This window comes from Leptodactylus fuscus, chromosome 5, assembly GCF_031893055.1.
Source record: "Leptodactylus fuscus isolate aLepFus1 chromosome 5, aLepFus1.hap2, whole genome shotgun sequence".
NCBI lineage: Eukaryota > Metazoa > Chordata > Amphibia > Anura > Leptodactylidae > Leptodactylus > Leptodactylus fuscus.
This window is the reverse complement of record NC_134269.1, coordinates 187,299,009-187,443,187: the sequence shown is the minus strand read 5'-3', so window position 1 is coordinate 187,443,187 and position 144,179 is coordinate 187,299,009. Positions and strand designations below refer to the sequence as shown.

The following is a 144,179-nucleotide window of genomic DNA, read 5'->3' as shown; positions in this document are numbered from 1 at the left end:
CATTTTCCTGTGCTGCACAATGCTGAATAAAGGTATGTTCACATGGGCCAAAGCAAAAATAGGCAAAAGTTTACAATGTAGGGCAGGGGTCAAGGGTGTAACTACTGCCATAGCAGCTGGTATAGGGCCCGCAACATTTGAGGGCCTTGAATGGCCCCCCCAGCCTACAATATCTTTGTAGGGGTCACTATGATATGTGGAAGCCTGTGATGGGGTGCGCTTGCTGTGCAGGGGCCCATAACTTGGACGGTATACTGTATGGGGTCCATTAAAGGTGGCAATATACTGCCTGGTTGGGGCTCAGTACAGAGAGCAATATACTGTGTAGAAGAGTCAATAAAGGGGGTGTTAGGGTGTAGTGTATGGAACAAAAGCCTTGTAAAGCCTCAGCAACCTTCAGCACTCCAGCTGTTGTGAAACTACAACTCCCAGCATGCTCCATTTACTTCTGTGTGAGTTCCAGACTGCGTGTATTACCTAAACCACCCTTTTGCGCCATCACTTTTTCTCCCCTCTTCCCAAAGAAAGACCACGACACCAACTTGATTTAAAACTCAACTTTTGTGGACGAGGTTGGCCACAGCTTTTTTATTGAAGTCAGCCATATCTTATTAATAACTTCCTCAAAACCGGAACACAAATGTGGGCGTGGCGTGGTATGCCAGCCGCAAGACTCCTCACGGGCACGTCACCTTCACTGCCCGTTTACACCCTCATACCACCTACTGTGACTTTAACAGAAAAACTCCATAGACTCTAGAAAAGAGACAAATATCAGCATATACAGAGAGAGAGGGGCACCGAGCCGACCAATGTGTAGAAACGATGGGTGAAAGGTAGGTAAGCAAAAAATTGGCCGCTCACCTGGAAGAGTTGTGTGTGACACAACAACTCTATGACGTATAATATTGGAAGCAACAAGGACACGGGCAGCCGCTGGAAGGAACGCCTGCAAGACGTCAAAGCAATGAAGCGAAAGAGGGACCGTCCTCCTTGTGGAAGATGAAAGGAAAACCGCGCTCGCCCAGGTACAGTGAAAAGACTTTATTTTGCACAACGCGTTTCGAGCATACTGCTCTTTCTCAAGTGCATATGATCAACCTTAAAATTAACAACAACATCCAGAACAGCAATAAATACTTCAAAATTTAGATAAATAGTTAACATATCCAGTTAACCCCTTAGCGACCCTTGACGTAACTGTACGTCATGGGTCGCATGGGGATGTATGGAGCGAGCTCACACGCTGAGCTTGCTCCATACACGGCAGATGCCGGCTGTATAATACAGCCAGGACCTGCCACTAACAGCAGCGATCGGCTCGGGCACCGACCAAACGTGACCGCAGTGTGTAAACGGCGCCGGCGGCATGGGCGCCGCCATGTTTTGCCGATCGCCGCCATCCTGAACGTCACAAGAGGGCGGTGATCGGTTGCTATGACAGCCGGAAGCCTATTGAAGGCTTCCAGGCTTGTCTCTGCACTAGATCTATTAGACGATGCCAGAGGCCAGAGGCATCGTCTAATAGAAGTGCTGCGATTTTCCTATTCACTGCAATACTGTAGTATTGCAGTGAATAGTATGAGCGATCAGACTCCCTAGGTTTCAAGGTACCTAAGGGGTCTGATCATAAATGTAACAGAAGAAAAAAAAAAGTTTTTAAAAGTATTAAAAAAATAAAAAAAATATAAAAGTTCAAATCACCCCCCTTTCCCTAGATCAGCTATAAAAGTAATTAAAGAACATTAAACATAAACATATTAGGTATCCCTGCGCTCCAAAATGCCTGAACTATTAGAATATTAAAACATTTATCCCGTACTGCGAACGGCGTAGCGGAAAAAAAAATAAAAACAGCCAAAAAGCGTTTTTTTCAACACTTTGCCTCCTATAAAAAATTGAATAAAAAGTGATCAAACCATCGGATCTTTCCCCAAATGGTATCAATAGAAACGTCATCTTGTCCCGCATAAAAAGACACCACAACCAGCTCCATACATGGAAATATGAAAAAGTTACAGGTGTTAGAACATGATGACACAAATTTTTTTTTCTATTTTGCAAAGTTTATCATTTTTTTAAAAGTATCAAAAAATTTCAAATACTATATAAATTTGGTATCACCGCGTTTGTACTGACACGTAGAACTCAGGTAACATGTCATTTGTACCAAACAGTGAATGCTGTAAAAATTAAACCCATAAGAAAATGGCGCAAATGCATTTTTTCTCCAATTGCGCCTCATTCTGAATTTTTTTCCAGCTTCCCAGTACATTGCACAGCATATTGAATGGTGCCATTACAAAGTACAATTTGTCCCGCAAACAATAAGCTATCATGTGACTCTGTGAACTGAAAAATGAAAAAGTTATGGCTCTTGAAATGTGAGGAGGGAAAAACGAAAATGCGAAACCAAAAAATGGCCTGGTCCTTAAGGGGTTAAACAAAGGCTAAGGATATCCTGATAAGGTCCAGTAAGTTGCTACACTTATGGACTAATCTAAGATAATTCTAACAGTCTCATTAGATGTGTGAATAATCACATAAAATAGAACTGATAAATGAAATAAACCTTACTAACACAACACAAATAGGAGAGATGATAATCATTGCAATCTAAAACATTATTAACTTGTAGGTGAACATAAATAGCTCACTATAGATAAAACATACAGATCAGGCCATGTTGTAAAAAATCCCTCAAGCACTAGATAAAGTGCCAGGGGAGTCACTCAAATCATACTTTTACCATAAACCCTAATGGTTCTGATGGGAGGATATAAACACATAATAAGAATACATGACAAGTAAGTAGGAAAACCAGCCTCTGTGCTTACCTTCCCTAGTTGAGGGTTAGTGCTTGAAGTAAACAACAGAGGAAAGCAACAGTAGGTCGACTATTTATACAATAAGCGGCAGGAAGTAAGTGACCACGTTACCAGTGTAAACACATCCCGGCGTCAGGTATCGGGCAACTGCGCATGCGCGGGCTTATGGGTCCGATACATAGTGCGGCCAGTTAGGAACACAGTTATCGGTTCGCATAGGATATCAGCGACCCGAGTTCAATTCCCATCATACTCCCTAGGACGGATGACATCTATATTTAACAACTCAAAACCTGCATCTTAAAAACATAAGAAAGAAAAAAAAAAATTTCCCCATAGGCAAAAACACTGGGCAAAAACAATAATACATAAAACACTCCTATGCAAGCCTCAACAGGAATTATCCTATTAGAGATGATAGCAGTAGTCAGAACCCCAAAAGGTTAATAGGTGATAAATAACCACTATGGAACAACCTATTAAATAAGCAGAGTAGCCTGGACATTTACTTTAACCCCCTCCTCCATTTGCTATCAGTTTCCTGAGCAAATTCAGCCACTGTACACATCTCCTATAATCTTTGACTAGTATTTTAATTCCAGCTCTGCAGCTGTCCCCGGCACAGACTTGTTTTGACTTGTCAGTATTATAATACGGTTTAGAAGAATGGACCCCGATAAATGCTTACATTCCTATAATATATATTAACATATTGTGGGGGGCGTATTAGCCGGCGGACTGTGAGCAACATATGCTGCAGACAGGTGGGTATACCTTTAATGATAACAAGTGAGACAGCTGCCTCCAAGAACTAGCACGGGGGCGCCAAATGTACGAAACTAATTAAAAACAGAAGTCGTAGAAGAGATTTTGTTTTAACTCTGTCAGCGCCAGTGACTCATATCTATAGTCTGTGGTCTCCCATTAGGTGGAGCTATAACTGGGCCCCAACGTCTATTATACCAGTATAGGAAATTCCAGTAAGGCAGATGCAGGTATGATACACTTGTGGTCTACCACTAGGTGGAGCTGTAAAGGGGACTCCTGGGGGTTGTGTGGATATTCTTAGTGTGATATGACTAATATTTTATCTAGTTTTAGATTTAGTGTGATTGTTTTTTACCAGTGAAAGAAGTTTTATGTTTTTCTGACTAACAAGGATGTCTGATAAGATTGTTACCGGATGATAAGTATTAGGTTTTTAGAGAATATTGCTGAATGTTTTAAGAGTTCATTGTAATTTTTACATAGTGTAAAAAACCCTTCTATAAAAATGTTAATGAACTTTACAAACACCATGATACACCTATTAAATAAACCCCAAAAATATAATGTAGTTATGGGTGTAATTTAGGAAGGGGTCACGCCTGGGCCCAGGAGCTCTAGGGGCCCATATGGCATCTCTTATCAACATAAGGAGATCCGTATTATAAGCAATACATTAGAGTTGGGGCAGGGGCATAGCTATAGGGGATGCAATGTTAGCAGTCGCTATCGGCCCTGGATCCTGACAGGGCCCAAAGGTCCCTCAGCTATATAAAATGTAGCAGTATTGTAAATACTACACGGTAAGTGGGGGCCCCATCACAGATTTGGCATTTGCACCCCGGAGCTTCTAGTTACACCTCTGACAACTGTTGAGGGGCCTGGTACAGATTTTACATTAGCTTACAAGCTTCATATTACGCCTCTGGAAACCCAATAATTGACTAGTATTACCTGGGAAAGACGCACATTTTTGCTTTTTATAACCTACAGGGAAATGGGGTATTACATAGAGCCCAGCATATGAAGGGTCATCTGGGAAATACCTGGCCACACTGGGGCAAATAACTAACAAAAGTACACCAGAATTCTGGTGTAATTTGCACCAAAAAAAATGGTGTAGATGCTTTACACTTTATTTGCTGTGGTTTACACACTTTATACATTGTCCAGTAAGTGGGTGTGGCTTGTTGGAAAAGGGCGGAGTTTAATATGTAAAACTTGCACCAGTCAATGTGCCACAAATCTGGACATTGCACCAAAATTCTGGACAGTGCACCAGAATAATCAGAAACTAAGCCAAATAATAAGTGGTAAAGTTACATTAGACAATCTAAAAGTACACCAGATATTCAGACACACTGGAAAATCTGGCATGGTTTAAGTCTAGATTCACATTTGCATCAGAGTAGAAACTGCGTTGCAAGATCTACCGGAAAACTGACAGAGGAAAAACTCCTGCTCGGAGGACTCAGTTTTATCATGACGGACAACATTATAACCAAGGAGGTCCACAATATTTTAGTGTGACCCTAGCATAAGATAGTCTAACCTAACTTTGCACAGTACTATAAGTGAAATATCATACAGTATACGTCCTTGCAAGGGTAAACAGCTGCATGACATTGTGCAGGTGTAAAATGGGGATGCTGCAGTGGCGTAACTACCGGGGTAGCAGGGGTAGCGGCTGCCACAGGGCCCGGGACATTAGGAGCCTGGCGACAGCTGCTACCGCTAGGTTTTTTTTCTCTTTCTTAATAGGCAGCTACTGGCTGGAGTTACTCCAGCCGGTAACGGGCCCTATTTACTTACTGATCCTGGCAGGGGCTGGGATTGTTAAGTGATGCCACAGGCCCCACAAACATTATTATTATACTCAGGGAACTTTTCAGACGCCCAAGTATAATGATCAGACGTCCAGGGGAGGTAAGGTAACATAAAAATCTGTGTTACTTACCTCTCCGGGCAGGCTTCGGGCCTACTTCTGTGACTCTCCCTGACATCCTGACCTGCGTCCCGGGTCATGTGACGTCGCAGACGTCATTGAAGATGACCAAAACCACCGAGGACTGCAGCAGAGCCGGGAATAGGTAAGTAACATTGTTTTTTAGGTTTGTATCCCCCCTTCGGTCTCTGATTACCTGAAAAGACCCCAGAGTATAATAATTGTTCATGGGTGTCCACAATGGGGCATAATATTGTGTGCAGGGGCCATTATGGGGCATAATACTGTGTGCAGGGGCCACTTTGGGACATAATACTGTGTGCAGGGGCCACTATGGGACATAATACTATGTGCAGGGGCCACTATGGGGCATAATACTGTGTGCAGGGGCCACTTTGGGACATAATACTGTGTGCAGGGGCCACTATGGGACATAATAATGTGTGCAGGGGCCACTATGGGACATAATACTGTGTGCAGGGGCCACTATGGGGCATAATAGTGTGTGCGGAAATACGCGTGCGGTGGGGGGGGGCGGTTGGTCGAGGTCTTTGGCGTCGGTCAGGGGCCTCATGTCAAAAGTTCGCCACGGGGACCCCACCATTCCTAGTTACGCCATTGGGATGCTGGGTGTTACTACAGCCAAATCTCCCATAGGAAAGCTAGGGACAGATTACCTCTGGGAACCATCATGATGCGGCTTCACCTCCAGCCCCCCAGTCATGTAACTGCTACAGGCCGGGAACTGTGGGTGCTGTTGGGCCCTAGGGGACCCAGCTCAGCTATAAAGTGTGAGAAAATGCACGTGTGAAGGAAGAAAGTCTGCAACACTCCGGAGTCCTTAAAATTCCAAGACTTTATTTCATATCGATTAAAAAGATAGTCCACATGACAAACATGGTTGTGCTAGTAGGAAAAATACACACAAGTGGCATAAAATGAACGTTAACGCATTTTGGGGTTTGCGTTCCCCTTAATCATAGCCAATCATGATATGGATAAAAATGCAATGTGTTTCAACCGCAGTGTTTTCCTCATCGTTTTTTTGTCCTGCGGGTCGATATTTGGGTCCTTAGCCTAAAGGTCTATTGTAACCTTATGGGTCGGGGAACAATGTGTGAAAAAACAAGACACCAGTACCATGCCCATGTCACAAGTTCTAGTCCCTGGACGGCGAAATAAAAATAATTCTCACCTAAATCAAATTACCGTAATGGGGAGGGAAAATTCGATTTTTAGGCTACAGCCCCATGTGGCGTCCCGCAGTAAAAAGGCACTGTGGGAAAAACCGCAGCGGCAATACATCCTCGAGAATCCCATCTACTTTGCTGTGACTGTAACACGCCACAGTTTTTTCGATAACGCCACGTGGAGTCCCGGCCTCAAGTAGTTTTATGTACTATTAAAAAAACACATGAAAAATATGAAAATCTGAAACACTTCCCCTCAGTTTTTGTTAAGATTTTCTCGAACATTCAAATAAAGAAAAAATACGTAGAAATAATAACCTAAAATAATAACCTGAAATAATAACCTAACATAAAGATAAAGCCCAATATAGAAACCGGAAAAAGGCACAAAACTCAGAGGAATAAAAAAATGTTATAGCCCTCAAAACCCAGGAAAAAACCTGAAAAGGTGTCCAGTCCTGAAATGGTTAAAAAATTGTAATGAACCTAAAATGGAGAGGTCTATTGGTGAAGAGAATAGAGCAGGGGTCTCCAGTGTAAACTACAAGTCTCAGCAGGCTCTTACATGGAGTTGTAGTCTCCCCTCAGGTGTAGTGCCCCAGGTAACACAGTGATGGCACTGATAGTGGAGGAGGAGGCAGCAGCCTGTACTGTAGGGCTCCCCTGTGTCCTCCCCTCTGCCGCCATCCTCCTCCTCACTGTATCCTCCCAGGCAGCGCCGTCCTCCCCTCATATATATATAGAGCAGCAGCCGGCACACGGCACGGGCTCCCCGGCGGTCTCGTGTGTGGGAGGGTCCAGCGCAGGGCGGCACCGGGCACCGGGTGGGTGACATGCTCTGGGGCTGCATGTGGACTCGGGAAGAAGCCGGGGGTCCCGCGGATGGAGGACGGAGCTGCCTGGCCCGGGGGGACCCGAGTCTGGATGGGGATCTGGATGGTGATGCTGCTGGGGACACCTGCGCCGGCACCTGGGACTACAGCAGGCATGTGGACACTGTATATATATATATATATATGTATGTGTGCTGTATACTGCTGACTGCGCCTGCATATAGTGGTATATAGTGTGCACGGAGATGTACTACTTATGTATATAGTGAGCTGTAAGGTGTATACTGTATATAGTTCTTATCCATCTGTACAGGTAACTCAGATGTAATACAGAGGAATCCATTCATGCATCTGATCTATCTAGTTGTCTATTTATCATTCTATCTATGTAGCTGTCTGTCATATATCTCTATCGATCTATCTATCTATCTATCTATCTATCTATCTATCTATCTATCTATCTATCTATCTATCTATCTGATCTATCTATCATCTATCTGATCTATCTATCTATTTATCTCCTATCTATCTATCTATCTATCTATCTATCTATCTATCTATCTATCTATCTATCTGATCTATCTATTTATCTATCTCCTATCTATCTATCTGTCTGTCTGTCTGTCTGTCTGTCTGTCTGTCTCTCTCTCTCCCTCCCTCCCTCCCTCCCTCCATCCATCCATCCATCCATCTATCATCTATCTGATCTATGTTATCCTCTTTATATTGTTCTTTTTCTCTCTTCCACTTTGTTCTTCCCTTACATTATTGTATATATGTCTTCTATCTACCCATGTATCCATCTCTGTGCCACCATCTATATAATCCTAAGCCGTCAGTGTTCTATGTCCTTTATCTTTCTCTCTTTTCTCCTTGCTGCTTAGTAACCCTATATACCTTTCAGGGCTCGGGGAAGCTGGGTGACAGCTTTCAGGGGCTGTTATTACTCAGCTGTCCCAGACATAGATATATCTAAGACATTGCTGCACAGACCTTGAGTGAAGGGGTGAATTACTTATCGGGGGGATTTTGGGTTTCATTTCTTCGCCTTGGCTGTCTTTATACATTAGACATACATGTGTTGGCACTGTACAATGTACGTTGGACGTGTCATGTTTATGTGAGCACTCCTAGTGCAGTATATATAGTCTACTATATATAGATGAGTGGTGGAGAATTTATAGTCCCTGGCGGTGAGGGTGGGCGCATTCTTGGCACAGACCGGACTTGTCACTTACTGGCGTTCACGGATCATCTCTTATCATGAGGTGATTTCTGTTGATATTTTCAGCAGATTTTGTCACATCTGTCACACTCTGGGCAGGCGGCCATATGTGCAATAAACTTGCCGTTTGTTCTGCCAGGGAAATATCCCTGTAGAGTAAATCACATCTGAATTAAAGGTGAAAATGTCAAAAAATTTGGTAAAAATAATTTTGGCAATTGGGGTGATCCAACTTTCTGTCCTTTAGAGACTGGTTCCCAATTCATCCCCTATGAGAGTCATGAATATAGCCGCAATATAAGTAATAAATGCTAGACTCAATAGCAAATTAGTAAATTTTGGTGGCCTTTAAATTTTTCCTACGTGTTTTCCTTCCTTAGCGCTGGTCACCAGGTCATCACTGCTGAGATTGGCCCTACAATAATGATATTACTGACTGACAGTGGACGTATGTAAAGGAGATGGTCTTAGAGACTGCCAGACACACTTATCTTCAACAGTCTCCAAGGCTTTGTCCTCTACAAGACAGACTTAAATTAGGGCTATTCCCATGGCTGAAAATGAAGAGGATTTGGAGGCGGACGTCTACCTCTTCATTTTCTGGCCCAGATAAATGGCATGTCTCTTGCCACAGGTCCTGCAGCTGATCAGTCGTGGGATTTGCGGAAAGGTCAAGCAGGATGCGTACTTTTTCCGTGCCCTGCTCCGATCTTTGCCTCCAATCAAAAACAATGGGAGACAGAATCGGGGCTGAATTTGCTGCTGATTCTGGGGCGAAATCCATCAGAAACATTTCCGCAACGTGGGGCTTCAGCCTTACAAGTATTTTGAGTAGCGGAAACCTCAAAGGGTGTGGAGCGCTTTAGAAAGAGCCACAACCACTTCCTGTTGGGATTCAGTAGGTGATCAAACACGTCATATCTGTACAACGTATAAGAAGATAAATTAAAGAAAATTTCCACCTAAAATTAAAAATAGATGGACTTCCCCTTTAAGTTAATATATACAGTGCCTACAAGTAGTATTCAACCCCCTGCAGATTTAGCAGGTTTGATAAGATGCAAATAAGTTAGAGCCTTCAAACTTCAAACAAGAGCAGGATTTATTAACAGATGCATAAACCTTACAAACCAAAGAGTTATGTTGCTCAGTTAAATTTTAATAAACTTTAAACATAAAAGTGTGGGTCAATTATTATTCAACCCCTAGGTTTAATATTTTGTGGAATAACCCTTGTTTGCAATTACAGCTAATAATCGTCTTTTATAAGACCTGATCAGGCCAGCACAGGTCTCTGGAGTTATCTTTGCCCACTCCTCCATGCAGATCTTCTCCAAGTTATCTAGGTTCTTTGGGTGTCTCATGTGGACTTTAATCTTGAGCTCCTTCCACAAGTTTTCAATTGGGTTAAGGTCAGGAGACTGACTAGGCCACTGCAACACCTTGATTTTTTCCCTCTTGAACCAGGCCTTGGTTTTCTTGGCTGTGTGCTTTGGGTCGTTGTCTTGTTGGAAGATGAAATGACGACCCATCTTAAGATCCTTGATGGAGGAGCGGAGGTTCTTGGCCAAAATCTCCAGGTAGGCCGTGCTATCCATCTTCCCATGGATGCGGACCAGATGGCCAGGCCCCTTGGCTGAGAAGCAGCCCCACAGCATGATGCTGCCACCATCATACTTGACTGTAGGGATGGTATTCTTGGGGTCGTATGCAGTGCCATCCAGTCTCCAAACGTCACGTGTGTGGTTGGCACCAAAGATCTCGATCTTGGTCTCATCAGACCAGAGAACCTTGAACCAGTCTGTCTCAGAGTCCTCCAAGTGATCATGAGCAAACTGTAGACGAGCCTTGACGTGACGCTTTGAAAGTAAAGGTACCTTACGGGCTCGTCTGGAACGGAGACCATTGCGGTGGAGTACATTACTTATGGTATTGACTGAAACCAATGTCCCCACTGCCATGAGATCTTCCCGGAGCTTCTTCCTTGTTGTCCTTGGGTTAGCCTTGACTCTTCGGACAAGCCTGGCCTCAGCACGGGAGGAAACTTTCAAAGGCTGTCCAGGCCGTGGAAGGCTAACAGTAGTTCCATAAGCCTTCCACTTCCGGATGATGCTCCCAACAGTGGCGACAGGTAGGCCCAACTCCTTGGAAAGGGTTTTGTACTCCTTGCCAGCCTTGTGACCCTCCACGATCTTGTCTCTGATGGCCTTGGTCTTTCCCATGTTAACCATGTATGAGTGCTGTTCACAAGTTTGGGGAGGGTCTTAAATAGTCAGAAAAGGCTGGAAAAAGAGATAATTAATCCAAACATGTGAAGCTCATTGTTCTTTGTGCCTGAACTACTTCTTAATACTTTAGGGGAACCAAACAGAATTCTGGTGGTTTGAGGGGTTGAATAATAAATGACCCTCTGAATAAACTTTTCACAATTTAAAAAAAAATTAAAGAAAGAAATAACATTCTTTTTTGCTGTAGTGCATTTCACACTTCCAGGCTGATCTACAGTCCAAATGTCACAATGCCAAGTTACTTCCGAATGTGTAAACCTGCTAAATCTGCAGGGGGTTGAATACTACTTGTAGGCACTGTATATATATATATAGGCATCGGGTATGTATGTCAACTGAGATCATATCAGTGGATGTATTTTTATAGATTTATACCCCCATAAATATACATTTTAGGACAGATTTATTAAAACTATTCATAAAATAATTTGTTGCCCATATCAACCAATCACAGCACAGCTTTCATTTTTCAAGAGCACATAACGTAATGTAAGCTGCGCTGTAATTGGTTGTTATTGCCAACGATAATTTTCTTTTAGACAATTTTAGAAGACTGACAGATTTCTGACCAATAATCGATAAATAGATAAACATGACTATATACTGTATAAGCAACGATGTGGCAGAGCCTATAATGTAAAAAATGACTGCTGCCATGATGTATATCCCTTGCAACATGGCAAACTCATGGTCAGCCAAGTATTTGACTAAGGCAAGCAATGTCCGTCTTTGCAGGTCACAGTAGAGGTGAAACCTTTGGATATCAGTTTACCTCAGATGTTAGAAAATGTCTGTTTGCTGAGGGAATGTATTTCCTTCGTCATCTATCTACTTCCTGTAAGATGGAGCAAATGGTGCGCCATAAGGAAGTGCACAACAGTGCGGTGTAATATGATGGACCCTGAAACATATACTACAAGGAAGTCTTTTGCGGTGTTATTGTTCCCTGTTATCACCCATTCCAGACAGAGTGAAAAATTGTAGTATTTTCCCATAAGATTACTGACATTCAGAACAAAATCTTTCAGTATTGGCTTAAAGGGGTTGTCCAGGATTAGAAAACATGGCTGCCTCTTCTCAAGAACAGTGTCAACACTCTCTATGGGATGTCTCTGGTATGGCTGCTCGGCGCCATTGAATCTAAAAATGTTTCATGGCAATACCAGACACGTCATGTGGACTGCTGTGGCGCTGTTTTTGGGAAAAGGCAGCCATTTTCTATAATTCTTCACACACAGTGTGGTGTTGGTGGGGAATTTACCTCATCATATATTAGGGTGTCCGTATACTGAGGTTTTTTGCTGACAAAGATTGAATTCTTCCTTTACGCAACAGATAAATGGTGATGTAAATGTAATAAAGAGATGTAAATGGTGATAAATCTGTTGGGGCCCAATGGCCCTGCCATTCCTCCTTCCTCAGCCCCTTTTCTTGAAAATGGTGAGGGTGGCGTAAAAACTCTACTTGTGACAATTGTTGTCTCAAATAGCATTTAACAACTTATAGACCCCCTGTTTGTTATTATCTTATAATATTATTATTATTGTATTACTTATGCCACAAACTACCGGACTACCATCTTTATAATATGAAGACCAACCAGAAGACCTCCTGGTTCTTGGGTTCCTGAACCTTTGTAAAGTGGGGCATGATGGGATACTTGGAGGACTCCTCGGCAAGCTTTACATGCCTCAATAAGAGGGGTGCAAGTTTTTACTAAAATAGACATGTCAGGGGCGTTTATAGAGCTTCTTTATGTGAGTCACCTTGACCACTACCTGTGTCTAGTGGTATGGCAGTGACAAAGCATTTTTTTTTCCTGTTTGCTTTCACTGAGTAATTTTTACACCTTCTGTTCCAGGAATAAGTCATCAGTCTCATCTTGAGCAGATTCGGTCTCATTCTGAAGTGATAACGCCGCGCTGGTTGACACCCAATGGTTTACAAGAGAAACCCAGTGACAAGGTGAATAAGTTGTGTGCACACTCTCCTGAAAGATCATTTTAGGGGTAATACATGATCCTTTTGTTCTCAGGGAAGGTAAGAGGTGGCGATTGCTTACTCCTTTCGCCCCATTGTCCTTAGTGGACATCTCACAATGGACACACCCATGGCAGAAACCAGATGAGTGTCACTGGTTTCCATTGAAGCTTGTAGGTGAGCTTTGCCATATGGGTGGTCCAAGTTTTAGCATTTCCATTGATATGCTAGAACCAGTAGCAATTATTAACGTGCTGTGGGTTCACAACTTGCAGGGTAAGGTGTATTGTGCTGTGAGTTTTATTAAGCAGTGTTTGGATGAGATTTGTTTAGCCAGTGCTAACGCAGATGGCTAGTCATTGCCACTTTTGCCGATTCTACAACAAGTAGCCCTGTACGCATATGGCTTTTAAAGGACGATATTGGCCACTAACCCACCCACAAGTCCTAGTGAACCCGGGAGGATTAATGTCCCAAATAGCCCCCTTGTAGCCAGCATTAAAAAAGGAGGAGTACACCTTGACTTCAATGTGAATGCAAAGGACCTCGGGCACAATCACAACAAAGCTGCTGTACGTCCCCGGCTTCATTGATGCTTAGGTATTGGGAATGCCAGAGAGGAGTCTTATGACACTCATCGGACTCATCTCTAGGTAGGTATAAAGCAGTGTTTATTCTAACAGGACTATTTGGGACACTAAACCATTGATCCATAAGGAGCTGGGACTGGTTTAGTGGCCAAAATCAACTTGATAGGTCCCCTCTAAATGTATTTTAATGAGAAAGATTCACAATTTTCTTCTTTTTTAGTATCCACCCTATGTAGAAGTGATGGTGAAGGTGGAAGGAAAGGAGATGGTTTTAACCCTTCAGAGAAATGAGTGAGTATGGATCATATATTATACATTCTTTGCCTACAATACACTTGTTGTGTAGGAAGAAATTTAAAGAGATTGGAAAAAATTGGAAAAGTATGGGTTATTTCTTTTTTGGGAAAAAATGTCGCAACTGTTTTGTTGAAATGAATGCAACTAATGGACAGGAGTGGCACCATGTTTTTCTAATCATGTAACTAAGGCCCAGTGTTAATAAAATTCTATTTGGTTATCTTTAAGTGCCTCCGTCACATTTAGTCACCAAAAATGACACTTAGAGGAAATTAATTCCATGTCAGAGAGTGCACTGTAAAGGGACTCTATCAGCAAAATTATGCTGTATGAGCCCCACATATGCCTGAATAGCCTTTAATAAGGCTATTCAGGCACCGCTAAGTTTAACCTCCCCTCCCGTTTTAAAATAATACCCTAAAAATGAATATGCAAATTATACTTACCCTGCACGGTCGTGGTCGTGCACTGTCCGACGTCATCTGCTGTCACGCCTTCCTCTTCTCTCTTCTTCCAGCGACGCTCTCCTGTCCTGGCTCTTCCCCGCCTTGATCTTCTGTTCTTCCAGTGGGTTGTGTTCAAATTCCACACGTGCGCAGTAACGTTCCCTCCGGAGCGCTACTACACACGCGCCGGTGCCATTTTTGTTGTAGTTCTAAGTACCCCTTAGAACTACGCGAGCGTACTTCTTCATTCCGGAAGAAAAGAAGATCAAAGCGTGGAAGAGCGAGGACAGGAGGACGTCGCTATAAGAAGAAAGAAGAGGAAGGCGCGACAGCAAGATGAAGTTAGACAGTGCAGGACCGCCCACCGTGCACGGTAAGTATCATTGGAATAATCGTTTTTAGGGTATTACTTTAAAACGGGGGGTTAAATAAGATTAGCGGTGCCTGGATAGCCTTTTTAAAGGCTATTAGGCATATGTGGGGCTCATACAGCATAATTTTGTTGATTATTATTGTTATTATTATTGTTTATTTATATAGCACCATTAATTCCATGGTGCTTTACATTTGGGGGTTACATACAATACATAAAATATACAGGTTGATATAATACTAACAATGACCGACTGGCACAAGCCCTGCCTGCGAGGGCTTAAAGGAATCCCATCCACACATTGCGGAAAAAACCCCACAGTGGAAATGCTGCGTTTTCCAAAACTGACACGTTTTTTGGAAATTACAGAATTTCAATTAGACCTACGGAAAGTTGTTGATTTTCCTATAGGTATAATTGAAGCAGAAAGTTCACAGAGAAATCCTCTGCGGATTTTGTGGAAAGCACTGTTGGAAAAAGCGCACTGCGTTTCTGCCATGGTTTTTCCCGCAGCCTGCTGTGTGAGGGCTTAGCCTAAATGAGTTATTCACTTTGTAAAATTCACATTCACGAGAAAAGTGCATTACATGGTATAATCTGAAGTCGATGGATATCTATTGTCCAAGAGGATCAATTGGAAACCGGTATTCATATACAAGCAGTACTCTCTCTAAAGTAGGCAATCTGGAAAGGAAGGAGTTAAAGTAGATGACCAAGACCTCATGTGTATTGGATACTGCAGACCCATCTGATACAGCTGCTGGAAGCTGTATACAGGTTATGTTACCAGAAGTAGCTCTGCTCTTATTCACCTGAATAGGAGCAGTGCTGGAGTTTCCCAGTTACCATTGCCACAGTGTCTGATTTTCTGGCACCATCCTATGTGGTAGCTTCTGGTGGTTGGATCAGCTCATTGGTGCCACGTCCTGGTGCCAGACTCCCACCACTCAGATATCAAATCTGATGCCAATGTAATGTTTAAAAAATGTTGTGTGTCTGTCAAAAAACATGGCCAGAAACAGATCAGTTATTTTTAAACTTTAACCTTTATGTAAATTGATGGCCACTCGTTTGCATCCATTTTTTTGCATTGGTTAAACAGATATAAAATAGTGATCTGAATAGAGCCTTATTAGAGGGAACAGCATACAGGTAAGGCTGGGTTATAACATGGGCAAAAGGGCTTTTGCCTCTGGGCCTCTATTGTAAAGCAGCCTTCACCACCTGGTTCCACCGTACATGACATTTCCTTGGTAGATCGTCTCACATTTACATTGTGCCACTATCTGAAGTATTATTTAGACATTGAGTGATACTATTATTTGATATTTTATGTAGTCACTGTATGGGACTGTTATATGACTATGGTGGTATTGTATATGCCTACATTGGCAATATGTCACACATAATATGGACCTCCTGGGTTGCTGTGGGTTTGTTGGTGGGGTAAATTAGGAAGTGTAAGATTATGAGTTCTTCACTCTTCAACCACTGCAGGGGGCTATGGACATTCCCACAGGGAATATCCAGGTCACGGCGCTAGTGTTAGCAACAGCTGCTGTGTGAATGAAAGGATTGGAGACACCGATTTGTAGGTCAAAGACAGAAGAAGTTGTCGGGCAGGAGGAGGTCAGGGCTGCCAAAATTCGCTCACTTTACTAGACAGTCAATAGGTCAAGACAGACAGCAGACAGGTGGTAGACCTGATCAGAAGACAAGCAGCGAGGGTCAGAAGCCAGCTAAACAGAAATGAAGGACATCCTTCAATCTCTCAGGTTCAAAGTAATGGACAAGGGTCCTTTATAACCCCAGGGCAGGAGATGGAACTGACACTGGATATTGGCACTACTGGCCCTTTAAGAACTTGTAGGACTATGACTAGCAAAGTAGAGGAGAAGCTGCAATTGGAGGAAGATAAAGTACAATAGCATTATATGTTACTCATCCCATAGAGATGCCTGAAGTCATTTTTCACTATCCTGTTCCTTTAAGTGTCAGCAGCCGCCAATCACTGATATAGATGTGCCAGATCTTAAGAGCTTCCTGTCTTCTGTCATGGGGTTGAAACAACAGACTCAGTCTTTCATGCCAGAAGACGCCGGGGTTAAAAGAAAATCTCAGATCAATTTATTGAAAGCAGCAAAAGGGCAAATGGTAGAAAACGCAAAAAAAAATATCAAAGCTGCAGAGCTCAGATCTGGGACTCAGTGACTCATATTTATCTATGTAGGCCAGATATGACTTCCTGCAGCCTTCTCCTGCCTCCAGCATGAAGCATCGGGGAGCGATACATCCACATAAACCATCCTGATGAATGTAATGTAGGATCTTGTCCATATTACCGGGTGTGACAATGATTTCTTCCAACTGTTCCCTTGTTCAGCTAAGATCTCACTGCCAAAAAAAACAAACAAAAAAAAAACATTTATTTTTTAATAGGCTTGGATGGGTTTTCTGGACCCTAAAAATTTAGTTCAAGTTGCGCACAATGTAAAAAAAATAATGACATTTTCTTAATATACAGCACTTTTATATCCAACCTCAACACCATCACCAGGGTCTCCTGCTGACTCCCATCAATGGCCAGCCTGTGTCATGTGACATGGTATGGCCCTGGGGAAGCAAAAACCTAGGTCATTACAGTCCTTACAGTCTCATTGTCACTCCTGTTTTTTGGCAGAAAAGTGGCACATTTTAGGTGAATGGACAAAATGTACCATTTTCTCCATCTTCAGACCTTTTTACCACTTTTAGATGGATCAGGGTGGGGACACCTGGGGTCAACAGTTAGGGCTGGGTGATTATGACCTAAATAAAAATTGCAATTAATTGTCCATTTTATGTCAATTATGATTAATGAATGATCATTTTGTCCACATCCTTTTTCAAAGGCCACACCCCCAGGGGAGGATTATATTGAGGATTACTAGGATGAAATGGGTTGTAGCCCAAGCAAGTAATAGCCCATTTGCTTCTATTATAATCCAGCCTTCAGACCCCAGAATATAATAAGTAGAGGTCCATGGAAAGTGGGCAAACATGAAAAACAATGTTACTCACCTCTCCTGGGCTACCACATGAATCCCTGTCCTCCTCAGCATCTTAAGCATCAGGAACTGCTGAAGCCCAATCACAGGCCATTGCATCTCTGCATTACAACGTCACATGAGCACTGAGGCCCAGTCACAGGTCTCGCCTCACATTATTATGACGAACGCATTCTGGAGTCTTACAGGCTTTAGCAAATGATGGTTTACCCTTAGGATAGGTCACCAATTGCAGATCTCCCATGGATCAGCTGTATGAAGCAGTAACAACAGTCTCTGAACACCACTTCCGCCTCACATGCCATGTGATGTCGCATTCATAGATCACATGGTCTAATGGCAGCTCAGTCCCATTCAAGTGAATGGGCTGAGCTGTGATACCAAGCACAGCCACTGGCAAATGTACGACTCTGCTTTTGGTTTAGTGTGAAGTGACCACAGTGCTGTTCAAACAGCTGATCAGCAAGGGACCTGGTTTTCAGACCCCCCCATCGAAAAAGTACATCTGGCCCCACAAAAGAAACGCCCTATGCATCCCCGTACAGCTACAGGGTCACCTGTCAATGCGGCCTTGCAGCTGTTGCAAAACTACAACTCCCATATATTAAATATTTTACCATTTTTTGTTTTAAAATTTTTTTCCCCCTGTTTTTCTCCTCTAAAACCTAGGTGCGTCTCATAGTCCAGTGCGTCTTATAGTCTGAAAAATACAGTATTGTCACACATAGGTTCCCATTATAGAAATGCTTGCAAAGTGGTATACTTGTTTTTGCAGGATGCCTCTGGATATCCTATTTAAAAAAAAATAAAAATACATATTATTATTATTATTATTATTATTATTATTATTATTATTAATAATAATAATAATAATTTAATAATTAATTTAATTTAACAATTTAATAATAATAATAATAATAATTTAATAATAAATACATTATATATAAATAAATATATATATATATATATATATATATATATATATATATATATATATATATATATAATACTAATGTATACGAGCCTGATGTCTATAGAAAGCGAACTATGTTGGGCCAATGGGACCCTATAAATACATTTGGCATACATGCCAGGAATTTTCCCGGCACATATGCTGAATGTACATTTCCATTCATGAAAAACCTCAGCTCCACCGCTCACACTCCCCACCATCATTAAATAAAAGCAAATCATGTTACGCCGGCTGCAAGATGTTGACCTTAGAAGACGTTTTTATGCCCTTGCTGGCGTGACTGATGAGATCATCCCAGTGACATCACACGTGGTATCTGTACTGACCCTTCTTACACTGATCTCATTGTGCCATAGATCTTGTAGTCTGAGCATTAAGGGCTTTTAGCCAGAATATTCCCCTCTGACATCCATCATGCTTTTAGCTTAATGAAACCTGTACGCCTCCCCCCCCCCCTCCCCAGTGTAGGAGAGGAAGAGGACGGCAGGCCTGCTTTATGACAATCCATAATGACATTATCTTTCTCAGGCTTCCGAGACTGGAGTCTGGAAGGAAGAAAACGAAAAAAAAAAAACTGAATGAGTAAGCGAAACTGCATAAAGAAAAGCGATTATTCATCAATCTGCAGAACTTAGGTTGGGCTTAATTACATGGAAATGATATAATGCATCAGATCTAGGGGCGATATATCAGCGTGCCATAGTAAATGAATACAGAGTGTACAATGTGCATTAAGTGATCCAGACAGTTGATTAGAAATTTCCATCCTTGATGCTAAATGTCCGGTAAATCACATGGTTCACATAGGCAGGGTGATTTAAAGGGGGCTCGTCCTTTTTGTACAAGCACTTCCATTCACACAGAGTAAACACGCGCTCATTTTGTCAAAATACACGTGTAAAGAATACACGTGTAAAAATAAGACTCCCATTGACTTCATTGACATTTTACATGTGTATTTTGACGTGTTTTTTTATGTATTTTTTTTACACATATAAAAAATATCATTGAAGTCAATGGGAGTCTTATTTTTACATGTGTATTTTGCAAAAATACACGCGCGTTTACTCCGTGTGAAGGCTCCCTAACAGTGTATTCCAGGGCCTTGTCTTCAATAAAGAGAAATTATCAGATGGTACAATGCCATATCTTAGAGCTGGATATAATAGAGGGAGAGAAGCTGAGCTCTGTGATATATAGGGTTATATAATAGAGGAGAGAAGCTAAGCTCTGTGATATATAGGATTATATGATAGAGGAGAGAAGCTGAGCTCTGTGATATAAAGGGTTATATAATAGAGGAGAGAAGCTGAGCTCTGTTATATATAGGGTTATATGATAGAGGAGAGAAGCTGAGCTCTGTGATATATAGGGTTATATGATAGAGGAGAGAAGCTGAGCTCTGTGATATATAGGGTTATATGATAGAGGAGAGAAGCTGAGCTCTGTGATATATCCTACTAATATTATAAGTGTGAAAGTTTGTGTGTTTGGATGTTTGTGAGTTTGGATGTTTGTTCCTCAATCACGCTAAAACGCCTGGACGGATTTGCGTGCAATTTTCCACAAACATAGTTTTACCTTAGGATTGAGTCACAGGCTACTTTTGGTGCCACTAAACAACATGGCTTCCTAGCAGGAGACTCACAAAAGCAGGACTCCTAGCCTCAGCTATAGACTCACACACACTGCCTGGCATTTCCTGCCTCAACCTGCCTGCACACTCCTTACTGTCACCTCAGGAGTAGCCCTCACTCTGCTCACTCACATTTACATATAGCTTTCCACTATATAACAGATCACACTGTCTGTATCACTACATACACAATATAACACATCACATTGTCTGTATCACTACATACACAATATAACACATCACATTGTATCACTACATACACAATATAACACATCACATTGTCTGTATTACTACATACACAATACAACACATCACATTGTCTGTATCACTACATACACAATGCAACACATCACATTGTCTGTATCACTACTTACACAATATAACACATCACATTGTCTGTATTACTACATACACAATATAACACATCACATTGTCTGTATCACTACATACACAATATAACACATCACATTGTATCACTACATACACAATATAACACATCACATTGTCTGTATTACTACATACACAATACAACACATCACATTGTCTGTATCACTACATACACAATGCAACACATCACATTGTCTGTATCACTACTTACACAATATAACACATCACATTGTCTGTATTACTACATACACAATATAACAGATCACATCACATTTGCTTGCCCACCAAACTTTTTAAAGCACTTTTACAGTTTCACACGTCTGTGTCCGCCCAATTCTCAAATCACCGCAGATGAAGTCGCGGGTAAAAGCTAGTAGGGTTATATGATAGAGGAGAGAAGCTGAGCTCTGTGATATATAGGGTTATATGATAGAGGAGAGAAGCTGAGCTCTGTGATATATAAGGTTATATGATAGAGGAGAGAAGCTGAGCTCTGTGATATATAGGGTTATATGATAGAGGAGAGAAGCTGAGCTCTGTGATATATAGGGTTATATGATAGAGGAGAGAAGCTGAGCTCTGTGATATATAGGGTTATATGATAGAGGAGAGAAGCTGAGCTCTGTGATATATAGGGTTATATGATAGAGGAGAGAAGCTGAGCTCTGTGATATATAGGGTTATATGATACAGGGAGAGAAGCTGAGCTCTGTGATATATAGGGTTATATGATACAGGGAGAGAAGCTGAGCTCTGTGATATATAGGGTTATATGATAGAGGAGAGAAGCTGAGCTCTGTGATATATAGGGTTATATGATAGAGGAGAGAAGCTGAGCTCTGTGATATATAGGGTTTTATGATACAGGGAGAGAAGCTGAGCTCTGTGATATATAGGGTTATATGATAGAGGAGAGAAGCTGAGCTCTGTGATATATAGGGTTATATGATAGAGGAGAGAAGCTGAGCTCTGTGATATATAGGGTTTTATGATACAGGGAGAGAAGCTGAGCTCTGTGATATATAGGGTTATATGATAGAGGAGAGAAGCTGAGCTCTGTGATATATAAGGTTATATGATAGAGGAGAGAAGCTGAGCTCTGTGATATATAGGGTTATATGATAGAGGAGAGAAGCTGAGCTCTGTGATATATAGGGTTATATGATAGAGGAGAGAAGCTGAGCTCTGTGATATATAGGGTTATATGATAGAGGAGAGAAGCTGAGCTCTGTGATATATAGGGTTATATGATACAGGGAGAGAAGCTGAGCTCTGTGATATATAGGGTTATATGATAGAGGAGAGAAGCTGAGCTCTGTGATATATAGGGTTATATGATAGAGGAGAGAAGCTGAGCTCTGTGATATATAGGGTTATATGATAGAGGAGAGAAGCTGAGCTCTGTGATATATGGGGTTATATGATACAGGGAGGGAAGCTGAGCTCTGTGATATATAGGGTTATATGATAGAGGAGAGAAGCTGAGCTCTGTGATATATAGGGTTATATGATAGAGGAGAGAAGCTGAGCTCTGTGATATATAGGGTTATATGATAGAGGAGAGAAGCTGAGCTCTGTGATATATAGGGTTTTGTGATACAGGGAGAGAAGCTGAGCTCTGTGATATATAAGGTTATATGATAGAGGAGAGAAGCTGAGCTCTGTGATATATAGGGTTATATGATAGAGGAGAGAAGCTGAGCTCTGTGATATATAGGGTTTTATACAGGGAGAGAAGCTGAGCTCTGTGATATATAGGGTTTTGTGATACAGGGAGAGAAGCTGAGCTCTGTGATATATAAGGTTATATGATAGAGGAGAGAAGCTGAGCTCTGTGATATATAGGGTTATATGATAGAGGAGAGAAGCTGAGCTCTGTGATATATAGGGTTATATGATAGAGGAGAGAAGCTGAGCTGTGTGATATATAGGGTTATATGATACAGGGAGAGAAGCTGAGCGCTGTGATATATAGGTTCATTTGATAGAAGAAAGAAGCTGAGCTCTGAATTTCCCTGTATTATGCTATATTACAATTAGCATTGTATATAGTTTATTATACATAATCCTCCTTTGGCATACAACTAGGCCAAATCTGTAAATACATTTTCTTGGAGTGTTTGCATGAGCTGGAAATCAAACATAAGCAGGTAGCATAAACTATTGTAGGCAGTCTCCTGAGAATCAGCTGCTTTCTGTATGTCTCATGAGAGGAGGCTGCTATGGTTGCAGAGAAAGCTTCTTGCCTTGTCACTGTCACAAATGCAAGAGCTCTTAAAGGGATTATTCAAGATTCAAACATGGCTGCTTTCAGAGATAAGTCCACTTCCTCTTCTCAGGCAGTGACATCACATTCATTGGTGACATAGCCATGTTGCAGCTCAGTCTCATTCAGATGAATAGGACTGAGCTGCAGCTTGGCCATGTAATTAAATGAGATGCTGTCACTTCCTGAAGAGAGGAAACAGAGCTCTTGCTGATAGAAAGCAGCCATATTTTCTAATCTTGGATAAAAGGGTTGCCCAAGAGCCAGAGGTAATGGCTACTGATAACCTGTCTACGAGATAGATCATCATTATTATTAGAACTGTGGGGTCCCACACCTGGACCACGCACCAATATGCTGATTTGCCTGTGAGAAGCTAGATTAAAGTGAATGGAAGCAGAGCTGCAGTTCCCTGGGGCTACCACTATAGTGTACGGAGCCAGAAGCTATATACAATGGAGATGTACACTGTTGTGGTGACAACTGCTGTGTTCCCAGTTACTTGAATAGGAGCAGAGCTGCTTCCGACTATATACCTTATATGCAACTTCCGGCAGCCGAAACTTTTTGGGTGCTGGACTCCTACTGGCCATGTCTTTCAGCAGAAGTTGGGTTACAGTACAAATGTCCTTATGGAAGACATTATATTATGTCAGGAACATAGCACTGGGTGGCATATATCCACTGACAGTCTGACTTCCTAAAAAGTAACATATGCACATTGTTAAGGTTTCCATTTTACAGAACAACTGTCTGAACCCACAATTTTGGCAGAACTTGGTGACACACGAATGTCACATGTCCCCTGCCTTGCAGGAAAAAAGTCATGTTGACTTTCATAAAGTCCGATCCTTTCTTTTTTATTACATTTAAACTGTACCTCCTAATATAAAACTACTCCATAAGGCGCTTCTGAGGGCCTATTTGTACTCTGTGGTAGCATCAGCCATCTTCTTCAGAGTGGCCTGTTGGGGGAGTATTATACCAACCAGGGACAGAAATAGACTTGACAGGCTGGTTGGAAATGCCAGCTCTGTCTTGAGGAGCCCCTTGGACCCAGTACAGGTGGTGGGTGACAGAGGGATACTGTCCGTGGTGACCTCCATGCTGGAGAATAAATCCCACCCCATGTATGAGACCTTAAAAGCACTTGGCAGCACTGTAAGTGACCGACTGCTTCCCCCCTAGTGTGAGAAGGAGCGCTATCGGAGGTCCTTCCTTCCAACCGCAATCAGGCTGTATAATCTACATCAGGCTAAGCAAAGATCCCTCCGCACAGAGAACTAAATGATCCTGAAGTGTTTTCTTTCTATTTTAGTTGCTATGACTCCTAGTATCTTTTCTATCTGCTATGAGCTTGTAGGTGTTTTTTTCTTGTAATATATTACTGAATTATCCATGCTGCTGTAACACACTGAATTTCCCTATGGTGGGACTATTAAAAGATTATCTTCTCTTAAATGAATAGTACAAGTGAATATTAGAAACTTTGTAATATATGTTAAAGAAATAGTTTTCCTTCTCCTCTTATTAGACTGCTTTTCTCCTCCGTATTGTCACCTAGACAGTTTATTTGTATAGAATCCATTTCCATACTTACACACAGAAGTCTATGGAGAGGGGAAGGGAATGCTGTTGATTTATTGCCTCATTCTGTGTAGTAGTAGAGACTTATATTGAAACATGGTAGTGTCAGAAGAGCTCTCCCTCTTAGTGAGTCTTTTCCAGCAGCCTTTTCCTCGCCACCTCCCCCTCTCCATAGACTTTTGTGTAAAAAGTAAGTTAACCTGATAAGTGGAGAAGGAAACAGATTTCTTTAATAAGATATATTACAAAGTTTTTTATATTCACATGTACTGTGCCTTTCTGGAAAGTTATTTTATAATTGAGGGTACACTTTAAGCTGCTCTACTCTTTAAAGACACAGGCACACTCAGCACTTGTCTACATTTTGGGCACAATATGGAGTTTGTAGTAGTTTGCATATTCAGTGCCGGATGAGACAAATCTCAGATAGGCTTGAATCTGATCAGGTCATTGTTTTTTTTAGATTCTCCCAAGTTTCCAACTTGTCTTATGAATCAAAACCTAAGTCCCCAATTTTTCAAGGCAAGAATTAGTCCTGGTCCTAATTAAAAGTGAATGGACCTGTAATAAATTCCTATAGGTGCACAGTGTGACCCTGCGCGGCTGTACCCTGACAGGTTGTCCTCTATTTTGGTAAGAAGATCTGACCTCTATTAATTATTGGTCACCCTACAAGATGACATCTTCTCTGGTGTATAGTCGCTGTGGTCTGAGGGGCCAACCAACCCCCTACCAAGATTTATTACCGTAACTGATACTTCGGAGCTACCTTTTAACACATTCATCACCAAGGGCTTGCAAGGTCAAAGTCTTTCCATTCCAGTATAAACATTTGGGTGTCTTTATGCATCACAACTAATATTTTTACTTTTTATTGCTGTAGGTTCAGCAAAAACCAACATATTTTTAACTTTACCCAAGATACATAGATCTTGTCTTTTTTTTTTTCATAGGAAAAATCTGTTACTATATGGAAACAATCAGCAAGTTTAGTTAATCTAATTCACATAATGTGGAGCTGCATCTTCCCTTTGAATTTTATAGGGGAAGCAAAAAAAAATAAACAAAAAATACTGCAAAAACGGAAAAAAATCCAAAGTATTTTCACAGCTTTTTATTTTTGCAATTTTTTTTAACTGCATTTTGCTACGTGGAGCCTTAGCCTAGACAGCAAATGTCTGCTGTACATACTGTTGTAATACATGCCAGATTTACAATATGCTAAATCGACTGGTGTGAATGAGCTTTAAATCTCATGGTTTGTTTTTTTTTGACGGACAGCCCAACCACTAAAACAGGAGTTACCCAAGAATTTTTAAGAGACCTGTAGTCAGTGGGGCCATCTGTCAACTACTTGATTTTGAGGGTTGTCTAGGATTAGTTAAACGTATTTTATTTTCTAAAATCAGCGCCACCCCTGTCCTTGGGTTGTGTCAAGTATTGCTGCTCAGTTCCATTGAAGTGAATGGGACTGCAAAACCACTTACAGTGATAGGTGGATAGGTATGGCACGGTTTTTGGAAGAAAGTAGCCATGTTTTTGAATGACTTATCTCAAGGGAATCAGTAGTGATTGATCATGTTGGATTATCTAGTGGTGTTTATAGACATGATGACTACCTCAATCCGGTCACATTATGTTGTACGACCGCCTTTTAGAGTCATTTGTGCTGAAAAGCAATACCAGAGACATTCTGTGGACAAAGCAACCATTTTATAATCCCTATATTGGCCCATCCTCCCCATACTTGGGCAATACCACTGGAGCTTTGAGACCATCTTTTCAGGGCAGAGATGACTTTTTGGGGGGCATTTTGGGAGAATTGGAGATCTCTTCCATGTTACTTCCACTCGGGTGTAGATGAAAGGGGTTTCTCAGGAATTTTATGACAGCGTATTCTTAGGATGCATCATCAGTATCAGACAGGTTGGGGTCTGATTCCTAGGAACCTTGCTGATCAGCTAATCAAGAAAGGAATTGCAGTACCATTCTGGGCCACTGTACGATACATGGTGCTGTGTTGTTTCCAGTGCTGCTGATCAGTAGTGTGCCAGGCATTGGACCCCCAACGATCTGATATAGAAGACCTAGTCTAAGAATGGCTAACAGTATAAAAGTCATGGAAATATCCTAGTATGCCTGCAACCAGTGGAGATGGAAAAAAAAACCTTATAAGGATTAACATATAATTAACTCTTTATTTTCTTTCCTAGGCAACTTATCCACACAAATTACAGAGAGATCCATTACAGCTCCAGCGACATTCCTATTGTGCATAAACCTACAATGACGGTAGGAAACTTTTTCTTTCATTTTAGCCTTCTCTAGAAGCATTCATGAATCTGCGCAGAAATTTTATAGAGCAAATGTATCTCTGGAGCAATAGCTGCGGATCCTGATAGAAGGAAAGAGGTTGTCTGGGAATTTGCCTTGACTGATCCAAGAGAGTTTTAACAATGGACCATGGGGTTCCAACTCTGTTTACGACCACTGGATCGGAACCATTTTAAAGCTCCACGTTTCGTAAATCTGCTTTTTTTTTGTTGTTGCAGATTTTGCTGCATTTTTCTGAACCACAGACAGTAATGAATTGAGCAGAAGGGAGAAGTATAGGCGCTTCCTTTATAGTTCCCATTAATTTTGTAACCGCTTCTGGGTTTGACTGTAGCAAAATCTGCAACAATAAAAGAGCAGCTTATTCACAATATGAGGTCTCTGCCTAAGGCATGAAATTTGTACCTGAATCCTGATAGAATCCTGAACGTGAAAATGGCCAGACAGACACTTGCAGCCATTCATTGCGGCCTTGGCACCAAGCATGATTGGGATCATGGGACCCCTGTTCTGGAGATACTGAGTTGCAGCCTGCCTCTACCAAACATTTATATCATACCCTGTACCTATGCCATAAGTGTCTGAGATGAAAATACCCTGCAAGCAGATGAAGATGCAGATTCATACCAGAACCTTGTACATAATGTAGATAAAGGATGTAAGATATCTAACAAAACAAAGCTTGATAAGATTTTATCAGATGACTGAACAGATCAGAAGATCTGTGCTTAGTTCTCAAAAAAACTGTCTTCAAGTGCACTAAGAAGAATTGATGGAAGGCAAAGGGCAAAGATCACAACAAATATTGATGACATTTAGATTTCTCTTTTCTTTATTCGTTTCATTTTGTTGATTGACAAATATAAACTATTAACCATTTTATTACTGAAATTTTTTTTCCCTCCGCACCCCTAAATCTTTTGCACAGCACTGTAGAAAACAAATGACATTTCTATGTCCTGTCAGTCACCAGTCCGTGCTCACATACATCATGCAAGATTCTACACGTTCCTCTTATCTTTTTTTCTCCCACAATTCTACTTCCTGTTTGTGGATCTGGGAGGTTCATTTTCCTGTTTCCTATAGAAATAAAAATGGTCCGAAAACAGGTTGTTATCCCTTATTATCCGTGTTTCCACAAGTTTCATCCAAAAAAAATGAAAACTGAAGTTTCCCGTTGTCATCACTCCTTTTACACTCTGTTTGCTAAGCAGCGGTTCCAATATTTTGGGTTTGGCAACATAGGATATGACAGGGGTTTTGGGGGAGGGGGGGGACCTATCCATGGGTATTACATCCATGTTTGCACGTTTTTGAAGAGATGGGAACATGATACAGTGAAGGAAATAATTATTTGATCCCTTGCTGATTACTTACAAACTTACAAGTTTGCCCACTGACAAAAACATGAGCAGTCTATAATTTTAAGGGTAGGTAAATGTTAACAGTGAGAGATAGAATATCAAAAAAATTCCAGAAGATCGCATTGTATAAATTTTATAAATTTATTTGCATTTTGCATAGAGAAATAAGTATTTGATCCCTCCGGCAAACAAGACCTAATACTTGGTGGCAAAACCCTTGTTGGTGCGCACAGCAGTCAGACGTAGTTGGTGATGAGGTTTGCGGACATGTCAGGAGGATTTTTGGTCCGCTCCTCTTTGCAGATCATCTTTAAATCATTAAGATTTTGAGGCTGTCACTTGGCATCTCGGAGCTTCAGCTCCCTCCAAATATAAGGTTCCCACCATCGTGCTTGGAGGTGGCGGTGTTCTTTGGGTCATAGGCAGCATTTCTCTTCCTCCAAACACAGTGAGTTGAGTTGCCAAAGAGCTCAATATTTGTCTCATCCGACCACAGCACCTTCTCCCAGTCAGTCTTAGAATTATCCAGGTGTTCATTGGCAAACTTCAGACGGGCCTGCACATGGACCTTGCGGCCACTGCAGGATTTTGATCCATTACAGCGTAATGTGTTACCAATGGTTTTCTTGGTGACTGTGGTCCCAGCTTCCTTGAGATCATTAACAATTTTTCCCCGTGTAGTTTTAGGCTGGTCTCTCACCTTCCTCATGATGAAGGATACCCCACGAGGTGGTATTATGCAATGTAGCCCATACTCGATTTACATCTTAGAAGCATAAGGAAAAAATGCCTAGCCTCTTTATGCCTCTCCCATAATATAGACCTGAACCAAAGACATGCCCCTTATGTTAATTAAACATGAGGTTAATTTACATAACCTAAATTACGTAATTATCAAGCCATGTAGAAATTTCCTACAAACTGAATGCCATCATATGTATATAAGTACAGAACCCCATATATTATTGGAATACCCCTATAGGACAAGACGCCATATTCCACAAGACCACCTATAATCACATTGCTAGGGAGGATTTCAGCTCTGAAGCCTGCGTAATGCTAACGCAGTTCAGATATATACAAAACAGGCTGAAACTCTAGTGCATTGTATGTTAAATAATATAATGTGAAGTTTTTATGTAAATTTCTATATATAAACTGTATATGGTACAGGATCATACAGTATGTCCTAGGACAAAGCCTAAATTGTGAACATAGCCATTCATAGCTTCATGTGCACGTGTCCTGGTAATGCCTGTGTTTACTTCCCTGCGTCTGTTCACCCTGCACGACCCAGACACTCATACTGTGCGAGCCATTATTTGGTTTTTGGTTAATCCATCACCAGCCACAGCAGCAGCGCTTCTGGTCTACATCAAAACATGGCCGCCTGTCATCTCCCTCACAGGACGTCCTGTGTCCTGTGCGGTCTCCCCAGTTCATACTGCAAACTGCGTGCATTTTTCTGCTGTTGTCTGCCTATTTCCTACCTCATATAAACCCTGGCTCCATTTCGGTTTGACCTGCAATCCCTTTCTCTACTTCCTGACACACTTCTGCAGTGCCGGAGGCTGAGTGACATAGTGACATGGCTAAGTAGGTCAGGAGGGAAAAGTCATTGCTCTCTGCCGCTGGCTCTGGACACTTACAGCGGGACCTCACGGTTATTTATAGAACATGCAGATATTCGCCGTCACATGATGACGCTGAGGTTAGAGAAGGACAGATGTTGCCACATCCAGACAGTCGGCACGTGTACACATGTCCTTTGCAGATGCTAATTGTGAATTAAAGTGTAGCATCAACCGGATCAGTACGAAGCTTTACAATATTACTTATTGTATAATACTCTAATGCCACTCCCTCCACATATCACTACCAGGTCTAGGAAGCTTAGATATGGGGAGCTGCTTGGTGTCCTGAATAGTACATTTGAATATACCAAATTTTCTAATATATCTTAGGTGGAGAAGGAAGCATTATGGTTTACTGTCAGGCAGTTTTCCTAACCTTCTCGTAGACGCCTATCTGCTTGGTATCCTACCTGTAACATGGAAGGAATACTGTGTTTCTTTCCAAAAATGCATATCTCCAGTTATATTAAAAAGTTTCTTTTATTGACCTGCTTTATACATTTATGGAAAGTTGTTTTATATTTTATTAAAACATAATGCTTCCTTCTCCACTTCTTATCAGGCTTTTGCTTCCCTTATCCTTCATTTATTCATATCTTTAATAGCACCTGTATTTATATCGAGTCTCAAGTACAAACGTCTATGGAGAGGGGAGTGTTAGAAGGAGACTGGTGCCAGTTAGTAAATGATTTAATGCCCCATTTTGTACAGTGATAGAGCATTATCCTACAAAATATAAAGCTATCTTAGTATATAGATGTAGCAGAGATTAGCATCTGCAGTATTTGTGCATCTTTTGCAGTAGTATCCCCTCTCCATAGACTTCCATGGACACTTGCGACACGGTGTGTCGTAAGTATATTGGTGCTTCATTTACCTGGAGCATGCATGGGTGACTTTCGGACCCTCATTCTCCTGATCAATGGGTTGATAGCAGTTCGACTCCCAGTGATTTGACACTTATCCCCTAAGCTAGGTCTTTAATGACAAAACACCTTTATGGGACTGCAATGCCAAATCTTCAGGATCAGTGGGGGTCCAAGAAGTCAGACCCCCACCTACCAGTGGACTTGGCTCTTGGGGATATAGGGTGTGAGATGGTGACAGGCAGAGTGCTGGAGTTCCGCTATATCAGCCCCAGGTTTCTGTCCTAGGTGTGTTCAAGGGCGGGTCTGGAGTAGGCCTCAGCCCAAGTGTGGGTCATAGGCTCATTACTGGCCAATAAAAGGCTGAAGAGCCTGCACTTCAGGGCACATCCAGGGAGTGAGAGGAGGCGTCTGGGTCTGTCTTGTTCCTTTGAGTCCAGTGAGACTGTATCGTGCTTATTGATTTGTTCGTGTGGCTGTTACTAAGCCCCACATATAGTTAGTTATTACTGTTAATTGCTCAGACAAGCAGGATTTTGTTTCTCATTATTTTGCCTAAAGTTAAGGCTGTATTTTATTTTGCTCATTTTGTGCCTGAAGCCAAGGTTTATTTAGTTTCCAGTTTTTTCTAAATAAACCTGTTTCCTGCATATTTTGTGTCCCTGTCTCTGGTTGGGTCCAAACCACTGCTGCTATCGAGCTATCTTCCCCACAAGGGGTAATATTTGCATCTGGACCCTTGTGCATGAGGACGTTCATAGGACCTTTTTCTACACAAGTTGACACAATTGTAATTTGTGGTCTATTCCAGGGCAGGAGATTTATACCACATACCGTACTTCTATTTATGTTTTCTGTAGACATATTACAAGAGGAAGATATTATGATGTCTGTAAATATCCAATAAACCCCTAGAAACTTTGTTATACTTCAGGATATCCATTTACAGGATCCCACATATAACACTGTTAGTGTTGAATTATTGAATGGAGGAAGCTCTTGAGGCAAGGAACAGGTTAACTCTTACTGGTAACAGGTTATTAAAGTGATCCCTGCCACGATTTACTGACTCCTGTGTCATGAGAGAGTTATGTATTGATCGGTAATAGATATCCTCTAATGAATTGCTTTCCCAGGAAGAGACTATAGACTTATATAAGGTAGGTCAGCAATAGTGTAAGTATACAGTATAATAAAGACATTCAACACTAAGTAGTCACAGCATGGGCCGAGACAGTCTTGTAGGAGCCGGCGCTTTCATCTTAGGTTATCTGCAGCATAATTGTACAAAGTAAAGTGCGATAGTCTGCCATTACTGACCCCAATAGGGTGACTTTCCATCTATTCATATCACTCAGTGGCGATAAGCCTCTGGGAAAAATCTCACATTAGCACAATTATGTCTTTGTCTCTTGTAAGTTGTATGATATCAGTCACATGGTGAGGTCAGCTTTGGCAGAAAGGGGTTAAATCTTCTCTGATGAGATCATCAAGCCCAGTTACCCAGGAAGCTGAGATTGGGGATACGCAAAGGCGGAAATGAGGACCCGGTATATAAGAATGAAAGACACCACTGTCCATTGTATTATGTATAATGTCTGATTGTTTCCCTTATTAAAGGGGCTCTCCGGAATGATGTGGATATAACGGAGATTATGGCGTTATAGACGTGCGCTAATATCTTAATATAGTAACTGTAATGGATTTGAGGACCGTGGGGGAGGATGGTGGTTATTCTTTGCTTATATACATCTCATCTATGGACAAGGGATATTACTTAGAGAGCAGTAAAGGTCACCAGATTGTTAATACCGGCCTACACAAATGGCATGGGCAAATACTGGCCCTTTAAAGAATAGTCCTTGTAAGACTGACCTGACTCCTTTTATTCTTGCTTGGCGCAGCAGTCTGACTGTCAGGTTTGATAAAGCTCCCCTATGATTTATGGCATGATGAACTAGCCTGCCTATAACGGTGTTGAAATGCATTTGCATCCTCCACTTGCACTGCGCTGTTTCTATGAAATTATGTATTAATATGAAGACAATTCCTCTTGTTTTCTAGGACCACTGTTATTACCATGGAGCTGTTCGTGGACAGAGTGACTCCAGCGTTACAGTCAGCACCTGCTCAGGAATAAGGTGAAGGCAGAAAACTACGAGTACATTACTGTATTCTACAGATAACATTGCACATGTGCTGATATGTTACATAGATCACCTCGCATGAATAGCAACTCCCAATGGTTCCTGTAAATGTAAAAATTGCAATACCACTTTTCACCACCGTGCCAGCTGCATGCCTTTTCAATAGAGATAAATGCAACAGCGCCACCATACTATGGACTGTTGTTCTGGTCTAGGAGTTAATGTGCACTCTTGTCTCTGCAGGGGACTTATAACACTCAGCAATGGTATAAGTTATGTTCTGGAACCATTGCCAGGGGACAGCGATAGACATCTCATCTACAAGGCTGAGTACCTTGAAGTGCCAAAAGGCAAGTGTGGACACACCGACTCTACAGAGAGACACGTCTCCAACTCCACCTATCCTCCTCATCCTCATTATCGGGTGAGTGTAGTGCAGTGCACATTGAATGCTATATAAACCTCATCTATATATGCACAAATAGGAGACAGTAGCTGAATTGGGCACACTACTTCTAGGATAGGGTATTCTGATCTTAGACTTCAGGATATGCCATACCTGTCTGATAGGTGTGAGAGCAAGAGAGTGGACCCTCACCTATCTCCATAGAAGAGATCTTCCGTCCCATATCGATGAGGCTGACTCTGGCTGCTACACTCATATGGAAAATGAATGGATAGGTGGCCATGCGTACATGGCGGTTGTCTCTTTTGATTCCCATGGAAATGAATGGAGCGAGCTGCTGATATGTGCAGACCCCTTTTTTATTCTCCACTTGGTACACAATTTTGAAAATAGTAGGGACTCCATCTTTCAGATAAATGACACACACACACACACACCAAAGCCTATACCACAGAGAGTTCCCGGGTTACTAGGCTGTGTTATTGTAAAGTGTAAGATGTATACGATCCCTACATATCAATACTTCCGTCAAAATAGATCCTTCCTCGTGTTGCGCTCCTGGGAGATCAATGTATGAAGCAGATGTCCATTATCTGGTGTTCATTAGCGTGGCCGGCCTTTGGATGTCACACATTGCAGATATATCCAAACACACCACATCCCCCTCATTAGCCGCCATCTGGTGTAGCAGTGCAGATGTTTGGCGTCATCCATACTGTACGGGTCCAGGTCATCTCTGAGCTTGTATACTTCAGAGATGTAACATCTGTCTGTCGTATGTTAATCCGTGTCCTCAGCTAAATCTATCCTCTGGGGGATGAAAATGGTGCGTATGCTGTATGCTAAAGTATCACTTCTACTTTACAAGTGAAGGTGACAGATTCTTATATTCCCCATAAGATGCTTCTGGATCATATAACCTCTATCCATCTTCAGACTATTATAAAGGGGTTCTTTAAAATTAATGCATCCTTAAGACAGGTCATCAATATTAGATCTGTGAGAGTCTCCCAGCAAGCCCACCAATTTGCTGTTTGAAGGGGTCATACGGTAGCATCCTGGCGGGCACCATGTCCCCTTCATTATTTACATTGGTCTGTATAGCACAGCGCCATACTTTTAGTAGTGGTTGTGCCTTGTATTACAACTCAGAACAACTCAGTCCCATACACACAGTTTATTTTTTGCACATATTTTCCATAATTACAGATTGCAACCAAACACATTTATTTCTATAGTCCCATGTGCACTATCTTATTTTTTACCTATCAGTGTCCGAGTTGTAGAAAAGAGCTGCAAAATGTATTAGGGCCCTTTCACATGGAGTTAACGCGCGCGCATTCTGACACGTATACACGTGTCAGAGTGTGAGCGCTCAAAACAGATCTCATTCATTTCAATGTATCGGCTTAAGGGCGCTACACATTGAAATCAATGGGAGACTTTTAGCCTTCACACGGATAACGCTGCGCACGTTTTGCCACAAATTACACGTGTAAAAATACACGTGTAAAATGTAGTAAGCCATTGAGTTCATTGGCTTTTTTTTTTCTTTTGTATAACGCACGTAATTTTGCGGGCGCAAAATTACGTGCATTATACGCCCGTAAGCCGACACATTGAAATGATTGCCATCTGTTTTGAGCGCTCACACTCTGACACGTGTCAGAATGAGTGTGCGTTAACTCCTTAGGGGGCATTCACACAGAGTTTCCGTGCACTGATTTTGACGCGGAATTCGCGTCAGAATCCATGTGTAAATACAGCCTCCCATTGATTTTAATGGGTTCCATTTTCCATGCGGAACCCATTGAAATCAATGGGAAAAAAGCTTCCCATTGATTTCAATGGGTTCTGCGCAGAAGTCAATGGGAGGCTTTATGTCCACACGGATTCCACGTCAGAATCCGTGCCAAAATACTCTGTGTGAATCCCCCCTCAATAGGTTTTATATAAGAGAACAGTTCAGGGACTGTATCTAGTGCCCCTCAGACCCCCGTCATCTCATACACAGGACGTCAGCCATCTGTCACCTGTAGTCTGATTTTCATGTCCTGTTCCTGTATATCTTTAAATTCCTATCATTACTACAGTTTGGAAGCAGACCTCTTGTGTGTCCTGCAGGTGAAGAGAGAAGAGGCGGAGGGGGACAGATGTGTGGAACTTTACTTAGTCGCTGACCACGCTGAGGTAAAGCAGTTTGGTGATTCATCCTGTGATTTTTGTTGCCATGATAGTGCATGACGCTTTCTACTAACCTCATCAAGGCAGATCGGACATGGCAGCTCAGATTTCTTAATCTTCTGCTGTTCTGGCATACCTGCCACAAGTTCATAGAGAAAACAGGAGGCGGTATCTCATCTCACCTAACTGAGCCCCAGTATTGTACGATCAATCAAAGAAACTTTATTGGCACGTCCAAATAGACATTTGGCACTGCCAAAGCAAGTAAAGTGGGGGGAGTGGATTGGGGTTAGGGGGGGAAGAGTGGTGGATATGGGCGGGTGGTGCGGGTGTACGGTGGATGGGTGGGTGATTTGGGGAATAGTAGTGCTTGGGGTCTCATCTTCCCCTCATTTGGTGACAGCTGGACACGTATTGGGCAGCGATCTCCACAGTGGCCTCCTCCTCTCTCAGTAGGATGTAGAGTTTCCTCTTCTTATCTGCAGATATGAAGTCTGGGATGTGGGCAGAGAGTCTTTGGAAGTAGACGGCCCTAACAGCTGAGTATTTGGTGCAGTGAAGCAGGAAATGCGCATCGTCTTTTAGGGCCCCCTGGTCACAGTGTTGGTGTAGTCTGTTCTCCCGTGGCTTGTACGTCTGCCTGTGTCGCCCCATCTCTATCTCTAGGCTGTGGGCGCTCAATCTGTACAGGGTTTGTCTGCAGAGTTAGCTCGGGGCTCTGTGGCTTAGCCAGGCTTGGTGGTGGTAGGAGCTGGGGCTGCTGCCCTGAATGTTCGCATGGTATGTTTGCTACTATTGGACCCATGGTTAAAAGAGGCTTGGTAGTAAAATGCAAAATTGCTGCCCTTACACAGTAATTGGGGGAAATTTATTAAGACAGGCATTGCCAGTCTTATTAAAAAGTCAGTCTCTTAATAATTCAGGGGCATCTCATGTATTTATTAATTCTGGTGCATCGTAGGAGGTCAAATGCCCCAAAATTTAAATCCTGTGCGAGTTATTGTAAGGTGACATTCACACGGGGTAACGCGGCGCTGATTCTTGCACGATAACTCACGTAAGAATGAGGACTGCAAAACAGAATCCCATTGACTTCAATGCGTTCCTTTTAACACGCGTAACACATTGAAATCAATGGGTTAAAAAGCCTCCAATTGATTTCAATGTGTTACACGCGTTAAACAGAACCCATTGACTTCAATGGGATTCTGTTTTGCAGCGCTGATTCTTATGCGAGTTATCGTGCAAGAATCAGCGCTGCGATACCCTGTGTGAAAGCCCCCTAAAGCTGTCTAGATCTCTGCCTTCTATCCTAAATAATGGAGGACAGGTTGGAAAAAGAAGAAAGTGGTGCAGTTTGGGAGGAGGGGGGGGGGGTTTGGTGCAAATGGCTGTTCATTAAAATTGCACCACTTGTACATCAGAAAACGGTTTTTAGTGCTTATCATCATAAATTTCCCCATATTGTTTGTCTACAGCTGAAACTTTGGAAAGTGGACAGCATACAGATCATTACGACTCCCTTTGGAAATAATGGCTAGTTATACAGCCATATGCAAGGAACCTCCCCTAGTGGTGGCTGCAGGTAGCTGAAATTTATTATTTAAGGGGTATGTCCCAATATTGATACTTGTCACCTTCAAGCTATTGGCTTGCTGTGACCCTAACTGATCATGAGAATAAGGGTCCCATTTCGCCCATCTGAATGGAGTAGAGTATATATATATGTTCCGCTCTGGGACTGAAGGAGATGAAGCTAAGGACAGAGCTTGGCTACCTGCAGCAGGCTATGAATGGAGCAGCATGCACAACCACTGCTATGTTCAGGACCCTTGTTCTCAGCGGCCCCATTCTGTGCCAAACCGTTTAGGCAACATGCTGCACTCTGCAGGTTTGTCACACCTCTGACCCCATAGAGAAGTGAAGTAGGGAGCTCCAGTACCCTGCCCACAGGATTTATTCATTTGATATACCGCCATCACAGGCCCACTATCATTGTATGGCATTGCAGTCTCATTGCAGTAGTCATACAGGAAAGTGTGTTGAAAGCCAACATAGATGATATTAGTCTTTGCCAGTTCTCAGAATATGTGGAATCCTGCCAACAACACATTGCTTTCTATATCAGTCTCTATTAACCAGTCTTTGTACACTGATCTTGGAATCAAGGGTGTTGTGTGTGAGGGTTATATACAGTATACTTAATTTGCTTGTCCACATTCAGTTCCAGAAACATGACTATGACTTGGACCGAACGCAACGGAAGATGCTGGAAGTATCCAACTATATAGATAAGGTACAAGTTTTATTAATATCTTCTAAAGTCATGCACACAAACATATTGCAAAATATTACTACAAGTGTAACTATTCAGCAGCCGATTAAAGGGGTTGGGCAGGAATTTCTTTTAGTATTGGCCATAAATAACTCTTCTGATGGGCAACAGGCGGCCCCCACACGGATCAGCTGTATGGGGCTGCTTATTCACTGCAGTTGGCTCCAGTCCATGTATAGTAATGCTGCAGCTCAGCTCCATTGAACTTAATAGGAACTGGACTGCAGGGACGGCACCCGCCACTATATGGAATATGGAGCCAACTACTTCCAGCTCTGTGCTTTTATAATAAGGAAATGGAAGCAGCCCTGAACAGCTGATTCATGAGACCTATTGGCCCCCCACCGATCAGATAATTGTAGCCTAAGGAGAAGCCATAAAAATATATTAAAGGCCAACACCATTAAGTAAACTGTGGGCCCTGCACTGTCCCGTCCCCAAAACTTGGGCTCACCCATAGTCACTGCTGCCCTGCCACACGGTTTATATTCAATACCACTTTTCTTTGCTAGCATTGATAACTGGATATTACCATCCTCTTGTGAAAGAGCTGTGTCTCTACACATAGACCCCAGATCAAACCCCACAATGAATACAGACTTAGGGCTCGTTCCCACAATGTAACGCGGCACTCATTCTGACACATAAACACGTGTAAGAGTGAGCGCTTCAAAACAGAATCCCATTGACTTCAATGGGTTCCGTTTAACCATTGATTTCAATGTGTAGTGCGCGTAAGATGGAACCCATTGAAGTCAATGGGATTCTGTTTTGAAACGCTGACTCTGACACGTGTCAGAATGAGTGCCGCGTTACATTGTGGGAATGAGCCCTAATAATTTAGCTTGTCTGCATTCTGAATTTCTTACAGTCCCCAGACTACCTACATATACCCAGTTAGGCCGCAGTACACCTAGGAGTATACACCGAGAGACCAAAAGGTGCAATGGGGCCCCTTCCATGTGTTGGTTCATATCATGTAAATGACCAATGCCTCTTCACCCACCTTGTAACCCATTCTGTACGATAAAGAGGTTGATGGAACCCTTCCTTGGTTTCATCCTCTTATAATTTTACATATTTTTGAAGAGGGACATACCTATTCAGCTTCTCTCCACCCACTGGAGAAAACCTGAGCTAGCCCCCTCCCCTTAGAGGATAATAGAAGGTGTATGGGCCTCCATCATACATATGCTACATCCTCTCTTCCCACTTCAGTAAATATCTTCCTTACACTGATAGGATTTCTCGATCTAGTTTTACAGGGCCCTGAAGATTCGCATTGCACTGGTTGGATTGGAGGTCTGGACAACAGGTGATAAGTGCAATGTATCTGAAAATCCATACATCACCTTACGTGCCTTCCTGTCTTATAGAAGAAAGATTCTGTCACAGACACCACATGATAATGCACAGCTCATAACGTAAGGACCTAGTTACTATATACTGTATTACATCAGTGCCATAATGGGGTCCTTGACTAGATTCAAGGGTCTCACAATAAATTCATTGTCCTGCTGAAACAGCCAAACTGTATTCAGTGGTTTCTGCACCCTCTGTCCACTGGAATGGAGTGTGTGCTATTCTCAGTCCCAGTCAATGTCCAGTTAATAACATTTTTTTTGACAGAATCCATTGACTGACTACTAAAGAGTATAGTGGAAGGATGCAAGTAGTGTGAATAGTGCCCAAACAAAAGCAGACCATTTGACCCTTATTATATACATTTGTGTGTGTGCTTTGCTGCATCGACATTGCTGCATCTACATTGCTTCAGGTTACTGCAGCAATGTCAATTGTACACACTAAAGAAGAAGGAAAGAGCTATGGGCTCCAAGTAGAAAGTTACACGTCACGTCCCATGTTTCAAGGCGGCATGGTCGGTTTATGTGTAACTAACTATGAAGAGGTTATATGTATACGGATTGCTTACATTAATATGCTGGGTCCTGACATTACTTCAGACTGAATGCCATGAGAAAGCAGCAAAGAAATCACCAAAATTCCCCTCAGTTATGTAATAGCTTTGGCATCCCTATCTAAGTAGCGGAACCCCCCCCCCCCCCTTCATTCATTATGGTACAATGATATGCCAAGAATTCCAACACTGAGGCACATACTATGGGGGCGTCAAGAAATGTCTGCAGAGGGGTGCAGAGTCAATATAAAGGAAGAACTTGTCATCAGTATCTTAGTTATGTATCTTTGTTTGTGACAGCTAGGAGCAAAAAAACATGGCTGCCAATATAGGCCTCAGTTCTTAGAGATGTGTATGTGTGTACTGTGTAGAGTACCCGTGACTTTGCTCGTGTAAAATATGTTAAATTGTTGGTTATGCTAAAGTAAAATTTTCGGTGCTACAGTAAATCTTTTTTTTTACACTTTAAATTTTTATTATTTTGGGATTTTACTAATTTGTCGTAACATTGATGTGAACAACTTTTTCTTTAATTTCAACGTTTTTATTGATTTTACATATTCAATACATATTATACAGTATAAACTATTACAATGTTTTTTTACACTACTTTTTATCAAAAATTATAATTTCTGCTCCTTACACAAACATATAAAACATTTACACCCAATTCACAACATAGTGCAGCCCTTCCCCCCTCCCTCCAATGTAAACTAGAAGTAGTTCATGGACCAAAGACTTCTATGGAGCTGCAAAATTCACAGCTTTGTGCACATAGAAGTCTATGCAACCGCCAAATCCATGGCCCGGAGGCCCGTTAAAAATACTTTAGTGTGCAAGCAGCCACTAAGGATGCCAGACATGTTTTGTCAGTGCGTGCATATGTGTGTGTGTACATGTGTGGTCCGTGAATGTGTCTGTGCATGCGTGTGATCCATGGGTATGTACACTATGTGATCAAAAGTATCCAGACACCCCCAAAAACATAGGTTTTTCATATTAGGTGCATTGTGCTGCCACCTACTGCCATCTACTCCATATCAGTGATCTCAGTGTCAGTAGACATTAGACATCGTGAGAGAGCAGAATGGGGCGCTTCGCGGAACTCACGGACTTTGAACGTGGTCAGGTGATTGGGTGCCACACATCACACAGGTCAATGCCAAACGACGCCTCGCTTGGTGTAAGGAGTGTAAACATTGGACGATTGAACAGTGGAAAAACGTTGTGTGGCGTGACGAATCACGATACACAATGTGGCGATCTGATGGCAGGGTGTGGGTATGGCGTTGATGATCCGCCTATATTCAGCAAATTGCTGCCATCAATGGTTTGCCTGCTCCACTGTTTCGGCAGCTCTTAAGCTGTCCTGCTGCTGAACTTGTTCCTCACGCCGTGCCTGTGATTGTTCCGGAATCTCAGAAGCTTGCTGGGAAGCCATATAATGAGCGTGTTGTTGGTGTTGATAATCTGCCTGCTCCGGCGTTTCGGCAGATGTCAAGCCTGCCGCTAAACTCGTTCCTTGCACTGTGGCCATAATTGTTCCGGCATCTCAGCAGCTTGCTGGGACGCCATATAATGAACGTATTGTTGGCGTCGATGATCCGGCAGTTGTCAAGCTGGCCTGCCGTTGAAATCGTGCTGTGCCCATGATTGTTCTGGCATCTCAGCAACTCGCTGTGACACCATATAATGAGCGTGTTGATGGCGCTGATGCTCCCCATCAGCTCCGCTTGAGGAGAACTTTGTGACTTCTGGCTCCTTCATAGCTGTCGTTGTTTTAGAATTTTGCAATAAGTTAGATTTAAATTTGGATTAAAAGTGTTTTTCTGTCCAGTGTGTCAGCATGTTGCCTGGAGCCGATCAGATAATATGCAAATACCTGTACACAATCCACTGAGGGTTAGCTGAGTGTTTACATTGAGAGATAACAGACCTGGCTTTATCAGAACCTGAGATAAGCTGTTGCAAGAGCAGTGTAATATAGTAAGTGAACATAAATTCATAACAGTTGTGAAGCCATGTCATTTACTGGGATAAAAAGTAGCCTATGTTTTAATCGAGGTTACAAACTATCTATATGCCAAATTTCATTCAAATCTGTTCAGCTGTTTTTACGTGATTTTATGTGATTGAGGAACAAACAGGATTTTCTTTCTGTCCCTACAGAGGCCGCACTTTTCATGGTACAACAATTGGGCTGGCTCCACTGCAGGCAATGTGCTCTTCCTATCAGTCTGGAGGTGTGAATATGGTAAGTGTGACAACCCTTTAAAGTAGTTACTTATAGGATTATGCATTCAATATCAGCTTCAAGTACATGGTACAGTTTCCATTCAATGTATTATATGTCTTTTTTACTCCAGGATCATTCAGACAATGCAATTGGAGTTGCAGCCACAATGGCGCATGAAATGGGACATAATTTTGGAATGACCCATGATGCTGCAGGTTGTTGTACAGCAAAACCAGAAGATGGCGGCTGCATCATGGCTGCTGCTACTGGGTGAGTAAATAGTTTAAGGAGTTGTCCTAGGAGATGAGCATCTGACTGCTGAGGTCTGACTGCTCGACCTCCACCCTCATTGTTCACAGTACGCCACTTATTACCCTTATGTCCCATACTTGCCAACTTTCCTGGAATGTCCAGGACACTACCATTAGGGGTGACCTTCCAGAGTCCTGAAAAAGTGGGCACATCTCCTGATCCTAGTGAAGGCTCTGGCAACCCCTCCACTTTATATATATATATATATATATATATATATATATATATATATATATAAAATTAATATGGGCATGTTATGCTGTACATGCATGATGTTCTCCTGAACACCCTTCCCACAGTGTTGGTAAGTATGAAGTAAGTGTGTGACCAGTGACCAATTGCTGTGTATTATGTATATATATACAGTAGTATAAGGACATCATGTGATTACATCACATCGCTAATTCAAAATGCTTCCCCCTGCAGTTAGGGAAGATAATCACCAAGCCACATAGGAGATGCATCCTAGAATACGTCTTTCTATCTGTTTGCCTCATGGGTACCAGATGCTTGTGGTTATGATCATAATATAGTATCAGGCAAGTAAAGTACTAAAACTAGCTTGTTTCCTCTTCTCTTGTCAGACACCCCTTCCCCAAAGTGTTCAATGCTTGCAATAGACGGGAACTGGACCGCTTCTTACGCTCAGGAGGAGGAATGTGCCTCAGCAACACCCCAGACACCAAGACTCTTTATGGAGGAGCACGCTGTGGAAATGGCTTCTTGGAGGAGGGAGAGCAATGTGATTGTGGGGATCTTGAGGTAAGAAGTGGGATCTGTGGTGGCCGTATGCATGTTTGTAGTTGTGATATATGGGGTTACTCAGGATTAAAAGCAGCACCCCATCCTTGGGTTGTTTCAGTTATTGCTGTTGGGCTTCACTAAAGTGAATGAAGTTGATGGTCAATACCGTACACAACCTCTGGACAGAAATGGTGCTGTCTTTGTAAGAAAGCAGCCATAATTTTTCATCAAAGTCCACCCCTCTAAGGCAGCTTTCACACGGAGTTTACGCTCCACTCATTCTGACACGTAAAACACATGTCAGAGTGAGCGGAGTAAAACAGAATCCCATTAACTTTAATGGGTTCTGTCTTACGCACGCTATGCATTGAAATCAATGGGAGGCTTTTTTACCTATTGCTTTCAATGTGATAAGCGCGTATCACATTGAAAGCAATAGGTAAAAAAACCTCCCATTGACTTCAATGGATAGCGCGTGTGAGACAGAACCCATTGAAGCATATACACACACACACACACACACACACACATAGCCTGCTCCATAGCAGAGTTAAATTACCTGCGAGAGAGTGGAGGTGGAGATGCCCTTAAGGGTGGGGGCAGATTCAGATCACATGACCTAGGGTCAGAACCCTCAGATCCAGCTTGAAAAAAAAGCCCAGAGGAAGGAAGTTAAATTGAAGTCCCTACACAAAACGGTACAATATTTTATCAAAATGAGTTTCAGCATTGCTTAGACTGGTCTTGTACATATCTGTTCTTAATTTTTCTCCCTCTTTCTAGCAATGTGATAACCCATGCTGTAACGCCACCACGTGCACGCTGCTGCCAGGGGCTGAATGTGCCCATGGGACTTGCTGCCATCACTGCAGAGTAAGTTATCTCTCCTGTGTTATCCAAGCTTTAGTAATCCCAGAAACATATGTACATCTGAAAGTGTTATATCCATGATTTAGGAGTTTATATGAAACACGTGTAGCATAATCCCTCTGTGTAAAATTCCTCATTAGCTCAGGCCACCTGGCTTCCCATGTCGGAAGACATCCAGAGCCTGCGACCTTCCAGAGTTCTGTACCGGACATTCTCCTGTGTGTCCTCCTAACTCCTTCCAGCTGGACGGAACGTCTTGCCAAAACGGAGAAGCTTTTTGCTATAATGGGAGATGTCTTACCCATCAGCAACAATGCCGGCAGCTCTGGGGAAACGGTGAGTCAGGTTATAGGGAAATGTCTTTTTTAATGTAAATGTCATGAACTTGGTAACATGTAACTATACCTCTATAAATATATTGTATATCTAAAGGAAAGCACCACAGATTAACATCCAGGATAGCCGGTCTTATTATAGCAGACCTGTCACCTCTCCGAACTTTTCTGTTCCAGTAGATTCTTGTATTCCCATAATATAAGAATTCTGGAACAACTTTTCTCATAACTCTGTGTTGTGCTATTTTTCTGTTATTCTACCTAGTGTTACCACTTGGGGGTTTGACTTTTCAGTCTGACATTGGACAATCAGTGCTGAGTGTTCAGATTGTGTAGGGAGGTATCATTCCCCTTGTCGAACAGTCTGAACACTCAGTATTGGTTGGACTGTCATACTGTGAAAAGTCAACCCCCCCTATTTAGTAACAGTTGTCAATTTCTTAATACATTTCCAGGAGGAATAACAGAGTGACCACACAACACACACAAATTAGCATACCATTACATCCTAACTGTGGTGTTCTAGCTGTCATAGATTTCTATAGTACATCTATTAGAGATGTGCCATCAGCTGAGGCTGCCACCTGTAAAATACAGTTTATAGACAGTATTACCTTCAATATGACTGTTTAAAGGGGTTATAAAGGGCCTTTTAAGGGCTCACTTTCAGTAGGATCTGTTTTGGCTGAATTTCAGATTTCTGGGTTGGTTCAGATTCTAAATCACATGAACAGAACCAGCAGCCAGTCTGTGTGTCAGCTAGTTGATGGTTCCGATCATGTACCCGGGAAACCCAGATCAGAGCTGGAAACCCAAGGTTTTTGCCGAAATAGAACCGGGAGAATCCTTTAGATGCCATAGCAATAGTGGGTGCAGCATTCAATTAATATGACAGAGTGTCGCTAGGTTCACGCTATCGTTGCATTTCCGTTGTTTGGGTCCATCAGAAGACTCAAACATCGGAGATACGAACTGCCAAAAGATTGGTGACATATGAACTCAATCCTTAAGTAGCGGGCCCAACCACCGTGGACCCGCGAGCTGCGGTTTATACCGCACATCGTTTAAATGCTGCTTATCTTTATTTCCTCCTGATGAACTGAATGAAGGGAAACGCGTTGAGGAATAGATGTAGAGTGAGAGACATCAATATCACAGCGGGGTTCTTTTTAGCAAAGCCAGAAGCCATCAGAGGATTCTTACTTCTAGATCCCTAAAGTACCAAAAAATAAATTAAACCATATTTAATAAAATAACAGAATTCAAATCCTAAAACATTAATAAAAGCCAGACAATACTTTACCCCCCAAAAAAGTACAATCCACCCTGGAAATAAACAAGTCTCCAAATGGCGATGGTAATGGAAAAATGTGTGTCTACGAAAAATATAAATTTTTTCCATAAAACATGTTTTTATCCAGCAAAAGTAGTGAAACAAGAAACATTTTGCAGTCCATGGGAGACATTCACTTACAAAGCTGGGTTACCATCACAAATAGGGGCATCCGGCAGCCTAAAACCGGGGGAATTATCCTGACATATACTATAAGTCATTGTATGGAACATTAGACATATTCCAATACCTGATGTGTACATTGTGATTGTATTACAGGAGCGACAATTGCACCAGATATATGTTTTGAAAGAATCAATTCAGCGGGTGATCAGTATGGCAACTGTGGGCGAGACATGGATGGTGAATATAGGAAATGTGAAACCAGGTGAGTGGACAGTGTAGCAATGGACTGTAGATCCAGTTGGATTAGTATAGAAAACAACATAATGAACTACTAGCTTAGCAAAGTGCCAACTATGCCACACCTGAGGTTGCCTGGGACATATGAACATATGTATATGACCATTATGTATGGGCTATCCAGTGCTTTGGTTATGGGCCAAGAGTTAGGGCTTTGTGCGGAAACCATACAGTACATTTAGTTTGGGAGAGGTTTTCTTGCATTTACTAATTCTGTCCAATCTATGACTTTACCAAGGACATCCATACCATAGCTGCAGACCATGTGGTGGCCATGGGTCACTTGGAGATAGGTGGCCAAGATTAGGTTAGTCCAATTCCCGCTGATATTGAGAACCTTTGGATCTGCTGATACCACAGAGATTACATTGATGGCAATAAGGGGTCAAAAAATGTGACTCAAAGGGCTGAGCTATAATGGTAGGCCCATGTTAAAGGGAAACTGTTAAGGCAATTTGGGACACAATCACTCACAGGTCCTTACATCCAGTTGTTCATTGAAGCCCATGTAGTACATGTCAGCTTGGCTTCACCGCTCATGCACCAAATCTCAAGAGCCAAGGTGTACTTTCCCATCTTCATTGAACAACAGTGCAGAAGCTAGGCAAGTCATAAAGTTTTTTGTTTTTTTTCTTCAGTGCAGGCACTCACAGATGGGGTAACCTGTCTCAGGTCTGGTCTATGTATGGCAGTGATAAGCTTGTATAATTATGTAAACCCTATAGAACGCGCTTTATGTGTTTTTTTTTTTTTAATTTTATTCCAGACATGCCAAATGTGGGAAGATCCAGTGCCTAAGCCCTGCCTATAAGCCCATAGAACATAGCGCTGTAGCAATAGACACCACTATTACCGTGCAGGGGAGACGCATACTCTGCAGGGGGACTCATGTTTACAGGATGACTGATGAGGAGGATATGATGGATCCAGGCCTTGTCCTTTCCGGCACTAAATGTGGACTGGATCAGGTCAGATATACTATATTCTACAATTGGCTACTAAATTTCTTATAAAATTCCTGGTTTTATAGAAATAATGCTACATCATCAGATAATGAATGTGCTACAACTTTTTTTTTCTACAAAATTTTTTGGTTGAAACCTCTGTAGACCTCACTTCTTACAGCTCATGGTTTGCTACAGTTGTACATTTCAGTAACCCATTGACAGGCTAAATACATGAAAATCTCTGTAGCCTGATAAATTGCTCCAATGTATCACTGCAGGTAAACTAGATCAGGTTGGAGTCTAGGCTTTTAAGCCTGGCTTGCTCATACATGCTTGTGTAATGAAAATATACTGTAGGGCTTCATTCACATCTGTGTGGAGCCTCCATTGCAGTCAGTCTAAAATTGTGGTTCAACGAATTTATGGTTATAAATAACAGCTATGTATATACACAGGGTTTAGAGTCTTATTTCAACATCTAATCACACAAGGGTACTCCATTTTAGACACAAAAATAATAAAACCTAACCTTTATTGGCTATAGTTAAAAATCTACACCCAGTGATCATTCCAAAATAAATAAAGTGAATAAAGTGACTAAAAACAAATGACTGATACTATTTTATGGTTGGTACAATCACCATGTATTGCTAGGTGGTACCGTCCGTATCTTTCTGTGTCACTCCCTTCCAATATATTGTTTGTTAGGGGAGTTTTAATGAACGGCATAACAACAGATGGTTTCCCAGCAAAACTCTTATCTAGCAACTAAATAATGATTCTTATTGTAAATAGGCAGGTATATATGTATATACAATTGTGTATAGTGAGTAGTGGAGACTAGGGTTAGATAATAAGTCAGGTCAACCTATAGCTAATCTTATGACTCCCCCAAGTAACCACACTATATACTCAGCTGTATAGTAATTTCTATACTCTGGTGCCCTGCCTATTACTGCAGCGATAACTTAACATAATAGTTGACTTCCTCTACGCGTTTCGCCGCTATGGCTCATCAGGAGGATGATTATTGCTAGAGAAAGTCAACTATTATGTTAAGTTATCGCTGCAGTAATAGGCAGGGCACCAGAGTATAGAAATTACTATACAGCTGAGTATATAGTGTGGTTACTTGGGGGAGTCATAAGATTAGCTATAGGTTGACCTGACTTATTATCTAACCCTAGTCTCCACTACTCACTATACACAATTGTATATACATATATACTTGCCTATTTACAATAAGAATCATTATTTAGTTGCTAGATAACAGTTTTGCTGGGAAACCATCTGTTGTTATGCCGTTCATTAAAACTCCCCTAACAAACAATATATTGGAAGGGAGTGACACAGAAAGATACGGACGATACCACCTAGCAATACATGGTGATTGTACCAACCATAAAATAGTATCAGTCATTTGTTTTTAGTCACTTTATTCACTTTATTTATTTTGGAATGATCACTGGGTGTAGATTTATAAATAACAGCTACCTGACAGACCCCATTATAGTCAACAAGGTATCATGATTTGTATATTTACTGTTTAGTGTATTCTCACGATCCTACGACAAAAGAGACAAATGAACTAATACATTATATGTACACCAAAATGATGCCATTGAAAAATACAGCTAGTCCTGAAAAACAAACCCTCATATGGCTAAGATGATGGAAAAAACTAAACCTTACACCTTTGGAAGACATGGATAAAAAAAAAATAATTGGCATGTCCTAAAGGTCAAAGCTAGCTGAGGTGAAAAGAGGTTAAGTTTCTTTAAACCCCCATTAATAGGGTGCTTGGAAAGGGGTGGTTGGTTTGGGGCAGTCCATTTGAGTATATTTTAGTGACACTGGGTTTTGTTAATCCTGAGCTATATACATGAATAAATCCAGATTTTATTATTTATCTTTTTTGGTTTTTTTTTGCAGATTTGCTTTGAAGGACAGTGCAAAAACATTTCCTTCTTACAAGTGGATGTGTGTGCTAAGAAGTGCAATGGCAATGGGGTGAGTCTCTCTGGTCGCATTTACGTACTAAAATGTCTGTCAGTGTTATCCAGGATTAAACAGAGCCACACGCATCCATTGGGTTTGTCTGGTATTACAGGCAGGCTCTATTAAGCTGCAGTACCGCAAACAATCTGTGGACAGGTGTGGCACTGTTTAGAAACAAGGCAGCTAAGATAAGATAAGGATTATCTTATCTTATTCTAATTCTGGATAAACACAGTCCCTTCCCACTCTGCGCCTTAATAGTATGGCACTGCGATGTAGCAGGCACAGAAGATACACCTGCTATATCTCTGGGGTTTTGGCTGTATTGTATAGCTGGTACCCAGCTCTCGCTAATGGAGTTGGAAATGACTTGGTGGCTTAACCCATTTAATGTGATGAGTAGTGATCATGGCATCTAAGTGGTTAAAAAGGCAAAACGTTTCCTGCAGTGCCACCACAGGAGAAATGGAGCATTGCGCTGTGCTTCATATCTGACAATGGGGGAAAAAACAAAACAACAAACCTCCTGAGCTCTACTTACTATATAATCTACAGATTTGCAATAACAACCAGAACTGCCATTGTCTTGCCGGATGGAAACCTCCGTATTGTAACCAGACAGGTAATGGCGGCAGCATAGACAGCGGACCAGTGCCTGCTGCAGGTAAGTCCTACAAACGTTTTCTTTGAGATTTGATGGGAATTTACTGGAATCCAGACAATTGCATCTGATTTAACTCTGTTTTTGCCAGATTCACGGTCTGTGGTCTTCTGGATCTTCATTCCTCTGTCATTACTGGCTGGTGTTATAGTTGTGTTGTCCATATACATCCACAAACATGGGTGCCTAAGGAAACTTCTTCAGTCAGACAGTGTGCCTGCAGCAGTGACTGTGCACAAGAGGTAGGCATGGCATTACTGAACAATCCTTACCAGTCTGACTGGCCATTCCTCCTGCATGCTGCGTGGCAGATCTGGGGCACAGAGATATAGGAGCTACTGAATGGCCAGATATGTCAGTCATGTTTCCTTTGGAATCTCTATAAAGTTACTATTTTCTATATGTTAAAGGAGTTGCTCAGACACCCTCTCCCAGCCAATCTGATGTCATATACATGCTAAGTGGTCAGTTTCCAAGGCTTATGGACTATACTGTATATACTGGGTGATGATACCCTATTGCCTTATAGTTGCACCTCTCAAAGCTTGATCAGATCAGGCAGGACAGCAGGTCTGGCATCTCCTTTAATATACAATATTTATTAATACAGAGACATAAAATGAACTAGCATCTAGTCTGTATTATTCTCTTATTTACATGTTTCTTCTTTTTACTTAAAGTGACAGCGGGGAGAAAGAAAGACTTGATTCTACCTCAATATCCAAACCTCAGATTCAGATGGTAAGTTCATATTATTGTTGAGAAAAACGTCATCTTAATATGTCAAGCAAGGATGTGTTCACGTGGTGGATTTGGTGCAGATTTTCAGTGCAAATTCTACACCTAACAACCACAACAAATTTACACAGTCCATTGCACACATGCATCTATAGCAGATTTTATTAAATCCCATTCATTTTCTGCTGAAAATTGTGCATGGATTTTAGGGCATGACATGATTTACTGTATACTCTGCGGATGTCCTGCAACATCTGCTATATACCCTTAGGTCGCGTTCACACTCCTCCTTTTATGGATATTTGGAAGTAATCTAATGCCACATTATTATAGCCAGGTGTGAATAGTCTCTAAGCAAGTTCCCTCAGTTTCTAATGATTAAAAATATTTTTTTCTGCAGTGTCCAAAGAGCCCGAACAATTTGCAGTCCTGTAACAGGATAGAAGAACAAAAATCTTCATCCAGGCATCAACCTAGTCGCCATATGGTCAGGAAGCAACTGGAGAGTGGAAGTATAAAAAGTACTCATCAACCGAGAATCCCCCCACCGAGCAGACCACCGCCACCACCCCCAACTCACCCACCTGCTAAGGTAAAGATGATACACTACAAATATATTATTTACTACTCTAAGATTTTACACAGGATTGAAAAAACATGTCTACTTTATTTGCAAAAACTGCGCCACACCTGATCACAGGTTGTGTCTGGTATTGCATCCAAACCATTAATCACTTCATGGAGCATGAGGTTATAAAGGTGTTATCTAGTGGTGTAAAATAGCATTGCGCTGATTTCCCAAACCACAGAAGGTAATAAAAAGAAGGGGAGCAAGCAAAGACAAAAAGATAGAATGTATAGGGTTGAGCAGAAATTGGGCTACTCCCATACAACTTTATCTGCTCCCCTGGTCAAGTTGTACCTGGTACCAGGGCCGCTTTATCCATAGGGCCATATCCATATGTAGCAGAATGGTAAGTTTATAGAATAAATTGTATATAGGGACAAAGTATTATTTTCTATGACTGATCTGAATGTTGTTCTTTTCTTCTAGACATTACCGCCCCCTAGGAAAACCCCACCTCCTATACCCCCGACAAGGACAAGGTCGACTGCCAAGGAACGGAGAGGAACATCTGATCTATGATGTCAAGTTAAAAGGAAAGCATAGCTTGAATTTCAGCCTAGAGCTTAAAAGGACCGCTAGAATTCAAGATGGCGGATTGTAGAAGTGCAGTGTTACATAGATACTGGCAGCTGAATGAATCTAGAAGTTCTCAGAACTGGAAATATATGAGAATATAGTGATCATGGAGGCATGGCTTCCTGTCAGTAATCTCCCGTCACCCCCTCCTCGGCCTGAACTGGATGATAACAGGGAACAATAGATTGTAGAAGGTTAAATATCTTGTTCACTAAAGCGATTCTAAAGTCCCCAGTAAAATGTAAATAGTAGAATAATATCTCAGGCAATGGAATCTGCGGATTTCTGTGTTAACCATTTAAAGGACATCCATATTTTGCACCCTGGGTGACAATGTTAAGAAACAGATTTGTGACTTAAAGGAAGTGTTCAATTTTGATTACCATTTGAAAGTTTATATTAGATATAATATAGATAAGAAGCTGTGTAACATTGTTTCTGGTATCTTGTGTTATGGTCCAGAGCTATATTCACAATTCTGCTACTTGTCAATGAAATCTTCCAAAAAGTTGTCTTTTAGGGGTGCCGAGAGCCAGGTTATAGGTTACTGGCCCACCATGGATTAGATATTACCTATTCTCAAGATAAGCCATAAATGGTTTAAGCCTGGACCACCCCTTTAATGGGATAATGCATTCAGGGAGAATTCATGCAAATGACCACAACCTGTGCTAGCAAGAGCGATTTCCACTCTGAAACCTGCTGAATTGTGAATGCAGCTCTGGAGTATAATACAGGATGCAACTAAGGATCAGTACAGGATAAGTAATGTATTGAGAAAGTTACGACAGCGGATCAGGAGAGTAAAGCAGAGGATTTTCATATGGCGTCTCCATACACTATATGGAAGGTGTGGTCTGAAACCAAAGGCATTACAGATATAGAAGATATGTATATACACACATAGGAATTCTAGTCATTATATGGGTTTGTACATGTCATCATTTCTAATACTGTGATCTTTGTTAAACTACAGATGTAGCAGTGCTAAAAGCCTGTGGTCAAACCATACAATGGTAGAAATCCAGAAGTAGACAGGCGATGTCCATGAAGGGTCTCTGCTTATTTGTGTTCTTGTAAAACAGTGGTCTGCAAATTGGGGGCCCCTCAGCTAAAGGACTACAACTTCCAACATATCTTCCAAGCTGTGTGATCATGACAGCTGAGGAGCCACAGGCCGACCACTGATCTACAGCAGATAAAGACCCATTTACACAGAGGCGCTAGTGATTGTTGGGTTACTGGTTGTCCACCTTCTCACCAGGGCTGTGGAGTCAGTAGGCTGAAATAATTGTGTAACAAACTACACATCTAATTCATTCTAGAATACTAATAATTGTAGAAGATCATTAAAAATCATTTAGAATTTTATTTTAAAGCCGGATTCAGAGGCAGGATCAAATTTTTGACAGACGTCATCAGAAACTGGTCCTGACTCCACAGCCTGTTATTGGAGGAGAAACAGTTCTATTTAAAGGGATTGTACGGAGAGTTGAAATTTACTTAACTATTATGAGTGGATGCTGATAATGGACCAGAGAGTTCCGGCCACATCACAACCGCCTGGTCACGTGATTGGATGTTGCTTCCAATCATATGACCCAGGGGTGGTAAAGAGACTGGAAGCCCCGGGTCCATCATCATCTGCCCAGACCAGGTAAGTAATTTTCAACTCCCAAGACAACCCCTTTAAATAACTGACCCTGAGCTGTAATACCAGGCACAGCCCATAGGCAAAAGTGGCGCTGTTTCTGGAAGAGACGCCATGATTGCCTGCCTGGCTGCTTTTGTCCTTTCTTTGAGGGACTTCTATCTGAGATGGTCTCCATGCTTTTGAGAATCTACAAATCCCAGCAGGGCATCTTGGGAGTTGTAGTCCCTTTACAGCTGGAAACGTCTGGTCCTCAGTGGTTTACTCTGCTTATCTGCCTTTTTTAAATGTTAGAAATATCACAATACTTGCTATGTATAAGCAGATTCGCCATGCATTTACCAGTTGTACCCAGTGGACAATTGCTCATAGACTATCACTCTGCGTAGATGGGTCTTTATTGTGTATTCATAGTGACACACTCCTAATACACAGCACTGGGGCATCCTGGGATTTCTATAGCCCCTACATGCAGTATATTTTGTGTAGTTTCGGATGAACAAACTGTTTTTTTGCAGATTTTTTTTGCACAAGGTTTAGACCCTGGAGGTCTGGTTTTATTGTTTGGGTTACTTTTTAGTCATGTAATGTTTATTTGATTATGTAATAAAAATGTGACAGAGCTGGGTCTCTCAGCAGCCAGAAGACGACCGGAGACGGTGCTATTAGTGTAGCCTACATTTTTATTCTGTTCACACCTGCAATTTGCACTATTGTTGTACTATGGGCCTCGAGTATTAAAATGGATGTAGATGAAAAAATTAGGGCAAATGTCCACAGCAACCAATGAGGTGCAAACTGTGAGGCTGCTTGGAAAAAAGATGAGCTCGATGAGGGCCAATGGGGAAACTTTTTAATGGGTAGTTACTGTAGGTCACCCTTATGTACAAGTATACATTAATTAATATTTTCATAATTCCATAGTGCAGGTGAAGGGAACAAACTTTGTAATATACTACATTAAAGATGCAGACCCTTTTCTTCATGTATTACTCCTGTCTTTCAGGAGGGATTTCAGTCTGTACAGAGTAGTATACAGTGTAGTCTATGGAAAGAAAAGGGGGGAGGTAAAGACAGATATGAGGCCGTCTACAGCATTAAATGAGTCATTTCTATCTGAAGAAGGCTGCATAGTAATTCCTGATAACCCAGATGTGTTGTGAAAGAGCTGTCTCTCTACCATGCAGATGTCTCCCGCCCCCCCCCATAGACTTCTGTTGTACAGACTTGATCAGTGGCAGAAAGAGGCAAATAAGTGAAGAAAATGTGTTCCCTTTACCTGCACTATGGATTTCTGAAAATAAAATAGTTACATTTAAACACTTAAAATTTTTTATTGTATGTCAAAAATTTTTTAAATGCCCATACATCTGCCATCCTGATTCTGCTTTGCCTGGAAGTGCAACTGATCTCCCCTTGCTCACAGAAATTACTGAGGGTCATGTGACTGTATAATGTGACGTCATAGGTGCAGCACGTCAAAGCTGGAAAATCCAATGAAAGGATTTGGTTCCGCAGTGACCATGGTGCTACCTCCATGTCGGAAGCCTTGTGTTGTCACACAACTTTTTCTCTCACAAGCCATCTGACTGCTGAGCAACCCTATAGAAACACTCCAGACAAAACTTATGCACTGTGGTAGATCTAGTGCAGGCCTGAGGGATTCTCTGACTGACATCTATAAATCTGTCATGCACTAGGAAAATTGTCTGGGGTGTTCCCTAATAACCCCCTTCTCTCATATGTGCTTCTGAGCCGTACAAACATGGTAGCCAAAGATATTGTAGATAGATGGAATAGGTGCAAAGAGAAATTACATATTGTGATGTTTTAAGAGTAAAAATTTAAGAATTTTTTTTATTTTGCGTTGCTATATTAAAAATCTATACAAAAAACCCTGAAATCCTACAGTTTTTACTCTGGTCATTGAGCCTTATAATAGGTTGATACCCCCTGTTTTGTAGAGATCATTTTTCATCTCATTATCAGCACAGACAGTATTAAAGTGATTGGTAACTAGCTATAGATGACACATGATCAACCACTGACAGGAGGTGATGGGGACAGTTCTTCCCTTCATCCCTGCACTACAGAGGTCACAGAGCTTGCTCACAACACTCTAGCCACTCATAATATATTGACACCCCCTGTTCTGTAGAGATCACTTCTCATGATCAGCACTGACAGGATGACAAGGCAACACCTAGATATAAATAACAGGATCAACCATTGATAGTAAGTGATGGGGACAATCCTCCTCGTACAGTGACCTCTACAGAGGCCACAGAGCATTCCCACAACAATAGTCTTCTATAGAAGTCAATATTGTATTCTATGGCCAGAATCACACTCCTATCCATATTGGTTTTTACCAAGCTTTCTTAGAAATAGATATAAGTGGATCGTTAAATAAAAAAAGAAAAGGTTTTCATGGAAAGAGTCTTACTTGCCTCTTCTTCACACTGCTGTCTTAGCAGCATGTACTGTGTTAGTCTCCAGTTGCGGCGCTCTAGTAGTGATGTCATTGGCTGCCCATAGAGCCACTGCAGCCGACTGCTGACTTCAGCGGTCTGTTCTGTACAGTGTGTTGCCCCAAGGCAGTAGAATCAAATAACAGCTGATTGGTGGGGTCCAACACCCGGGAACCTCCATCAATCTGATACTGATCCTAAGAATAGGGCAACAATAAGTAAAGCCTGGACAACCCTTTTTATTGCAGTCTTAACTGAATTTTTACCTGTAAATTGCACAATTGTATTTTTTCCTCATGTGTTTCATGTATCTCCCTCTGTTTATTTTGCACATATTCTCTGTCAGTTACAGGACACTTTCCTCACGCGTGTAATATGTGAGAAAACAGCACTATTGTAGCAAATTTTGTTGGAAATTTAATAAAGATATTTAAAGAATTTACAACTGTTTGCTCCTTTAGGAGTCTGTTGCCCCTCTCTATATACAGAGCCATGGATAGATAGAAACGGATTGAAGTATAAATAACAAAGAAAGCCAGAGTGGGGGATTAGTGGCCAATATGGTTCTAGCATGGGCCACATGCTCCTCTCTGTCTGGCCCTCGCGAAGCTGCCGACCAGACACCGCCCCCTACAGGTAATTTAGAGTTACACCACCAAAGAAAGGACACACATGAAATACAATTGATAGCCTTACATTTTGGCTCCACATGACATCACAAATGGTTTAGAAACTGTAAAGTTGTGAACTTCAGCCATTTTGTGTCACCTGAGCTGGAAAAGGAAGGCAAGTTCAAGTAGGTAGCTCTCCACTCAGTACAGAGGTCTTGTTCACACATGGTGTAGCTAGAGGGGTGGGGTGATGTTCAGAACTGCACCATTAACCCCCCCCAAAATTTTCAGTAACAATCCCTGTTGGAATGTATCCTACTGTGAATGTCAGGACAATTCTTTAATGGGAAGATGTCTATATGGCCTAACAGGGCACCTGGACAGTGAGGCGGTTGAGCTAGGGCAACCCCTTTAAATTAGGTATTTTATATGGTAGCTTTACACCTATTGTGGACAATAAAAAAAAACCATTGTGAAACTTAAACCCGAATACAAAAATCAGCCTCTTTTGGTGATGTCAGATCAAGGGGGTGATCTGGAACGGAATAGTCCCTTTAGAAAAGCATCAGTTGGCACAACCGGTCGAGTGCATCAGACCTTAGTACTAGAGATGAGCAAATCTGTTGATAACTGTCCAGATCCCTCCCCCCTCTGAAAATTCTAAATTTTTTGGTTTTAGACAAAACCAGTTTGGGATTCGTCTCAGGCAAACTAAAATGGACAATGTCAATAGATTCTAGAATAGTGCCAGCGGCTCTCCTGTGATTGGCCCATGGGAGCGCCAGGTTTCTAGTAGTCCTGAGTGTTCTACCACATCTGGGGTCAGGAAGGAATTTTTTGCCCCCCTGAGGTATAACACTCCGGGGGGTTTGTTTCGCCTTCCTCTGGATCTTTGGGTCGGGTGGCTCTTATCTCAGGACATGGTGGTCAGAATGCAGCGAGGTCTGTAGTCTCCACCGGCCTGACCTGAGAGTCACTGTGACCCATTTTATAGTTTATTAAAGGGCCAGTAATAATTTTATTACAGTGTTGCTTATTGCTATTCAATAAAAATAATCTGTAAAGAATATGTTGTCTTGGTCTTTATTTCTCCTTACATGATGAGAGTGATCGCTGAACTAAAACTAGATTCTTCCACCGATCCAGCGTGTAATAAAGTGTATCTTCTCCTATGTATAAGAGAGTCTTCAGTAGTTGATACCTTTTTTAATGGCTAACTAAAATGATGCTAGATTGTAAGCTTTCGAGGCTCTCGGCCTCTTCCTCAGGCACGGTTTAAACACAATTTCTGAAGGATACATATTTATGCAAAAAAAGACACAGGAATAGAATGTTTGGTGGTAGAGTAGATAGTCATTGGTACACACAAGTAGATAATTCATCAGTTCACAAGGCCCTTATCAGTTTAACGAGTGGCCTTTTGTGGCTGCTTTGATTAGTGATGTGACTTGTTCCTGTAGGACATAAACCCATGTGACAGATTCAAGCCCCCCTGGAGTGTGTCAAACAATGTCATCATCTTATAGTCATACACTTTTCTGTCGTTTTTGGATTTGAAGTTTCTCCTTAAAACCAAGATTTTCATGTCATTGATGATATTATGATCTTGATTGCAAAAGTGATCTGGTACGGGGCGGTCCAGTCTCTGCTCTGTAATCGAGTTCATCCACATTCTGAGTGTCTGGCCTGTCTCTCCTACATACAGACCCCCAGTGAGACACTTGGTGCATATTGATAAATACACGACATTTGGTGTGCTGCAGGTGAAGTACCTTATGTATAAGAGGGCTGGTACTGCAGGACCAGGGACTATAGGGGGCGCCATATACTAAGAGAAGATCATATATAACTCCATGTCATAAAGATCTCTCCTGTCCCAGGTTACATTACAAGTGTTATGGGGGCCAGTCTCTGTGATGGGGGGTAATAACATTGTGTGTCCTCGGTATACACAACATACTACCTGAAAGAAGACTGAAGATAACAAGAACAAGAGTGACCGAATACAGTAGACACCAGGGGTCTTGTATAAACATAGGAAATAAACTAAAGAGGTGGCAGTCACAAAGGTAACAAGTAGCCATGGACCACCATTACCATACAGTGGCCACTTCTACTAACAATGGTGGATCTGAAGCAAGGAGAAGTCAAAATAGATTTACACCAAGTATACTAAAAGACACAGGGGTCTTTAAAAAAATAAATGTGGCTCGTATGGCAGGACAGGCAGTTTCTTAAGTAAGCTTAAGCATAACCACAAGATTATTTCCAATATCTGCATTTAGAGTGGCCACCTTGACACTGCTATGTGAGTGACAGGGTCGGGCAGAGATGCTCCTAACACGAGGTTCACACCTGCGTTCCGGTTTCTGTTTGTGTGGTCTGCTTGGGATCCCTATGGAAACCTACCGTAATCTGCTTTAAAGTGATTATGCAGCGTACAACCTAGTAGAGAAGACTGGGAAGTGAGAGCAATGGTGACACTGGCTGTGCCACCTGGTAGGCCGGGAACGCTCCACTCTCACTCCAATCCCTCTCCAGGGCCGTACACAGTCCTGCAGCACTACCTGATGGTGGTGATAGGGTCTTGTTTTCCCCAGGGCACTTCTAGTTGGGAGAGGCAACTTCTCCTAGCTGAGCCGTTAAGATGGTGTTCAGAAGAGCCCTTGATGTTAGGTGCAGGCAAGACTCAGGAGGCCAGTGTTGCAGAGTAAATAAAAAAACTTTTATTTAACACCTTCACAGATTCACCAGCAGTTTGCAGATGGGTACAGATACAGTTTTCATTCCCCAAAGCCTTGATCTTAGGAGGTTTTTTTTTTTTTTTTTACCAGGGATGACACAGACTCTGCAGTAAATACTCTTCGCCTACTCCTCCACTCGTACCACTCCCTATATCAGCAGTTAGGGGAAGGACGGGGCAAAGGGTCCTGATAGAGACCTGAGTACCTGAAAAACTAGGCTTGGCTGAAGTACTTCTGTCAGGTACCTCTGTTGCTCCTACTGGCACGGAAGCAGATGTCTCTTGAAGACGCACCAAACTTTCTCCCTATCTTAGGGGCTGTCTTCGGATGAAACTGGAAAAAACTCAGAGACACACCAAATGTCTCCCTATCTCAGGGGCAGTCTCTAGTACGAACCTGGAATAAGAAGACTCCCTCCTAGACGCTGGACTGGTGTCTGCTGGATTCCTAACTGATCTCTCCCTCTGCGCCGCACGGCAGGGCACTTGGATAACACTCCTGCAACAGCTACTCTGAACTTGAACTTGGTCTGGACTATTATGTGACTCCAAACAGACTATAAACCCTCTCTTCAACCCCGCCCAGTGGTCTATGATTGGCCATGAGGTAGTATGGCATTATATAAGGAGTAGGAAGTGCAAATATTCAAGAAATGGCATATTTTTCACATAAAACACAGAAGACAGGACAAATAAGACAACCTCGAGGTACAAGTGACAAACACAAAACATAGCAGCTCGCTCTGGGATGCTGCAGTTACCCGCTGGGGTCTGCTGGTTTTCCACTCCATGTGAACATACTCTAAGGCTAAGGCCCCACAGCAATAAAGTGCTGTGGGCAAAACTGCAGCGGGAATGCATCACAGTTCTTCCTGCAGCACTTTAAAGAGAAAGTTCACAGAGTTTCTGCCAGCATTTCCGTAGGTATACCTGACATGCTACAATATCCAAACTGCGCTGGTTTTGGAAATCGTGGCTTGTACGCACTGCGTTTTTTTCCGCGAAGCGGGCATGGGATTCGCTAGAATCCCATGCACTTTACCTGTACTGTAAAACACAGTGAGCAAATTGCAGCATTTCCATTCCTTGGGGCCCTGACCTTTAGTGGATTCGGAGACATAAACCCCAGAGGCTAGGCACAGTTTGAACTAAGCCTTAGTCTTCAGGTTGATACTTGCTACACCGGTTCTGGCCTGCAGAGTAAGGAGTGGTTGTATATATGCACGGATATTGAAAATCATGGCACGACTGCGAGAATATGGGGCCAACGAGGTTTCGTCATCTCTCCCTGGCCCTATCATTCTCCCATCTAAATGCAGGGACTGGGAGCACTGAGGGCATCTCATATGCATAGTTGATTTTATAAAGATTACTTTGCACTGGACATTTAAAGACATGTCCCAGCGTGAATTTTCTAAATCACCACAGTAAATAGGGAAAAATATACATACCTCCTAACTATCGAAGAACAGAAAGAGGCATACCTCCTGCCAAATGGGACAGAACCCCGAATCTGTGAATGTCCCGTGGAATCCGGGACGGTTGGGAGGTACCTCTGGACACAGTTTCATGTCCCCCCCCTCCCTCCATCTCTGCCCCAGTTTCATGTCCCACCCCTACATCTTTCCCCCTTTCATCTGCCCCCAGTTTCATGGGCCTCCTTCATTATGTTCCCCCTCAATTTTTAACACAAAAAAACCTAAAAACCTTATACTCACCCTTCCAACGCTCTCCCGCAGCTCTCTCCGCAGTTTCACTCATAGAGTTGTAGGTGCAATGAGAGTAACGTCATCACATGGCGCCTACACATCCACTAAATCGGAGCGCAGCAGTAAAGCAAGGAGCTGAGCAGTGACAACTCTTTGCTTTACTCGCGTATGTATTCAACTCAATTCAATGAGTTGAAACCAGGACATACCTCCCACCGACAGGGACTGAGGGACAGGACACTGAAACCGTGAATGTCCTGTGGAATCCGGGACGGTTGGGAGGTATGAAATATATCTTTGTATTGTATTAGTCAGTGGATATGAAATATAAATATTGAGAGTCTTCAGTAGTTGATACCTTTTTAATGGCTAACAACAATGATGACAGATTGTAAACTTCAGATTTCGCAGTAGATAGGACGATTTAGCGCCATCCAGGTAAATACACGCAGAGAGTGGAGTGTTGGCGCCATCTAGTGCTCAGCTTCGGGTACTACACACAGGCAATCAGAGCGCCGGCGGGAAGCTCAGACAGGAAAGGCCCCGGCCGCCTCGTCACGTGGTCTCATGGCCCAGGAAGAGGACGAGGTGCCGGAGTGTAGTCTGGATGTCACCTCGGAGTTGTTTGACCCGCTGCTCGCCCTCTACTCCCCCACCACTCCTCTGCCCTTCCCTAACGTGCGCTGCTTCAACAACTTAGCCGAGTATGAGAGCTTCTTGCGGGGAGGTGGCCGGGCCCGGGGTCGGGCGGAGGGGGCGCCCAAGCCGCAGAAAAAGGGGCGCAAGCCGGCGCCGGACCCGGAGCGTGTGGAGAGGCTGAAAAAGCTGATGTTACCTGTGGAGGAGGATGCAGAGCAGAGAAGAGCGCCCCGGAGAGGCATGAAGGCGCCTAAGAATGTGCTCACCAGAATGCCCTGTGAGTCGGTGAGCCAGCACTAGGGGGCGCTGTGGTAGAGAGGCTGCTGCTGGGACTTGTGGTTCTTCTGCTCAGGCACTCTGACAATTCCTTAGTCTGTGACATGTGAATGCAGATTCTCTCTTTTTTGGGGTGACGTGTTCAGACGTCTACGGGGCACAAAGTGCCGCAAAGTCTCATCAAGTTGTATCCCAGTAGGATTGGATGGGAAGTCTGTGTAATAGTTTGTCCCATTCACCTATATTGGGTGGAGACTAAGGCAGAGGACACACTGGGCAAGTTTACAGCAGCTTATCTTTGGTGAAATCGCCAGTGTAATGTGTACGGCGCTGTTCCCTCGGAGTAACGGTATCACATTGAAAGCTATAGGTAAAAAAGCCTCCCATTGAGTTCCATGGGTAGCGTGCGTATGCCGGCACCCATTGAAGTCAATGGCATCTGTTTTGAAGTGCCTCACTCTGACACGTGTTTACGTGTCAGAATGAGCGTCGCGTTACTCTGTGGGAACGGAGCCTAATAACGATATAGGGGATGGGTTTTCCAGGCTAAATAATTTATGACCTATCTTAGGGTGCATTCACACTGAGTAAATGCTAGCTTATTCTGAACGTAAAACACGTTCAGAATAAGCGGCGTCTAAAGCAGCTCCATTCATTTCTATGGGAGCGGGGATACGAGCGCTCCCCATAGAAATGAATGGGCTGCTTCTTTCACTCCGTGCAGTCCCATTGAAGTGAATGGGGAGTGCCGGCGTGTACGCTCCGGCATGAGCAGAGCTTGCCGTATACGCCGACACTCCCCATTCACTTCAATGGGACTGCACGGAGTGAAAGAAGCAGCCCATTCATTTCTATGGGGAGTGCTCGTATCCCCGCTCCCATAGAAATGAATGGAGCTGCTTTAGACGCCGCTTATTCTGAACGTGTTTTACGTTCAGAATAAGCTAGCGTTTACTCAGTGTGAATTCACCCTTAGATAGAATAGATCGCCAATTGATTGTCAGGGGTCTGACATCTTCACACAAGTACAAGGCCAAACATTTTATAAAGTCTATGCTTTAGTTTTGCTATTCACTTGAGTGGGACTGAGCTGCAAAACTGTCATATGGCCAATGAATATGAGGTTACATGACCAGTGAAGTGGGCAGTCATGGAGCATCAGTGCTGGTTCAGACAGCTGATTGATGGGGGTCCTGTGTGTCTGACCCCTGCTGATCTTAAAGAGATTCTTTCACGTCCTCTGGCACTGGCGGTTTTATACACTGGTGGAAAGGATGGATTCAGGACGGCCAGCTTTGATGGTGTCCGAAATTGGTGCAGTAAATGCTTAATATTCAGCATCATCGTTGGGCAGCTAAGGAACGCCCCCCTCTGACAGTACAAGGCTATTGAAAAATACTGCCAGAGGCTGCTAGAGGACATGAAAGGTTCCCTTTAGGGTGCGTTCACACTGAGTATATGCTGACTGATTCTGAACGTTAAAACATGTACAAAGCAGATCCCATTCGTTTCAATGGGATCTACGCATATCACATTGAAACCAATAGGGAAGAAAGCAGCCCATTCATTTCAATGGGGAGCGCTCATATGCCGGCTCCCATTGAAATGAATGGGATCTGCTTTGTACGTGCTGATTCTGAATGTATTTTAACGTTCAGAATCAGTCAGCGTATACTCGGTGTGAATGCACCCTTAAGTTGTTGCAGAGGAGTCATACTTGGTACTTTTTTCCACCACAGATTGGGCTGCAGTGACTCCATGTGTGTTAAGGTGCAGATTTGACGCTTAGGGTCCATTCACACGGCGGAAAATGGGGAGGAATTTGGTGTGAAATTTCAGCGCTGAAAAAAAAAAAGCCTCCCATTGTTTTCAATGGGTTCATTTTTCTGCTAGCATTGAAGTCAATGGGAGGCTTTTTTTTTTTTTCAGCGCTGAAATTCCACAACAAATTCCTCCCCATTTTCCTCCGTGTGAATAGCCCCTTAGGATAGGTTCACACGGGGGGAAGTTTGAGCCAATTTTGAGATTTCACCATAAAACTAGCTCTGAAATCTGGGCAGATTCTGCTTCCCAGAGTCATCCTACGGTTTTTACGGATAAGTAAAAACACTCTTCTTATTTTGATGCTAAGAAATTGCTAATAAGCAGGAGCACCATGACTAGTCCTGTCTTCCAAATATAAATAGCGCATTTGGGGGTGTCATTTATACGACGTTCACTGTGCACTAAAAATGACAAATGTGTGGGATTGTAACGTCAGATAAAAACTACAGTCATGTGCAAAGGAGATGGGCCATGTTATATAGCACTAGAAAACGGACAGTGCTCTGAATTTGCGCTTTTGTCTTCATCAGTGTGTGGTTTTATATACTGATAGAAAGCTGACGCTGAATTCATCATACTGTCGGCTTCCTCACTATACTGTCAGAAGGGCAGGCATTACAGCCTGGCATCATAGTTGTGACCCATGTGAGACCACTGAGGCCCAGTCACAGTCCCGGAAGTCAGTCAGAAGACAGCAGGGAGTTGTGCTGGAGCGCAGGAAAATTGGATCACTTCCCCTGGACTCATCGTATCCCAGAGTATAAGGGGGCGTTCACACTACCGCCAGTGTCCCGACAGGTAGTGTCCGCTGCTAATGTCAGTTCAAAATCTTGTGCGGACATTAGCATCAGACATTAGCTGTGTCCGTGACATTTTTCATTCATTTTAATGGCGATCGGGTGCATTGTTTTACACTTTGTGTCTGTTTCTAAAGATGTCCGACTTTTCAAGCGGACAGAAAAAACCTACATGTCGGGTTTTGCTGTCCGCTTGAAAAGTCGGACATCTTTAGGAACGGACACGGAGTGTAAAACAACGCACCCGATCGCCATTAAAATGAATGAAAAATGTCACGGACACAGCTAGTGTCCACTGCTAATGTCCGTGCAAGATTTTGAACAGACATTAGCAGCGTACCCTACCTGTCGGACAATGACGGTAGTGTGAACGCTCCCTAATAAGCAGTGGCCCAGGGATGGAAGAAACCCCAGACTGTAATAGCAGTTCCGGTTCACCTGAACCAAATCACTGGGTGAACCTCGAGACTAAACTCACAAGGTTTTCTCAGCACATGCTAAGGGTGCATGCACACTACGTAACGCCGGGCGTGTATGAGAGCCGTACACGCCGGCATTACGGCAGACTGCCGAACACTTCCCATTCACTTCAATGGGAGCGCTCGTAACAGCGGCGTTTACGAGCGCTCCCATTGAAGTGAATGGGAAGTGTTCGGCAGCCCTGCTGTAACGCCGGCGTGTACGGCTCTCATACACGCCCGGCGTTACGTAGTGTGCATGCACCCTAATATTGTAAAAAGGGCATGGCCTAAATAATCACTCTTAAACATAGTCGTGGGGGGAGGGGGGATTATAAACTAGGTATCCATGGGTATAGATTACAGACATGCCCTGTGTAGTTTGAACCTGCAGATTTCTTCTTCATGATCCCTTCTTGATAATTAAAAAATTAATTAAAATATTTGGAATGGTCCTGTGTTTTAATGTCCCCCTGGTGGGCTCTCCTATCCAGCAACCTTTATATTATGTGGCCGCATTGAAGCACAGAGTCTACACATAACATTACAGAAGCAGAGTGTTGGGGGGGGCAACATGGTGGCTCAGTGGTTAGCACTGCAGCCTTGCAGCGCTGGAGCCCTGGGCTCGATTCCTGGAAAGGACAACATCTGCAAGGAGTTTGCATGTTCTCCCCGTGTTTGCGTGGATTTCCTCCCATTCTACAAAGACATACTTAAATGAGAAAAAAAGTACATTGTGATCCCTATATGGGGCTCACAATCGACATTTAAAAAAAAAAGCAAAAAAAAAGCAGAGTGTTGGTTGGTGCGGTTTTGGCTCTGGGTATTCTGTTCGCACCTATAACTTAGTCTATATTTTTGTTTTGCAGTACATGAGGGCAGTCCTGTGGGACGTCTGTACCACTGCATACAGGAACGGCTGAAAGTCAATGTCCACATCCGCACCTTCAAGGGCCTGCGGGGAGTCTGCTCTGGATTTATCGTCGCCTTCGACAAATGCTGGAACATGGTAACCGTAGTCAAATTACTGTGTGCAAATCCTGCCGATGGTGTCAGTCATCTCTATAACCCCTTCACTTCTATCACTCTATATTAGAAAAGCTCTTGCCGTGTGTTTCTGTGTTATATTCTTTGATGTTTGCTACGTTACAATTTTAATTGGTTCTTCCATCTTAATGTGTTTTAGGCAATGGTGGACGTGGATGAGACGTACAGGAAACCAGTCTTCGGCAAAGCATTTTACAATGAGCCACAGCTAACACTGACCCGGGTAATGACGATTTATAGGACTATAAGGATAGGTTCACACAGTGCTGATTTATTGCGGTTTCAATTAGGAATGAACAAGAGAGTGTTTTTCCTGGACTTGAAACATCTAAACAAATCAGCTCACAAACTGCTTGTATGTGTTGGGTGGAAGTGATAAAGACTGGTGTAGGACATGTCAGTCTTAATAAAGTCTCTCCCATTCTTTTCCCAAGTAAACTGGGTTCACACCTGCACCTGCTCACAGTTTAGTGGATTCCATCCCCAAATCAGCTTGAAAATGTAGAGAGAAGAGTCTTAGAAATGGGACTTTGTGCTACTTTTTTTTTTTAGCAGAAACCCTGCAGACACATTATAGTTTATGGGATCTGTGGGCAACCGCTTTTTAAGCATATTATGTTTGTTTCTTGGGCCCGCTTGGAAACAGAAAGCCGAACGCTGTTGCGAACCCTGCGTTACTGCACTGGATTAGACCGGAAGCAGCTGAGCTCCATCACTGTATAGCGGTGGCCCTGCGGTACTGAATCTTTACATGTAGACCTTGTATAGCAGCACAGCTGCTTCTGACCATGTCCTGTGCATTAGACTCCCATGCCTGGGGACAGCCGTATTGATAAAGGGTCCAGGTGTCGGACCCCACAGATTGGATACTGATGCTTATCCTGTGGAAAGGTCGTCAGTTTGAAATGCCGCATAAGTAACAGAGTTCTGTCCTGTCCACACCTTGTGACGAAATACATGCAATGGAAAGAGACGAGCACTGTGAGGAGGCGTTCCTCCCCGCTCTCACAGTACAGTGCTATAGGCTGACTGTCAGGAACGCCCTTCTGACGGTGAAGAGCTACGGTACTGGCACCGATAGCTCTTCACCTGCGGCGTAGATCGTGAAAGCTCAGCGCACTGTTGGCTTTCTAGCCGTATATAAAACCGCATGTGCCCCAAGTGATGAAAGGTCTTCTTTAAAATGGGCTGCCTGAAAAACACACCTCCAGCCCATATGCCATTTAATGGACGTCATACACTGCCATAGCCTATGACATTAGGGGTACTGGTGTAGCCCCCGCTGCTTCCCCCCCCCCCCCCCCCCCCCCCCCCGTTACCTGCAGGTGTAATAAACCATGTAATTGCCGACTCTCACTTGCTCCCTACTCCTGTACATGGCCACCCCTGCTTAAGGCTCCAGGGAATACTGAACAACCACAGTATACGGTATACAGTTCAGCGTCAGGACATAATATGCAGTGTCTACTGGAGGCCTAAACAGAGGTGGCTGTGGATAGGAGTGGGTATGCGAAATTGAAAAATCGGCCATTACCTGCTGGAGTAATGTGGGGCCCTGGAATCAGTACAGTATACTGTATGAGGGCCAATAAAGGAGGCAATATACCATGTGTGGGGGTCAGTAAAGAGGGCAAAGTGCAATATACCATGTGTAGACCAGTAAAGAGGGTTCCCAGTCAATAGCTTGCTATGGGTCCTGGTTTTTTCTAGTTATGTCCCTGGTCATTCAGGATAGATCAAGTTAACTGTTAATCCCCCTTGACTTACTCATCTACATTGGAGTTACCCTTTAATATTGTCTTTATACATCTTCGATCTACAGAGTGGAGCCTTGTAGTATTTCAGTTTAACATTTGGACTCCATGCTAGATCCCTATAGATTACTATTAGCACCTCTCTAGGTTATTTACTCCATATTTTTTGTCCTCCAGCTATTTGACAGGCTGAGACTTCAGGAGTTGGGTGACCGGCCCTCTACTGTAGCACAAAGCACCGCAGCAAAGAGACTGGAGCTTCCTTCTTCAGATACAAGACATAGAGAGAGAAAGGACAGGACGCCATCCACTAGCAGAGATCCCAAGAAAGCCTCCCAGCAGCCAGGACAGAGCACCAGCGAACTAAAACAAAGGCAAAAGGATGACGTGAAACCTAAACAACGAACTAAACAGAAGGAGAAGATCGACTATCAGCAGGTGTTCACACGTCACATGAATCAGGTGTTTATCCGAGGAGAAAGTGTCTTACTAGTACATGTACCCGAATGAAGCCGCCATATATCAGAGGGATCAGTGGCTGCTACATGCTCTAGGCCTCAGGTAACGGAATGACATCTAGAGAGGTTTCTAATAAGGCTCATAATGAGGACGCAGTCACATGGCTGTATGTCCATTCCAGGTACAGGAACGTGCAAGAATTAGAAGTATGAACTGAAAATACGAGATGTATTTATGTCAGGATACAATGTCATTGTGGATGAGCTGCTACAGGGTACAGGGGCTGCAGAACTACAACTCTCAGCACGCCCTGAGCAAGACCTGTAGGGTGGACACCACGACCTTGAAGGTCAGTCATATAAAAATATACAAATTAAATAGAAGATGCACCAAAGGTCTATATCCTTAGTGTAGTGCCAAATCCAATATCTTGTGTATGTATGCGATAAGTAAGCAGTGCAGACTAATGGTTGAGATCCCAGTAAGATATGGGGATCTGTAAGGTAACCTAGTTAGTAGTGGTGGTGGTATACCTAAACAGATCAGGGCGCAGTCAGCTTAGACAACCACAGTCACATAGATTGGGAGACCATTATGAGTTTCTAGTGTAAAGATGGAAGACCATCTAAAAACTGGCTCAAAACACCACAAGTTAGTCCATAAACAGCAGTGTATCTCTATATACAGCAGTGTATGCCGGCTGATGCAAATTCACATTAGCACAAGAGTGGTTTATAAACTGCAGAAAATGCTCCCATATGTCCAAAATAAAATAATAATCACTCCGCCAATCAGGAACTCCACCCAAATCACATTGGTCACAAACATAGCCACACTCTTCAAGGCCTGCTCGATACAGACAGTAATGGCCAATAGTGATGTGTTTCCACATGCCCAAAGACCACGTCATATCTGTAACGATCCCACTTCAGACCAGAGGCTACAGGATACACGTGTTATGTGGACGTGCAATGTCCAATCATAAGGGGCGGATCCGTGTATTCCACTATTAACATAGCCTTGTACTGTCAGAGGGGGTGTTTCTTACAGATCTGCGTCATTGCTGGGCGGTATGGAAAGCCCCCTCCATAGTACAAGGCTATGTTAGATTACAGTCAGGGGATGATGATACTAATCTGTAAGCCCGCCCCTCTGACAGTGGGGAGATATTGGTGCCCTGGGAGACATACTGGGGAAGCAGACAGTGTGCTGAATTCGGTGCACTGTCTGCTTTTTAGCGGTATATAAAACCGCACATTGAGAATATAAAAGATCCACTTTAAGCACATGGACTGAATGAAATACAACTGTAAACTAGAGGAGACAAAAAAGAGAGTATAAAGTACCGGTACACATGTCCTTGGGTAGCGCAGGTCACTCAGAGTCCGATAGATCAGCAAATATCATCATATTAAGAGAAAACCTAGAAAAGACAAAGGGTATATATGACATAAAGCGATATAGCCATTGCATTTCCTTTTGTAACAAGCAGCGGTCGATATCACCACCCTTACGGGAGCGGAAAATTTGTGCGATAGCCACAAAAGACAAGGCCTTGGGGTGACCTTTATGGAATTCAAACACGTCTTGATAGATAAAGTCTTATCACACTTATACAGAACATCATGTATATGTTCCCCAACCCTCCTCCAAAACTCCCTCTATGTATTGCAAATATAATATCTAGGCCAAGTGACTGGGCAAGGTAGATAACACCACGTTTCAATGTTTTGAACCAGTTTTTATATTGTCTTGTATTGTAAGTATACTTGTGCTGTGCATTTTATTTTGAAATATTGGAGCTTTTTTTTTTTTTTTTGCAGTTTATAAAACACTATTTTGTGTTAATGTGAATTTGCACCAGCCGGCATTTTCTGGTGTATATAGACATATCCTGCCATTCATGGACTAACTTCTGGACTGTGTATGGGATATGTGAGGACACTTCTCCACTGGTTTTACTGTGACCCTAGAGATTTGGGGGGGGGGGGGGGGTGTCAGTATTGGTTCCTTAGTGTCTGCACCAAGATTTCTAATCTCTCTGGGTAAAAATATTCTCCTTATTAGATTTCACATTTTTGTTTGCCCTACTATATTTATGTCTGACATTTTATGTTTTATGGGATTAAGTTATATTTTTTTAACGTTCATATTTGTTATTTGTCTAATGTTCTTTAGATTTTGAAGTCTCCTGTGAGACATATGTGTATAAGTCTTGGCTCAGACTGCAGAATTTGCCAGATTTTGAGGCGGCTTCTGCACCAACATCAGCCACCGAGTCCGCCATGTTTTCGCCTCTCATTGAGCACACGGCTCTCACCGCTGTTTAGGTACCTTCATCTGGGCCTATCCATTGGTGAAAAACCAATACTCTGCTTCAGCATCCTGACACGGGGAGAATGAGAATAAAGAGGAACTTACCTTTACACGGTCCATGTGGCTGGTCTTGTGCATTTCTTTAATATGGTCATCCAGTTAGGCTTGTAAAGGGTCCAGATCTGAAGCCTTATCATGTACTTTGATTTTTACCACTCCACATCATTCCTATTTGCTCCGCAGATCTGTGCCACATTATCCAATATAATATGTGAATATTGTAATACAATGATACCCTTTGAGTCCACCACCCAGAATTACATTAAACGTTGATCTTCTAGGGGTCTTCTCGAAGAGGATGGGCAGCATACACAGTATATAGTGGTGGAACTGAAAATCTGCATGTGTTTGGATGTTCCTGTAGATTCAAGATAGCTGTCAGGTACATTATAAATTACTATGAGGCTTCTGCTGTCAGGACAGGGGTGGCTCTGTTCCTCCTCACTACCTCAGGATCAGCAGATGGATGCAATGGTGATACCCTCTGCTGTATATATATCATTTGGTGGAATATTTGTCATGCAAAATAAATTGAAAATCTTCAAAATTCTTCTATTTGAAATTGAGCAAGACCCTTTCATTTTTAGGTTAATTTCATATGATATCTTTACTAGCAAATCTGTGTATGGAAATTGTGATCAATGACAAAATTCTCTTCTTCCTGCTGTCACCACTAGGGGGAGCTCACTGCAAAATGTTTTTGCATCACGTGGCTAATTCATTTAGTTAGTACTGAGGCTCCCTCTAGTGGTGACTGTAAGCAGAAAACATTTTATTACTTACAACTCTGTACTTTACTGTGTACTACACAGTACAACATCCTCACACTATCTCTGATGTGTACAACACAGCACCATGACACTATTTCGGGTGTATACAGCGCAGTACCATGACATTATCTCGGTGTGTACAGTATTTTGCAGATTACACAACCTTTACTGCCTGCTTTGTAGCTCTTAATAATTGCTAGACTCTCTGCCCCTGCCCATGTTGGGCTCTGCCCAGTTCTACCCACTTTCTCAAAAAGTGGCAAGTGGAGAAAAAAAAAAAGCCAGTGCGCCAAAGATATTCCACAGTTATTCCCATCTCCGCCACTTTGCAAACCTGCAACTGCCTGTAGGGGGAGTTCAGTGTAAAATAACCCCATGTGTATTTCCAGCAGTTGCTGCGCTGCCTCTGTACTTATCATGGTTTGATAATATAGGTGGAGCATGGCAAGCAGCAGTAAACTATTCGCAACTGCAGTGTGTGCACAGCCCCCGAGGTTGTCCTACAATGGACACTTATCACATCATTTTACAGGGCAGCTGGGGGCAGGAGGTTCCCTGTGTGAATACAGTCGTACTGCACAAGTCTGGGACTGACCAAGGCAGCGCGCTCGGAGTACCTTTTCCATCAGTCCCATGTAGCAGTGGCACAACTCATTTGCACAGTGGTCTCAGAGGACCCACTTTCTTGATGGGAGTCAAATCCCCAGTGATCAGACTTGAGCTGCTTTCACACAGCAATGTGTAGTCACTGATTTTCAGCAGTGATTGTGAAACTAGGAGAGGGTTAAAAACGCAGGTACAAATATTCCTAATATACCTGATCTCTGTGTAGTCTGCACTTCTAATTTTGGCTCACAATCACTGAACAAAATAACGGACCAAACATTGCCGTGCGAACACAGCCTTAAGCCCCCTGCAGACGACTGTGGCCATGCTCGGTGTGCGATCTGTATATTTCACGGATAGTACACTGACCCATTAATTTCTGTTGGTCCGTACGCATGATTGTGAATTACACGGTCACTTGTGCGGACTGATAGTCTATGCCGTAAAATGTAGAACAGGCCCTATTCCTGTCCTGTTTTGTGGCCCTTGCTTCTGTGGCTCCTATTCATTTAATGATAGGGGCCATCCGTGTCCCCCGTGCGCTGCCTATGTCTTTAATTCACATCCTAGGCCCAGGGAAAGAAACCCGCCTTATGCTGTGAATACTCCTTTTAAAGAGAACCTATTGAGATGATTTGGGACACTAAAGCCCTACAGGTTCTTATAGACAAGTGTCCCAAATCGCCCTGTTATAATGCAATCCACGGCCAAGATTATTATTAATAATAAATATATAAATACAGTCCTATGAAAAAGTTTGGGCACCCCTATTAATCTTAATCATTTTTAGTTCTAAATATTTTGGTGTTTATAACAGCCATTTCAGTTTGATATATCTAATAACTGATGGACACAGTAATATTTCAGGATTGAAATGAGGTTTATTGTACTAACAGAAAATGTGCAATATGCATTAAACCAAAATTTGACCGGTGCAAAAGTATGGGCACCTCAACAGAAAAGTGACATTAATATTTAGTAGATCCTCCTTTTGCAAAGATAACAGCCTTTAGTCGCTTCCTGTAGCTTTTAATCAGTTCCTGGATCCTGGATAAAGGTATTTTGGACAAACAATTCAAGTTCAGGTAAGTTAGATGGTCGCCGAGCATGGACAGCCCGCTTCAAATCATCCCACAGATGTTCAATGATATTCAGGTCTGGGGACTGGGATGGCCATTCCAGAACATTGTAATTGTTCCTCTGCATGAATGCCTGAGTTGATTTGGAGCGGTGTTTTGGATCATTGTCTTGCTGAAATATCCATCCCCGGCGTAACTTCAACTTCGTTACTGATTCTTGAACATTATTCTCAAGAATCTGCTGATACTGAGTGGAATCCATGCGACCCTCAACTTTAACAAGATTCCCGATGCCGGCATTGGCCACACAGCCCCAAAGCATGATGGAACCTCCACCAAATTTTACAGTGGGTAGCAAGTGTTTTTCTTGGAATTCTGTTTCTTTTTGGACGCCATGCATGACGCCTTTTTTATAACCAAACAACTCAATCTTTGTTTCCAAAATGAAGCTGCCTTGTCCAAATGTGCTTTTTCATACCTCAGGCAACTCTATTTGTGGCGTACGTGCAGAAACGGCTTCTTTCTCATCACTCTCTCATACAGCTTCTATTTGTGCAAAGTGCGCTGTATAGTTACCGATGCACAGTGACACCATCTGCAGCAAGATGATGCTGCAGCTCTTTGGAGGTGGTCTGTGGATTGTCCTTGACTGTTCTCACCATTCTTCTTCTCTGCCTTTCTGATATTTTTCTTGGCCTGCCACTTCTGGGCTTAACAAGAACTGTCCCTGTGGTCTTCCATTTCCTTACTATGTTCCTCACAGTGGAAACTGACAGGTTAAATCTCTGAGACAACGTTTTGTATCCTTCCCCTGAACAACTATGTTGAACAATCTTTGTTTTCAGATCATTTGAGAGCGGGCTGTCCATGTTCGGCGACCATCAAACTTAACTGAACGTGAATTGTTTTGTAGAAAGAAATGGTCCAAAATACCGTCATCCAGGATCCAGGAACTGATTAAAAGCTACAGGAAGCGACTAGAGGCTGTTATCTTTGCAAAAGGAGGATCTACTAAATATTAATGTCACTTTTCTGTTGAGGTGCCCATATTTTTGCACCGGTCAAATTTTGGTTTAATGCATATTGCGCATTTTCTGTTAGTACAATAAACCTCATTTCAATCCTGAAATATTACTGTGTCCATCAGTTATTAGATATATCAAACTGAAATGGCTGCTGCAAACACCAAAATATTTAGAACTAAAAATGATTAAGATTAATAGGGGTGCCCAAACTTTTTCATAGGACTGTATTTGTTATAAATATATAACAAAAAAACCCCAATATACTTGCATATAGATGAGTGCCATTGGTTTTGTTGGACTCTCCTCTGGTACCGCGCATGCTTAGTGAAGCTGAGGTATACTCCTCTGGCTTCACTGAAAAGCTGCGTTGGCGTGGTTGTTTTTTGTTTTTTTTTTGTTAAATGTGGGAATGGAAGGTGTCACAACAGGTTATTTGGGGGCACTAAACCCCTGGTCTATAAGTAAATGGGGGTGGTTTGATGTCCCAAATTATCCTGACGGGTTCACTTGTTTTCCAACCCATCTGTTCTAGTAGCCTCTGGGTGCCAGAAGATAATGGATGTGTAGCAGCGCTCCTATTCAAGTAATAGGAGTGGCACAGCAGCCCCATCCACAGCATAATACGCTTGTTTTTGGGAATTGTAGCATCGCCCCTGTTACTTAAAGGAGAATTGCTGTATATAAGGCCTCTGACCTTGCCAGACCACATACCATATCTTGAGGATAGGTCATCAATATGAAAAATTAGTTTAGGGCCAGAGAACCCCTTTAACTCATTGATGGTGTGAAGAGTCAGTTCAGTGGCCTACTGCGGTAGCATAGTGAATAGCGGCGGTTTCTTACATGGCGAGTCTATGTAGCGCAGTCTTACGTCTTTTGTCTTACAAATCGTCCTCATTTTTGTCTTTTTTCCGTCTTATAATGAAGATAAGTGTTTCCCGTGTCGGGGATGTTTTACCTGTTGCAGACACTCTGCTTTTTTTTTTTCCCCTTAATCCTTTTTTCTGAGATTATCAAACCTTCTCCGCACATTGCGCTCACAGACTAATTGGAGAGGAGCGAGAACATTACATGGCAGTCGGCGTATGTAAATGAACAGACTGATACATGATTTATGGCTTTAATAATGTTCGGAGCGCCCCTTACATTTTAATCACTTGCAACATCCTTTTTAATATTCAATTACTTTATTAACTAATTAGGTCACCGGCGGACAAAGGGCGATCTGTATTCCGGCTGCAGAACCGCCACTGAGGAGAGGATGTTAATCTTGTCTTGTCTCCTAATTAAGGAACCAGAAGAAGTGAAGAAAAGGCCGCCGCGAGATTTAAGATATTGGTTCGTGTGTGGTCAGCGGCGTCCGGTGTTTGTGGTAATGTCATCAGGCAGGAGTAATCGAACCTGGCACAGATATACGAGCCCGGGGGCGAGAGGAGGTGGCCCATGTTTATTACTAGAGTTGTCTGAGGGCATGAGGGACATCCAGATAATGCAAGAAGATGGGATCATTGATATACAGATGTAGCAGAGCTGAGAGAGTCATTGAGACCAGCTCAATACCACAATCCAAAGCACGTTATTCCATAGGATAGGAGAATAGGTTGTAGATTGGAGCTTAGACCTCACACTCAGCCAGAGAACGTCAGGCAGTGTGCACTCCATTCATTTCAATGGGCGTTGTGGACATGGCGGAACAGTGTACTCTTGCTATCTCGACCACCACTCCATTCTGGTCAGTGAGGATCTGAGAGGTTATGCCCCCCTCCCGATCTACAAGCTACACCCTATCCTATAGGTACAGGGATAACTTGCTTTTATTAGGTTGCATGTTTCATACTGATGACCCTGCACAGATCAGCTGTTCTGGAAGCCCATGACACCAGAAGGTGCTGCAGTGGAGGGGTTTGTGCAGTCTGTTCATACTCAAGTAATAGGAGCGGATCAACAGCCCCGTCCATTGTATAGTGGTGGCAGCGAGGAACTGCAGCTCCACTTCTATTATCTGATTAGGATGAGCTTACACGTGCTCCCCATCTATTGTCTTGTGTGGTGTCCAAGTGTCGATCTACCACAGATGAGATACTGATGACCTTTCTGGTGGAGATGTTATAAGTGATAAATACATGAGGGGCTGGGGACTGAAGTCTGAATGGAGCTTCTAGGTTGGGGGACTATTTATAAAACTGATGACCTCAGATCTTTGGGGTTCTGATGTCTGGACTCCACACTGTTCGGCTGTTGTGGGCTGTCTCTGGTAAAGAAACCCATATCAGATATAGAGCAGGAAGCAGAAGGCTCTGTCCACTGTATAGTGGCCATGGCAGAGTATTGTTGTACTCAGTACCTAGTTGTATCTAAGACTGACAAGCTATTCTCAGGGTAGGCCATCAGTATGTAAAATGGACCCCAGTGACTGACCTACAAATGGACATGTTATAGAGCACAAAGGAAAACCTAATACAATATTGTATATTGTGCACAGTGATGTAATACTAGTGAGATATTGTGCATGTTAATGTCAGTACATATACTTAGTGCACATAGTGATGTCATAAAAGTGGGATACTGTGCGCAGCGATGTCACAGTACAGGGCTAGTCTGTGATGTAACAACACAGGTATTGTACAGTTGAAGTACAGCATGAAGGCAAAAGATAATGTCACAGACAAAGCATGAAACACCGCACCAGTGTAACCCAAGTCGCCCCCACAGCAGTGAATGGGTGCATCATGGGGATCAGCTTTCCCTTTACTGGGGTTTAGAATTTCCTTATTTGTCTTTTGCCATTTTACATTCTAGCTCTTCATGTCACACGGCTGCAGACCCCACCGATCACAAGAACTGGAGCGTTTTACACCTCAGTATCAATGGAGGGGCAGTTCGGACATCGTGCGCTGCTGCATCCAATGGGCCCACCTGATATAGTTACAGCATACAGCACCCCTGTGGATGGAGGTAGTGAGCAGACCATGACCAGACAACCCCTTTAATGAGGTTAGAAAGAACATTTTTTCCAGTAAGGCCATGTTTACATCTTGGCTGGGCCATCTTCTGTTCTGGTCCGTCAGAGGACCAGAAGAACAAAAAGACACAGCAGAAAAATAGTGGACAGGAATAGAGCCAGCGAGACCACATTGACTATAATGGAGTTTGGTTTTGTTTGTTTTTTAAATCTGAAATCTTCAGGCTTGTGGCACTTTTTTGTCCAGTGATTTATGACACATCTGCACCGGTGTGAACAGCGCCACTTCTGTCCATAGACTGTGTCTGGTACTGCGGCATTCAAGGCCCTTTCACACAAACTACTTTTATGTCCGTGTAAGACTCAGAAAGCAGACTGTCAATTATAGTCAATGGCGCCATTCCCTGGTTATTCACGGACTAATATTCACGGTTAATCCCTGGTTATTCACGGACTGAGGGAAAAAAAAAATGGTATGCACTATTTTTCTCCACTCATCTTGGCTATTTTCAAGTCTATGGATCGTCGTCCATGTGTTGCCTGTCTTTTATAGGTACATTGCTTGGTAGTTACTGTAAAGTATAAAAGGCGTTACGCGGTAATATTCTAGTATGTATAATGGTCATGGTTTTATATCCCAGAAAATGGATAGTGTGAAAGCAGCGCAACGGCAGTGCGTCTGACTCCAGACAGTGTGAAAGGAGCCTCGCCATGTCCATCGTAAACCGCCGGACAAAACAGTGCTGCAAGTCCAAATTTTGCATTCTGACAGTCTCCATTATAGTCAATGGCTCCCTTTGTCAGTTGTTCTGGTCCTCTGATGGATCAGAATAACGGACACCACAATGCGGATGCCAACATGGTAAAGTCATGTGACTGAGACAGAGATCAGTCCATGGTCCAGAGTGGCACCACTTATCTAATGATACAGGGAAGTGCTGAATGAATCCATTGTTAGAGCGAGTTACTGGTCATGAACTTTTCGGTCGTGCAGCACGTCCTGTGTGTCAGATGAGATATTGGTGGGCTCCTTCCAGCCTGTCCCCCCTCATCGCCTCAGTCATCCTGCAGAAGTTACTGGTATAACAGGATTGCGTGTGACAGTAACACTTCACAGCTCGCCGCCTCTCATCTTCTCCGCCGCTGATGAGCACAATTCTTCCCTTCCATCTACTGGTTTATTAATGAACTGCAGGCTCTTAAGCAGATGCATATTCATTAGCTCGCCAGCTGTTCGCCACGTCCCAGATGCCATACACAGAGATGCGAACGCAAACTATTTCTTTTCTCCTGACACAGAAGTAATTGTGGTCAAATTAGAAAAAAAAAAATGTTAATTGCACACCTGGCACCTTCCCGGGTAGCGGTGCCCTCCCCAGACAAAGGGAAGATGATGTATGGTGGGCTTAGAAAAAGGCACGGGGGTCCTGTAAAGGCGCAGAATACTGGTGACTCTCTGCGCCATAGGGTCAGGGCAACAAAAACCGGAGTGGACTGCAGGTGAACAAGGTGGTTAGTATACTGTGGGTGTACAAAGGGACTAGGTGAAATTGGGCAGTGCCAAACACATAGCTTATTATATGTAAGGCTACGTCACACCGGACAAGATAGTCCTGTAACAAGGACACCGGCCAGATCCTATTATAGTTAATGGAGTGCGTCTGGCTACGTAGGTGTCTGCTTTGGTCACACATTGTCCCTCTTTCGATCCTTTAGGAGTTGGCCCCATGAGCAAAGCTTCTAGGTGAGCATGCCTATGCCCTGTATTATTGGGCTTTATGGAATACAGTGTAACATGTTGGGCTCTCCCTCTACTCATCATCTTATCATAGTTCAGCTTTACTTTAAGAACATTTAGAAGTCTTATTGGCATTTCCCTGTAAATATCAGGCTGTCATGGTTGATACATTCATTACAATAACCAGAGTGCAAGGGAAGTAAACAAATCCGCATTCAAAGTTGTGCACTTCTGCAATGCAGAGGCCTACCATTAGGTGGTGCTATTGTTCCTAATAGAAATATTGCAGAGCATGGAGTAAACTACAAGTCACCTATGCTAACCTCTGTATTAGAGCTGGTTATATCTTCTTCAGGTTCTGTATTATTCTACATATCACTGGAATGTACTAAACTGTATCTTACAGACACACGGACATCACTACTAAATAGGAAGCAGAAGACAATCTGGCTGGGCTGGGCTGAACAGCAAGAGCCCACAGTGTTAGGCAGTTGTTCCAATGCTTTTTGGTTACTTTTTTTTGCCCTCTTAAAACCTGGCAGCATAATTCAGGGTTAATAACGCACCAACTACATTTATATGAGACAAATTAACTCATCATTATCTCTTTCTGTAATGTGAGATAAGCCACTGCCAGAGGTATCGGACAAGCTCTTGCCAAGAACACATGCACACTTGGCCAAACCTTAATGTATAAGGGGAGGTTAGAAGGAAGAACTGTTGCCCAAACAAGTGCTATCCACCATGTAAGAGCGAGGATTACTTAAAGGGGGTTACAGCTATGAGCGAACCCAACTCCTACAGCGCCACCACAACCCCCCAAAGCAAGAGACACCCTTAGTAAACTGCTCCTTGTACTGTGTAATGGGAGACTCGCTATTAACCCATAACTCACAATTAAAATTGGTTTCTTCCGTCAGACAGGCCATTCACTTCTCTCCACCACATAGTATGGCCACCCGGGGAGCCGTCCGTCATTACACAGATGTCTCCTCCACCATAGCGGCATCTAAGACACCTGACAAAGTCTCATTTAATATTTCTTAAAAATGTCCATTATATTAATGGAGGAGACTTGTAGTTGGCACATGGCTAGTGTAGACGGAATATATCTGGAAAGCCTGGCCAGAGGGGTCTATGGGGTCTCCACAGACACAACACAAAAAAAAGTTATTACTTTGTCACCTCTTCTGTGGGATCAGCCTGGACAGGCTAATACGTTCTCCATTTAGCGTTTGTCACCAGTTGTCCTTCCCTGGATCACTACATTGGACCTTGTCAAAATAGCTCAGATCATTAAGCTTTCCCAATATATGAACTTTAATGTGTGTGACTATATGTGGGTGTTTTTATGTATGTATATATTCATTATGTATAAGAATGCACTGTGTGTACACACAATTATATATAATCTATAAATATATATATACATACACACTGTATCTATCTATACACACCCCTTTGTGGTCTCCTCCTGCCGGATAGTATCTGAACAGCACTGCGTAGTGATCCAGGGTTTGGAGTGTATGTCGCCCTTCTCCCTGTATTACCATGACACTGACCCCCCCCCATCCACATGTGTACGCTGGCAGGGCGGTTCAGACACCATGTAATAGGTGAGTATGGGGGCTGTTGATGTAACAATACTTGAAGGCTCCTATTCTTTGAGACCAATTTAGAGCGGGTGAATTGCTGAGAGATGAGACCCGCAGCCGCTAATTACCCGGCGTCTCATCTCTTATTCAGGCCGTGAATCACGTTCCATCACCATTAGCTGCAGCCCATGAATTCTGGTCTAATTAGTAGGGCTGGAGACGGACCTGGCACCCGCGCCCGTCAGCACCACGAGATGTCATTAAACAATCTTCAATTATTTATGAAAATTACTTTGCCCAAATTGTAATTATTTCCTCTCTGTGTGAATGCTGGTGCGAAACGGCGGAAGGAATGAAGCAGGCAGGTAGAAGCCCGGGTCACAAGGTTTAATGGTGGAGAACATCTGGACTGCTATGGAGACAGGTAAGTGATCAATGCCTTTAAACACAAGGGGAAGGACAAAGAAGAGAACAGTTGGTTCCACGCTCCAACGCCCCCTCCCCCCAAAGATGTCCGGTGTCATCTCGTGACAAATAAAATCAAGAACCGCTTCTACCAGGAAAATAAAACTTTAAAAAAAATCAGGTTTAATCGTTTTTATACATATTTATTTCAAGCCAATAAATCTGAAGGCAGCGACAGCTCACCTCATGTAATAATATAGATCTGTATTTATCCCGATTCCCCACACCGCCCTGCTGCCTTATGTACAAGGGGAGAGAAGCAGGGGGGAGACAAAAAAATTATATAAAATCTAAAATCAGCTTCAGCTTGTAGAGGAGTCTGTGGGAGCGCTGCTCTAAAACCAGGGGGGTCCTGGGACATGTCTGCATTTCATGCAACTAAAACTTAAGGGGTGGTTCGCCTTTAATCATCTACTTTCTTTTTATTAGAAGTGGTCACGTTTCCCTGCAGCGCCTCCACAGGAGCAGTGCAGTATTACACCGATTCCATGAAATCAATGCCCTGTCTGTATAATAATTTGGGGACCCCTCCTATTAACTCTCTATTTACCTACCAGGCAATGCAACTTTCTAAAACTTTGTGTTTCCAACCCTAAAAGCTTAAAGGAGGTTTTCCAGGACTTAAAGGGGTTGGCCACTTTCAGACCAATATTGACAAACAGATGTACAATAGAAAGATATACAATTTTCCAATATACTTACTGTATCAATTCCTCCCGGTTTTCTAGATCTCTGCTTGCTGTCATTCATTCTGTTACTTCTAGAGGATAAAACTCTGACCATGGTCATGTGATTTACGGTCCATGGTCATGTGACTAGCGCACACAGTCACAGCACAATAATCAGACATCTGCCTGGTAATCAGCTGTGCACCTGTGTACTCATCACATGACCATGGACCGTAAATCACATGACCATGAACAGAATGAATGACAGCAGGCAGAGATCTAGAAATCCGGGAGGAATTGATACAGAAAGTATATTGGAAAATTGTATATCTTTCTATTGTACATCTGTGTCAATATTGGTCTGAAAGTGGCCAACCGCTTTAAATATTGAAGCGGTCTTGTTCAGCAGTCACATGGTACAGCAGCATTAAGTGGCATAGTCTGTACACAACGCTATAACACTTACACCCTCCATCCCCATCCACTGGATAGGGAATCTATGTCAGACTGCTGGAAGTCCCAGTTATCTTAAGAACAGGGGTCCCCAATTTCCCTGTGTGAATAGACTTGCAGGGCGTATGTGTGACCTCCACTCCATTCACTTCTATGGGATGAACTGAACACTATATTGTGCTATTGGCCCCATGGAAGTAAATGGAGTGATGGTCACACATACACTCAGCCTCATCATTCACTTATGGGACTCAGGGGCACCCCTTCCTTGTGATCAGTGGGGGTACTAGTGTGAATAGGTGTTAAAAGGGGTTTTCTAGGTAAACATGAAAAACCAATGGTAATGTAAAATTAAAAAAAAAAGGAGCGAGCTCACATCCCTGATTTTCCATTTCAGCATCTGATCCCTTGTTCCATTCTGTGTAGAAACTAACTGGGCTAGAAGTAAAGCGGATGAGATGACCTTCAGAGCCAATCACTGACCTCAATGGCTACATATTGAGTACTGGTGACATCACTACGGTCACCTGAGCTGCTTCACTTCAAGCTCAGCGAGTGCTTGCATGGGATTGAATGCGTAGGAATTGGGGACTGGGGTAGGAGAATATTGTTTATTTGACCTCAACCCCACCAGTTTGCCTGGAAAACCCCTTTAACTGAGTTTATGGGACAACCCCTTTAAGCACATCAGAGCAGCCTCAGGCTCTTCCATTCTCTGACAGCAAACAGAGATCCTGAAGAAACATATAAAACACTTAAAGCTTGCCAAGGGGTTTGGGCTAAAGCAATGTGGTTCAGTTCTGATGCCAGCAGCATAATATAGCACTGTGGACCAAGGAGAAGCAGCATTAAGGGGGTTAATTTTGAGGGCTTGTGGCATAAGTATAATGCTGGCCAGCAGAGGGCGATGTTAGCGTGGGCAAATCAAACATGCAGCTATGGCAAGGGTTGTAAAGAAAGAAAAGGAGCTGCAAAGTCTTTTCTTAGCCATAGAAGCACATGCAGTAATATCTCTGGGCCTACATGCATGGAGTGTCCTGGGCCTAGCTGTGTACCCCATAGTCATCTCCCAGCAGTACAGGGGCAGAGTGGGTCTACAATGCAGGACGTAGGTGCTTACAAGCAGCAATAACTGAACAACCTAAGTCAATCTGGAGAAAAATAGATCATTTCTTATATATTATATTACAAAACAAAAAGGAAAGTGGAGCTGCGGAGCCGATACTGTTCATGAGGTTAGGAATGTGGAAGTTAAATGTGTATCAAATCACATCCAAGTAAATCAGAAACCTAAAAGAAGAGAGAGGGGGAAGAAATAAAGGCGCCCTGTCACGTACCCTGATAGCAGACGTGTGTACCCGCTTGAACCTGTCTGGGACATAAAGGCAATGGTGCTCAGTATAGAGCAGGGTCTCTCTGGACCGTCCCCAGTCTCCCCTCTACAAACAGCTCGCCTGGAAGTTCATTTGTATTCATTTATAAAAGATATCTATGTCATGGAGGATCAGACTCTTCCGCTCCTCCACGTCCCCCCCCCCACACTCTCCTTCGTCACATGTGTGCAGTTGAAAATCCTTCAATATCCCAGATCTGCTGTGGGATCGGCTGGATAAAGCTTTTTATTTGCTGAAGTTGGCAAAGTTTGCAAAGGCATCTTGTTTGGGTGGCATTGCTCCAGGGGACAATCCCATAGGCATTCCCATAGCGGTGGGCACACCCATCATCCCCTGGTTCATCATTGGAGGGACTCCTGTCATGCCCATAGTGCCAGTCATCATGTTGGGGATACCCATGGCACCAGGCATCATGGGGCTGGTCTGAGGTCGGATGGGCATCATGCCTGGGCTTCCACTGATGTTCATATTTGCAAAGTTTTGTGGCAACATCCCCACTGGCTGCTGCAGGTCTGTGGAAGAAGAACACAGAGAAAAACACATTTTCAGCAACCACCACTTGTAATGTGCCATGTAGTGTAGTCCAACGGGGGTTAAATCCCGTGTCACCTCACTAATGGACAGCACCACAATTTCATTTCAGTAGCATATGGACATTAAGGATGCGTTCACATGGGATAACGCGCCGCTCATTCTGACACATAAACGTGTCAGAGTGTGCGCAGTAAAACAGAATCCCATTGACATCACACGCGCTACACATTGAACTCAATGGGAGGCTTTTTTACCTATTGCTTTCAATGTGATACGTGCGCAAGACGATACCCATTGAAGTCAATGAGATTCTGTTTGACTGCGCTCACTCTGACACGTGTTTACATGTCAGAATGAGCAGCGCATTACTCCATATGAACGCAGCCTAAATGGAGTCAGATTAGGGACATTTTTGGAGTAGATTTTCAAGTGCAAAACACCTCGAAATCGGCTAAATGTGAGTATACCCTAAGGCGTATCCTGGGAGTTAAATATTAAGACAGGTCATGAATATCTAAAATAGTAGGGGCCCAATACCTGGAAGCCCCACAGTTTAGCTCGAAGGTGCTTCGCTTCATAGGCCGTGTAACATCTCGGTCACTCGTCATATGGCCTGTCTGAAGCTCAGATCAATTGATGTGAATGGGGCTGAGCAAGTGCAAGAGCGAGCATAGTACAATGTGTAATGTATGGCACTGAGCTTGGTATTCAAGGAATCGGCCACAGGGATTTTATATGGGCGCCCATGTGAACCCACTAATCTATTATTGAGGACTGATCCTTAGGATATAGATCATCAATATAACAATCCCAGAATAGGGTTTTTTCCACTCTTTCCCTTGCTTCTCTATTGAGAGCTGTCCCTGCTTCTCATTGTGTTCAGTGTATGGACTGTGTGAAATAAAGCGAAAATGAGGGTGGGGGAGTGTTGCTTCAAATGCCTATATCTCGGGTATTATAAAACATAGAAATTTGCATCATAATCTCCTCTGACAGCAAGTTTCTACACCTTATAATGCCTGAGATATATCTATGTGAAGTGACACCCCCCCCCCATATACTGTACACAATGATGAGAAGGGACAGCTCTCAATAGAGAAGCAAGGGAAAGAGTGAAACATGCAGAAAGAAACCAAGATGAGTTGATAAAGTATATTACAAAATGTATTAATGATACAAATACTGCCAGAAAGTCTGAAGTTGCCGGAAAGTATATGTCCACTAACACCGGTTTGTATGTTCTTCTTCCCCTGCAGGGTCAAAATATTAATAATGGATGCAATGGACCCTGCAGAGCTTCCATGTTATAGGAATGACTAAACCAACTCCGGTGTGGAAGGCTACTGCAAACAACTCCCTTAACCCCAGCTATTTACAAAACTAGTGGATGTAAAGTAGGAATAACTGCGGCTCCAACCTCCATGACTGTGTCAGACTCTCCCATACTAGTTCCTTTTAGGGGGGCACTTACTTTGTTGCTGCATCATGGCGTTTAAGGAGGGCTGAGAAGGTTTACAGGGTTGCATGCCTGGCATGAGACTGTCCAGAGAGATGTTGACGCTGGGGTCAGACCAGGTGGATGGGAGTGACTTTCCTTGGACCTTGAGGTCTGTTCCATGTGTAGGCAATGTATTTTGCTTCTGAAGACTGATATTCTGTAGGGGCTGGAAACAATCAATATCTTACTTTTAATACTTCACCAAAAAAAAAACTATTGCCTAGTCTCAAGACATGCCAAAAAATAATTCTTGTCACCCTACCTGAGACCGTGACATGGGAAGCGTCACCCCCACAGAAGTAGAGCTCATCATGGACAGGTTCATGCTATGGGATGTGCTCATGGTGGCATGTGCAGGCCCCACGAGGTCAAAGAGGTCTGTTGTGTTGGAGGCAGCAGGGGCGGGTTGTGGATGCGAAGCAGCAAATAAGTCGGTACTCTGTTGTGAGACTGGGAATAGATCGGATGTTGGTGCAGCCGCAGCTGTTGGGGGCTGACTGAAGGCACCCCAGTCTCCAAAGTCTCCATTACCAGTTGCTGTCGAGCCTGATAAGTGAAAAAATACTTAGGTTAGGATAGGTCAGTAACTGAAGGAAAGATTGGATCTGACACCCAGCAGGCTGCTCGCAGCTCAATACTATTTAAGTGAATGGGGCTGAGCTACAATACCAAGCACAAGCTCTACACAACATATGGCGCTATGTCTATTTTTGTGTGAAGAGACGACCCCACCAATCGTCACCTGATGCCCGATCCTAAGGATAGGTTATCAATTGATAAGCCCAGAAAACCCCTTTAAATCTCACGAATCATGTAACTACCCTTCTCTCTCTGTTTCCTTGCTCAGTTACAGCTGCATTCACAATTCTGCAGAGCTCAAATCTGTTCAGACATAGCGGTAACTACCTGTCCTAGTGCATTACAAGAACTTGGAAAAAGGTTAGTGACTTTTCCTAGCGAAGCAGAATTGTGAGTGCAGCTCTGGACTACAATATTGGCTGGCATACAGGGTCAATAGGCAATTTCAGGTATGGAAACCCAACAGGTACAGTTCTTTTGATATACGGGGGTAATAGAAGCAATTGAAAATAGCTTGTCTTCCTCTCACCACAGAAATATAGAAACAAATACAGAGTCAAACTAGGACTAGTTAGTCAATGTTGTATATCTTTACCTTGTGTTGCTGGAAATATGGAAGACTGAGCAGCGGATGAATTAAAATCTGCAAAGCCACCAAATGGGTCTGATGTGGAGCCTACACACAAACAATAAGAGATACATTCAGGTTATTGGCAGGCTCTCCTACGAAAGGGGTTATCTGACCAACAAAAAGCCTTTAAAGCCCCATACAGATGAGCAACTGTGTTTCCGATGTGGGGTTGCGTTTGCAGCTGAATGTGACATCTGAGTGGATTCCGTAATTTATTTACATCTATTGGGGATTCCAATCCATTCTGATGACATAGCGCAGGATAAGACTTATTCTACAATCAGCCATGTCACTGAAATGGATCAGAAGCAGCCACAATAGAAATTCATCAAGGAATGCACTAGGAGGTCACTATGTGTCTTTCAAGAGCATTCTGCTGAAAGCACAGTGGGTCATAGTGCCTTAAAGGGATTGTCTAGGATTAGAAAAACATGGTTGCTTTCTTCCAAAAATGGTGCCACATCTGTTCATAGGCTGTGTGTGGTACTGCACCTATTTACTTCAATGGAGCGTCAATTTTGTACTAGACACAATTAAGATTTTTGAAAGAAAGCCACCGTGTTTTTCTAATGGACCATTCACATGAATGAAAATGAAGAGAAATGTGTGACGGACATCTATCTCAAACTAATGCAGAGCTTTGGAACTCCGCTGCCCATTAATCCCATATGAATGGGCCTAACCAGCAGAGTGTCTCACACTGCAAACTCTGTGGCTGGAATCCATGGCGAGATCGAGCAGGACACATGTTTTCAGTGTCCTGCTTTGAGCTCTGCCTCCTATTAAAAAAAAAAAGAAAAAAAAAAAAGTAAAATCACCTCAAAATCAGCACCAGATTCCACCATGTAAATATACCACCTACAGTGCACAACATTTTTACTAAAATTGTATATTCCTCTAATACACCAACATGAAAGTAACTATGTACGCCATGCCTCATGTATAACTAGGTGTCCCCATGGTTACAGGTGGAAAATTAACCCTGTGTATAGTCCTACAGTTATCTGCTATGCTATATCAGGGCCCCAGGGAGGGCGGCATTTTTGCTTACCTAAGCCAGTCCAGGACGAGCTGTCCGGACTGGCTTAGCACCGAATGGTGGATTGGGGAGGCCGCTGGAGCAGCGCTACTCCAGCGGCCTCCCCTCACGCTCAGGCAAAGAGCAGGTCCTCTGCCTGCGAACACCGCTAAGCCCCGCCCCCTTCACTCCACCACGCCCCCTTCACTCCACCACGCCCCTCCGTTCCGCCCCCTCCTCCCGGGGCGAAAAGGGCAGGTTCACCCCTGGTTATCGGTTATAACTCTGTTCACTTTTTAGGGTAATTTCAGACATGGCAGATGTGATGTGGGTTTAACTTGTGCCAATAAATCTGCAGCAGATTACAATCCCAGTGGATGAGGGGTTACAAATCGTATCACATACTGCAGACAGGCTGTACATTCTGTTGGGGATATTCATTGTAAATTTCAGCACTTTCAAGGTGATAGTAGTGAAATCTGCTCTGAATCATTGGAGTCATCTGAAGCTAAATGTGCATATTGTATGTAATTTACCAAGAAAATGGGGCAGAGGAAGTGATGTGAGGCATGACTGCAGGATCAGACTACACAGGGTTTGTTTGTAGTCTGGAACCATGGAGACACATAGGTCTGCATTAGAGCCCTGCACAAAAAAAAATTAAAAATTGCAAATGTGATTTATATAAGTAGAGCTTGTGATGGACATGTAAATGGAAGTTTCTCTTGTCCTTGTCTACCTTGTCTAGGTATTAAAAAAAACCAAGCATGAAGTGCGAATAAACAGAACAAATATAAGAAGGGGAGCAGTGCTGCTTTGGTCCGTTCTAGACAGAGCCAGACATGTCTACTCAGTGACCGTCCTCTCAGCACAGCTGGCAAGGCAGGTGGTGCCATAACATCTGCCCAGCACTCAAAGATCCCTAAAGACCATTTTTGATGCCTGGCACAATGCCCACGCTGCCACAACTCTACAAGAAACTCTAACCATCTGGCACGACCAACAGGACAGAACATAAAAAAGTGTTCTGCTTGGGAAATTGCTGGGAGGCCAAACACGGAGGCATAAAAAGAAAGAAAAGTGGAATGTAGACAAATAATCTTAATCATCGCTGGAAGCACAAGAACAAAAAGAAATGGAGAGAAATCAGATCATGTAAGAAAACTGCATGAAACTTGTTCTAATGGTGATGAGACGACAGATTTTCAACATGCATGTTTGACGACAGGACAAGAATCTGTGCCAGGCCATTGTGGCAGTGGCTTATCTCCCTGCAGAACAAAGGAGAGGACATGGTGAAATCCAACATGGTCAGTCCCACTTTCCTTCATCATCAGATGTTGGGGGAGAGGTGGGAGGCCAATCTCAAAGTTTACATCATATATAGTCTACGTTACATGGTTTTATCTATTTTCTTTATGGATTCAACCACAGCGTATTCCACATGTATTTTACCTGATTTTCCTTCTGATTCAAACAATAGATCCACTAGGTCATTAGATGACTTCTTACCGATCTCCCCAGGAGTAGCCTGAAACAGAAAGAACAATGAAAAACCCAAAACAGAACATGATAATACAGTATAACACAATAATAACCTAACATAACCACAAGGCTCCTGATACACTGGAAACCAACCTGCCAGATCTGAGAACAGAAGAGCAGGATGTGGCAGAGGAACTGAGATATATAGGGTTATATGATAGAGGGAGAGAAGCTAAGCGCTGTGATATATAGGGTTATATGATAGAGGGAGAGAAGCTAAGCGCTGTGATATATAGGGTTATATGATAGAGGGAGAGAAGCTGAGCTCTGTGATATATAGGGTTATATGATAGAGGAGAGAGGCTGAGCTCTGTGATATATAGGGTTATATGATAGAAGGAGAGAAGCTGAGCTCTGTGATATATAGGGTTATATGATAGAAGGAGAGAAGCCGAGCGCTGTGATATATAGGGTTATATGATAGAAGGAGAGAAGCTGAGCTCTGTGATACATAGGGTTATATGATAGAGGAGAGAAGCTGAGCTCTGTGATATATAGGGTTATATGATAGAAGGAGAGAAGCTGAGCTCTGTGATATATAGGGTTATATGATAGAAGGAGAGAAGCTGAGCTCTGTGATATATAGGGTTATATGATAGAAGGAGACAAGCTGAGCTCTGTGATAAATAGGGTTATATGATAGAGGAGAGAAGCTGAGCTCTGTGATATATAGGGTTATATGATAGAAGGAGAGAAGCTGAGCTCTGTGATACATAGGGTTATATGATAGAGGAGAGAAGCTGAGCTCTGTGATATATAGGGTTATATGATAGAAGGAGAGAAGCTGAGCTCTGTGATATATAGGGTTATATGATAGAAGGAGAGAAGCTGAGCTCTGTGATATATAGGGTTATATGATAGAAGGAGACAAGCTGAGCTCTGTGATAAATAGGGTTATATGGTAGAGGATAGAAAAGCTGAACTCTGTGATATATAGGGTTATATAATAGAAGAGAGAAGCTATGCTCTGTGATATATAGGGATATATGATAGAGGAGAGAAGCTGAGCTCTGTGATATATATGGGTTATATGACAGAGGAGAGAAGCTGAGCTCTGTGATATATAGGGTTATATGATATATGAGAGAAGCTGAGCTCTGTGATATATAGGGTTATATGATAGAAGGAGAGAAGCTGAGCTCTGTGATATATAGGGTTATATGATAGAAGGAGAGAAGCTGAGCTCTGTGATATATAGGGTTATATTATAGAGGAGAGAAGCTGAGCTCTATTTATATGATAGAAGGAGAGAAGCTGAGCTCTGTGATATATAGGTATATAAGATAGAGGGAGAGGAGCTAAGCTCCGTGATATATAGGGTTATATGATAGAGGAGAGAAGCTGAGCTCTGTGATACATAGGATTATATGATAGAAGGAGACAAGCTGAGCTCTGTGATATATAGGGTTATATGATAGAGGAGAGAAGCTGAGCTCTGTGATATATAGGGTTATATGATAGAGGAGAGAAGCTGAGCTCTGTGATATATAGGGTTATATGGTAGAGGAGAGAAGCTGAGCTCTGTGATATATAGGGTTATATGGTAGAGGAGAGAAGCTGAGCTCTGTGATATATAGGGTTATATGGTAGAGGAGAGAAGCTGAGCTCTGTGATATATAGGGTTATATGGTAGAGGAGAGAAGCTGAGCTCTGTGATATATAGGGTTATATGATAGAAGGAGAGAAGCTGAGCTCTGTGATATATAGGTATATAAGATAGAGGGAGAGGAGCTAAGCTCCGTGATATATAGGGTTATATGATAGAGGAGAGAAGCTGAGCTCTGTGATATATAGGTTTTATGATAGAAGGAGAGAAGCTGAGCTCTGTGATATATAAGGTTATATGAAAGAGGAGAGAAGCTGAGCTCTGTGATATATAGGGTTATATGAAAGAGGAGAGAAGCTGAGCTCTGTGATATATAGGGTTACATGATGGAGGAGAGAAGCTGAGCTCTGTGATTATATAGGGTTATATGATAGAAGGAGAGAAGCTAAGCTCTGTGATATATAGGGTTATATGATAGAGGGAGAGAAGCTGAGCTCTGTGATATATAGGGTTATATGATAGAGGGAGAGAAGCTGAGCTCTGTGATATATAGGGTTATATGATAGAGGAGAGAAGCTGAGCTCTGTGATATATAGGGTTATATGATAGAGGAGAGAAGCTGAGCTCTGTGATATATAGGGTTACATGAAAGAGGAGAGAAGCTGAGCTCTGTGATATATAGGGTTATATGAAAGAGGAGAGAAGCTGAGCTCTGTGATATATAGGGTTATATGAAAGAGGAGAGAAGCTGAGCTCTGTGATATATAGGGTTATATGATGGAGGAGAGAAGCTGAGCTCTGTGATTATATAGGGTTATATGATAGAAGGAGAGAAGCTGAGCTCTGTGATATATAAGGTTTAGAGCAAGATAAAGCAGAGTAAATCCTGACAGGACTGCTAGGAGACAGTGAGATTCCCAATTACCCCGCCAACACACGTGGATTGACAGCCTTCTCTCTACATACTGATACAATAAAGGCTGTCAATCATCTCCTGTGGGTGAAGTAAGCAGGACCCTTATGGTCTTTCTATCATCTGTATAAAGATAAAGGGACCATCCACAATAGGTCACAGCTTAACATTTCTTTCACAGCAGAATCCCCATTGCACAGGTCACACGGTATGTCTATATAACTCTCCTATAGACCGCAATGAATATTTCCAGACTATTTTGTCTACAGCAGTGGTTCTTAACCGGGGTTGCGATCGAACCCTAGGCCCTATGCACGGTTCATTTTGTGTACCAGTAAAAAAAAAAAACATATACCTTTGTCTTGAATTTGGAAAAAAATCATATTTGATTTATCCCTAAAGAAGGGTTCAGTGAATGTGCGTATGAAACTGGTGGGTTCGGTACCTCAAACAAGGCTAAGAACCACTGGTCTAGGGTCTATGTGGCTGCTGTAAAGCATAGCTCTAAATTCTATTTGCAGCTTAAACAAGATGGACACTCCCATAAACTGTACAGAAAATAGAATAAAAACCAGTCAAAACAAAAACCTACAATCAAAGTAAAAACATTTTAGAAAAAAGGTCATATAATTAACTATCTGGTTATAATTAAAAAAATATATGGGATATATCTCTATTAAAGCCTAAATGTCATAGCTGGGGTTTCCCCATCCAAAAAAATAAATATAGATACAATGAAAAATGTCAGAAAACAGGCAGAGAGGGTCCAGACCTTATTTGCAGCTGGATGATTGGTAGATGAGGTGAGCTCTGGACTTGCTTTATCTCCGGTGTAGTGTGCAGCTGCGCCAAGGTCAATCTTGGATGGGTTCCCTGTACGTTTGGAGCGGGTTGTGGTGGTCTCAGTGGCTTGAGTGATGTGGATGTGCTTGGTGGTGACCGTCTCCTCCTCATCTTTGAATTCTCCTTTTACCCGGTTGTTTTTACGCTCTTCTTCGCTGTCACTGTAGGGTGAATCAGTCAGCTGAATAAACACTAGGTTGTGTTTCCGCCCACCCACCATCACATCACTACGCTTAATATAAGCTCTACTTCCAGTCTTCCTTCTACCTTTGTAGCCATGTATTCCGTCATCTGACTGATTGGGGCAGGACTTCTGACAATCTGGTGTCTGTTTCCAGCTATGTCAGACTGAAGTGCTTAGGGCCCACAAGTAAAAATGTATTCCGGGGCCCCACTACACAGCTACATGCAAATATTACCTGACACTTGTTCACACCTTCCTAAAATCTCACCAACATAAATGTATTTTTCAGTAGCAATTGCTGCCTAGCCTTGCCTCTGATTATTTCTGTCCTGAGCTAGTCTGTGGCCTGGCTTTTGCCTTGAACTGGGGCCAGAGATCTTAAGATCTATGAGCCAAGGATATGTGCCCACTCCGCAATAGGCCTCTGACAACAGTAAGCTGCTGCAAGATGATTGGGGCTCTTGCAATGTGACTGAGAAGATGGGGCCCAGGGAGGAAGGATACTGGTTGGCCTGACTATACCTAAGAAGTCAGTCTAAAGTGAGCTGGGGGCCACCGATTCACCTGTAGGCCAGTCCGTGCCTGATTTCCAGGATAGAACGATGAGCAGGTCAATATACGATTTACCAGCGTTGTGTAAACTTTTCCATACAGTGGGTGAATTAAGCCCTACGCCAGTCTTATTCCATTCCCCCATTGGCACTAGATGTGCCAGAATTAAGGGGCTCCAACCTCTAAATAATTCTTACTCACTTCAAGAGGTCCTGTGAGCCAGAAGGGCAGTGTACACCAATCATAGTTCCCGACTTGCCTAGTTTCCCACCTTACTCCACCTGCAGTTTTACAAAGTGGTAAGCATGGCAAACCATTGCTATGGTACAATTCAGGGCCGTTCTCGACATTTGTCAAAGTCACAAAGCATTCTAAGGAGGAAAACCTGTAGTGACTGTGTCCAACTGATATGAGAGCATTCACACAGGGCAGGTTTGTAACAGAAATTTCTGAGACTGCGATACAGTTCCATGAGCTTCTCTCTGGAGCACACGCATGGACTTCGGCAAGCTTCATGCTGCATCAAATCTGCCATATAATGTCCTGAGATACACTGGGACATCCACACACAGGATGTGGACACGTTCTCAGCCTCTAGATATAGGGAGGAATGCTGACCGTCCCTGACAATAGGTAGAGAACATGGATAAATGTGCAGAACTTTCCATTCTACAGATGGTGTCTCTGGCTCAGCGGATATCCTCTCTCATGTTTGATGACTACAATAGGTTGGACATTAAATGGACTGGATTGCTACCTATAGATGGCACTAGAGGACAGCTTTCTTCCACCTGGAGGAGAGTTCATTAGCATACTTTTACCAGGGAGCATTGCCTTTTATGAGCTCAGTCTCCATAGTGAGATCCTGGCCCTTCCACGAGCATTATATAATAAATCTTGACTTGCATGGAACACCCTGAAATTATGTAATAGATGGAGGGAAGCAGCTGGGAAACAAAATGTAAAGCAAATAGATCACATACATATTATATACCTACGTCAGGGATCAGCAATCCTTGTCACTCCACAACCCCCATCATACTCCAGGTCACGTGTGTGGAAGTTCTGAGAACAACTGTGTAAGTGTGTGTGTGTGTGTAAATACACATACACACAAGTATACACTGGGACATGTAGCTGGAGTGTTGAAGGTTGCAGATTCCTGTCCCATCCAGGTCTGGCACATAACACCTCAAAAGTGAATGTTTCCTATAGCCAAACAATTCCCCTGCCCCCATCAATGACACTCACGTATCAATCCACTACTAGGTTAGTATAGGCCCGCAGATCACTCACCTGCCCCTTTCAGGAGAATCTTCTCTGTCTTTCCTTCTGAACTTGTTGATGGTGTCGTCTATAGTGCTGCCAATCTTATCGCTTATCTCCCCTAACTTATCGCTGAAGGGGAAGCCAGTCTTACTTTTATCCCATTCTTCGTCCCATTTAGACCTAGGCTCTGTGTCATATCGGTCACCTGTAGGATATGCAGCACAGACAGGTTAAAGCCCCAACAACCCTCAACCATGAATGTTAAGGGGGGGAACCAGATCGCACATATAGGGGACATCTATCAATGCCAGTGTGCAGGTAGTGGCTATTGCAAGGCCTCCATATCTATGGATATATATCATTCTCTATATAAGAGCAGGACAGACAAGGAAACCAGTTAAGTGACCAATCCAATTGGATGCAACAGACACAAATCCACCTGAGGGTTCGTTCACACTTGCACTCAGTGTCTGGTGTGGGCATTCTGCTGGGTTTCTTTGTATGGGTTTGTGAAGATGTCCGCAGGGAAACCATTTATTTTTTTAGCCGGACAAGCAGGACTTTGTGTCCGGCTAAAAAACCAAAAACAAAAAACAAAACAAATAAAAAACAAAAAAAAAACAACAAAACTTTCCCCGCAGGTAGACACCGATGGTCACCTTTACAAACACATTCAAGTGAATGGGTTTTAAAGCTGACCGCCGGGTTTCTGCCCCCTGTCCAGTTTCGCCGGGGCTGAAGTTGGAAACCCAGCACAATGCACACCCCGGACACCGAGTGCAAGTGTGAACGAATCATAAGGCTGAGGCCCCACGTTGCAGAAACGCAGCTTTTCTTGTTGCAGATTTTGTTGCTGTTTTTTGAGCCAAAGTCAGGAGTGGGTTGAGCAAGTTTGCCTCAAAAACACACAGCAAAATCTGCAACAAAAGAAGCTGTTTCCACAACATTGGCGTCTCAGCCTAAAACCAGCGCAGACCAGTGTGTTATATTATATTTCAACCACCTAGACTTCTAAGTGATAATAGTTCTATGACTGGCTGCTCTATATAGCTATCTGTCCAAACAACACATTATTATAGGGGCTCCCAAGGATTAGGGAAAAAAACAAAAAACAGGCACTTTCCATGAAGCAGTACCACCTCTGCCTACAGGTTGTATCTGGTACTGTAGCTCAGCTCCACTGATATGAAAAAGATGGCTGCATTAACATACAGCCTGTGGATTTGTGCTGTGTTTCTGAATGAAAGCGCCATGTTTTTCTGGTCCTCGAGAATCGCCTTAAGTACACACTTAAAAGGGGTTCTCCAGCCCCAAGTGTAGTTTTCATACTGATGACCTGTCCACAGGATAAGTCGCCAGTATCTGATCTGTTGGGGTCTGACACCCGGACCCTGTACACGTCTGTTGATCTGGCTGCCTCTGAACACCGGAAGCTTTAGGCATACTGAAACATGCTGTACAGTGGTGTCAGGGAACAACAGAGCGGCTTCCAGGCCAGTCCACAATAGCTGGATCAGCTGACCCGTGCAGATCTCGGTGTTGGATCCTATGTATAGGTCATCAGTGTGAAAAATGCATTTAGGGCCAGAAAACCCATTAGGTCCCATGCACACAACTGACCGTGCAGCTGTGTGGGCAGAGGTTGCAATGGAATGCACTTGCAGTGTCATCCGAGTGCATTTTGTGATGTCCTCACCTCTATGGGGGCTTCCAATGCGTTCTTTTCTGAGGACACTGAGCAAAATAGGAACTGCTCTGTTTTCATCGGAATGGAACAGACCATTGGATGCCCTCGTGGGGGAGCATTGGTTGGCACGCTCAGTCGTGTGCATGGAGCCACTTTTCAGAATTAACTGGAGATATTTTTTTTTTTTTTTAAAGTGAATGGCCACCTTGAGCACCAATTTTGCAATATAAATAAATCCAAATTTCTCTGTTCAATTCATGATATTTATCTAGTGGGTTTGGAGCTTTGATTTTCTGACAAAAACAAAATTTTGAGTTCCAAATCCTCTGCATAGAGTAAAATTATACCACTCGTTATCTGAAGCCACCACTAGAGGGAGCTTATTGTTTACTCTATCTATCTATCTATCTATCAATAAAACAGTACGCAAAAAGATTCCAAGCTCCCTCTAGTGGTGAATGCATGCAACTAATGATTTTTATGAATTTGTGGCCCTTTATCAGAAGCACAGCTCCAGCAGTTATGAAAATATAATAAAATTTAGAATATCAATTTACATAAAATGGTAATAAAAGGTGGACATTTACTTCAACAGAAGTAGGAGAGATTCAGATTCCCCTTGAGCAAGAGCAATTACAGAAAACATATTATATAAGGAATTGATATCAATAGGGTAAATCATCAGTCATGGAGACCACCACGTCATAGGATGGACTTGTGGTCTGAAAACAATCACCATCTTGGAGGGATTCTTGCTGGGGAAGAAAGAAAAGTGAGGAACAGATGCAGGGACCCGTGCCTGTGCTGCACAGACAGCAGGAGAGTATGGAAACAGCAGAGCTAAATAGCAGAAGCTCGAGGGGCATACTGCAAGGAAGGCTTACATACACAAATGCTTCATATGGGGTGACTACTCTATTCACACATTCGAGGTCAAGTCAGAGTCTGTGCCTGTGAGTATTGGGCAAGAAAACCTCGTGTCCTGAAGGTTTATAGCTGCCTGAGGGAAAGCGGGTCTGGTAATTAGTGAAACATCCAGAGACCTGCCACTACATGGGGTATGGCGAATATTCGGCTTACAGGCCCTTGCTTATGTACACGTATATCCAGTTTCTAAAGGTATCTGATGGTATCTCCCCTCAGTTACTGTACAAACAGTAGCAGTAAGTGAAGCTCCCCATAGAAGTCTATGGATAGGCCAATCAATCTTCAAAACCGGATTACACACTGATCCGCTGCTTCCTAGGTCCCTTCTGCTCTCTACTTTCTGGTCCCCACACCATACAGGAATTACCTCTGAGCCAATCACCGGATGACACAGGTCACCTTTGTGGTTAATGATTGGCTGAGTGGCCATTTCCCGCAAGTCAAGTGGGAACAGGTAGAAAAAAAAAAAAAAGCAGAGGGGGCCTGTGAAGCACAAATTGAAATCTACACCACTCAGGCTGGCATAGATTTTGAGGTACCCGCCCACCACTCCCTGCCAACTTTCTTAAAAAGTGGCGAGCAGCCTGCATAAAATAACAAAGTAGCACACTGTAGGGGCAAATGTTGGCTATCAAAGACTGCAGGACACCCGCATCACTTTTCTAGTAGATCCGCCTTATTGTATCATGCAGTCCTACTTAAGAGGGCCGGGAAGGAATTTGCGACATCTCACTTTTAGTTGAGAGCACCTAAATGAAGTGGCTTTCACTCTGGCGGCCCCCAGTACACGGTCAAAGCTGTCTAATAATAAAGCTGACACTGTTGCCTATTACAACCAATCAGAGCGCAGCTTCCATTTCTGAAAAGTAGACTACAAAATGAAGACTGAATTCTGATTGGTTGCTCCGGGCAATTTTGATAAATGAGGCCAAGTTTCTGAGGCAACCCTGATATGTAAGACTGACCGTGATCCTTATCTTTATTATGGGAAATAGCTCTTACACTCACCAGAAGATTTCAGTATATGTAGAACTATGGCCACAATTGGAGATACTAAAGGAGGGATAAGTAGGGGGGATAAATCGGGACTTCTCGGTCAGTCACCCTAAAAATGAATAATATGCAGCCAGCGTCTCCCCAGGAGGTAATGGCTGATTAAAAAGAAATCTAGTGTTTCCTTTTAAGACAGTGAAAATAAAACCACTGAAATCTGATCCGCTTATATTGGACTGGCTATTTGCTTCACATCATTAAACACGGCTTGTGGCTATGTAGATCTTGGGGCATATTGCCACCTTTCCATCCTAGATGTTTCCCTCAGGCCTTTTGTAGTAATCCCCCTCATTAGCCGGACCACCCTGGAACAGCAGCCGCCGCTTTATTACGCTCAATGTCTTGACTTATAACACTATACAGAATACATGGGGGCAGTAGCCGGGCCACAATTTGCAATGGTGAAAAATAATTCAACGAGAGCTGTAAATATTTGTACTTGTGGCTTCCATTATTGGGCAGATTTATTAACAGGGTAGTTTAGGGCACTTGTGTTAATATATATATATATATATATATATATATATATATATATATATATATATATATATTACAATTTAACTTGCGCCCATTACCTTAGATTGCAATCTTTATTTGTATCTACATGCCAGTACATTGGCACAGGGGAAATGATTAAACAGGCAATAAAGATAGATAACCGTAGGTCATCATTTGTGAATGGTAAGGGTCCGACACTCAGGACTCCCACAGATCAGCTGGTTGAAAAGTCTAAAGTGTTCAGATGAGTGCTATGGCCTCTACACTGAAGCGCGGCACTGTACATGTCATAGGGGTCATCAATGTTAGCCCTAGAAAACCCCTTTAAATTACCCTGGCTAATCTGCTAATGAATTACACAGACACCAATTGTGTAAAAGGGATTCTGAGAGCGCTCCCCCTCATCTCTAGCCCTGAATAACAGGCACCACATAAGGTTGAGCAGTAGAGATCCCTGCCACTGTGTATAATAGCAGTGTCCCAGCACGATAGGCATGACACGTATTACATGGTCTGCGGTTCAGGACATGCATCCTCCTCATGTGTCATGGGGTACATAGCACTTTTATGGTAAACCAACATCCATCTCTTTAAAGCCGGAGAACAGAATCTGCAGGCACAGACTGAATGTGGATGGATCCAAAGGGTATAGATGGCGCGCCTTCACTGCAGTATGCCCACACATTGCCAAGCTATAATCACTGTGATTCCCATGGCCCATTGCCATTTGTGCAGCACACACACGGTACTCACTGTATCTGAACCCCCCGGCACTTTCTGATGACACTCCAACATATTTGTCCTTGTTCTTCTTGGCTTTCTTCCTCTCCTCTCGGAGGCGGTCGTCATCCTGGACAAACTCCACCATTTCTTTCACCTTCTGTCGGATATTGATACCTTGGTCTTTGCCATTTTCATCTGGAAAATTAATAATAGAAGTGACACATTGTTCTGTATTTTCTCTATCCACAAGCTTGGGGGGGATGAGTGTCCATTTGCTTGAACCCCCACACATTATGATGGTCCAGTGCAGCAGTTGTGTATGTCTTTGGCAGTCGTGTGGTAAGAGATTGGAGTGACAGCGGACATGCACAAATGCTAAATCTGCAGATCAGTGCAGATCTGCAGTTCAGAATCCGTACCACAAATCTGTAGCAAAACCAGAGCATCTGCGCAATGCTTGTGGTCCACCAGAACATTGTGGTGCTCCCCAGAAGGAGGAGGACACCCCATGAGGCACCCCACCAGTATGCTCAGCACTCCACAGAACTACATGAGGGTACTTCTTCCCAAGTTCTATTATGGATGAACATCAGGTTTCTAGGCTGGCTCTGACCCTGGGTCTCGTGAGTTGTTCCACCTCTTCCTTTCTCGCTGTGTTCACAGGTATGTATTGGGGGGCAGGCAGAATAGATTTCTGTACTAGTAAAAGCCAGCTTCCATAATACAGGTAAATTCCAGCAAACAAGATAGAGGGGGCGGTTCTAATAACATGACCCAAAGTGTGGGAAGAAGTCCAGAAACTTGAGATTGGGACATAATGTAACCCCGGGAAGGAGGAAGTGAGTTTAAACAAAAAGGCATTGTCGAAAAATCACAACACCTGGCAAATGTGCAGAATCTAGAAAAATAAATGTTTTCTACTTTTCATCACAATTTTATAATATTCTGCAGTGCAGCACTGAATTATCAGAACTGAAGAGAACTCCTCTATATGACAAACTCTTGTTACAGGGGGCTTCTGTCCTTAGCACAGGTCACCAATACATGACTGGAGGGGGTTCCAAACATCAGCCTCTTTACTGAACACCAAACACAGTGCCATATATTATATAGTGGTTATGCCTGGTATTGCAGCTCAGCCCTATTCCCTTGAATGGAACCAAGCTGTCTGTTTACCATGTGACTGATGGCCAAGACGTCATAGGTACTGGAAAGAGGCTGCGGCACTGAAGCTTATTTAAACAGCAAATCAGTGTTGGACTACGGTGTCTGACTCCCACTGGCCACAAATTGAGGACCTACCCTAAGGAGAAGTCATCAATATGCAAAGCTTTAAAGAGTTAATTTGCTTCAAAAGAGTTAAACCCGCTGCAAGGATGGGGGGGGGGGGGGACCAAAAAAAACCTGAATCCATATGAATGTAATACTTCACAACTTGCCATGCCTCCTCCTCATTACTACAACTTCACTTGGGTCCCCATTAAAGCCTGGGCGCGGGCACGCACAAAGAGCCAATTTCAAGCAAATTAACACGTTTTACAGGGCAGACAATACACGGCGCGGCGCGCTTCAGCTTCTCCTAATTGCAGATAACCTGACTGTGAAAGAGCCCACCACTTCTGTGGAGTCGAATAATACACTGTCTGCCGCCTCCTCCACCACTAGTCCCCCTCCCCACTTTTTTATTTTTTTTTAATGCATTCAAAACACACCCCGGCTTTCCTTTGCACTGTAAATATTACTTGGCGCAGGCTAGAGGGATAGTGAGCTGGAATAAACCCAGCTTCAAACAGCCGCGTTCATGTGTTGGAGGGCCGACCTTTTTCCCGGTGTATAATTAAAGCGCTCCCTTTTCTTCCTGCCGCCACAGGGGACCAGCCTCTGGTGCATATTTTAATATAAACCCGGGCCGCTCGTGTTGTGCTGCTTGTGTTGTTATTAGGTTTCTCCTCTCGGCAAAAGTTCTTCTCGGCGCTAATTAATACTCTAGGGCCCCGTGTCTTGGAATGTGTTCTTCACACAGCCTGCAGCCGCTCGGGCCCAATTAGGCCTCTGCAGCCTGTGAAGACGTTCGGGTGAGTGACAAGTCCGACAACCGCTTTAATTTGCTCCCTTCCCAAGGTTTTTCTTTTTTTTTTCCTCTCGTCTTCTTCTTGCTAATACTCACCTACAAAGTGGTAATTTTCTAAGGATCGCAAGTCATAAATGTGCTCCCTGGCGCTTGTGACGACCCGCTCCGATCCGTTCCGTATGAGGTACGCCAGCAGCAGCAAGGACTGGAGGGAGGGAGAGAGAGAAGAGAGAGGTGGAAATTAGTCTATTCTCACTGTTGAAGGGAAGCTGGCACAATGGTGATGTATTGGTGATCTGTAACACTTTGCCTGCCAGGAAGAGAAGGTGGTTACATAAGAGATCTATGAAAAGTCAGCTTATACACACCCACACCTTGTGTATCATTCTTGTGGTATAGTTTATTTATTGTAGTTTTAAATAGATATAGCACCAGAAAATATGTTACATCCTTTAAAAATCACACATGTTGTAACATTCACTTAAAGGGATACTCCAGGACTTAAAAGGGGTTTTCGCATGAAAGAAAGCTACAGATCAATGACTGCTCAGATCCCAACTGATCAGGAGAACAGGGGACTTTCACCCCCACCCACCAGGTTTTGACAGGGATGGTCTTGGTTGATCAGTATAGATAGAGCTGTTCAAAGTTCAGGGTCCAGTCACACGGAGGAAAATGACGCTTGATTTGGCGCTAAATTGTCAGCGCTAAAAATAAAGCCTCCCATTGACTTCAATGGGTGCCGCAAGCTTATTTTTCCACTAGCAGAATTTTCAGCTAGTGGAAAATTCCGCTGGTGGGGAAAAAAAGTTAGCACAACCCATTGAAGTCAATGGGAGGCATTTTTTTTTTTTTTTCAGTGCTGAAAATTCAGTACCAAATAAAGCGCCAGTTTCCTCCATGTGAATGGACCCCAAAAGTTACATGTAACAGTAGTTTATATTGCATACACCACATGCGATCTGTTTTGTAGAGGCTCCACTGCTGCCCGTTCTCACCACTAGAAGGCCAATCTATAAATCAAGATTAGTGTAGCCCTGTACACACCAGTTAGTGTTATCCATTGCAGTAGCTCTTTTCAGCCTGAAGGTGTCACTCTTTCAAGGGTCTTTTAAAATTCTCTCATAAATGACCTGCCCTGATAGGCTATCAATAAAAATGAGACAGACCAGCCCTTTAAAGTGGTTGTCCATGACTAGAAAAATTGCTGCCTTTCTTCCCCAAAATAGTGCCACACCTGTCCATGGGTTGTACCTGGTACTGCAGCTCAGCTCTATTGAAGTGAGGCTACGCTGCAATACCAACCACAACCTGCAGACAATAGTTTTTCTTTAAGAAAGCAGGCATGCTTCTTCAATTGCACAAAACCCCTTTAAGACCTCCATTGCTAGAGGCCTAGGTGTAACCACATCCATCACTGAGGTGACTAAATATGACTTGACTAAAAACTCTGATATCTGAGGAAGTATTAGGCTGGATGAATTTTAATGAAGCAGTGAAGTGCGTCAGCCACCCACACGCACCAGAGGCGGACATTTTGCAAAGTGAACCTTTAAATTACAAACAGAACTGAACAATTCACTTGGAACCAGAAATATAGAGAAGATAAGCAGCAACCAAGTATTCATGAGGTAAAAGTCAGCTTATTAGGGAAAAGTGAGCCTATTACACGGTCGGTGTAGACCCACTGTGACTTTCAGCTTCTATTGTAACTTAGAACAGAGATACGTGGTACGAGTCTTGGCCAATACACACGGAACTGCATGCAAGCCGCCATCCTACCCCCCACGATGGAGGTCCATACATAGCCATGGAAATACGGCCTGGTTTTAAGAAGACTGGCATTCCTCACACTCATAATGACATGAACCCTCTGCCGGTCTCTGCACTTGGACATTTCCCAAATTATTTACAAGAGTGATGTAGCATAAATGATGTTAAATCTAGTGGAAGTGATTTATGATAAACAAAAGCCCCCCCCCCCCCCCCGACCCTTTTTTTTGTGGAAACAGTGAAGGTGGTGCAGAAGTGAAAAACTTGCAATTTTTTTCCACAAACCGACAACTTGCACAAGAATACTGCAGCTTTTTATGTCCTAATGAGCACGTTCATCAGTACTGTGTAGGAACTGTCCTGGGAAGGAAAGGGTTAACTACATCAAGGGGCCATTAAGTCACACATGGGGACACTGCGGGGGCCATTTCATAATTGTTATAAGTCATTTATAAGTGACCGCTATTTTGGGGGTATTCGGTTGAGATTTTCTCTCACTAGGAGGTACTAGAGGGTAACCCTGTTATGAGATGACAGAAGTTCCCTAAATGGCAACAAAATGTCCATGATGTGGAGGATGTCAGCTTGTGTAACCTCCATTTTGTATATTGGACATGTGCTCACAACTTCCATTTTGTTTCCAGTCATGTACTGACCATACGTTTCTTATCCAATAGGCATGTGCCAGGACTATTGTTACGACTGTTCCACCAATCATGTTATGCTAATTATATTAGTCCAACCTGTTTTTTTGTCTATGCAATGTATTATAAATGATCTCTTTGTTACTATTAAAACAGAACACACTATATACACCAAAGCTGAGTATTTTGTGCGTATCTCTAGTCTAGCATATCTTTAATAATTTAGACTCCAATACGGTGATACTTAGAGGGATTGTGCTCACAGTGAGGAGTTATATTAGTTGTTACTAAGAGATCTTACGGTCAGACATTTGGGGGCTGAACAGGACACTGGGGAGAACAAATGAACCCGCCATTGGTGCAGCAGGATCTGATCAGCAAATAATGTTGACAATACTTCTCAATACTCTTTCCAAATATCCCTTCCAGCTGAAGGCTAAGCATATAGTACAGATGCCCCTAGAATCAGACATAAACTGCAGCCTCCATAAGAGACAAGGAATTTTCTCTCAGGCAGTTTCAGTAATTAAAAATAAATAAATAAATAAATAAATAATGGTGGAAACCCAACAGACACCCGGTGAACCCCCTTACAGTCTATGGTGTCCACACGTAACTGCTTTTTTAGCAGATGGGCTCTCTGTCATTTACATCCCCATGCGGACCCGAACGATGGAGACACAAACACTAGTGTGAACGCGTCACCAAGCACAGTGCCATATCTTGTTTAGTGGCTATGCTTGGTACTGCAGCTCAAGGTCCTTCAAGTGAGTGGGACTGAGCTGCAAAAACACCATGGGACTGATGGATGTGACATCACGTGGCCTGTGAAGGAGTAGAGGTGCTTTGATCAGCTGATCTGTGGCGGTCTAGGATTGGTGACCTATCCTAAAAGAATAAGTCACCAATATTTTGGTGCTAGAAAATCCCTTTAAATGGAGAAAGGCAGCAATACCAGACACAGCCTATGGACAAGAGTGGCACTGTTCCTGCTACTTTTGACGCCTATAACTATTATAAAGTCCTCTCATTCCTGGTCTGTCATTACTATACACTCTCATCATTCTAAGACGGCACTTTGGTGGTTACGACTGTAATGAAAACCCTCTCTTACTTTTTAGATTTAATTTCACTTGTCCAAAAAAAAAGCAGAGTCATAATTGCACATTCTGCGGGATTCTCTGGAGTTAAGCATATGGAACAAAGACACAAGAGCTATTAAATGTGAATTATGGAGCAGGTCATGCTTCCAATTGACTCTTCTACCAAATGGAAGTGCACATGACTGGAGACAAGTGTGGGGGGTTCTCAGCCGGAGCATGTGCTCAGTTGTGCTTAATAATCAACATACAGATGGGATGAAAAATGGCTCAATACTCACAGATGGCAAAAAGGATTTAAGTCCTCTCAAGGCGCAGGAGAGGTCGGCAATGAGGCTCAGACAAAGAGGTCACCGTGAGGTAGGTCACCGACATACAAAGTCATATTTCACATAGATTCCCATATGTAAGTAATTTAGTAAACTTACCCAATAACAGATCTTCTGCCATTATAAACAGGACAAGCGAGTTATGTAGACCATATAGTATGTGGAGATACATGAATCAAGTATCCATTGTGAGGAATTCACCCGGATGTAAATTGAGGCCTTGACTGGTATTGCAGCTCAGTCCTGTTTACTTACATGGCACAGGGATGTAGTGAGGTGCAATACCAGAGGCAGCCACTATTAAGTGTATGGCGCTATGCCTGGTCAACAATGAAGGGGATGAGGCACTCCAGTTAGGGATAGTGAGAGTTGGACCCCCAATGATTTGATATTAACTGCTTTCCACATCTTAGTGTAATAGTACGTCAAGGGTCTCGGGTAGTTGAGCACTTTAATAAACAATGACAAGGAATGGTGATTGATATTACCTCAGTGTTTGTGCAACTACTGGCAGGAGGATGGGTGTAAAGCACAGTCCAACTCCTGTCTCAGTTAAAGTGGTTTTAGTTTGATAACCTATCCTTATACAGCATATCCTTAGGATAGGTATATGACCAGTTGTACAGGGTAACCTCTGATGCCCATACTATACTATATGTTTTCCTGCTATGTGAACTTATTACTCCCATTGTTTACACAGTGTTATCATACCGTCGCCCCTATGTGATAGGACAAGTGACATCACTCACTGCTGTCACAGCAGGACAATCAGTTCAGCTAATTGCAGTTTGCTGATAAAGCCAAGTCTGTTATCTCTCTATATAAACACATAACACTGAGTCTTTTCTACAAGCAAGTACACATAGTCTGCATAAGTATTTTGATACTTCAGTGTCCTGTTCATCAAGTGAAGAGGGTTGGGGTGGGCGAGAAATACAGGAAGTGAGAAGAAAAGACAACCGGCAAACTGCTGAAACAGTGAGATGGGAAAACCCCTTTAAAGAGGACCTTTCATGGATTTGGGCACATGCGGTGTTATATACCGCTGGAAAGCCGACAATGCGCTGAATTCCTGATCTGTCTATAGACGAGTATTATCAGGAAGGGAGGGGCGTTTCTCCTCGCTCACATAGTACAGCACTATCGGTTCTGATGTGAAGAAGGACGTTCCTGACAGAGTGTCAGAAACGCCCTTCTGATTGTGAAGAGCTACAGTAACGGGCACAGATCAGGAAAGCCTACAGTGCACTGAATTCAGGCCACTGTCGGGTTTCTAGCGGTATATAACACCGCATGTGCCCAAATCCATGAAAGGTCCTCTTTAAGCTTATTGGTGCCGTCAACACCACACACACACACACACACACACACAACACACACACACCTTCCGTTCAGACATTTATGGCCTATTCTATTCTATGGTCCTTTAAGATAGATCCGCAATATGCAATTGGTGGGGGTCCAACATCAAGTGAATGAGGCTGAGCTGCAATACCAAGCACAGCCCCTATGATAGGTACACCACTGTGCTTCGTATCCAGTGATGACCTTCCCCAAATGCTGCAGCCTCTTTGACCAGCTTATCTGTGGTAGTCCCAGGGATCGGACCTTCACCGATCACATATCCCTCAAAATCCTTTTAAACCTCAGATCCAAGCCTGAGCCTATGATAAAACACAATCATTTTCTATACATGGGTGAATAAATACAGTGCCTGTGGAAAATTAAGGGCTAGTTCACACGTGATTACGCGTGTGCATATTCCGTCACGGCTGCCGCGACGGGATGCTGGTGCAGTGCACGGCATCCTGTCGCGAATTTCCACTTCTGATTGGGCCCAAATGAATGGGCCTAGGAGGGAGGGTGCTGCCGCGAGGCGGACACCGTGGCTGATTCAGCCACGGAATCCGCCTGAAGAAAGGGCAGCTTGTTTCTTTTTTCCACTAGCAGCAACATGCCGCTAGCGGAAAAAAAAGAATGCTAGTGGTCTACATAGACCACCATTGTGAGAGGGCGGATTATGACTTGGATTCCGCGTCAAAATCCACCCAGTCTTACCCCGTGTAAACGGGGCCTAATTGCACTGTGTGTCTGTGGTGGTGATCACAATTGCAGCTAAATACTTACTCTGTGAATAACTTGTAACACTTCATAACAAAATGTTCTAACGTCTTCATCTAAGCGCCAGATCCAGAAGTTTTTACGTTACAGCAACTACTGAGTAATAATTCTGTCACAAGTCACATAAGCTTCATAGAACTTGCACAGCCCCTGCTCTCTCTTCCCCCAATCCAATGCAGTGCCTGATCAATGGCAGACAGACGCTTCTCTAATATCTTTTTAGACCTTCAACTTTACTATGAAACAAATCCGTAAATCCAATGAGACGGCCTATTAAATAAGACAAATATCCGGTCTCTAAAGGGTCCTTAAGCATGTGGTGAGTGTATAAGAGGAGAACTGATGCACAATGACTACGGCAAGCAATACAAGCAAAGTTACCAGAATTCAAAGTCAGTTCCTGTCAGTTCTTGTCTCCCCGATTCTGATTATTGAAACAGAGATTTAGTTGCAGAAGAGAAAAAAAAACAGAAAAAAAAACAGTGGGGAACGTTAGTAATAAAAGGAGAGAGCCTGGACGAGCCCGGCAGCTAATCCTCAGAAGAGAGCTGGCTGTATAACTAGTGCGTATGTGAAGGCATTAAATATTAACGGCTACAGCTCTCCGGGGAGCGCAGGGAGAGAGCGCACCGCGCACCCTGCAGGCTGCCATCCCCAACCTCCTGCTTCCCGTCACCCTGAGCACCGCATCATCTGCTGTGGAACATACATCAAACTGCAGAGCATGTGTGGGTATAATATACACCAACGAGCACGTAACGCAGAATTATTTAATATGTACGGGGAAGGGGAGGCAAAATATTCCACTATGTCAACTGTACTGCTCCCACAATGCAAAGCAGCGCTCCATTCGAGGCATACATTATGCTACGTGGGTTGTATACAGTAGCTATAAAGCGAGTGGTGAGGCCATCAATAGAATCAATACTGGCTTGTGGGATTAGAGAGCAATCGCCGGCACAGAAGATTAAAGGAGCGCTAAGTAGAAAATACAAGGTGTATAGATTTACAGCAGACAGGCGCACAGCAATACTGAGGAGATTTAAGGTAAACTTTGATCGGGGTGGAAGATTTTTTTTTATTATTATTATTTTTTTCTTCCTGTCACTAATCTTTGAACATTCCAGAAAAGGAAGTCAATGATCGCCTGTGATCTGCGAAATGTGTCACAGAGATGTTGGTCAGAGCGACTGTCACTGTGGAGGACTCAACACAACCCTGGTTGTTCACTACATTCAATGGGTGTCATGTATTACTGGATTCAGCTGCTTTTACAACATGAAATAAACCTACCTGATAAAAAATATCTATTGTAAAGCAAAAGGGAGGGTAAGGAAGGAATCTGGCATCTAGACTGATAGGCTCATGTAATAGGAAGGCCAATGCCCTTAAGGCTTTGTTCTTCATAACACGTCTGTTCTATACCCCTCATGTTTGCCTCTGACGCCTATCATTATTCAGCCAATGTCATGTGATGCAAGTAACTCCGCTGTATAGTAAAGCACACTCTGCAGCACAGGTACATTGCCGCATGCTACTCTAAAGGAGGGTAAACAGGTACTAATAACTAAAATTAGCTCACAATGATGGGGTGTGTGTGTTTTCCTGGACTGCCACATGAATGTTATTTTCCCTGCTGTGGGCAATGGCCTCATAGATGTACTAAACGTCCACCCCAGGCAGATTTCACAGGAGATGTCAAACCAGACCAAGAGGCTAGTGTGCACTAACTACACCAAGAGCACTTACTGGGCTTGGGAGGTAGAAATTGGCGCAGGACACGGAAAAAGCGCGTTTGCAGCTCGAGACACCCTGCCGATTATTCTGATTCTATTTTGTCAGAAAGCTGCTGAGAGCTGAAAATGAAGACAAATCTGAGGAGTCTGCCTCAAATTCCTACTCATTTTCTGTAGTATGAACATGACCTCAGATAGGATTGTAATACTTCCCCTACCCACCATGAAAATCATACGTGTTACTGAAAAAATGGAGGGAAAAAAAGCAGGCTATATTAGAGTGGTGTGGGTCGTAGCAGTTTGGAGTAACAGAGCCGATTTCAGTGCTCCAAACTGCTCATCTGCATATTGTGATATAAATGAATAGGTTTGCAACGCAGGCACAGATTTTCATGGGGAAAAAGAAGTTACATTCATGTCAGCCTGACCGAACGGTAGTGCTGATTTAATGAGTTTTCCCCGTTCTCCTATCCATAAAGGACCTGGCAGACTGTCTTTAACCTAATGGGGTCTAGAGAATGAATATACCCACCATATTAGAAGGAAATGCCCCTGGCTCAGCTTGTTGGACACAAGTCTGCCCCCAGAATTCCCAGGTGTTTAAGCTGATATCACACAGTAGAGCTGACCTGGTCACACGCAGACCCTCTGTAGTGGTATTATGCGATGAGAAATGCATGTGTGACTATCTATTATATGCCATGTAGGAGGCGATGGTCATTCTGCCTTATAGAGTAGGTTGTGATTAGGGAGAAATCTTACAAAAGACAACTTGAAAAACATTAATGCCAAACCAGAAAAGGGTAGAACAAAAAATGTAATGCTAGATTCACACCAGTGTTGCCCCCTGCGTTGTGCCTGTCCATTGGGGGACCTGAACAACAGAGTCGGATCACTAAAACAACAGATAAAGACGGAGCTCAGCAGACACCATTTACTATAATGAGGTCTATCAGGTGTCCTTTGTTTTTAAACTGAGCAGCATTTTTTCACCCTCTGACTTTCGTCAGATACGAAGATGGACTCAGACGCAGATGTGAGCATAGCCTAGCTGGTGGTCCTGGAGAACTTCCTTCCTACACTTGTCCTTTGCACCATCTATGCCACATGGGGCAGGATTTTCCATCCTTACCTTGTAAACTCTGCGCCAGTTCTTCTTGTTGTCTTTCAGCATTCTCGTCCACAACATGTTCATTAGCTCTGGGAACTGCTCATACATAAATGTGGCCCTGTAACATACAAGATTGACATACAGATGTCAGTTCCTCTACTAGCTGCCCTTTCCTCCATATCCTCTAGATGGCAGAAGAGAGCTTGAATACAAGGCAAACACTGCAGCGCTACTGACACAAGAGCTGCAGTTATACTGTTTCCATTTCACATTACTGATCCTCTGACACTGCGCCCTGCATAGTGCATTATGAAATATCAGTCATGTATCAGCCTCCTGTAGCACTCACTAACATGTGCCTACAGTGTACAGACAATAACGTATGCTGTACGTCACCTCGCTACCTGCCTGCCGTCCACCTTGGATTTTATTCACACACACAGATTAGACCTCCCTAATTTAGATCATGGGTGTAAGACTAAATGGTTGTGCAGTTATGGACATTTATCCACTATGAACTATGGGGCTGTAATTTTTGGCAGTGCCTACAGCACCATATCAGTAAATGGAGTGCCGGTCACGCAAGCGTACTGGCGCTCGAAGCACAAGGCGGCCTCGGGGGGACTTTCCATCATCCTGATCACTGGGGGAGCCAGCGATTGGACACTGATCTCTTGTCCTGTGGATAGGGAGTAAGTGCACATAATGACACAAGCCCTTTTAAGAGGGTCTCCATTTTGGACATTCCCTACCTGTCTGATCACTTAAAAGGCCTGTGAAAATGGCTAAGAGCCGAGAACTAGGGCTGCACAGTTTAGATTATGAAGTTACTTGTATGAATAGGCCTAACACCATTAAATGAGTAGTAAGCGGTAGACAGTCCCTTTCTATATAAGGCCCGTTTCACATCTGCATTCGGCGATTCCGTTCCCCTCTCCGCATGAAAAATGTGGAGAAAAAACAAAGGTGCAAGCAGCAATTTTCTCTCCACTTTTTTCGTGTGGAAACCAGACGGACGCCATTATAGTCTATGGGGTCCGTGGGTTTCAAAAAGGTAACCGCTTTTTTTTATTCAGATGTGAACCGGGCTTAATCCATTACGGTATCAATCTTCTGTTTCTAAAGGTCATATAATCTAAGGACACTAAATGGGTTACCCAAAAATCATCCTTATACCAAAAGTTCTGAAACAGCTACATTAATGTAATTTGTAGCATTACAAGCATAACAATACCTTTACTGTTTGCTTACATGTGCCTCCTCTCTTGGTGCAGCTGCTAATCTGTGCTGTTGGGTGCAGGCTCTGGACAGTATCAGTCTCCTTCCCTCTCTGGCAGCTGATAAAGTTCCTCTAAAGGGGTCTTTTCCCAGCTATACTGCCACCCACTGCAGAGTCTCTGCTCCTTCCCTGACATGCAGGCCATTTCTATTGGTTGCTCTGCAATGATTATTATGCAAGAACCTGACTGTGGGGAGAGTGACTGAGCATGTGTGCCCACCAACACGCTGCTCAAAGGTGCTCGTGCAAAGGGCATTACACTTTGAACATCAGGTAGCATCATACTACATAGATAAAAGTCATAGCTAGATAAGTTCCTTAACTCTACAAAGAGAGATTTTTTTTTTTTTTTTTTAAATCTATGCAATGAATATGATAATGGAAGGAGAGCCACTTTAATGACTAGCATCAAACAGAGGTTTGCACAGCCTGCTTGAATCCTGCCAATAGGCCAAATAAAAAAAAAGGTTTTCAGGCATAATAATTGATAACCTATCCTTAGGACAAGTCATCAATTAAAGTTCGGCAGGGTCTGACAACCAGGACCCCGGTTGATCAACTATTTGAAGAGGTCACAGTGTTCAATGAGCATTGTCTGTTCACAACTTACAAAGAACAGCACTGGATAGGTCATCATTTAAAAGTTTACTTGAATGGGACTGAGCTACACCATGCGATTGATGAATGTGACATCACATGGCCTGTGAGGAGGAAGGTTTGCTCAGGGAGCCCCTCTGCCATTTCAACCATCTGATTCACAAGGGTCTCAGATGTCAGATCACCACAGATCTTCATTTATCCTTTTTAAAGAAGTTGAGGCACTCATAGGTGCTGTCACCTCTCTCTTATGACATCACATTTATCAGTCACGTGATACAGTAGCAGCTCAGTCTCATTAAAGCAAATGGGGCTGAGCTGCAACACCAAGCACGGCCTCTCTATGTACAGTTCTGTGCTTGGTATTGGTGACTCACCTGAATACAGGCTCTTCAACCAGCTGATCTGTGGGGAGCACGGGTGTTGAACTCCCACAGATCACATACTGAGAGCTACGTTAAGGTTAGCTCATTAACAAGAAAGTCCTGAAGAACCCCTTATTCACTGAAGGAAGGGGGGGAGGTCCTATCAAATTACAGCAATCAGAGATCTTAAAAAACATGCCAAATGGGTACAGAAAAATTCTTTAACTTTTCACTGCACACAGAATAATCATTGTCTGCTGAAACTGCACTATCCCTTTAATAGTCAGTGTCAGGGTGTGTAAGTACATCTTATAATACTGTTGTATGGCTGATGAGAACATGTCATTTATCCGAATTACAAATATTCTATGTACCTATCAAATAATGACTGGCTACACGACAAGTGCTGAGCGTGGCGGCTGAGTACACAGCAGACAAACTGGTGTGGACACTCCATGACTGGAGGGCATCAGGATCATTCCAAGCTGTCAAGCTAAACAAGAAATGCATTTCTATTCTATTCACAGACCATAGGGGTGAAGAAAGTTTCCTGCTTCTGCCCTCCATCTCCAGAAGAAGTTGTATCTGGTAAAGAATTGTCTCTCTCCTCCCGGGAAATCAGCCATTACTTACTTGGCTATCTCTCCCATGAGCTGCCCAGAAGGTCCCCAGGGGTCATCGTTGGTCGCCTCTCGAACCTTAGACTCTATCTCTGAATAATTCATCACCACATTGGTGCTGCAAAAAAAAAAAAAGAAAGGAGAGAAAACACAGGTGATTAGCATTAGTCCTGAGCCGCACAGAGAGACTTAATAATGACACCGCTGGGCTCCTTAATGAGCTGCCTCTACAGCACGGGGACGGACCGCGCGCACTACTGCGGATACCCTGAGGACACCTTACAATGCATTTAACTTAGCGGAGAGGAGGCTTTTTTCGCCTCCTATTCCATTAGGATCTTGAATACAAATGAGACCGGGGATCACATCACCCTTGGAAATAAACCAGCATAAATGGCTTGTGGTCAAAATAAAACGATCATACTGAGAAGGTAGAGATTTAGGGTAGCAGGATGCCCGCAGGGGGATGGTACTTGACTCTTACTGGCAAGGAGTGCTATAAAGTAATGAACATACTACTTGTGGCTAAGTATCTGCACTGTTATTAGACGACGGGAGCTGTGCTCATGTTAGAAGCCTGGTCCTGTCTGAACAGTCCCTTGTTTCATTAGGATGGTATTAGCTGTGTCCATTTTAAAAGGATAGTTCAATCTGGACAGGCCCTTTTTTTATAGGAGGACCCCTTGGCAAACATGATCTGACAGAAGTGATAACCAAGGTTTCTTATGTGGCACCACTGCAGGAAAAGGGTGGTATTACATGTCAGCAATTCAAATAAATGGTTAACAACGTAAAACATGGTAGCATTCAGTCCTCCGAAGTGGAAGCTGCTCTTTGAAACAGTTTTCCACTCTGGCTGAAAAGAAGTCGAGGGTCCCACAAGATCTGAGGCCCATAAATATTGTTAGTTGATAGGGATTTCATCACAATGTGCGCCAAGTCATGATAAATGTTTGAACAGGAGGGATGTAGGGGTATTTGACTGCTGCGACTCCCACCAATCACAAGAACGGTGATCCCATGCTCCCCCATTAAAATAAGTGACGGTCACGTATGTTCACTATCACAACGTTGAATATCTATGGCAGTGCCGGAAAAGGAATGGATACTCTAGTGGGCATATATTGTGTTATATCTCATAGGGGAAGTAGGAAGAAGGACCCCCAGAATCATTTTACAGGTGGGCTTGAGGTACGTCAGTCCTACACTGCTCCATAGGACTGATGGACATAGCCAAATATTTGGCTCTTTTTTTTTTCAGTCTATAGAGTGGCAGAACACATTTGAAGGAGGACACAGGATGCCCATTCTTGTGAACGATAGGGGTTCCAGCAGTCAGTTCCCACCAGCGACCCTACATTTATCATGACTTGCCCCACATGTTGCGATTGTGGTGGGACCTCCATCGATCCGATGCTTATTATGTGTCTTGCTGTTGTTTTGAGACAACCCCTTTAATATCTATATAACAAAAAGAAAGAGCCCCGACTGAACAATCTACCAAGTTATTCAGTGATATGACGCCACAGGAAGCATGGCTGTAGCATGACACAGCTATGCTGTTCAGAACCATATGATAACCCATGTGTGAGTTTTTGCAGCGGCCACATCGGTTGTCAACCAGTTTTCCCAGGATAAGACTTGATTAATCCCACTCAACATAATTTCTACAACCTGGTAGAAAATGCCAAATCAAGGACTAATAGATTCTCGCAATCTGAGATTCTTAATTTCAGATCGCCCGGCGGATACGGAGTTAAGAAAAACGAACTGTACGTGGCTTTAATCCAAAGCAATTAAATCCAAAACACATCTTGGAAGGAGGGGACCCCCGGCTTTCTCTTCCTTTCCCATGTAAAGCTCAGACCTCATTCTGTGCCATACCCAGGGTCCCGGTGACCTCAGTGCAAGCGAGGAATTTACATCCAGATGTGGAGGACTTGTTGGGAGGAGGCGGAGGACCTTGTTAGCATAAAACCTTGTGTGATTGATATGGATGTGATATTGGAGGATACATGGCTAAGTAGAAGGGAGGTGCTGCCCGTGTGGGTTTGTTAGGGCCTCTTGGTAGGAAATCATGTGGAGATTTTTTGGGGGTTAGGAAGGAGCAGGCTTGTGGTGGCAGATCCTTGGCACTCCTTCAGCTCCACGTCTTAAGGAATTAGGTCCGTGTGACAGGAAATAAATCAAACAGCGGACTGTAAAAGAAAAATGGAGGGTGGAGGGCGAAGAAGTGGGCTCCTGAGCATATGGATTCTGACCCTGTTCTGGGAGAATAGTAAACCCTCCACACTGTGGGAGACCCACAAAACTGACAAGGTTTTCTGTATGTAAGCACATTCAGCATCTGATCCTGGAGAGGAGAATGCCTCGCGGGAAACCTCTGACTGCAAGGAAGATAAATTATTAGCAATACACCAAGCTTCATTACACTGGGCCATATCCGCTCCATATATTACTATATAAGCCAAGCATGTCAGGAGCATTACAGCATACCCCAGCCAGAACAGAGACCTCCACAGTCACGGCCCAGTACAACCAGTTTACATGACGCAATATGGTAATACAAAGCTCATCTGCCATCATATGTAGCAGCGCCGGCACCCTGGCAGACATGGCGTCGCTGAGCCGCTGTACAGACATGAGGATATGGGATGTATAGAAAGAAAAACTGTCCACGGCGACCAATCACAGCAGAACTTTCACTTTACCACCGCATGTGTAACGAATGAAAGCTATGCTCTTCTCCATAGCAACCAATCAAGACGAAGCTTTCACTTTACCACAGCAGTTAACAAATGAAAGCTGAGCGTCTGCCCACAGCAACCAATCACTGTGCTGCTTTTATTTCTGAAACTGCTCTGGTAAAATGAAAGCTTTGCAGTGATTGGTTGCTATGGGTGACATTATTTCTCTAAGACCGTTTCATGTCTAAGTGAGGCCCAACTACCAAAGCAGAAACGGCCCATACTTAAATTATCCCTGATACTATATGCTCGTGTGAAAGTAAATGAACCAGCAATGCTGACCTAAAGAGGAACCCTTTATTAAAGGGGTTGTCCAGAATTAGAAAAACATGGCTGCTTCCTTTAAGAAACAACACTACAACTGTCCAAGCGTGTGGTACTGCAACTTTGCCCCATTGAAGTTAATGGGACTGTAGTGTAATATCACTACAGTCTGCCTCCCTGCAAAAACAGGTTATCCTGGACAACCCCTTTAAATCTATAGATCAAAGCAGAACAAACTCCATAAGAAATGATGGCGTACTTCATTTTCTGTGGAAGAAAAATCATAAAATGCTGGGGGGGTTCAAAGGATTTCGCCACCCAATACATATAAAAGTATGTGTGAAAAACCTTTGTATGGGCACACCCTGAGAAAGAACTTTGTTTTTCTTATTTTGTACTCGTTGTTACTCCAGTCACCTCTAGAGCTGCTAAGCAGAATTCTGCCCATTGAAACAGCTCAATAGACATATGTTTAGCTCACAACACAGGTCACGCTATGTTCACATCTGTGCCAGTGTGTCTGGCACACAGGAAGACAAGTACAGGATATTAGACAATAACAGTCTTCACTTCACTTCTGGTATTTTAGTCATGAAGCAGGCAGCTCAGGATGATCAGAGGTCCCTTCCTATTATGAGGTGCATAGAGCACAGATTTGTCAGACAGACACAGAATAGAGATTTTTCTATAAATGGGATAAGGGGACATTGGGGTATGTTCACACAGAGTTTTTTTGCCACCGGATTTTGACGCAGAACTTGCTAGCAATAACGCTTCCCATTTGTTTCAATGGGAGCCACTACCTTTTTTTTTCCGCTAGCGGTTATTTTTTTTTCAGCTAGCGAAAAAAAAAGCGACATGACCTATCTTCAGGCACATTCCACAAGGAAAAACCCATTGAAGTCAATGGGATTTTGCAAAAACCGCTTAAGAAACTGCTAGTGTTTATCAAAAGGAAGTTTCCAGGTCCATACACTGGACCTAACGCCTAAAAAAAAAACAAAACTCCAAAATAACGCCTCATGTAAAAAAGACTGTCAAAAAAAAGAAGAAGAAAAAAAGTTTCCCAATTCCTGAAGCAGATTTTTTCCGCTGTCAAAAACGCCCTGTGTGAACATACCATTAATCTTCACAAATCTTTGAGCACTAACTGTATCTACAGCGTGGTAACAATATAGCACAGCTTGTGTGATCTATAGCTGGCGACGCCAGCAGGCGGGTGATAGTTTTGCGGTGTGTGGAGTGACGAGATATTCCTGGAAGGAGCGCGCTGCGGACAGGATGTAATAACCCGGGTTTCCAGGAACCGATTCCATTGCATCACTTTATTAATGTCCCTTACAGCGTCTACCGAGCCTCATCATTCATTTATAAGGCTCTTGTGAAGATGGAACAAGCCTTACACAACAGGAGCAAGGCTCCATGTACAGGAGCTGGCACACACTCAATGCCAGTCTGCTACAGTAAAGACTATAACGTATAGGGAGTCTATCAGCAGAACACAACCCCACAGATAGATTGGTGCAGGTGACCCAAACCTAACAGTGTTTCCCTTTGTAAGTCAGCAGTTGTAGAGAGAGGTCAATATGCAAATAAGCAACAAGGGCGTTACCATTGCTCCAGAGAGGCCACGCCCACATCGCTCTAAAGAGCTTATCTGCTCTAAGGCTCCTGGGCCAGTAGTGACTTCTACCACTGCACCTCCATAGGGTCACTCAGGGGTGTAGCCATCTACCTAGTTCTGCTGACTGGCTCCTTTTAATGCCAGTCTTCTCCAGTAAGAACACTACATAATATAACACCAAGCATTGCTCTAATTCAATAAGCTGGTAAAAAATATATATCCAATTCTGAGAAAGCTGGGTTACAACTAAGTGGTCAACAATTACAGCTTACACTGGTATGGTCACCCAGCTTTCCCATACCACTGAATAGCAACGCCTTGGCTAGATGTGCAGTCATATATCTTATTCCTACTGTGCCTACCCCAAGTGAGATGAATTTGCTTCTGTGCAGTAATGTGGGCCATACTGGTGATCACTCAGTGCCCACACTATAGATGTAACTAGTTTAGCAGAATTTTAAACAGCTTTAAAACCCTATAATTTCTTTAACTATTTAAAAAGGGTTTCTGGGACTAAACTATTCTTAGGATGAGATCTGATACCAGACACCCCTACAGATCAGCTGTTTCAAGAGAATGCAGCTTTCAATCAAATGCTGTGACCTCTTCTTCACTACAGATATAGTGCTGTACTTTATATAGTGGCTGTGCTTGGTATTGCAGCTCAGCCCCCATTCACATGGGACTGAGTTGACAGCAGACCATGTGATGACTGGTTTGTGAAAGTGGAGCAGCAGGTTGGGGGTGAAGGGTCCCCAGTGTTTTGAGTCCCTCCCTTGTTTGGTTTGATGGCTAATCCTATGATTCCTGAAAAATCATTTAAGCCTCTCCTCATATCTATGCCATGGTTACCATTATAAATGATTCTGCCCTTTATTCTGGCAGAATTATAGCGCCCAGACTCCCATGGCTTCAGATTTCTTCTGTCGCCATTGTCAAAACCAATTTAGGCCTGTTTATGTGCATAAATCTGTTTTATTACATACACACAAAAAAACAAAACTCATAACTGGTGTAATTCCGTAAGTGTACACAAGAGGGCACCACTCCACAGACGCCAATGACTTGCTGTGTATCTACTGTCAGTGAGGACATTATCCACATTAAGGCACCACATGTGCTAGATGTTGTCACTCAGATTTCCCAGACGTCTGAAGGGCAAATGACCAGATTTACAAAGTAAGGCTTAGCTTGATACATGGCAAACATGTCCACAAGCCCTCACCAACCCAGGGCAAGTCACAAGACTGTCCTTTTGGTATCTGTCATGCTGGTATATGTTGGCATGCTTTCTACACGGGCGCCTATGGCTGGCATATGCCACGGGACATCTACACAGTAGTACATCACAGGAATCTGAAGGTGTATGTTGGGAAGCCCTAAAACCCTGCCAACATACACCTCAGACAATACATGTGCTGTGTGAAAGCATCCTAAGGCGCTGTTCACATTTGTGTTTTAACTTCCTTTTATGTTTATGTGCTAGAAAAGCTCCTGGCACACGCACCCATCGCATTCATATGCCCTCAGGCAGCCATCGCACTCCAAAAATCTCCTTTTGGCATCCCCTGGTCCATTGTGTATAACTGGAAACAATTCCTAATATGTCATTTCCTCATCGTTTGCGACATCGCCACTTGCTGTCAGCGAACACCATGGTAACAAACCCTCAGCTATGAGAAGTCTGATGCCAAGGTCATGTGTATGAGTTATATAGAAACTTAAGAGGGGTGGCCAGGATTAGAAAAAACATGGTTCGGTTTGTTGTGAAAACAGCACCACAGCTGTGCACAGGCTGTGTGTGGTACTGCAGCTCAGCACCATTCACTTCAATGGAAGAGTCAAGACCAGTCTCACATATTCTATTTCAGGAGCACCCCTTTAACATGCTGTTGAAGGGGACATCAGACTATGTTTGAACACTCCCCTAGGTCTGTACAGGTTTCCAGACTCTGGAACGTTCCCATTCACTGTCAGCAAGCAGAGATCTGGAAATAAATGAATGTGTACAGTAAGATTAAGATTTACGTATGTGCAGAAAACCAATCGCTTTCCCCTACAGACGCCCCATAATGAATGGTTTGGAGGCCTCGTAGGCAGAGTCTGAACAGACCAGTCTGACTGGCAGGTTGGGCTGAACATGGGAACCTGAAAGGCCCTAATCCCTGGCGGCCATCATTACGATCGCTTGCTTTTCCTGCAGGCTTCCACGCCACAGACCCGCAGCTCTATCTTCAGCTGAGGTAGGGGGATCCATTCTGGTGTGTATGAGCGCGGCACATGAAAACTTGTGTCTCGTCTGCCAAATCTGTAATTACGCCTCTAATTGCATAATAATTGTAGATCATTACAGCGGAGCCTGCGGTGTCAAGCAGCCGCATACAGAAAGCAGCCAGCAGACCGCCAGCGTATACATCAAGCACTTCCTGTGACCCGAATCCTGGGTACTTGGCTCCATGTAATCCAAATAAATGGTGCCCGCTGCCTGCATGGTGTATCATTAGCTGAGCAAACATTTACCTCTGCGGCTACAAAGACAAGATGCCCGCCTTTAATGTTTACCATGGCAACGCCAGATCCAGCGACAAAAGGTCTACTGACCTGTAAGGAGCGACTAGTCGCCAAGACTTAATCCCTCTTGGGTGGGTTTAGATCAGTGGTCTTCAACCTGGGGCTTTCCAACTGCCGCAAAACTACAACTCCCAGCATGCCAAGACAGCAGAATCACTGGGAATTGTAGTTCTACAGAAGTCAGAGAGCCTGAGGATAGAAACAAAAGCTTAGACCTGCACAGAAATAGCAGGACTGCCTCCGACTAAAGGCCCGTGACTATTACTTACTGTTTAGCCCATTCATTCGGGTCTGTTATCGATTCCTCAACCCATCTTTACAGAAGCTGCTGATACATTTCCCTAATACATTGCTGCGTAGACATAGGATAATATGCAGGCTGCTCGATGCCACCACTAGGGGGAGCTTAACACAGTAATACAGGATTACGATTGAATTGGTTTTCCGGGCCAATTCACAGAATAGGCATCAATAGCTGATCAATTGAAATAAGACCTGGATCCCGCACTGATCAGCTGATTCAGTTGACTTGAGGAGTCGGAAGCCACAGGGAAAGGCAAAGCCAAAAGCTACTCTGCTCCTATTCAAGTCATAGACACCAAGCTGCAGTACCCAGGTGCCACCACTATCCAGTGGATGGAGCTAGCTGCTGCTGTGTGTCTAGGTCTTAAACCCCATGCACACGACCGAGTGTGAAACCGACGAGGGGCAGAATTTGCAGCGGAATGCACTCGGAGTGACACCTGCATTCTGTTATACACTCAGGTCTATTGGAGCTTCTGATCCATTCCGATAACCTGCTCTATAATCATTGGTGTCATCGGAACGGATCAGAAGCCCCCACAGAGGAGAGTACATACTGGAATTCACTTGGACATCATGAAAATCAGTGCGGGGCCCAGAAAATCCCTTTTATGTATGCAGTAAGCTCCTACTAGTGGCCGCCGCAGGTATCCAGTCAGTTATTATAGGATTAAAAACCTAGATGTTAAAGTATATGGCACAAAGCCTATATTTAGGGAAATTTATTATTAACTCAGCTTTGCTGTCACTTTTTACGCCACTCACTGACTGGAGTGAGTTTGCGACAATTTCTGGGACTTTTTAAAAAGTTGCGGTTGATAAATCTGGCGTACAGACCGGCTAACCATGGGGTGAGAAGAGCGGAAATCAAAAAGTCACCACATTTTAGCACAAATTAGCTACTTGGTGACTTGTTTTATACCAGAATTTTGCAGGGTTTGCTAAATCCCCCCTCAGAGTAGGCAATCTGTGCTGCCACCTAGTGGAGAATAGCTCCATTATAGGACATCAAGCTGTTTCGCTACTGCTGGATTCAGAGTCCTGGGAAAGTTGGGTAACAATGTATGGGAGCCATAATGGGGGTGATACAGCTTTCCTAGATATCTGCAAACAACTACATGTATTAATACATTTTCAGACAGGGACACGATTCAGGGGCAGGGAAAGCTGGGTGACAACCAGTCCTGACTACCATATAGGCCTTCACTAAGCCTTTCCGGGTGTAGATAATTCTGGAAAGTGAAGTTGTTGCCCATAGCAACCAATCAGATCTCATCCCGGGTACCTGACTGGTTGCTAGGGGTAACTGCTCCACTTTCCCTTGGCGCCAGTTTTGATAAATCGATCCACTTATTCCTTAATTCGCGGCCTCATAGGAGTTAATCATTTCTTGCTATGAATGATAAGACATGAAATCCGCACGCACGGCGGTGAACTATACGTAAATAGGTCATTGTTCAGTGGCACACCCAGGGGCGGGGGCTGTGCACGTAGACCAGTATTCACACCTGACCTAATACTCGCGTGCCCCACACCCAGGCCTGGATCCTCCCATCTAAACTTTTGAACCAATTCTGGATTTGTAAAGGTTGTTTCACCTGTAAGACAGACTGGAAATGCGATATTACACAAAAAGCTCCAAAGTGACATAGACATGCGCGCGACCTGTTCTACCACATTGTTATCATACACCCAAGTCTGTATACAGCCCTACCAATAAGCTAAAGGGACACTCCATATCTAAACCTCATTTCTACATAAACTGCTACACATGTTGGGTTTTCTTCTCTGTTCACATCCAAAGTCAGAATTCAGCAGGTTTTGTGTCGCCAGGGAGTCGCATGTCCTGTGGCTGGACAATACTACTAAGCTATTGATTGCTGTCTCCACAGATAGAACACAGACTGGCAGCCATATTGAAGACTTTTAAAGCAGCATGTCTTATATGGATCAATAGGAATAAATGGGTTGGAGACATCGGAGCCCGGGTCTAAGTGGCTGCAAATTACCGTATCACACTCCCACTTCTATATGTGGCGGCAGAAATTATACTGGAGATGACTAGACTAGTAGAATGTCCCGGAATGATACAACGAAAATCTACTGGACTATTTGTTATGCCCATGGATCTGACTGGCATACTCTTATTAGTTCAATATTATCAAAAAAAAAAAAAAAAAAGTTGCTAAACAGTGCCACACCTGCTCACAGGTTGTATGCAGTATTGCAGCTCCGTACCATTCACTTCTATTCAGCACACCTGATATCTCAGACATCTGTGGTGTCATTTTTGGAAGGTAATATTTTTCTAGCGCTAGTGCCTTAGGGCATGACTTCCTTCTGTGACCATAGACTGTTGGGTCATCCTGCGACCCCCAACTTCAGGTCACAAAAACATCAAGCAGTGGTCAATCTTTGTGACTAGAAGTCGTGATACACTAGGGGTGGCAATGGGACTCCAATCTCATACATTAGTGACGCAGTCGTAGACGTTCTTTGGCTGCACAAAGTAGCCTAATGTGGCGGGTTCATAGTACATACAATAGTTGGGACTCAAGTTATACAAATGTATACTATACTATTATGTCATATTACTATCGCTGCTGGTCTCAGGTGATTTACTCACAAATTATTTTTATTTATTTATTTTAAATAGAGAGACCCATTTCCAGATTCCTCTAAGGGCTTTGGGTTTGGTTACATTCCCAGGTGCACAGGACAGTACATAGGTCTTACACAAGTGACGACTGCTGCAGGTGCTACTGAATAAACCTGCCCAGAGACGATCACTCATCGAGATCAGATTTCACAGCATATTCCAGTAAGTCAACAGATGCTGAAAACAATATGAAATGGAAAGGGTCCAGAAGGGCAAACGGGCAAACATTAACCCCTTGCTGCCCCGAAGACACTTTACAGCCTGCTTGCTTGTATTCTAAAGGAGCCAATATACATTTAATAGCCGTCGGCCATTCCTCCTGAACCCCTCACCCGTATGCCTGCTGGGTTTGGTTGGACATCCATAATTTCTCAATGGGAAGACGCTGGTAAGTCGTAGCCGGACTCCTCTAGCAGTTTATTTATGGTGAGCACAAAGGGATTAAATATGATGAAATCCAAGAGCCTAAAAACAACTGCCCCTTGCAGAGAGTCGGGACCCCCCCCCATACCCATTACAGGGTCCCCAGTCCCACTGTGATGGATGGGTTTAACAAATGTTTTTCTAAAGGATGGGTACAAATCAGCATTGGAGTCTGCGTTCGGATGCTCGGTCGCCATGTCCATCTAAAATCCTCTGACTAAAAGTGCAACAAAAAACATTTTCTTCAGATGCTTTTAGTTTGTCCGTTGCTCTGATCCTCTGAGGGACCAGAAGAACGGATACCAAACAGTAGTGTGAACCTAACCTGTATGGACTTTAACAGGAACATAATTTAGAATAGGCCTCCATGACTCTCCAGGTCCTACTATAGGTAAGAGTAGATATCTGGGGTCACGGACCTTTACTTATATTATATGCAGAGGTTCTAGGATGCTCCATTTGCGTATATAAATGAATGGATGGGTTTGGTTTTGGTTCAACAACGTGTGTGTGTGTTTGGGGGGGGGGTCACTTATGTAGTGAAATCCCAAAAGACTGCCACCTCATCTATGCACCCATAAACCAAAATCTAGCCCTCTACTCCAATCTGAGAGGATCTTATTGCTATAGTATGGCATGTACCTTGCTTAACACTGGTGCACCATTATATTGCCACATCACCTGACATACGCCCCTGTCATCATTCAGGAAGAGTTGCGTCACCCAGCTATACATGATATGAATCATCGCTTTGTTTCGGAAACTACTGAGCAGAAACTTGGAAAAGCAGCTCTTACTGGGCAAGATTTCACTGTTGTAGATGCGATGTATAGAACCGGTTATACGACTATATACCTGACTACAAAGGTGTCACGGGTTCTATGCCGGGAAGAGTATAGTAATATCTGACTGTCTTACACCTTTACAAGGTACAGCTAAATAATCTCTTCTTGTAACTTGGGAACTGTGCCATTCCTCAATTACTCCTCCTGGAAATATATACATTTGACTACTGGCAGTACCATGGCCCTTGTCACAAAGAACTAAGTGGATCAGGTCAGTGTTTTTGAGCCAAATAAAAGAAATGGGAAATATATAGGAAGTTCTTATACTTCTCTCTTCTGTTCAATCCACTCCTGGCTTTGACTCAAAAAAACGCAACAAAATCTGCAATTTTTCGGGAACGCTGAGTCTTAGTCTAAAGGAGTTTTCATGCATCCCCCAGGATAGGCCATCTGTATCTGATCGATGGGGGGTCAAACATCTAGACCCTGCACCATTCAGCTGAACTAGCACTAGGAGCCATTGCTGTGGATAAGGTTGGATTTAAGTAGCAGGTGAAGATCGGTTTTTCTGTCCATTCAATGCCAAGAAACTGCAGCTCTGTGCCCAATACTTAGATAAAAGCAGAGCTGATCACTGGAATAAGTTCTGCCACCTGGCAAATAGTTGTGATGTCGAATCTCTTCCTGCACACGAAAGAAGTGCAACACACACACACACACACACACACAATTCCAGCCTTAGCTACACCTATACGCCATAACCACGTCTCTTCTACATCACTATATTCCATAGACAAGTGTATATAGGTTTCTTTTTATGCCCTATATTAACAATGGGCACCCAGATCGGGCTCTGAACATAGCTACAAATAACAGATTTACAATTGTGGGAATTGGGGGTAAGATATGAATACTGAACATTTAATAGCAGTAACTTTATGACCGCTGGCAGAGGATCCGTGTCTAACTAGAACACAGAACACGGGCTGCTAGAACTGTCATACCGCCATATAGTACACGTCAGGTCAATGTGACCCACATCCCACTGCACATCTGGAAGGACATAGTCCAAGTAATGTCTGGTTCTATCCGTTTTTAGCAATTTGCCATAAATAGTTAATAGATCTGGGGACCCGGCGAGGTGCAAGCAGTTTCCTCTGTCGCAGATAACGCACATTTCTAAAATATTCTGACTAGCCACAACCTCTGGTAACTAAAGGGCAATGCTGCTTATACCAGCAGGGTAAGCCTATAATCAGACTATGTGATCAGCCTCTTAACTCCGGAGTTCACGCTGCCACCAGAATGTTTCCTGGCATGTCACCTCCCTCCGCAATAAGCCAGACCATGGTCATGTGACCAGGATGCGACAGTGACAGCTCTTATCACAGGAAGCTCATTCCGGTGCAGGCCAAGAAGGCAGAAAAAAAGCACGTTGAGCGAATATAATTAATATTATTTACTCATGTGACACAGTACAATAGGAAATGTTTAGTTACCGTATATACTCAAGTATAAGACGAATTTTTCAGCACAGTTTTTGTACTGAAAAAGCCCCCCTCGGCTTATACTCAAGTCAAGCAAAAAAAAAAAAAAAAAATACATTTTTCTTTTTCAAGTTCTAAATCGCTCCTTTCCCTAGAATACATATAAAAGTAGAAAATGACTGAGACACACATACACATTAGGTCTCCCTGTGTCTGACAGTGCCCGGTCTACTGAATATAGGGTATCTGCAGTGCTCCTGTTCTGTCAGTAAGGGGTTAATAGGAGCACTGCAGATCCCCTATATTCAGCCAGGATGAATTCCAAGTGTGGGGGGGGGGGGGACATTCCTCAAGCTCAGGGAAGGGGCAGACAGACAACCAAAACACCCCCTCCCCATCACCTACTGCACCCAAAAACTCTGACCATTTTAATTTTTGAAATTTTCCAGTAGCTGCTGCATTTCCCCCCATCGGCTTATACTCGAGTCAATAAGTTTTCCCAGTTTTTTGTGGTAAAATTAGGGGCCTCGGCTTATATTCAGGTCGGCTTATACTCGAGTATATACGGTATATCCTCCACTATTCAATGTGGCCTTTATAGCAGTGTGACCGTAGGATCAGACTACAAAGACTTTGTTTGTAGTCTGTTACTATGGAACATGTAGGAGCTGTAAACCCAAAATAAAAGAACTTTTTTTTAATTTGGACTAACTGAAAGCAACTTTGTTTTTCATTCTCCGATTCAATGGGATAAAGTAGCAATATCCTGCACAACCGCTAGGATCATATACTGTGCAAGTTAAGAGGGTGATAAATAGTGAAAAGTCTGCTTCACATGCTCAACTGAAGTGGACCCTTAAACAGCTGGTCAGCAGAGGCGCCAGGAGTCAAATCCCAACAATCTGACATTAAAAACTCATCAATACTGAGAGCCCAGAGATCCCATCTCTACAATACAGTGGCAAATATGTAACTCAGACCAACAATGGTGTCTTATGGCATAAGAACATATGGTCCAGATTTCACAACTACTAATTTTTTGGATGCGGCCTGGTGGTATATATCTATATATCGAGTATTATTCTTCCCATCAAAACTCTGATGCACATGTAAACATAGCCTTATGTAACCCACTCTTTCCAGTATGTGCTCCCATAGATCATAGGTGCCAGCTTTAAATTTTATGATGCACTGACTACCTGGCTCCTGAGGTTAGCCGAGCCCTGCCTCAGGACAAACATTAGATCAACACTTGCACAGTTCAAAATTGCACGGAAAGAGACTTGTGGCTGCAATAAGACTGATGCCATAGCTGGCATCACTGCCAACAAATACCGCAGTGTCGAAAGGGAAGGAAATCAAACACTTGGCAAAACCCTGCCATCCTGAGAAGAAGGATTGCAAGAAGGATTGGTGAAGTGGCATCTCCTAGGCAGTAAAAAATATTTGCACACAAAGTGAAACCTGTAATGGATCAGAAGCTGGAAAAGACTGGCACAGACCACACAAAGAGGGCATGAGAGTGCACCGGTCATGTTATCAATATAGATAGAACAAACATTGCATAATAGTGGATCTGTTTCGGCCATGATCCTGGTAAACAGAGGGCTGTGTCACCTTATCTGAACTGCTGATCCGGCTCTACCGCAGGTTTATGGCGTATTTAGAGAAGATTTACTAGTTTTTAGAAAAACATGGGAAAAAAAAACCCCAAAGTAAATAAACTCTATCTTGCCCCACTGCCCTAAGCCCCTGCTCTTTATTAATTTTCTATATATATTTATATATTATATATTTTATACACACTTTCTCTAGGAGAAAATCTCAGCTTTTTATCATCATTTATTCACTGGCGATTCGTTTTTTCGTATAGGTTTATAGCGGTCGGAACTTTATTTTTCTGACATAGACATACCAAGGTTTTCAGGGTCCCCAGGAAATTTTCATATTGATGATCTATACTCAGGATCAGTGGGCGCCTGGCTATTGCAGAACGACAGTGTCATAGACCTGCAGTACTCTGGCATGGCTATACAGCAGATAGCGGTTTTTGCATCTGGCACCATCCAATGCCTGGAGGCAGCCGTAAGTGGAAAACGCCTTTAAAAATAAACAAGCCGGCTGCATGCAGGGACCACTAGGAGCTTAGAAGCTTATCACATACTTTGGTATAATTAAAGGGGATTCACTGTGAGTCTGAATACTTACTACTTCCTTTAGGTGGTGATCCCAGGGGTTGGTTCCAACCCTGGATCACATGATCAAACCCAGCAACTGCCCTCCACATTGCTCCTCCTCCTCTCCCGTATTCACAGTTACCTGTACTATGGGGATTGATAGACTATAGTAAAGCAAGACCTGTGAACAAGGATAAGGAGGTGGAGCAAATTGGGGTCTGGGTGTAGGTTCTGATCAAGTGATACAGGCTAAGACCCAGCACGGAAACCCTGGATTCACTGCCTAAAAACCCCAGAGGAAGTAAGTATTAACAAGCTCCCTGGAGAACCCCTTTAAATTGAAAGAATAAACAGTACGCAGCAGGCTCCCTCTAATGGTGGCTGCGGGCAGATGGAATTTTATCATTTAATGCAAGGTCTGTGCAGAGGATTTGGAACTCTGCATAGAACATACATTAACACTTTATTCAGAACCCAACTTTTAACCCCCTCCTATAAGATTGGGTGAAAAAACAGAAAATGATCTATAAATAACAGTTTTGAAGAGTATGGGGGAAGGGGGGGGGGTCACACCCTGCACCTGGAAGATACCACATCCTCCTGCTTGTCCGTGTATTCCTGCCTACATACAATAAAGTAAAGTAATGTGTTCAGTGATAGATATATATGACTGAGCCGTCACATAGGATAGGCACAGAGCGTCACTTACATAGTAGTTACAGGATGACAGAGACAATATAATCAAGGTAATTATTTACTGACTGATGGACACAGACAAAGGAAGAATGCAGCAAAGTAAGAGGCTGCCACAAAGTGTACTCTGGCCTGTTAGAGGAGTGGTACACGATGTCTATGGATTGCTGTGTCATGCACCACTCTCCAAAGGCCTCGCATTAGGCCACGTGCGACCAGCATAATATGGATACCAGTACTTTGGCCACTATTACCAGGCTGAAGGGATCTACAACGCAGTCAGTGGTGGTCAGCAGAACAGTGATAGACTCGGGACTTGTGGTCATATTACACAGGCTGCAGTAACATCACACAGTCACTATACAATGTACAGTCCTCGCATACTCTGCATAGTCCTGGGCCTAGGTGCAATCCCTGAAAACCACAAATTTTATACTAGTGGGGGTGCAACACATGGAGCCCCCACTGATCAGCTGTTTGATCACTAAGAGCACGTGCATGCTCATTTGAGCCACAATGACTGGAGGAAGATGGAAGGATATAGCCACATTTAGTACAAAGCCATTTCCATTGGTGCTGAACTAAAAACAGTTTTCCAAACTGAAAAGGATCCTTTAGCAATGACATAAGAAAAAGACTAAAACACTACTGAAGACTGCAAATGGATGAAGAGCAAGTACGAGAAACGTCACATCTCAAGTGAAGCAAAAAGAAACCCGCACTGTAACACATGACAGACTTGGCTTTTGGGAGTGGAAATAACTCTACTAAAAGAACGTTCAATAATTCCTAAAATGGATGATGTACGGAAACTTGTATGAAACGGGGGGGGAAAGTATGTCACTAATATGTTACTGATGGGGTTCCGACACCCAGCACCCCTGTGATCAGCAGTTTGAGCCCTGTGGCCTTTTGCTGGGGTTGATGACGTGTTCATAGGTCACATAGTACAGCAACAGCTGAGTCCCAGTAACATGAATGGAGATGAAATGCAAACAGATGGGTGGAGGTCCCAGGTGTCAGACCCTTACCAATAACATTTCTTCCGCAAAGTGGGGATGGGATTCGCAAGAATCCCATCCACTTTGCCTGCATTGTACAATGCCGCGATTTTTCCCGCAGCGTCTCCGCTGCAAGCAAATCGTGGCGTTTACATCCTGTGGGGCCTACACTGCAGCTCTGTTTGTTCAGATTGTCTGCAGTGCATAGCTCACCAGGAAGTAAATAAATGAAAATCAAATTTTTACTATTGTAGATTACATTGCAGGTAGCTAAGCTGGTGCTATACATTTACTGGATAAATGACTTAATTTCTGCTCCTCATGAAATAAAGCAAACATTTATGCAAAAATAGTACCGTAATTCACGTGATGGCTTATAAAGTGAAACCGAAATAAATGTTCTGTGAAATAAGTCATATCTTCTTCTGCGGCCACTTTAAATGTCACTGCAGCACAGCTTTGGCTCTAGCAATGAGATTTTTGGACGTCAATGTCCCACCTGGAGCCAAATAACCAATGATGCGTTTTCTGCAATGTCAAATGTAAGTATTAGTCATGAGATTATGAGCACAGCGGCCTGCAGGGATGCCGGCATGGCGAGAGATGATCTGCGGGGAGGCTGCGGGACTGATAATCGCACAGGCAGATCTACACAGCACAATGATAAAGTGTCATGAGATACCGTGTAATCGGATACAGCCAGCGCTCCGCTCAGGAAGCTGAAAAAGGGGACAGTCAGTGATTCATTAATTCTCCATGATGAAGTGGTGTGTGTATACCGCGCCAGTCACCAGCACAGCAATGGGAGAAAATGACATTCAATGAACTGTGGTGTGAAAACATGTGTTGGGGTCTGTTCACATTAAGACTTTTACAAGGATCTATGTGAAATCAGAGCGTCAGCCTCATATTCCTATAGTAAACACACATTGGGTGTGAATTATAAGCAAATGTGACACCTGTGAAAATACTTAATGGACAATCACATCAGAATATACATTGATACATTAAAGAAAATCCTTCACAGACGGCCCTTTAAATTGTCCAAGAGGACATTTTGGGTTAATAAAGAGAGTTGATCCTTTATAAGCCCCATCTACAGGTCAGAGTGCAGAGCGGCTGCAAACAGCAGTGTGAGAGCTGATACACTGCTGTCAATGGGAGCCATGTAAATCTCCATTACTACAGGGAAAGGCAAGTGGCATCCTCCCTGCTGCACCCAAGGGAGCAGACACCCCATAGCTACTCTTTGTATCCTCCTGAACAAAAGCCAAGACAACGTCTGTACATAAATAGGACTGACACTCCATCTCCGTATGTGCTACTGATGGACCAGAACAACTAAGGCTAGGCTCACATCTGTGTTCTGTGACCGTTCAGGGATTTCTTCCCCCATGCCAATTGAAAAATCCTGTTGCATTTATAGAGCGAAACCTGGCGGACCCATTATAGTCTATGGAGTCCGCTGTTTTCTACAGGTAATCACTTTTTAAGAAGATTGTCTGTTTCCACAGGTGTGAACCTGACCTAAGGGGGCATTCACACTACTGTTGTTTATGTCCATTGCTGTCTTCAGTCATAGGATGACAACAACAGGCATTAAACTGTCAGAGAGAACCGTCACAGGCGGATAGGTAAAGAACATGATAAAGCTATCTTCTGTCATGTTGGTTTACTTTTGTAACGTAAGATAAAGTCCTGCAGGATAGTAGAGATGTATCCTCTGGGATCAATGATCACCATGATGGAGGGAGTCCGGTTCTCCGGACTAAGTTTGGACCAGGAAACCTGGCCGATGTACAGACTGGATTTCTGGTCTGGATTCCTCCATGTATATGGGGCCTCAGGGCTCTGTCCTAAGTAGAATCTACAAGACTGATAGTAACCCTAGAAAACATAAGATTGTACAGAACCTGATGTGCAGAACACAGGAAATAGGAGGACACGACAAGCACTAGATTTCTGCTGACAACCTGAACCCATCAGATATGGCCTAAATTCTGCTGACACAGCTATTTGTTCCCTCTGCTAAAGAAAATAAAGAATACAGCCAAGCACCAAGGTCACAAGATGGAGGAAGAGACTGTGGCTGTGAACGTCCTGTTACTTCTGAGGGCCGCACATTACAGTCAGTGATGTAACAGGCAGCTGCTGTCATGGAGGGAGGACACACACGTTACACAACTCTCTGAGGAGATTCTGCCAGGTCGTCTCACTGACTGGTGGAGTCAAGTCCTGGCGCTGCCCTATAGATTTTGTGAGGCAGTTTTCGGCGGCCTGGTAAGTACTTGTGAAGCAAAAACTACAGGCCTCATTTATCGAAGTGATCTGACTGGAAAATTGGCCTTATTGCCCAAGTGCAGCTCTCGTTCTGTATCCTGCTCGGTGATAGGTTGCTATGAGAAACAAGGCTCGTTTTCCCGCCAGATACTTTTGATAAATGAGGCCCATAGATTTTATTTGCTTAACATTTACTTGCTGGACATCCAAAAACCATATCAGGAAACTGCGTGCCAACTTGTGGTAAACCAGGTGTCAAAAAAACATCAAAAAAAAAAGCCACTATAGATACAATTAGGCATGTTACACCTAGGATTATCCAGATTTTAGGGTGTGGGTAGGTTGATATCATGGCTTATCCTTATATATAGGATAGGTCATTGGACCCTCGTTGGGGGTTCTGAACTGAACTATACAGTGTATGGAGCTGGAAGTCGGAGGCTCTGCACACTGTGTAGTGGCTGTACTAGAACAATCATCCATCTGATCTGAATGTATGTATAAAAACTTGTCAAACTAGAAAACCTCTTTACAGAGGACCTGCCACCCTACCGGACATGTCTTGTATTCCCCATATAAAACTATAGGGGGGGGAGACAAGTCTGGGGGTGTTGACTGGTTCTTCTTAAGAATCTTAGAGGGATTTCTGACAAGCACAAACTACAGGACTACTGTTGACACTTTCGCCTTGCCGCTCTCTTCATCCCTATGGGACTGCCGCTAATAGCCGAGTGCTGTGGTGAGGGATGAAGTAACCAGCCAGGAATGTCCTGGGTGACCTCCATTGATCTCCTTGATCCTTCATGTTTAGCGGTAGTCACTCAGTCAAGCCCCTAATGGATGACGTACAGATATAGCAGTTATAAATGTTTTATCTAAGTCTTTTCTGAGATAAGATATCACGCTGCAGCTATATAACCAATCGAGTTAACTCGGCTTCATCTGTATGTCCAGTACAATAGATATATGGGTCACCTCTCTGCCGATACCAGAACATCCCTTTAAGTTTTTCTGGCCATTTTAAAAAGACTATACAAATATCTGTCAGTAAAAGCAAACCATAGCTGAAGGAGCAAACTCTTTCTAATGTCAGTCTCTAGACACTTGGGCTTATTTGCATCTTAAGTGCCCGGAAAGGAGTAAGGATACAAATTAGACAAGCAAAGTGCTGTCAGAAGAAGCTGCCGTGTCACTCACATACCGCCATCTCATTACTTATGCTTCAGCGGGTCAGGCGTAGACACTTACTGTACAGTACATGCTGGAAACTGAAGGAATATACATCATTCTGCAGAATATCAATCACCCATTTACAGTCAGGGGACTTAAAGGGGCTTTCCATGATAAGCACTGATGGCATATGGCTTTGGCTATGTTCACATATGGGGCCGGAGTCTGTCCAGCTCAGGGTCCATCTGAAATTGCAGACAAAAAAAGTCCTGCAAATCTGACTTTCTCGTCCAGCAATGTCAGTAAGGAAGACTTAAGTTGACCAGGTATAACATGGCCAGTCTTGTAATACTTCATTTCCCTTGCAGTGGAAATGCCTGATAGTCTGACATTCTCTGATAGGACAACCCCTTTAAGGTAATCTTATTCATACCATGCTGCTGGGTCAGATGACATCACAAAGATTATTACCGGCACCGATGATCAACAAAAGTGATCAGACAGGATTCCGCTTACAAATATAGGGCAAATGGCGGCACATGCATTCCTTTCAAGTCACCAGTGTGTCAGTGTAACATGACCTATATACACTCACCGGCCACTTTATTAGGTACACCTGTCCAACTGCTCGTTAACACTTAATTTCTAATCAGCCAATCACATGGCGGCAACTCAGTGCATTTAGGCATGTAGACATGGTCAAGACAATCTCCTGCAGTTCAAACCGAGCATCAGTATGGGGAAGAAAGGTGATTTGAGTGCCTTTGAACGTGGCATGGTTGTTGGTGCCAGAAGGGCTGGTCTGAGTATTTCAGAAACTGCTGATCTACTGGGATTTTCACGCACAACCATCTCTAGGGTTTACAGAGAATGGTCCGAAAAAGAAAAAACATCCAGTGAGCGGCAGTTCTGTGGGCGGAAATGTGTTGTTGATGCCAGAGGTCAGAGAATGGCCAGACTGGTTCGAGCTGATAGAAAGGCAACAGTGACTCAAATAGCCACCCGTTACAACCAAGGTAGCCAGAAGAGCATCTCTGAACGCCGCACAGTACGTCCAACTTTGAGGCAGATGGGCTACAGCAGCAGAAGACCACACCGGGTGCCACTCCTTTCAGCTAAGAACAGGAAACTGAGGCTACAATTTGCACAAGCTCATCGAAATTGGACAATTGAAGATTGGAAAAACGTTGCCTGGTCTGATGAGTCTCGATTTCTGCTGCGACATTCGGATGGTAGGGTCAGAATTTGGCGTCAACAACATGAAAGCATGGATCCATCCTGCCTTGTATCAACGGTTCAGGCTGGTGGTGGTGGTGTCATGGTGTGGGGAATATTTTCTTGGCACTCTTTGGGCCCCTTGGTACCAATTGAGCATCGTTGCAACGCCAAAGCCTACCTGAGTATTGTTGCTGACCATGTCCATCCCTTTATGACCACAATGTACCCAACATCTGATGGCTACTTTCAGCAGGATAATGCGCCATGTCATAAAGCTGGAATCATCTCAGACTGGTTTCTTGAACATGACAATGAGTTCACTGTACTCCAATGGCCTCCACAGTCACCAGATCTCAATCCAATAGAGCATCTTTGGGATGTGGTGGAACGGGAGATTCGCATCATGGATGTGCAGCCGACAAATCTGTGGCAACTGTGTGATGCCATCATGTCAATATGGACCAAAATCTCTGAGGAATGCTTCCAGCACCTTGTTGAATCTATGCCACGAAGAATTGAGGCAGTTCTAAAGGCAAAAGGGGGTCCAACCTGTTACTAGCAAGGTGTACCTAATAAAGTGGCCGGTGAGTGTACATAGTCATAGGATTGCAGTACTCCAGCATGGCCACTACACAGTGTACAGAGCTGCCTGATTGCAGATGCATCCACTGTATAGCTCCAGTATCCAGTAACTGACCAATAAAGGTGCTGAGTGTCAAGATCTTACTGAAAAGATACTGATATAATCTATGCTGAGGAGGGGCCATCAATATACAATGCACAGTATACTCCTTTAAGACATCTAGGCTCCCGTGTAAGAAATACTCATATGAAAAGTAAAGCCACTGGATGAGGTAGGAGTCTATGTAGAACAGATGCAAACAGATTCCCTCCCGTTGGCATCCATCTGTATATGTCTTTAGTGTATTCATTAAATGGATGCGCTAAGCAGACGATAAAAGCGTAATATGAACATAGCCTAAGGCTTTGTTACATTTCCATCACGGGCTCCACTCAGAGCCTCAATTGCAAGTCCTGTCATATTTGACAGGAAAAATAATGTAGCATGCTGCATTTTTCTTCCCTTCAAAATGGCAGACATCAGGACAAAAGCCACCTCTCCCGACATGTCTGAAGAATATAGGTTAGTAAATACTTGGATTCCTCATACAACTACAATTCTGCACCAGAAGACATGATCGCTGATACTGATCACTGGACAGGACGGTGAAATCACATATACATCACCGATTCCTGAGAACACAGATTGGACATGGTGGTCATGTGACCTTCTTGACTTCCAGTATGTGAGTAAAAGGGATTAGGGACAGACAAAAAAAAAAATAATAAAGTGTTGTGGAAAACCGAATAGGTCCCCTCCCCTTACACCTACCATGGTCACCAATGAAGTATGTCTTCCTCTGTTATTCCTCTTAGAAATTTATGACTAAAGCAACAACTAGACCCTGCCATTTCTCTAGAAAAGACGCTCTAGAATTGTTTTCATGAAGAATACAAGTATTTGCTAAAATGTCACGTTGGAGGAGGCAACAGGTCCTTAAAGATGTCCATGGCTTCGGGAATAATACAGCCACCGCATCACATTTATACTGACACTCAATGGGGTTAACATGGTTGAAAATCCTGCAGGAAAGAAGAAAGCCCCATGTACATGACCGAGTGTGCTGTCCGAATGGGAAGGAGGCGGATTGCATTAGGGATCGTCATCCAAGTACCTTCTGTGATGCACTCACCTCGGGGCTCCCGATGACACAGAACAGGATAGGACCTGCTCTACATACATCAGAATGGACCAGAGCATTGGACACCACCTCGGGAGCGCTTTGGCCTCAACACTCAGGTGTAGGTTTACCTTCACTGCCACTATATAGGCATGGAGTGGTATTCTTTGCTCATAGGCCCTTATTCTAAAAAGAGCCTATGGATGCCACTGTATGCTGACATATGCCGGCCCAACGATGGCCAAAAAGACAATATTGGCCTTACTCAAAGGGTTTATGGATATAATCAACATGTACAACAGGAGATATTCACTGCAAACTCAGTATGAAAGCGGCCTAACAATCTCTCCAGCATACTGTAGATAAGTCATGTGTCAGTAATCACACCTTATATTATCTGCTCCTGGCCAAAGGTCACGCTAAATATATTCAGCAGGGTAAAAACATTCCTCCTAGGTGATTTTCTGTGCAGATTTGCATTTGGATATTGCTCCTTATGAATGGGAGCCAGAAAAAAAAAAAAAGATAGCTTTTATTGAAGCATTTTTTTGAAAAAAAAATAAAAATTTCTGCCTCCCATTCATTTCGAAGGGGTTGGTAAGGCAGATCCAGCTGAAAATGGGTCATGACGCTTTTTTTCTCCCTATCTACCTGAAATGTCTGCTAAAGGGAAAAAAAATAAAAAAAATAAATCTCATCCACTAGCACTCAGGTAGTTCCAAGTGAAAGGCTGCCAGTCCTGACCAATACAACATGGACTGCTGAAACTTTTCTAAGGCGTTTATGGGGAACATATCCTGAAACCATCAACTGCTCCAGACAACCTCCAGCAGTGGAGTCTGCACAGAGGACAGAGCTGGAGGCAGAAGGCTCCGTCTACTGTATAGCGTTAGTGCAAGAGTATCCTTTAAGACACTGTGACTCACGACCGGGGTATTTCTTCTACAATAGAATACATTACATATTTGATAGTTACTATTTAAGAGTCCTTCAGTTTTATTAAAATGAAGGAGCAAATTCCAAGGTGATTAAGCAGATTTCTAGGTGTCAGATGACCAGGAACGTCTAATTCCAGCAGCTTACAAGCTTGCCGCTAAGACTGTGTTCACACTAATATTGTCATTTTGCTCTGTTATTGAAGGAGAACAATAAAAATAACATAAATGCTGGATCCCTAAACGGGTGGGCACCGAGCAAAATAAGGATTGTTAGGTCTCCATCTTGGGGCCCAGAACTGTATCGGAGAAAACAGAGCAGCATGGTGCCTAAGGGAAAGACAACTAACAAGTAACTCCCCCGGCTGTCAATAACCTCTCTGGCATGCAGTATTACCACAAATCTGTGGAAATATAACAGGGTTGTTAACATCCATGTGGTTGTGCCGTTAAAACTGCTGTACAGCTGCAATAAAAGCGCAAACAAAACAGAACCTGGCCCCTGAGGCAACCAGCTGGTTGGCATGGGTCCTGCTTCTGCCTGAAGAAGCCACAGGCCAGTCAAACAAGCGGTATTATATGGCGAGCTGTCTATGTACTCCAAGGATGGATAAAGCCGCTTGTGCAGAGTTCTCCAAACTGGCTCATAGATGGGGATCCTGGGCAGGGGACCTCCCCTATGTTGTTCAAATGTCCTCACCCCAATATACAGTCGGTACAGAAAATATTCAGAGCCCTTTAAATTTTTCACTTTTTGTTTCATTGCAGCCATTTGCGAAAATCAAAAAAGTTCATTTTATTTTTCATTAATGTGCACTCAGCCCCATCTTGACAGAAACCCCCCAGAAATGTAGATACTTTGGCAAATTTATTAAAAAAGAAAAACGGAAATATCACATGGTCATAAATATTCAGAGCCTTTGCTGTGACACTCATAGTTAACTCACATGCTGTCCATTTCCTTCTGATCCTCCTTGAGATGGTTCTACTCCTTCATTAGAGTCCAGCTGTGTGTAATTAAACTGATTGGACTTGATTAGGAAAGGCGCACACCTGTCTATATAAGACCTCACGGTGCATGTCAGAGAAAATGAGAATCATGAGGTCAAAGGAACTGCCCAAGGAGCTCAGAGACAGAATTGTGGCAAGGCACAGATCTGGCCAAGGTCACAAAATAATTTCTGTAGCACTCAAGGTTCCTAAGAGCACAGTGGCCTCCATAATCCTTAAATGGAAGAAGTTTGGGGTGACCAGAACTCTTCTGAGACCTGACCGTCCAGCCAAACTGAGCAATCGTGGGAGAAGAGCCTTGGTGAGAGAGGTAAAGAAGAACCCAAATATCACTGTGGCTCAGCTCCATAGATGCAATAGGGAGATGGAAGAAAGTCACTGCAGCCCTCCACCAGTCGGGGCTTTATGGCAGAGTGGCCCGAAGGAAGCCTCTCATCAGTGCCAGACATAGGAAAGCCCGCATAGAGTTTGCCATTTAAAAAAAAAAAAAAAAAAAACACACACATGAAGGACTTCCAGACTATGAGAAATAAGATTCTCTGGTCTGATGAGAGGAAGATTGAACCTTTTGGCATTAATTCTAATCTGTATGTGAGGAAAAGACCAGGCATTGCTCATCACCTGCCCAATACAATCCCAACGGTGAAACATGGTGGTGGCAGCATCGTGCTACAGGGTGTTTTTCAGCTGCAACCTCTTCCAGGGTGCTCTGGTCCTCAGACTGGGCCTAAGCACACAGCTACAATAACAAAGGAGTGGCTTCGGAACCACTCTGTGACCATTCTTGACTAGCCCAAGCCCTGACCTCAACTGAGCATCTCTGGAGAGACCTGAAAATGGCTGTCCACCAAAATTCACTATCCAACCTGACAGAACTGGAGGAGATCTTCAAGGAAGAATAGCAGAGGATCCCCAGATGTGAAAAACTTGTTACCTCAATCCGAAGACGACTCATGGCTGTACTAGCTCTACAGGGTGCAAATACTCAAAGGGTCTGAATATTTATGACCATGTGATATTTCAGTTTTTCTTTTTTAATAAATTTGCAAACGTATCTACATTTCTGTTTATTCTCTCAAGATGGGGCTGAGTGCACATTAATGAGAAATAAAATGAACTTTTTTGATTTTAGCAAATGGCTGCAATGAAACAATGAGTGAGAAATTTATAGGGGTCTGAATACTTTCCATACCCACGGTATATTACTATAATGCCCCCCAGAAAACTGGCATGAGTAACACAGGAAATCTCAGGATAGGAACTTCTTAATAATCCAGGCGAAGGAAACTCCGGCCATAACAAATTCCCCTATAGACTCTGCATTTGAGCACCCATATTACAGCCCTGGTTCTCAACCTGCCTGCTGGTCTGCCAAATCTAGAGCATCATACAGACGTACCATGCTCTAAGGCAACATGCACATGACCACATGAGTGTCGCCGGACCGTGAATAAATGGCACATGGATGAAAACTGTGTGCCGCCTCGCGCCTCTGTAGACTCATTCACTGAGGTCGGGCTGCAAAACAGACAGGAAATAATACACGGTCATAAAAATATCACAGGTAGCACACTGACAATGCATACGGTCGTGTGCATGAGGCCTAAGTTTGGGTCAGCAGGACTGTTCTAACAGAGACGCTCAAATACGGAGCCAGTATGTCCATGTGAATCGGAGAGACGTAGGACTATGGCGGTATTACTCCGTAGAAGAGTAATGTTTATCCCTTTAACTTGGGGTCCTATACAAATTAAGCAGTATATAACACACACAGTCTGTCTGCATTGCAACCGATCAGGACGCGGCTTGTGTTTGCCAAAAAAGCCTCCATGGGAATGCGATGTGGGAAGAACTCGTAGTAGGTCTGCTGCCATAGACTTGCCAGTGGATAACCTTCTATAACGCAAAGTCAATTAAAGGGGTCACGCGGGGAGTAAAAATTTACTTATATGGTGACGCAATCCCCAAGACTAGGTAATTAAATTTCTACTCCCCAGGCAATTCCTTTAAGAAGCCTCGTTTGGGCAATTACCCCCTATTCACCGGATAAAATGCAAATCAGTGGGCGTCCAACTCTTGCCCCCCATCAATAAGGAAAACGGATTTCGGTCACTTGTTTTGAATGGCACAGTTTCGGTAGCACGCACATTGCTCCATTCATTTCAATGTGAGCACTGGAGCAAACCAAAGTACAAAGCTCGGCAATCTGACGTGCACACATTGCCTGACCATTGCTCCATTCAGAACAGGGCACAAAACTCCCCCCCATCTGAGCAGTCAGACCCCACCAACCGTCAAGTTATCCCTTATTCTGTGGACATGGGATAATTTGCTCAAACAGGAGTACCCCTTTAATTAAAGGAGATGATCATCCACGTCAACTTCTTTCAAACCTACATGATGAAAAAAAATAAAATTTATACCATTCTTACCATACTGATCCCCCACCTCTTCAGTTTCCCAGATCCCCTCCCCCTGCCTGACCCTTTATCCTGGTCTCCAGCAATAACCATCTGACTACTGTAACCAACCTCTGACCTCAGTAGTCAGACTGCCAGGGATTGGCTGCAGCGGTCACATCTCATCACTGGGGATCAGAATATAGAAACAAGTGGGGGACAGGACGGTGAAGGCAGGTGGGGGCCGTAAAGGAAACAGGAGTATTATCTTATACCCTTCTAAGCCATAAGAAAATTAATTATGTGGATTTTAGATGGACAACCCCTTTAAGAGGGAGTAAAAGGGCAGCTATGATCATTATCGGGGGTTTCCTGATGGTCAGAATAACCTTTCTGTACTTATATCTGATCTAGTGCAATGGCTGCAATCCGAAAGCTCAAAAATGCAGTCAATGTAACGGCGGACGCAGCGTGGCTACACTGTGTTACGGTGAGCGTTACGAATACGCAATAAAGGTCACATGACACAAACAATACAATAGTTATATCAGGTTATATACTCCCATACAGCATTATATATACACACAAATATATATGTACACACACATGTAAGCGTGCACTATATAAGTGTGTGTATATATATATATATAGTGTGTGCGTGTGTGTGTGTGTGGTCAGGGCCTTAGTGACCTAGCACACCACCACACTTAGTGACCTAGCATACGGCCCTAGCACTGCCATCTGACAGGCCCAGCCTGGAGCCGGTGCTCTATCCACAGACACTACCAGCCCTGCCCAGCCAACATCATGTCTCCTCCACATAACTTACGCTTTATCCACCAACTCCCGGACTTTCCACATGTTGAGCATCTTGGCTCCCGATCTCTTCCTCCGGCCCTGAGGACTGGCTCTTCCCCTCTTTCTCTCTCTCAGGCTCACTCACCGGAGACCTGCCGATGTCACTCCGCGCAACCGCTCCACTGCCCTACACGCAACGACAGATCGCGTCACTTCGCGTCTGCGCACTAACAAGCGACAGTCACCAGCCAACCCCTAAGCGCAAGCGCAATTGTACAATGCGTTGATTGCCAACCAGGGGACGCATGCGCTATTTACGATAAGAGTACTAGGCCTCAGGTCTTGCGCTTGCGTAGTCAGAGTCCTTCTGACTACGCATGCGTGTTGTGCTACTGTTCAACCTGAGCTTTCCCGATTCTCCACGCAGGCAAGTGAGCTCCACCTTGGAAGTGACGTAGGAGACAGGTAACTAGTGAGGCGCGTCATGGTAACAGAATAATAACCCCATGCGTCACTCTCAGTGGGAGTTTCCATCGCCTTAAACGGAACAGTCAGCATGTGATGGCCGGGATGTTATATCAGTACACACTCTCACCTTACCTGATATGCGTTTGTTCAGACGTGCAGGTTTTGGTCAGGTTTTATGGTGCAGTTTTTAAATTCGAAATCAGAAGCGGATTATAAAAAGAGAAGTGTCTAGGGTGTATTCACACAGTGCAGTTTTAGAAAAAGAAAAAAGACCATGTTGTGTCTTACATTCATAGTTGAGTCATAGCTCCCAACGTTCAAACAACAGAAAGAGGGACAAAATGTGCAGTGCACTATGCGCGCCGCGCCACATGTAGCTCCACCCACTTCTACGGTGACTTCACCCATTCTCATCCATTTTTCCATGTGCCCCCACACACCCCTACACTTAGCCTAACATTATATGCCCGCACATTATAATGTTCCCCTCCAATTTCCCCACAGAAAGAAGTTCCTCCCCTCTTGCCCCAGTTTAAACTGGGGGCAAATTTGGGGAGGGGGAGGGGCAATAAATTAATGGCAGCTGGACGGGGAGATAAAACCGTAGGGGTAACTGGAGGGTGACAGTAAACCGATGGCAACTAGAGACTGACATGTTATCCCCATTTAATGTCCCACATTTTTTAATGTCCCCCTCCAGCTGTCCTCAGTTTAATATCCCTCCTATTCTCCCCATATTTAATGTTTCGACCCCTTCCATTTGCCACCAGTTTAATACCACCCTTCATCTGTCACCATTTTAAACGGGTGCTATCCTAGGGAAAACTCATTTTTAACTAAATAAATACTTGCATAGCCTTTAGAAAGGCTATTCCACACATACCTTTTATATGTGAATCCCCTCAGTGGTTTTCGAATGAGCCCGCTTTTATTTATTCATATGCTAAGTAGCCTCCAGCGAGCATCAGGAAGTCTCAGTGAGCACTGTCTGCAGTGTGTGTGAGAGCAGGGAGGCTGATGAGTCAGAAGCACAGTAGCAGCCTCGCTGCTCTCACACACATAGCAGATAGTGCTCGCGGAGACTTCTAATGCTCGTTGCTGGCTAATTAGCACATGGATAAGAGCGGGCTCATTCAAAAACGACTGAGGGATTAACATACAAAAGGTATGTGTGGAATTGCCTTTCTTAAAGGCTATGCAAGTATAGGTTTAATTAAAAATGAGTTTTCCCAATGATAGAGCCCCTTTAATGCCCCCCCTTCATCTGTCACAAGTTTAATGTCCCCCTTCATCTATTTAATGTTCCTCCTCCATCTGCCCCCAATTTCGTATCCCCCCTTCGTCCCCAATTTAATGTCCCCCCTCCATCACTGCCACCAGTTTCATACCCCCCTATATCTGTCCCCAGTTTCATGTCTTCCACCTTCACCTGCTCCCAATTTCATATCCCCCCTTCATTTGCCCCCTAGGTTCATGTTCCCCCTCAATCTCCCCTACACTTTAACATAAAAAAAACACTGATACTCACCTTTCCTTGCTCCCCTGCTGCTCTGTCGGCAGTCTCTTCTCCTGGAGTGTTCTAGGAGCTGTAGGTGCGATGTGAGTGACGTTAGCACATCACACCTACAGCTCCCGGCCGGAGTGCACGGGGAGCACAGGGCTGAAGCAGGAGCTTTACGCGGAGGCTCCTGCTTCATTCGCTATTGAAGTCAACTCATCTCCTCTGGACGCAGATAAATTGAATCCGGGACATCCCTCCCGCCAACCGGGACCGAACGACCCACAATCTGGGACTTTCTTGTAGAATCCGGGACGGCTGGGAGGTATGGTTGAATCACATTTATTTTACCTCTAAAACTAAGAAACTTCATCAAAAATTGCATCAAAACGGCTACAGTTATTTCCAGTCTGGTTTATGACGCAGTTTTAACTGCCCAGCTGCACCATGTGTATATACCCTTATTCCTTCTCTCCTTTTATCATCCACCGCTGGTTTTGTTTTGAAAACTGCATTGAAAACGGAACAAAACTCACATATGTGAACATATCCTATGGTTAAAAAGGACCTTTCGCCACCTGAGACACATGCGGTTTTATATACCGCTAGAAAGCCGACAGCGCAGTAGACACTGCTGTGAGGAAGGGTATTCCTGACTGACTGTCTGACGGTACCGGCATCGATAGCTCTTCACTGGGGGCACAGAACGGGCACAGAATGGGAAAGCCAATAGTGTGCCGAATTCAGCGCATGTATTACACCGCATGTGCCGCAGGTGGTGAAAGGTCCTCTTTAACATGACTGTTTGCTTTAATACACCCAGCAGGACGTTTTTGTACTATAGTCCCCCCCCCCCAATTATATACAACACACCCCAAACATATAACATCGGAACAAAAATACTACGCATCTATGGTAACCTTCAGCACACCCCAAAGTGGATGTAAAACACACCAGACCCCCTA

The 144,179-nt window shown here is 43.3% G+C and overlaps 3 protein-coding genes across 4 annotated transcripts; 2 read left to right on the top strand and 1 right to left on the bottom strand.

Moving 5' to 3' along the window:
* The first annotated feature begins 12,137 nt into the window (after positions 1-12,137).
* Positions 12,138-51,638, top strand: ADAM19 (ADAM metallopeptidase domain 19). The gene is made up of 22 exons (XM_075275891.1): positions 12,138-12,189; positions 12,936-13,039; positions 13,865-13,935; positions 26,870-26,948; positions 32,919-32,995; positions 33,245-33,431; positions 35,538-35,597; positions 37,816-37,887; positions 39,184-39,350; positions 42,014-42,098; positions 42,211-42,350; positions 42,977-43,154; positions 43,920-44,009; positions 44,147-44,342; positions 45,954-46,062; positions 46,864-47,065; positions 48,977-49,054; positions 49,598-49,706; positions 49,795-49,945; positions 50,384-50,444; positions 50,842-51,033; positions 51,496-51,638. The coding sequence occupies exons 1-22, from the start codon at positions 12,138-12,140 to the stop codon at positions 51,586-51,588; spliced, it is 2,553 nt and encodes an 850-aa protein (XP_075131992.1). The 3' UTR covers positions 51,589-51,638.
* Positions 51,639-61,379: 9,741 nt separating this feature from the next.
* Positions 61,380-69,880, top strand: LSM11 (LSM11, U7 small nuclear RNA associated). Its single transcript, XM_075276394.1, has 4 exons — positions 61,380-61,746; positions 65,694-65,833; positions 66,011-66,094; positions 67,803-69,880. The coding sequence occupies exons 1-4, from the start codon at positions 61,398-61,400 to the stop codon at positions 68,133-68,135; spliced, it is 906 nt and encodes a 301-aa protein (XP_075132495.1). The 5' UTR covers positions 61,380-61,397; the 3' UTR covers positions 68,136-69,880.
* A 10,240-nt stretch (positions 69,881-80,120) lies between these two features.
* CLINT1 (clathrin interactor 1) lies at positions 80,121-141,544 on the bottom strand. 2 transcript variants are annotated; one of them, XM_075274864.1, is made up of 12 exons: positions 141,280-141,544; positions 112,975-113,079; positions 110,122-110,218; positions 101,383-101,491; positions 99,246-99,410; positions 94,355-94,532; positions 92,252-92,483; positions 88,931-89,006; positions 86,422-86,502; positions 85,510-85,793; positions 85,221-85,404; positions 80,121-83,727 (listed from the first exon to the last, which is right to left on the bottom strand). In XM_075274864.1, the coding sequence occupies exons 1-12, from the start codon at positions 141,318-141,320 to the stop codon at positions 83,441-83,443; spliced, it is 1,839 nt and encodes a 612-aa protein (XP_075130965.1). In that variant the 5' UTR covers positions 141,321-141,544; the 3' UTR covers positions 80,121-83,440. The 2 variants fall into 2 exon arrangements, with proteins under 2 accessions (XP_075130965.1, XP_075130964.1); XM_075274863.1 differs by having other exon boundaries at positions 85,221-85,413; positions 141,280-141,543.
* Between the last annotated feature and the right edge of the window lie 2,635 nt (positions 141,545-144,179).

Bases quoted from the DNA above. Each gene is read 5' to 3' on its own strand.
- CLINT1 (XM_075274863.1), bottom strand. From the start codon at position 141,320: ATGCTCAACATGTGGAAAGTCCGGGAGTTGGTGGATAAAGC. The intron at 99,411-101,382 runs GTGAGTATTAGC...TTAATTTTCCAG, and splicing joins AGAAAATTACCACTTTGTAG to ATGAAAATGGCAAAGACCAA. The intron at 94,533-99,245 runs GTGAGTACCGTG...CATATCCTACAG, and splicing joins TGCCGGGGGGTTCAGATACA to GTGACCGATATGACACAGAG.
- ADAM19 (XM_075275891.1), top strand. From the start codon at position 12,138: ATGGCTGCCTCTTCTCAAGAACAGTGTCAACACTCTCTATGGGATGTC. The intron at 35,598-37,815 runs GTAAAGCAGTTT...GTCCACATTCAG, and splicing joins TAGTCGCTGACCACGCTGAG to TTCCAGAAACATGACTATGA. The intron at 50,445-50,841 runs GTAAGTTCATAT...TTTTTTCTGCAG, and splicing joins CCAAACCTCAGATTCAGATG to TGTCCAAAGAGCCCGAACAA.
- LSM11 (XM_075276394.1), top strand. From the start codon at position 61,398: ATGGCCCAGGAAGAGGACGAGGTGCCGGAGTGTAGTCTGGATGTCACC. The intron at 61,747-65,693 runs GTGAGTCGGTGA...TTTGTTTTGCAG, and splicing joins TGTGCTCACCAGAATGCCCT to TACATGAGGGCAGTCCTGTG. The intron at 65,834-66,010 runs GTAACCGTAGTC...AATGTGTTTTAG, and splicing joins TCGACAAATGCTGGAACATG to GCAATGGTGGACGTGGATGA.